The sequence below is a fragment of the Meles meles genome, chromosome 7 (genome assembly GCF_922984935.1).
Source record: "Meles meles chromosome 7, mMelMel3.1 paternal haplotype, whole genome shotgun sequence".
In the NCBI taxonomy this organism is placed as follows: domain Eukaryota; kingdom Metazoa; phylum Chordata; class Mammalia; order Carnivora; family Mustelidae; genus Meles; species Meles meles.
In genome coordinates this window covers 72,332,059-72,476,237 of record NC_060072.1, presented here as the reverse complement: position 1 = coordinate 72,476,237, position 144,179 = coordinate 72,332,059, and the positions used below count along the sequence as shown (strand labels likewise).

Genomic DNA, 144,179 nt, shown 5'->3' with positions numbered 1-144,179 from the left:
CACAGTATAAGCCAGGAACTGTCCAAATTACAGAGTCCATAAATAATAACCAAGAGAGTTAATGCTAATAGAATTAATTTGACAACTCCAAGAAAATATAAAAATATATTTTAGATGTCCATACTACATGCAGCAACTATATTCTAAGAAATACTTATATTTTCATGTAACTAAGAAGTGAATCTGTGTGAAATATGATAATGCCAGTTAGGCAGGATTTTTAAAAACTGGACATTTAACGTTTTCTAATTCTTTTCTCTTCAGATAAACCCATGCTTTCAATTTGGTCAGCATTTCCATCATTAAAGAAAGAGAACTGAAAGCTCCACGTCTCACAGGTTTTCCACAGGAATGCTGAGTGGCCATGACTGAAGTAATAGCAACTGAAAAATGAGTCTCCCAATGGACTGTCAGAGTCTTTGGTTCCTTCCTGCCCTGGCACCTGGACAGTGGAGAGGCCCCTCGGCACTAAGTAAGCCTCCAGGTTCCTACACATTTGATTGGAGGACATGAGAACTTGAGCAAATGGAGGCTGAGCAATTACTATGAATAATAAAGGACGTAAGTGTTTGAGAAAGTAATGCCAAGAAGCCCAGAGAAGACAGGAATCCACACAGAGCAGAGTGGTATGCAGTGTCCAGAGCTGCTGAGATTGGAACAAGATTGTTCAACGTGCTTTTTAGTCAACTCTTGGATCTTTGGTTTTAGGTCATCAACTTTGTGTACAGGTTCGGTGGAAAGATGGAGGTGGAAGTCAGATTTCCACAGATGGAAGAGTGAACAGCCAGTGAGGATGAAAAGAGGATGACGACTTTCTCAACAAGTTTGTTTGAAGAAGGGAGGCCCAGTAGCTGAAGACTGACACAGGGAAGAGCGGGAACAATTTTGTATGTTAAGATCAAGAACAAGACGAGAGGAAAGCTTAAAAATAAAAGGGATGGACTAGAACTGGGAGGACTTCCAGGAGGAAACTCACGGATGAGACTTACAACTCAGCAAAGGGACTAGCGCTCCCCCATCCTCTGGCAGAGTGGGGAGAAGTAAATAAGGTTTGAAATAGCTACTGAGAGGAAGGGGAGAGGAAGCCTGCCAGAGACAGGAGGACGTCTACTATGCATTGCTTACGGTTCAACTGAGATCATTCCAGCACCAAGTTACAAGAAAAGGGTAGATGGCTGGCCTGGCCCAGGGTTGGGATCTTCTCAGCTGGTGTGGCAAGAACATAAATTTCAAATTTCTCTCGCCAGGTCACAATCATGAAATTCCTAGAAATAAATCTGTTTTCTGTATGTGTGTGTATGTACGTGCTACGTATAGACCTCCTAGCAGTTCTGTTTCTCTGGTGGGTCCCTGACTGATACAGACGTTAGTAGCTTATTCAAGGGCACACTGCTGATAAGTGGTGGAGCCACCCTCCTGACCTGGGCGGTCTGGGCCTTCAGCCAATGTTCTTAACCCACCACCCCCTCTGCCTCCCTGTCATGTCTAGTCATTCGTGGTCTAATGGAATATTCAGGCCCTGAGGGGAAAAGCAAAGAGAAAGAAAAACAAAACACACATGAATGAAGAAAAATACAGTATAAATAAGTTCACTGAGTGAAGGGACAGGCAGAGTACGGAGAATAGCATTAGGTTCTGGAGGACGGGTTTTGGGGTATGCCGGGAAATGAACATGGAGAACGTGTATCTGATCAGAGGGAGAGAAGCGCATTTCAAGTGAAGTGCATGACACATGCAGAAGCACGAAGCAGATCACGTAGAACATGGTTAGGGCAAGCCTCCAAACGAGCAAAGAACATGAAATCTGCATTAGTCACCAACTGCTGCTGGAATGAAGTGAAACTCATTCCCACACATGTCTGGCAGTAATGCTGGCTGTCCGTGATGACACTTTATGTGGTCTCTTCACGTTAGCCATTTGAGCTTCTTTAAAACATGGGTGGCTGGACCCCAAGGCTGAGTATTGACAGAAAGAGAGAGAGAGAATTACTATATCACCTTCCTAGGATGAAGCCTCAGAAGTTGGGTAATATCTCCTGTACCTGTTAACTCCTTTTATTTTATTTCAATTTCAAGTGGGAAACAGCTACCTCACCTCTTGGTGCCGAAAGGCAAGGTCTGGGGAGCATGTGGAACTCAAAACACTGCATTGTCAACTTTGGTTAATACAATGAGCCACACAGTAACTCAGGACAGATCGCCCCACTGTGAGCTGGGCCACTATGTCTTTTAAATACTTACTGCTGGGGCTCCTGGGTGGCTCAGTGGGTTGGGCCTCTGCCTTTGGTTCCGGTCATGATCCTGGAATCGAGCCCCACATCAGGCTCTCTGCTCAGCAGGGAGCCTGCTTCCCCTTCTCTCTCTCTGCCTGCCTCTCTGCCTACTTGTGATCTCTCTGTCAAATAAATGAATAAATAATCTTTTAAAAATAAATAAATAAATGCTTACTGCTAGGGCAACTGGTTGGCTCAGTCAGTTAAGCGTCTGCCATTGGCTCAGGTCATGATTTTGGGGTCCTGATATCAAGTCCCACATCAGGTTATCTGCTCAGCATGAAGTCTGCTTCTCCCTCTCACTCTCTCTCTGTGCTCTCCCTCTCTCTCTCTCTCAAATAAATAAATAAATAAAATCTCAAAAATGAATAAATAAATGCTTATTGATAAATACTTGGTGGGGGAGGCAGAAGGATGTCTCACCTTCCTGTTTGTTTACAGCCTTTCATTCAACATTTTTCAAAAAGTGGTCTAGGTTTTAAACCAAACCATTTAATTTCACACCTGAAACTCAGAGATCTGTAGCACATAAGCACTTTCTGTTGAACTTTTCTCATATCATGAGTGAGGGAGGGAAAGCTCAGAGCTGAGCAAATAAGTGAGCCCATCCAGAGTGATCAACAGCCAGCTCATGCTGTAGGCTGAACTTGGAACTAGGATGAAGCATTCGACCTTTTCATTCGACCAAGAAAACACTTAGATTTGTGGTAGAAGTATAAACAGAAGCTGAACACATATGCTAATTATTCTTTCTAGAGAGGGCACATGACTCTGGGTTTTCTACTCCCATTAAGTGGTGCTATGATGGAAAGTGCTACCATCACCTACATACAAGACAGGCTTAAAGACACAACAGGCTTTTCAATCCAAGGACACATGACTTTTTCCTCTGGCTTGTGGCTGTTGTCTGTGATACACAAGGTTTCCCCTAAATGCAGTTTCTTCCCTGTACACTAATGGAATCTTGGCCAGCTGACACTCTATTCTGTATCTGTGCACTTGGTCTTACCTTGCTTCCAGGAGTGTGCTAAAAATCTCACTTTCTGTCTGACTTTTCTAACTGGAGTCACTGACTTTTTCATGTATTTTCTGACAGCAGTAAATAAAATTGCCCATCTGTTTTTGTACTAAATTATTTTCTCAATGCCTCCAACAAGCCACATTGATTGACTTGAGTTTTTTATTAATTATTTCTACCAGCTGCTAATGTCCTAATAATTAATACCCTAATAATCCAATATTAAGAATATGGGAGTTCTTAGAGAACTGATAAAAAACAAGATGAAATCAAGGGAAAGAAGTAAAAGTACTTTGAAAACTATAAAGCACCACTCTTCAAATAATCACATACATATATGTACATGCAAACATATATATATTTATGTATTTATATATGTACACACAAATGCATATATGAAACTTCTCCATTTTTTGTAGACTTGTATAAATATTTATTTATTTTTAAGATTTTATTTATTTGTCAGAGAGAGAGGGAGAACACAAGCAGGACGAGTGGCAGGCAGAGAGAGAAGCAAGCTCCCTGCTGAGCAGAGATCCTGATGTGGGGCTGAACCCAGGACTCTGGGATCATGACCTGAGCTGAAGGCAGATGCTTAACCAACTGAACCACTCAGGCATCCCAATATTTATTAAATACTATGTGAGGGATACAGTGATTGCAACCACCTTCTATTAGTTGAAGCAGAGGAAGCCAGGGACACTGGGAGAGAAATAAGAGCTAGTGTCAGCTAGAGTGGCAGAAGACGATTTGTATTGAAATTTGCGGGATTTTAACTGCATTCTAAATTTAATGAGACATCAATGCAGGTGGAATTAATGGAGAAAGCTTGACCGGAGGAGATCTCTATTCTAGATATTGCTAACAATTGTACCTGGTTTCAGGGTCATTGGGTGGCACAGCTGGTTAAGCGTCAGAGTTTTGGTTTTGGTTCAGGTCATGATCTTAGAGTCCTGGGATCAAGACCCATGTCAGGCTCTATGCTCAGTGTGGAGTCCGCTTGAGATTCTCTCTCACTGTCCCTCTGTCCCTCCTACTCATTCTCTCCCTCTTTTTCTAAAATAAATAAATCTTTAAAAAATATTGTACCTGGTTTGTTGTTATTGTTAAACTTTTCTCTCTATTTGTTCTGTGGATTATAATATTTCAGGATTTCCCAGGGTTTCTGAAGACTTGTACTTAAGACCAGTTTTGAATATCCTTCCCTAAAAACTATAGCAAAGGATGAATTTAATGACAGAAGACTGTTCCAGGTGACCTGAAAACCCTCTCTAGGCATGGAATTCAATATATTATGCTTTGGGAAATCTCCACATGTAGGGAGCAGGGCAGCTAGCAAAATCATCCCATCTAATCCTCTCAGAGGTGTTGCCTGCAGCTGGTGAGTGGTGTCTTTCATGTCCTCAGTCGGGAGACACATCCCTTATCACTTCCATTTCAGGCTTAGAACCTACACAGAATCAAAAGCAATAAAGACTTACATTTTAATAGTTGATTCAGCACATAAGTCTCTCACCCATCCTACATTTTACTTACTTTTTATTCATCTAATAATGAACTGCAGCAAATTCTGTTAGTCAGATTTCCCTAATTTGTTATTTTTTTATTTTTTTAACTTTGCCAAAAAAGGTTCACAATAAAAAAAAAAGCAGTTGATCAGGAATGAAAGATTGTTCAAATTGCTCATAATATACATTAGCACATATGTGTTTTAAAATGTGACAGGTTAATTAATTTTCCATAATGCAGGACTCTGGAAAGCTAGTTTACAATGAATAATGTATCTGGAAGAGCATGGCCATTAGGCTGAACCTCGGGGGCTTTGCAATTTCAAAGGAGAAAATATATTCGGTATATAATTTCATGGCATTTTCCATGGCTGCAGAAATACCCATAACTAAGTAACTTTGATTATAATATTAACAAAAATTTGGCAGCATAAGTAGCAATTTTTAGTAAATGCAATACATTCATAACTGCCAGGATATGAAAAGTAGTCCTAAAATGGTCTTTAAATATTAAAATGGACTTCTAATCCTTATTTGATTCTAATCTAGAAGTAGAAATTCAAATTTTGCTGGGAAGAGAAGATTCCCACACCAGTGTCGAGGGTTAGCATCATGCCAAGTGCATGAAAGAGTCTGTGAGGACGTTTAAGACAGCTCCTCTCTCTGTCATGTCATCAAAATGGAATGTTTCCTGAGGCACCAAACTATGATAAATTATCTGTTCCAGAATGGCTACCAAAAAAAAAAAAGTAATGCTCTGATTTTAGTTAATAAATGTACTCCATTGTTCTTCCTCAGTTCTCTGGGGAGTATCTCATAACCCACAGAAAGAAACAGGCAGGAAGCAATTAATTACAATAGAGTCAGATACTTTCGGTAATAGAAACAAAGTAGAAACCAATCCTGATTTTCCTGACTCTACTTTCAGTCCTTTGACTGATGTGGAGGAGGTCACTGTAGCCAAGACAGGGTCTCCAGAAACACAGTGGGACATGTAATAAATTTAATGCCATGGAGATGAATGGGTGTGAGTCGCCATGCGGGACATGGCCTGTAGATATTTTTAGCTGGATAGTGTGCATACATACTGGTTATGTGGGGCTTCATGGAGTTACTCGCCCCCCACCCCCCACACCATTTGTAGGCACTGGCTTCAGGCTTATAAAGGAGCAATTCTGTATTTACAAAGTGGCCATTCAGCCACATCTAGAGATAGGATTCTGAGGGATGTGTACAGATAGCTCTTACTTGACAACCAAGATTTTTTAACTTCTGCCCATTGGGTCACCTGCTGGTAGGCCAGATAACCCCACAATGGCTGGAGAGTCTGTCATGGCTGCAACTGGAGGTCTAGCCTCAGCCTGGCCCCTCTAGATGTTTTCTAACCTTTCAGAGTCCAGAGGCCCTCCCTTCCCCGACCGCCTGGGAACTGAGCTATATAAAGGTTAAACATACAGTTCTTCCTGTGTGTAAATCCTCTCACTGGTTACTTTTTCTTTCTCTGATGACAGCGTTCTATGTACTATATACCAACTAGTTAGAACCAGGGAGAGAAAGGAGTCAGCTAAATGTGACAAAAATCCCCAGACTTCACATAATGCATCTTCTGATTTGAAGTCTTGCTCTTCTCATTGATTATCTAAAGAAAGGCCAGGTGGGAGTCTTACTGTTTGACCCGGACCTTGAACCCTTTAAGACTAGACTGAACAGAGTCATTGTTTTGTTTTGTTTTGTTTTTTAATAGTTCAAAAATAAGTCTTAAGGAAAAAACTGGCTTGCCCAAGAACACAGATGGTTGAAAACAGTCATTTATCCATGTATTCAAAAAGTATTTATTTATTGAATACACACACCCTATTTCTAAAACTTAAAGATGTATACTTTTTCACATTGTGACATTTCTGAAATCAGGGTTAGCCTTAGAGTTGCTGCCTGCCAGCATGACTGCCAGGAGCACCAAAACTCACAGAGTGAAGGTCACCATCTGGAAAGAAAATTTCAAAGACAATAATGAAGGGATCTTTTAAGAAATACTGCTTTACCAACACTCTTAATGGTGCAGACAGTGATACCGTGTAGGAAAATGTGTATATTGGCAACTTGTCACCGAAAATTGATAATGAAGACTTGGACTCTAAGTGAGTTGTTTTAGGAACAGCTTAACCAATTTATTTTGCTTATATCCTCATTTTTAGAGTATACAGTAAGACATATGATCAATCTGTGGCCTAAGTAAAACTAAAAGAGCTCTTTAGTGAATTAAAACAAAAACTCTAAAGTGACAAGACAGCACTGTCCCCATAACTTACAAGGAGGCATTTTTATTTCAGACATACATGAAATGGTGGTGTGTCTTCCAACTGATGTCGTCATAGATTCAGTGATACATGGTATATTTCTCGTTCTCTTCTAGATGCTGGGTATTCAGCCATAAAGAAAGATAGTAACATCTCAAAAGCTTAAACTCTAAGAGGATAATCAAAAGAAACAAACAAGGAAAATCTCTAATGAGTGGTAGGTGCCAGGTAGAGAATTAGAATTGGGCTTCTTTAGATGATTAAATTTCTCACCTTGTGGAGGTGACTCTAAGCTGAAGAAGTATTAATACTAGATGGATGGAAGAGCCAGGACCAGAAGAGTTTCCTGAATACCAGCGTTCTTGCCAACATACCTGGGCTGGATGATGGTTTAATGACTGTGCCAAAGCCTATTTTTAAAATTTCACTCTAGTGGCATTATTCCGATTTCAAAGTAAATGTGGACTTCAGAGCAAACTACTTCATCTGGTCATTTTAAATGGAAATATAACTATCTGAGATAGGTGGTATTTTATGCAATGAAACACATCCAAATTTCAATGCAGTAAGTCATGTTATGAGAATGAATCTTGAACATCTCTGCAAAATGCAGGGAAGGAAGGAAAGGAAAGAGAGAGGGAAGGAGGGAAGGAGGGAGAGAAGGAAAGAAAAGAAAGAAGAAAGTAAGGCAGGCAATGCGTCTCTGTCTACTTGTGATCTCTCTCTGTCAAATAAATAAATAAAATCTTTAAAAAAAAAAAAGAAAGTAAGGCAGGCAGGAAGACAGGCTTAACATCAACTTTCTTATCTATCACTACTTTTGCCAAAGCTTTAAATAATTAGACAAAATGAATATCATAATTGAAGATTATCAATTTGGAGTTTGGGTAAAGGAATAATTAATTGACCTCATTGGCTTTTAATTTTTTTCCCAGATTGACTGCTGTTTAGATAGCAGGGGATGTTTGTGAAAAATCAAATAAAATAAAATCAAATAAAAAAATAAAATTATTTTTGTAATAAAATCAAATAAAAAATAAATCAAATAAAAGGTTCTTGGTTAGTGACCTTTTAAATTATTACATTGAGTTCCAGAAACAAGCCTACAAAAGAAGTGATAAAATTTTCAAAGACTTTGAAACACTGATATCAAAGAATAAAATGTTAACTAAAAAGACACACAAGATAACTACTAGATAGATTAAAACTCAGACAGCCTGACACCAATATGGTAACAAACTAAAGGTTATACATAAACACTTAGGGAATTAACTGTTTTTTAGCTTAAACATCTTTTTACTTAAACATTTATCTTGGACGGTAAAAACATAGCATTTCAAGCTTTTTTTTTTTTTTAAAAGGAAGAAATAAAAGCTTTCAATCATTTTACATGTAATAAATATTTACTTTCCCTTATTATGTACCAATCACTGTGCTCGTGGTGGTAGAACTCTTAACATCCCAAGATTAGCTGAAGCAATATAAAACCAACTGTAAAGAGGTTATTAGGGGTAAAGTTTACCTCTATCCATCCTGTTGAGTATGAAAGAAAATTGCTCTATGGTGGGGACCATTAAGTGGCAGTCCTTTCGGTTCATGCCTGGGCAACATAATGAGAATAAACCTGAAAGGCCTCTCTGGAAAACGCCCAAGGGGACAAACAGCAATCAACCCATGAATCCAGCTGCTACCCACCTCCTTCTACCCATTATGAAGTGATGATTTAGCGGTGATTTCCACCATTACAACCCCTTTGGTAAATGAGGTCTTGTGCCATGTGCAGAAGAAAGCCTCACAGACCAATAAGCATTTCTAATATCTACACTGGGAACCAATAACAGCTGAGTACTTTCTTTCAAAGTGGAAGATTAAGAAATGCCTCAATTTAAATTCGGAGGAGGCCCATCAAACATAACGGAGTGTGCCCAGGCGAAAACAGAAATAATTTCTCCTCAATTTTAGGGAGTGACAAAGAGATAGTGATGACGTCTGCAGATAAACCAGTTTCTCTAAACAAGCTTACCCCCAAGGCAGACCAGAATAATTTAACTAGATGACTCTGCTATTAAAACATATGTACACGTTTATGTCTTCTAGGGTGTGGATATCCTTACGCCAGAAAGAATCCATCTTGTTCCCTCGACCTGATCTCTAGTGGTTGCTTGGAAAATCTTACCTGTGAGAAAAATGCTTGTGTGACTAGAGGTTGTTACACTAAGCCAAATAACTCAATCAGAGAAAGAAAATTATCATATGATCTCGCTGATACATGGAATTTAAGAAAAAAAAGAGGATCACAGGGGAAGAGAGGAAAAAAATAAAACAAGATGAAATCAGAGAGAAAGACAAACCGTTAAAGACTCAAGCATAGGAAACAAACTGAGGGTTACTGGAGGAGAGAGGAGTAGGGGGATGGGGTAACTGGGTGATGGACATTAAGGAGGGCAGGTGATGTGATGAGCACTGGGTGTTATATAAGACTGATGACTCACTGACCTCTATCTCTGAAACCAGTAATATACTATAAATTAATTGAATTTAAATAAAAGTAGTTACTTTAAAAATAAATAAATAAAATTTTTTTAAAACGCTTGCATGACTGACAGCAATACAAAAAGAGAAAAACTCCTCTAACCATCATAGATTCTGGGTCATTATTCATTCTAAACTTCATCTGTCATCTTCTCTACAGATGTAATTCACTTAAACAATCTCAAATAAATAATTTCCTGTCAAAAAACATTACTGCAAAAAAACAAAAACAAAAACAAAAAAACATTACTGCTAGGAATATCAAGTTTTCCAAGTAACCATTTATACTTAAAATTATTTTTAAAACCACAATGAAAGTACTATATGGATGCTATAGTAGAGGGGATTCTTTAAATATGCAAAATCCATTTTTGCCGTGGCAGTATACTCTATACTAATTGACATAATTAAATTCTACAGGTAAGAGTTATGTCTGTGAAGCATGATAAAATAATTCTACTGTTTAGCAGTGAAAAATAAAACAACCTTATCAAAAATTCTAAACTGATAGACTTGGAAGATGGCGGAGAAGTAGCAGGCTGAGGCTACATCAGGTAGCAGGAGATCAGCTCAATAGCTTATCTAAACATTGCAAACACCTACAAATCCAACGGGAGAGCGAAGAGAAGAAGAACAGCAATTCTAGAAACAGAAAATCAACCACTTTCTGAAAGGTAGGACTGGCAGAGAAGTGAATCTAAAACGACGGGAAGATAGACCGCGGGGGAGGGGCCGGCTCCTGGCAAGCGGCGGAGAAACGGAACACAAAATCAGGACTTTTAAAAGTCAGTTCCACTGAGGGACATTGCTCCAGAGGCTAAACCGGGGTGAAGCCCACGCGGGGTCAGCGTGGCCCCAGGTCCCGCAGGGTCACAGAAGGATCAGGGGTGTCGGAGTGTCGCAGAGCTCGCAGGTATTAGAACAGAGAAGCCAGCTGCAGAGACAGAGCCGAGGACTGAACTCTCAGCTCGGGGTTACCTTGAACTGGTCGCGGGCTGGGTGAGCTCGGAGCGCAGATAGAGGCTGGGGATACGGGAGTGATTGGGTGCTGTCCTCTGGGGGCGCACTGAGGAGTGGGGCCCCAGGCTCTCGGCTCCTCCAGGCCAGATACTAGGAGGCCGCCATTTTCATTCCCGTCCTCCGGAACTCTACGGAAAGCGTTCAGGGAACAGAAGCTCCCAAAAGCGAACCCAAGCGGATTACTTAGTCCTGCCCCGGGTAAGGGCAGTGCAATTCTGCCTCAGGCAAAGACACTTGAGAGTCACTACAACAGGCCCCTCCCCCAGAAGATCAACAAAATATCCAGCCAGGACGAAGTTCATCTATGAAGGAAAGCAGGTTCAATTCCTAAGACAGCAGCGGAACTCCAGAGGAGGAGAAAGCAAAGCACGGAACTCATGGCTTTCTCCCCATGATTCTTTAGTCTTGAGGTTAATTCAATTTTTTTTTCCTTTTTGCAATTTTTTTTCTTTCTTTTTTCTTCTTCTGCTAAATTTTTTAAAACTTTTACCCTTTTCTTTTTTAACGTTTTTTGACTAGTTTATCTAAATATATATATTTTTTCTTTCTTTTTTATATTTTTTTATTTGTTTTATTTTTTAAATTTTTTTCTTTTTTTTTATGAACAACTTTTTATCCCCTTTCTCCGCCCCACAATTTGGGGTCTCTTCTGATTTGGTTACAGCACATTTTTCTGGGGTCTTTGCCACCCTTTTAGTATTTTATTTGATCCTTCATATCCTCTTATCTGGACAAAATGACAAGGCGGAAAAAATCACCACAAACAAAAGAACAAGAGGCAGTACCAAAGGCTAGGGACCTAATCAACACAGACATTGGTAATATGTCAGATCAAGAGTTCAGAATGACGATTCTGAATATTCTAGCCGGGCTCAAAAAAGGCATGGAAGATATTAGAGAAACCCTCTCTGGAGATATAAAAGCCCTTTCTGGAGAAATTAAAGAACTAAAATCTAACCAAGTTGAAATCAAAAAAACTATTAATGAGGTGCAATCAAAAATGGAGGCTCTCACGGCTAGGATCAATGAGGCAGAAGAAAGAATTAGTGATATAGAAGACCAAATGACAGAGAATAAAGAAGCTGAGCAAAAGAGGGACAAACAGCTACTGGACCACGAGGGGAGAATTCGAGAGATAAGTGACACCATAAGACGAAACAACATTAGAATAATTGGGATTCCAGAAGAAGAAGAAAGAGAGAGGGGAGCAGAAGGTCTATTGGAGAGAATTATTGGAGAGAATTTCCCTAATATGGCAAAGGGAACAAGCATCAAAATCCAGGAGATGCAGAGAACCCCCCTCAAAGTCAACAAGAATAGGTCCATACCCCATCACCTAATAGTAAAATTGACAGGTCTTAGTGACAGAGAAAATCCTGAAAGCAGCCCGGGAAAAGAAGTCTGTAACATACAATGGTAAAAATATTAGATTGGCAGCAGACTTATCCACAGAGACCTGGTGGCCAGAAAGAGCTGGCATGATATATTCAGAGCACCAAACGAGAAAAACATGCACCCAAGAATACTCTATCCAGCTAGGCTATCATTGAAAATAGAAGGAGAGATAAAAAGCTTCCAGGACAAACAAAAACTGAAAGAATTTGCAAACACCAAACCAGCTCTACAGGAAATTTTGAAAGGGGTCTCCTAAGCAAAGAGAGATCCTAAAAGTAGTAGATCAGAAAGGTGCAGAGACAATATACAGTAACAATCACCATATAGGCAATATAATGGCACTAAATTCATATCTCCCAATAGTTACCCTGAATGTTAATGGGCTAAATGCCCCAATCAAAAGACACAGGGTTTCAGAATGGATAAAAAAAAAACAAAACCCATCAGTTTGTTGCCTACAAGAAACTCATTTTAGACACGAAGACACCTCCAGATTTAAAGTGAGGGGGTGGAAAACAATTTACCATGCTAATGGGCATCAGAAGAAAGCTGGGGTGGCAATCCTTATATCAGATCAATTAGATTTTAAGCCAAAGACTATAAGAGATGAGGAAGGACACTATATCATACTCAAAGGGTCTGTCCAACAAGAAGATCTAACAATTTTAAATATCTATGCCCCTAATGTGGGAGCAGCCAACTATATCAACCAATTAATAACAAAATCAAAGAAACACATCAATAATAATACAATAATAGTAGGAGACTTTAACACTCCCCTCACTGAAATGGACAGATCATCCAAGCAAAAGATCAACAAGGAAATAAAGGCCTTAAATGACACACTGGACCAGATGGACATCACAGATATATTCAGAACATTTCATCCCAAAGCAACAGAATACACATTCTTCTCTAGTGCACATAGAACATTCTCCAGAATAGATCACATCCTGGGTCACAAATCAGGTCTCAACTGGTATCAAAAGATTAGGATCATTCCCTGCATATTTTGAGACCACAACACTCTGAAGCTAGAACTCAATCACAAGAGGAAAGCTGGAAAGAACCCAAATACATGGAGACTAAACAGCATCCTTCTAAAGAATGAATGGGTCAACCAGGAAATTAAAGAAGAATTGAAAAAATTCATGGAAACAAATGATAATGAAAACACAATGGTTCAGAATCTGTGGACACAGCAAAGGCAGTCCTGAGAGGAAAATATATAGCGGTACAAGCCTTTCTCAAGAAACAAGAAAGGTCTCAAGTACACAATCTAACCCTACACCTTAAGGAGCTGGGGAAAGAACAAGAAAGAAACCCTAAACCCAGCAGGAGAAGAGAAATCATAAAGATCAGAGCAGAAATCAATGAAATAGAAACCAAAAAAAAAAAAAAATAGAAAAAATCAATGAAACTAGGAGCTGGTTCTTTGAAAGAATCAATAAGATTGATAAACCCCTGGCCAGACTTATCAAAAAGAAAAGAGAAAGGACCCAAATAAATAACATCATGAATGAAAGAGGAGAGATCACAACTAACACCAAAGAAATACAGACAATTATAAGAACATACTATGAGCAACTCTACGCCAACAAATTTAACAATCTGGAAGAAATGGATGCATTCTTAGAGACATATAAACTACCACAACTGAACCAGGAAGAAATAGAAACCCTGAACAGGCCCATAACCAGTAAGGAGACTGAAACAGTCATCAAAAATCTCCACAAACAAAAGCCCAGGGCCAGACGGCTTCCCAGGGGAATTCTACCAAACATTTAAAGAAGAACTAATTCCTATTCTCCTGAAACTCTTCCAAAAAATAGAAATGGAAGGAAAACTTCCAAACTCATTTTATGAGGCCAGCATCACCTTGATCCCAAAACCAGACAAGGATCCCACCAAAAAGGAGAACTACAGACCAATATCCTTGATGAACACAGATGCAAAAATTCTCACCAAAATTCTAGCCAATAGGATTCAACAGTACATTAAAAGGACTATTCACCATGACCAAGTGGGACTTATTCCAGGGCTGCAGGGTTGGTTCAACATCCGCAAATCAATCAATGTGATAGAACACATTAATAAAAGAAAGAACAAGAACCATATGATACTCTCAATAGATGCTGAAAAAGCATTTGACAAAGTACAGCATCGCTTCCTGATCAAAACTCTTCAAAGGGTAGGGATAGAGGGCACATACCTCAATATTATCAAAGCCATCTATGAAAAACCCACCTCAAATAGCGTTCTCAATGGAGAAAAACTGAAAGCTTTTCCACTAAGGTCAGGAACATGGCAGGGATGTCCATTATCACCACTGCTATTCAACATAGTACTAGAAGTCCTAGCATCAGCAATCAGACAACAAAAAGAAATTAAAGGCATCCAAATCGGCAAAGAAGAAGTCAAACTATCACTCTTCGCAGATGATATGATACTATATGTGGAAAACCCAAAAGACTCCACTCCAAAACTGCTAGAACTTGTACAGGAATTCAGTAAAGTGTCAGGATATAAAATCAATGCACAGAAATCAGTTGCATTTCTGTACACCAACAACAAGACAGAAGAAAGAGAAATTAAGAAGTCAATCCCATTTACAATTGCACCCAAAATTATAAGATACCTAGGAATAAACCTAACCAAAGAGGCTAAGAATCTATACTCAGAAAACTATAAAGTTCTCTTGAAAGAAATTGAGGAAGACACAAAGAAATGGAAAAATGTTCCATACTCCTGGATTGGAAGAATAAATATTGTGAAATGTCTATGCTACCTAAAGCAATCTACACATTTAATGCAATCCCTGTCAAAATACCATCCCTTTTTTTCAAAGAAATGGAACAAATAATCCTAAAATTTATAGGGAACCAGAAAAGACCTCGAATAGCCAAAGGAATATTGAAAAAGAAAGCCAAAGTTGGTGGCACCACAATTCCGGACTTCAAGCTCTATTACAAAGCTGTCATCATCAAGACAGCATGGTACTGGCAAAAAAAAAAAAAAAAAAAAGACACATAGATCAATGGAACAGAATAGAGAGCCCAGAAATAGACCCTCAACTCTATGGTCAACTAATCTTCGACAAAGCAGGAAAGAATGTCCAATGGAAAAAAGACAGCCTCTTCAATAAATGGTGCTGGGAAAATTGGACAGCCACATGCAGAAAAATGAAATTGGACCACTTCCTTACACCACACACGAAAATAGACTCCAAATGGATGAAGGACCTCAATGTGAGAAAGGAATCCATTAAAATCCTTGAGGAGAATGCAGGCAGCAACCTCTTCGACCTCAGCCGCAGCAACATCTTCCTAGGAACATCGGCAAAGGCAAGGGAAGGAAGGGCAAAAATGAACTATTGGGATTTCATCAAGATCAAAAGCTTTTGCACAGCAAAGGAAACAGTTAACAAAACCAAAAGACAACTGACAGAATGGGAGAAGATATTTGCAAACGACATATCAGGTAAAGGGCTAGTATCCAAAATTTATAAGGAACTTAGCAAACTCAACACCTAAAGAACAAACAATCCAATCAAGAAATGGGCAGAGGACATGAACAGACATTTCTGCAAAGAAGACATCCAGATGGCCAACAGACACATGAAAAAGTGCTCCACGTCACTCGGCATCAGGGAAATACAAATCAAAACCACAATGAGATATCACCTCACACCAGTCAGAATGGCTAAAATTAACAAGTCAGTAAATGACAGATGCTGGCGAGGATGCGGAGAAAGGGGAACCCTCCTACACTGTTGGTGGGAATGCAAGCTGGTGCAACCACTCTGGAAAACTGCATGGAGATTCCTCAAAGTGTTGAAAATAGAACTACCCTACGACCCAGCAATTGAACTACTGGGTATTTACCCTAAAGATACAAACGCAGTGATCCGAAGGGGCACGTGTACCCGAATGTTTATAGCAGCAATGTCCACAATAGCCAAACTATGGAAAGAACCTAGATGTCCATCAACAGATGAATGGATAAAGAAGAGGTGGTATATATACACTATGGAATACTATGCAGCCATCAAAAGAAATGAAATCTTGCCATTTGCGACGACGTGGATGGAACTAGAGGGTATCATGCTTAGTGAAATAAGTCAATCGGAGAAAGACAACTATCATATGATCTCCCTGATATGAGGACATGGAGATGCAACATGGGGGGTGAGGTGGATAAGAGAAGAATAAATGAAACAAGATGGGATTGGGAGGGAGACAAACCATAAATGACTGTTAATCTCACAAAACAAACTGGGGGTTGCTGGGGGGAGGTGGGGTTGGGAGAGGGGGAGGGGGTTATGGACATTGGGGAGGGTATGTGCTATGGAGAGTGCTGTGAAGTGCGTAAGCCTGGCGATTCACAGACCTGTACCCCTGGGGATAAAAATACATTACATGTTTATAAAAAAAAGAAAAATTGGAAGGGGAGGCGAACCATAAGAGACTATGGACTCTGAAAAACAACCTGAGGGTTTTGAAGGGGGGGTGGGAGTTTGGGGGAACCAGGTGGTGGGTAATAGGGAGGGCACGTATTGCATGGAGCACTGGGTGTTGTGCAAAAACAATGAATACTGTTACGCTGAAAAAAATAAATTAATTTAAAAAAATTCTAAACCATCTGCAAGGCACATTATCAAATTCAATAAGCAGATGGGGATTTAAATCAGTATCCTGGAAACATCTGTCAATTGATATTAATTACCTTGCAATAATTAATCGGTTACTAAGAGATTATATAACTGTATGGTTAACAAATAATTTTCAAATCCATTATTTTCTTTTTATTTCAAAACTCACAAAGATGTTGTGAATTAGGGTCCCTTTTTCAGGTGAGACCATGATGCTAAATGGCTTTGCCAAAGCCTAAGTGTAATAAGTAGAAGATCTGGCATTTAAAGCCAGTTTATCTGATTCCTAATCCAGGATTATTTTCAATATTCTGCCCTCCTAATATCTGTAAAACGCCTTTGTTCATCTGGAGGTTCTGCTACTCTGCTAGGAAGTGTTGTACAGTTCTGAGGAAAAAATACTTTGAACCTAGAATTCTTTTTTCAGGATGGGGAAGGGGCAAAGAGAGAAGGAGAGAGAGAATCTGAAGCAGGCTCCTCACCCAGCAAGACCCTGAGATCATAACCTGAGTTGAAATCAAAAGTCAGACGTTTAACGGACTGGGCCACCCAGGCGCCCCAGAACCTAGGATTCTATAATCACCTAAATTAGATTGAAGTGAAGTGAAGGCGGAACAAAAACAATTCTATGTACAAATTTTTATCGAAAGATAAGAATTTGAATAAACTAACATCTGAAAAATATACTTGAGATGCAAGAAGGAAAATGAACCCAAAAGAAACTAATACATAGACATCAAAAAAGCACATTGGTAATCTCAGTAAATATTTAGAATATAAAAACAACTATCATTTGTATGTGCTTTTAAATGTTATAATAAAAATCATAGACAACAACATTAAGTCCTGACTTATTTGAGAGAAGGATAAAAGGCTCTACGTTTAGACTTGTTAGAGGACTAAAATATTACTTATATGTGTGTGCTAGGCTGAACACTGGCTCCCAGAGATAGCCATGTCCTAATCTCTAGAACCTGTGAAAGTGTTTATGTGACAAAGGGACACTGCAGATGGGATTAAGGATCTTGAATTGGGACAACACTGGACTGTCCAAGTGGGTCTTAAATGTAATCGAAAGTGTCCACATAAGAGAGTTGACGAGCATAGAAGCAGAGGCAATGTAATGATTGAACAAAGATGATGAAGGTCTGGTTTTGAAGATGGAGGACACGAAGGTAGAAAAGGAAGGAAGGAGATTCACATCCTAGAGCACCTGGAAGGAATAGAGCCCTGCTGTCACCTGGGTCTCTGCGCAGGGATACTGCTTTCAGACTTCTGACCTCCAGAATTGTAAAAGAATAAATGTGTGGGGGAGTGCCTGGGTGGCTCAGTGGGTTAAGCGTCTGCCTTCAGCTCAGGTCATGATCTCAGTGTCCTGGGATCGAGCCCCGAATTGGGCTACCTGGTCAGCAGGGAGCCTGCTTCTCCCTCTCCCTCTGCCTGCCACTTCCCCTGCTTGTGTGCTCATGCGCGCGCGCTCTCTCTCTCTCTCTGTCAAATAAATAAATAAAATCTTGAAAAAAAGAAGAAGAAATGTGTGTTGTTTGAAACCACCAAATTTGTGGTAATTGTTACAGCAGCCATAGAAAACTAATAGATTAAAAATGTGGGCGTAGTAACTAAAAGAACAGCTATGGAATATATTATTTATTTTCTAAGAATACGTATGCTTCCACTTGTGTTTCTAAGGGTGATTTTTATTAAAATAATGTTCTTGGGCATTCAGGCCACTCCTCCTCACTCTTGTTTGGTAGACAAATTATTTCTCAGAATGACAGTTCAGGAAAGGCAATTTGCTTGTTTGCAAACTGGCCACTGTACACAGAGGACAAGGAGAGACGGAAGAAAGAGGCAGCCCACTCCAGACTGGCAGGTGACAGTTTTAAAAAGCAAGGAAACTTGCATAGGAGTCTTGCTGCCAGACAAGAAAATCCCTGCCCCCTTCCTGCCAGACTCTTAGAGGTTTATATGGAGGACTTAGCTGGGTTCAGGCCTGTATACCTCTCACTCTCTCAAGGCTCTGTCTCTGAACAGCTCCTACTGGGGGAACGGTGGGTAGAACATACATTCCTAGGACACCGGAGGGGGGTGAAGAGCCTCTGAATTCCCTGGGTCCAGCTCATGAGTCCAAACAGTGGTCACATCCTGTCAGTGACCTCCTCCAACAAAACTGAATGCTTAGCTCAGCCCCTTCTAATCTCTTTCCTCTCTTGTGATCTGTTTACCAGGAGAGAACATAAACACTCTCTGTTCTGCTCAACTGTGCTTGCCCCTGAGGAAGGAGTTCTGTGGTTATGCAGCACTACTAGGGACCAGGTAGTTCTGCCTAATTCAGAGACAACAGACTTCGAGTCACGTGGTCCAAGACCTTCATTAGTAATAAAAGTGGCATTTGACCTCCGTCTGCCTCACTCTCTTGTCTATCTCTCGGTTGCTTCAGAACATACATGGGGAGAAATAAAATATCACCCATTAGTTTTTTCGAATCTGAATTTTCACACTGGAATGAAAGAAAAAAGTGGGAGGACTTGAATCCAACTGAAAACACAGAAAGAGAAAAAAAAAAAAAAGAAGCAAAGGAATGGTGGGCCATACAGAAGAAGACACAATGAGAACAAAAATCCACAGAGAATTTAAATATAATGGGTTGGGAAAAAAGCATACCAGGCAAAAATTAACCCAAAGAAAACTGGCACACCAATGTTCATATTGCTCAAAATATATGATTTTAAGAAATGCATTTGTGGGAATATATTTCACACTAATAAAAAACACATTTACATTGGTAAAAGATATAAACAACAAAGGTGATATGAAATCACAAAATTACATAAACCTAAATTCATAGCCTCAAAAAAGTAAAAGTACCAAAATTATAAAGACAAATTGATAACCACATAAAATGTTAATGCTGTATGTTGGTTAGTTATTGCTCCATAAAAATTACCCCAGAATTCTCTGGCTTAAATAACTGTCATTATTACTCATGAATCTGCTTATTAGCTAATTAATTCAATGGCAAGATGAACAGTTAACTTGACTAATCTTTGCTCCATGAAGTTTCTCCTCTTCTAGCAGGTTAGTCAAGGCTTGTTTGCATGGCATAGTAGAGGTTCCAGAGAGAAAGCAGATGGGCACAATACACCTGTGATCTAGGCTCACGGTAGGCACATCAATACCTCTGCTGTATCCTCCTGGCCAGCGCAAGGTAGAAGGCCAGCCCAAACTCAAGACATGGAGAAAAAGATTCCCCCTCTTTTTTTTTTTTTAAGATTTTATTTATTTATTTGGCAGACAGAGATCACAAGTAGGCAGAGAGGCAGGAGGGGGCGGGGGGGAAGCAGGCTCCCTGCTGAGCAGAGAGCCTGATGTGGGGCTCGATCCCAGGACCCTGAGATCATGACCCGAGCCAAAGGCAGAGCTTACCCCACTGAGCCACCCAGCCGTCCCAAGATTCCCCCTCTTGATGGGAAGAGCTGCAAAGTCACAGTTTCACAGAGGTCATCAATGTAATCAATATGCCACATTTACCTCTCTCTGAAATTGATAAATCAAGGGGACAAAAATATTGTTTAGGATGTAGAAGAGTTAATAATTAATTAACAATCTCGATTTTATAGATCCTTGATGATAGATGATGGTAGATAGAGAGATTATATAACCTTGTACGCAACAAATAACATATTTTCTTTCTGAATACATATGAAACAGTTATACAAATTGAGAGAAAATTGAAAGAAAAGCAACAAAAAATTTTCAAGAATTTCCAAAGAATTTGTCAATCAGATCACAATATTTTATTGCAATCCAACTTTATTAGAAAACAACAAAGTGAAAGAAACCCATACACTGGCAGACTAGAAATGCACTCCTAAATAACTTACAGACTCATGAAGAAATCACAATAGTTATTATAAAAATTCAGATTTAAAAGAAATAAAAACACTACATAAAACTTGTGGAATGATAAAAGAGCAGGGAAATATGTAACTTTAGATACATTTATGATGAATTAAGAAAGACTGACAGTAAACAAGTTTAAGCATTCACCCCAGGAAGCTGATGAAGCCTAAAGAAAGAGAAATAAAAAAAATAATAAACTTGACTACAGTCATTCAGAGACTATACTCCAACCACAAAGTAGTTATGCTAGTTTATTGGAAGTAAGAAATACTATAACTTATACCTAAGTACTTCATGTATTTCCAATATACAAATCTGTACTTTTGTGTGTGTCCATGGGGAGGAAGATTTCATACCTAACTACTTTGAAGACAGACTATGATAAATTAAAAGTATAGACTGAAAAGTATAGAAAAACCACTAAAACGTTTTAAAAAAGAAACATAACTTATATGCCAATAGTGAAGATACAATGAAATCAGTAAGAACTTGAGGGCATTATGCTAAATGAAATTAAGTCAGACAGAGAAAGACAAATACTGTATAACATTACTCACATGTGAAGTACTTAAAAGTCAAACTTGCTTCTTAAATTCCACATATGAGTGAAATCATATGGTATTCGTCTTTCTCTGACTTACTTTGGTTAGCATTATACTTTCAAGCTCCATCCCTGTGGTTGCAAATGGCAGGATTTCCTTCTTTTTCATGGCTGAAAAGTATTCCATTGTGTGCACAGATACAGATCTAGATCTATACCACATCTTCTTTATTGATTCATCTGTCGATGGACACTTGGGTTGCTTCCATAATTTGGCTTTTTTTAAGTAATGCTGCAGTAAACACTGAGATGCATGTATCTTTTCAAGTTAGTGTTTTCATATTCTTTGAGTAAATGCTGAGTAGTGTGATTACTGGATCATAGGGCAGTTCCATTTTTAATTTTTTGAGGACCCTCCATAGTGTTTCCCACAGTGATTGGACTAATTTGCATTCCACCAACAGTTCACAAGGGTCCCTTTTTCTCTACATCCTTGCCAACACTTGTTCTTTCTTGTTTTTAAGAAACAAAACAAATGAACAAAGGAAAAAGAGAGAGAGAGAGAGAGAGGCAAACCAAAAAACAGACTCTTAAAGAGAACAAACAGGTGGTTACCAGTGGGGGGGGGTTGGGTGAAATAGCTGAAGGGGATTAAGAGTACACTTACCTTGAAGAGCACTGAGTAATGTACAGAATTGTTGACACTGTATGTTAACTATACTGGAATTTTTAAATAAAATTCTGACTTTCAAAAAAATCAAACTTTTAGTGTATAGTGATTATAGGCAATACTGTATTATGAACATTAAACTCGCTAAGGGACTAGATCTTAATTATTCCTACCACAAAAATGAAATTATAATAATGTGAGGTGAGAGGTATTAGGTAACACCACAGTAGTAATCAAATTGCAATATATAGGGGCATCTGGGTGGCTCAGTAGGTTAAACACCTGCTTTCGGCTCTGGTCATGATCCCAGAGTCATGGGATTGAGACCCGTGTCTAGTTTCTTGCTCAGTGAGGAGTCTGCTTCTCCCTTTGCCTCTGCACCCCCCAGGCTCTCTCTCACAAATAAATAAGTAAAATCTTCTTTAAAACTTGTAATATATAAATATATCAACATTAAACTTACACGATGTTACATGTCAATTATATTAGTAAAATTAATAATGAAAATTTAAAAATAAAAACAATGAACTCATAAAAACAGAGTAGAATGGTGGTTACCAGGGGCTGGACACTGGGGAATTGGGGGAGATGTTACTTCAGGGCACAGACTTGCAAACAGTAGATAAATAAGTCCTGGAGCTCTAACACATAGCACGGTGATTACAGAAAACAATCCTGTACTGGAAACTTCAAAGTGGCTTAAAGACTAGATCTTAATTGTTCTCACCACAAATAATACATCTGGAAAGTCCAACACACTTGGAAAATAAACAACATTCTTTTAAATAAACCATTAGTCAAAGAGGAAGTTAAAAGGAAATGATAAAATATTTTTTTAAAGATTTTATTTATTTATTTGACAGACAGAGATCACAAGTAGGCAGAGAGGCAGGCAGAGAGAGAGAGAGAGAGGGAGGCAGGCTCCCTGCTGAGCAGAGAGCCCGATGAAGGACTCGATCCCAGGACCCCGAAATCATGACCTGAGCCGAAGGCAGCGGCTTAACCCACTGAGCCACCCAGGCACCCCTGATAAAATATTTTTAATTTAAGGTAAATTTTTTAAAATGCATCAAAATTTGGAGATACTATTAAAGTACTGTATAGAGGGAAATGCATCAGTTTAAATGCTTATATTAGAAAAGAAGACAGGCCTCAAATCAATGATCTGTTTACACCTTAAGAAACTAGAAAAATAAGGGCAAATTAGATCAAAAGCATGCATAAAGGAAATATAAAGATAAAAGCAGAATCAAATAAAATGAAAACAGAGGAAAAACCAACACAAGAAATCAATGAAGCTGAAAGCTGGTTCTTCGAAAAGATCGACAAATGAGATGAACTTTTAGCTAAACTGATCAAGAAATAAAGCCACAACACTATAGAATCACAGGTATTAAAAAGATAATGAGGAAACAGTACCAATAATTTTTTTACCAATAAATTTGACAATTTAGAAGAAATGGAACAGTTCCTTAGACACAAACTACCAAAGGTTACACAAGAAGAAGAAGATAACCTGAATAGTCCCCTATCTATTAACAAAATCAACTTATAGTTACAGACATTCCAACAAAGAAAACTCAAATTTGCCAGCTTTATGGCAAATCCTATCACACATTTATGGAACAAATAGCATCAATTATAGGCAAACTCTTCAGGAAAATAGAAAAGAAGGGAACCTTTGGTTTAACATTTGAAAATCAGTAAGTGCAATCCACCATATCAACAAACCAAAGAAGATTAATAGGATCATCTCAGTAGAATAGGCATTTGACAAAATTCAGAAAGGTCTTGGGAAAACGCAGGGACAACACATACTTAACAGTGAAAGACTGAATGGCTCCCCCTCAGATCTGGAAAAAGGTCAGGATGCCCATTTTTGCCATCGTACGTCATACTTAATACTTAAACCACTCTACATTTTACTTAATATCTTAATAAGGTGATCACTAATTAGGCCAATTTAGTAAGGAACAAGAAAAATAAATAAAATTCATTCGGAGTCCTGATGCACGATCATGACAATGTCTGTCTACATAAAAACAAACAAACAAACAAACAAAAAACCCATATCATAACCCAAAAAACTACTAGAAGCAATACGCAACTGCAGGACACGAGATCATTTCTACTTGTATGCACTAAAAATAAATAACCGCTGAAAACTAAGGCCATGCTTGCCCTGCGCGGTCCCCCGGATCTGTCTCTTGCTTCACCACCACCCAGCCACATTGGTTCCCCCGGGCAACCTTCGGAGGCATCTCCTTGGCTACCCTCTGGCTCTGGGACCAGCCAGCAGCCTATTCTGAGCTTAGCTCCCTGTGACCAATCATCCCACGAGCTCCCAGAGTCCTCAGAACTATTCCACCGAGCTGGAGACCACCGCCAACCGCCTGGTCAACAAGCACCTGCGGGTCTCCAACACCTACCCCTGCCTGGGCTTGTCTTTCCACTGCAGAGACGACGTGGCTCTGGAGAGGGTTCGCGCCAGCTGGCTGAGAAGCACGAGGGCCCTGAACTCCTCTAGAAGATGCCAAACCGGCACGGAAGCCGGCTCTCTTCTAGGACTTGCACAAACTGTGCCAAGATGAATAACAAAGACATGGACATGAGGGCCAAGTCCTGGCGAAGCCCCCGAGGCCGGCCCTCCTGCTCCGCGTGCCGGGTTCTGTGTGCGCAGACGCGCATCGCGCACTTCTTGGGGGAGGAGGGGAAACTCGTGAATGAGGTGGCGACCCCCTGCCTCTCCTTGGCAGGCTGCCCCCGGACCAGGCTGGGCGGGTATCGCTTCTTCTTGGAAAACCTCCGGAGCCGAGCGGCCTCTGAGCGGCCCCGCGGGCATCCCTCTGGTGCCAGTGCTTGCGCCTAGCCCCCTCCCTACATGCAGCCATTGGGCAGCATTCTAACGGCCTTGGAGCCCCCTCCCAAGCTGTGGGACAAATGGAAACAATAAAGCTTTTTGCAGCAGCAAAGAGAAAAGAAAATTAAAACAGTACCACTTATAATAGGACCAAAAAACATGGAGTACTTAGATATAACTCTCTCCTCAAGAAACACGCAAGATTTGTGCGAGACTTGTATATTGAAAACAACAAAATATTAATGAAAAAAAGTAAGAGAAATAGCATGTTCATGGATTCAATTGTCAATTCTCCCTAACCTGATCTATAGATTCAACACAATCCCAATTTTAAAAAGCAGGAATTTTCTTCAACATAAAGCTACCCTAAAATTTATATGGAAAAAAACAGAGGAACTAAAATTACCAGAAATATCTTTTAAGAATGTGAACAAAGACTGGAAAAAAAAAAAAAAAAAAAAGAATGTGAACAAAGTTTTAAGATTCACATTCCTTGATTTCCAGACCTATAAAATTAGAAGAATCAAGATCATGTAATGTCAGAAAAAGGATAGAAAGGTGGAACACATAACAGATCCAGAAATAAACCAATAAAATGGCTCACTGTATATGGGCAATCAATCAATTTTCAACAAAAATGTCAAGTCAATCAAATGTATTAAAGTTTGTCTTTTCAACAAATTGTGTTGGAGCAATTTGCACATGGACATCCATGCGCAGAAAAGAGCGGGAGGAGGGGGGGAGGGGGAAAGGATTTAACCCATACCTCACATCATATACAAAATGTAACTTGAAATGATCATGTACCTAAAAGTAAAGCCAAAATCTGAAATTTCTAGAAAATCTTCACAATGTTGGGTTAGGCATAAATTTCTTAGAACACAGAAAGTGCAAAACACAAAAGAAAAAACACATAGACTTTTTCAAAATTAAAAAATTTATGGGGCTCCTGGGTGGCTCAGTTGGTTAAGCGTCAGCCTTCCGCTCAGGTCATGATCTTGGGGTCCTGGAATCTGGCCCTGCATTGCCTGGGCCTTCCTTCTCAGAGGGGAACCTGCCTCTCTCTTTCCCACTCCCCCTGCTTGTGCTCTCTCTCTGTCAAATAAATAAATAAAACCTTTTTAAAAAAATTAGATATTTCTGTTCCCCCAAAAGACAATGTTTGAAGAATGCAAAATAAGTCACAGACTGAGAGAAAATGTCTGCAAAATACGTATTAAAAATCAAACCAACTTCAGATATCTAGAATCTATAGGAAACTCTCACGACTCCATTGACAGCTGTCTTGAGCACTAGGAACTGAAACTTGGCAGGCTTCCTTAGATGGTGTACGTAGGCATGGAGGAAATAGGACAACCTGCTAAAGAATCAAGCAAACCTTTGCAGGAATCTTGGCTAAATTGGCGTCCTCACGGCTGGAGACCCACGCCCTCTGTTTGTGCCGAATCCATTCCAACAGCGACATCATGTGGCAGCGAGAAGCAAAGGTAAGAGTGTTCCGCAGAGCTTCCTGAAGTCTTAAGGGCTTGGGTGGGGAAGCTGCCTCAAAGTCCTGGGGACTGCGTTGAGCCCCTACAGTTCTTGGACAGTATTAGAAGTGGAGACGACCTCAAAGGTGGGACATTGTGAATGTATCCTAATTAGTTGGGTATTCAAAAAAACTCATTAGAAAAATAAAAGGACTCTACTTATATCCTGGGTTTGTGAAGCATTTCATATTACCATAAATATTGTAACTTTATACTTTATATGTGGCCGTAGTTTAAATTTATAAGAACTTTGTATTCATTTTCTATTACTTTCATAACAAACTATCGCCAGCTTAGTGGCTTAAACAAGTTTATTATCTTACAGTTGCATAGGTCAGAAACCTGATATGGGTCTCGCAAGGCTAAAATCAAGCCACGCGTAGGGTTCTGTTCCTTTCCTGAGGCTCTAAGGGAGAATCCATCTCCTTGCCCGTCTGAGTTGTTAAAATTCAGTTACAGAACTGAGAACCCTGTTTTCTTGCTGGCTGTCAGCTGAGGGCCATTCCTGGAGTATAAGGCTACCCACGTTTCTCAACTGGGTTCTCCCTTCTTCCTTCTTCAAAGCCAGCAAAAGCAGGTTGAGTCCATCTCTCATAGAATCTCTCTAACCTACTCTTCGAAACCTTTCTCTTCCACTTTTGAGGACGATTAGATTCTAGGACCCTTGAAGATAACCATAGATAATTTCCTCATCTCCAGGTCTTTAACTTTGATCACATCTGCGAAGTCCCTTTTGTCCTGTAAGGTGATACAGTCACAGGTTCTAAAAATTAGGCTGCGGACGTCTTCAAGAGGGTAGGATTACTCTGCCTACCACAGATACATTGGTGGGGTTTTTGTTTGAAAGGTTTATTTTTAAGTAATCTCCACACTCAACGTGGGGCCCAAACCTACAACTCCAAGATCAAGACTCATATGCTCCACCAACTAAACCAGCCAGACACCCTTCGGTTTTTTTAATATTTAAAAATCTAATCTTAAAAACTTGACTTTCCTACTGCGGAAAAGGCAAATTTTTAGGATAGCATTTACCTGATCATTCCTAACCTCTACTTCAGCCTGGTTCCTTATTCTCCTTGATTCTATACTAGATTTAAGTTCGGGGTCAGTGAAGGGATTTCAATGTGTCAATAAACCTTCTGAATTAGTATGCAGAATTTCAAGTGTTTGCTTATTTCTCTGGGGAAAAGTTCCAGAGTTTAGATCAGATTCTAAAGTGAAAGATCTCTCTGTGATCTCTGTGAAAGATCCTCCCCTGGGGAAAATGAAACTATAAAACTGTTTGTAAATAAATGTGTTACTTTCATATCACATACATTGTCATGCATCCTCACTTTTATGCATCTTGTTCCATGAAATTGGGTGGTGTAGTGGAAAGGTTTAGGCTTTGGATCTCCCTCAGGTATCTGACTCAAGCTAAGACTGGCATTTATCTGGTAAGAAATAAGTTTGGTGAGGAGCCATTGAGATGAGAGCAATTCAGGACATGCTTGGTGAACCTTCAAGGTAACCAAAAAATCAAGGGGAGATCATCTTAATTAAGGGAATCTAAGAAACAAAAGGTAGTCATATTGTTCATAATAAAATTAAATGTCTGGATATGATAAAAAAGTAAAATAAACTATGTTTGTGGACAAGAAAATAAGGGGAAATTTTGTCACACACATGGCAAATTATCAACAAGAAAAGGTAAACTCCAAAAAATAGAAATTCAGTTTTCACAGAAAAGTGCTAACTGAATTTAAAAGATCACTCTAGTCATAATAGCCAAAAGTGTTGTCCACATGTAGTTGCACCGAAATCACTACACTAAGTGAAAGTTGTCAAGCACAAGATCCTGGAGCCCCCGGGTGGCTCAGTCAGTTAAGTGGCTGCCTTTGGCTCAGGTCATGATCCCAGGATCCTGGAATCAAGTTCCACACAGGGACCCTGCTTCTCCCACTCCCCCCCCCCACCCTGCTCACGTTCTCTCTTTTGCTCTCTCTCTCTCTCAAAATCTTTTTAAAGATTTTATTTATAGAAAGAGAGCATACGCAGGGGGAATGGCAGAGGGAGAAGCAGACTCCCCACCGAGCCAGGAGTCTGACGTGGGACTCGATCCCAGGATCCGGAGATCATGACCTGAGCCAAAGGCAGGCCCTCAACCAACTGAGCCACCTGGGTGTCCCTCAAATAAATAAAATCTTTAAAAAAAAAAAAAAAAGGCACAAGATCCCACTTACAGAAGGGAAACCTCCTGGGGTGATGGAAATGTGGTTTTTTTTTTTAATGTATGTCCATGTGTGTATGTGTGTGTGAGAGAGAGAGATGTAAATGTTCTCTTGTGTGATGGGAATGTTCTTTACCTTGGTTACACAACTGAACCTATTTGTCATAGCCCCTTGAACTGTACATTGAGATTAATTTTTTTTTAAAGATTTTATTTATTTGACGGAGAGAGACACAGTGAGAGAGGTAATACAAGCAGGGGGAGTGGGAGAGGGAGAAGCAGGCTTCCCGCCAAGCAGGGAGCCTGACATGGGGCTCAATCCCAGGACCCTGGGATCATTACCTGAGCCGAAGGCAGACGCCTAACGACTGAGCCGCCCAGGCACCCCAAGAGATTAATTTTATTGAATGTAAGTTATAACTCTTTAGAAGATTATTAATGGAGATGTGATGGAAAAGAGAAGAAAGCCAGGCCAAAAGATTTAAAAAAAAAAAAAAGCCACTCTTTTTAAAATTGTGTATGATCCCATCTATACATTAATCAAAATTGCAATGTAATACTGCAATCCAGTACTTGTGTCATTGGCATACAAAGGGCAGAGGAGTTGGAAGCCAGATGGCAATGGATTTGGAATGAGGAGGAGGTAGAAGAAGTGGGACGGTGCAGTTAGCAAATCTAACATTGGTTAAGTTTTGTAGCTGACCCTTGGAGCAGCAATAACGAATGAAAGAGATACATATGAGGCATGTCTATAAATACTAAAACTGGCCTCAGTGTTTCCAAAAGAGTACGCAGTAAGTCCCAGCACATCTGTAAAAATGATCATTGAGGGCATCCACACAAAGGAAAGAGCAGTACCTCTTGGGGTATAGGGCAACATAAGCTTTTCTGGAAGGAGCCCATCTTGGCCTGGGCTAATTATGCTTCAGAGGTAGAGCACATGAGCAAATGGCTCATGTGAGCAGACAGAGCAAGCCTGAGTAGTTAAGGAAACTCCAGCTTTTTAAGAAATCAGCACAGGCCTCTGTGTTAAGTATACAATTGTTCATACCAAAATGGAGCTAATGCCACCCAGCTACTTTTATGTTCAAGAATTAGTAATAATGTTTGGGGTGCCTGGGTGACTCAGTCTGCTAAGCATCTGACTTTGGCTCAGATCATCATTTCAGGATCCTGGGATCCAGTCCTAGATCAGGCTCCTTGCTCAGCAGGGAGTCAGTCTCCTTGCCCTCTGCCTGCTCCTGCCCCTGCTTGTGCTGACAAAAAAATAAATAAGATCATTTAAATATATATATACTTATTTATTATACTGCCTGGTATATAGTAAGCGTTCAGTAAACATTAGCAATTGTTATAGTGTGTGTGCGTGTGTGTATACATATATACGTACTATATGTGTGTAACCACACACGTACATATATATGTATATATACACACACACAATAAACATATATATATATACACCACATATATATGTATAGTATGTATAGTGTGTGTGTATATACACAAACACACACACACACAGCACAGTTTACAACTTACTTGTGTAGCCACTGAAAATGAGCTCCAAGATCATAAGAACTTGTATGTTTTGTTCACTGCCTAAAACTGTGCCCTGGGATCTAGTATCTAATAGGCATTCAGTAGTGGTTGAATGTGAATACATTCAATGTGAATTCACAATGTGAATACCTACCTACCAAAGACAATGAAAGTGCCACAAGGATTAGGAGCTGCCCAACAGACGTTTGCTGACTGCAGGAATGAATGGAGGTGATCGGATGGCAGTACTACACCACACAAAGTAGGCAAAGAAGAGATTCAGGAATATTCCAGTTTATAAACTTTTTATTTAAAAAATAAAATTATAAACAAAATACAGAAAAATATTGACACCTGTGATAACAAGGAAATGACTCCTAATCTTTACGGTGGTCTGTTATCCTGAAAGAGCAAAATCATAAGTTTTATAAAGAAATTTTATTGTGCAAAGGAGGAATGTACTTTTTAAGGTTCATTTATAATAGGTATTTGGCATTGACAGAAAAAGTATTTCTATGTATACATTCAATACTTTGCAGCATATTTACATTCAAGTTACATTTCCAAATTCTATGCCAAATACAATCTAACTAACCATCAAAAATCCCTAAGATATAATTCTGTTTATTTGGTAGGAGTGCAGTATGATTCTATTAGAAATGATTTTATGCTCCTACTAGATCAATCATACTTTCACTACGTCAACAAAGTTTCTTTCCAGTTGAAGCCACGCCTCTTCTAGACAAATTAAACACTAACGAAATTTGGCCAGTTACAAGATTACATAGATTTTTTCCTCCCTCCTTACAGACATTATTAAAATTTTCAATTGAAGGGCACTGGCTCTAATAAATTACTTTTTTTTTTACAGTAGTTAGGACAGAGTATGGATACAAGCTGTAGAATTTTAACTTGCTTTTAAAAGATGGCTGAAGCACTCTTCCTTTCAGTTGTTACCAAATTCCAAATTCAGTTGTTCTCAAAATAAAACACATTAGGAAACCCACATAGTGTTTTTAAAACTTTTCTCCATTTTCTCACACATTCCTCAAATCAGAGTTTTAATTCATTGACAATTTGTAAATTTCTTGCTTAGTTTCTCTCAATTACATTAGCATAGCTATTATAATTTCTTGATAATCTTACCATTTTGTTTCAAAGTATGATTTTATTAAAGTCAAGATAAATTACAGGTAACTTCCATCTCTGCTACAGTTCTCTGAGAAATCTATCCAAACTTAATGAGGAGTCAAGATCCCATGGGGCCTGACAAGGACTGGCAAACAGAACATCAAGATTTTAAAATTCTCATGCCTCCAAGAAATTCCAGACAAATCAAATCTACTCATAACGTACCACTTCTTTCTTAATGATCTCAAATTAAGTTCACTTTTTAAAATCCAGGACAAAACAATGGAGACAGATGATTTTCATTTAGTTGAGCTCTTCCTTTCTGATTTACTTCAGGTTGTAACTTCTCCTCCAGGACATGATGGCTGGCAGTTGGCAGTAGGCTGCTGAGTTGACAGCACTTCTAATTCGGATTCACGAACAAAAACCACTGCATCACCACTTACATTTATAAGACACTGTGCCTATACAAACAACAGGAAATGTCCAATCACCAACTCAAAGATCTGCTCATGGTTTTCTGCTATTTTAGGGGCATTGCTACATAGCTGAAAAAGCACAGGCTTTTAAGTAACTTGGAAAAGGTAGACAATAGAAAAATGAACAAAGCGGGGGGGGGGGGGAGAAGGAAATTCATAAGAAAAGAAACTCAAAAAAACCCCATTGATAATTTTAAATTTTTTAAAGGAAACTTTAACAATTCAAAGTGAGCTATTATATGAAAAATACTGATAAAAGAAATTTATTCTAAAATTAATCCTAAGCAACAATTCTTTGCCCCCACTAACAGAATTATTTTTGAGGAATAATAATTGGGACATACTCTTCACCGCTGTGGTAGTTAGAACTGGACAGATCATAGTCCAAACTAAAGGGTGTCTTCCACAGTAACTTAGGAGCAAAACTTCCAGAGGTATTTAAGAATACCCAGGATATGAAAACAGCATCTAATCTATATATGACCGTAGTTATCAATACATTTGTTAAAACGTGTTTTAAGCATCTAGAATCAAAAAGTTCTGAAGACCAGTTCTCTTAGGTGGCGGGTGGGGAGACAGTGGGAGATGGGAAATCCATGGGGGAAATCCTCAGGTTCCCCCCAAAGAAGGTTGTAACTGCATCTCACCTGGTTTTTATTTGGATTCTCCATGAAGACACACTGCTTCATTATGTAGGAGACAACAGCATTCCCTCCTAATGCAGCAACATGAGCTCTCACCATTGCAAACACTTCAGCAATAAAAGCATGGAGAAAACCACTGACTCCTCCTTCCTAGAAAGTAATACACAAGAAAATCTAACCGTATGCATGAATTTATACAAAATGCCAAATAATATATACTAAAACATCTTAAATGATCTTAATATAATGGGTGATCATTTTAATTTCTCTTGCAACAGGATTTGTTGCATGAATGAACAAGCAAACTTTCACTGAACACGTCTGTGATGGGGATTATCCCCTTACTTTCCAGATGATGAAAGTGATGTCAGAAAATGTGTCACATGCCCATGACTATGACCACATAGCTAATAAAAAATGGCAGAGCAAGAATTCAAACTTCCAATTGCAGTATCTCCATCAAATCATTCCTATCACTCATAGAAACTGATGGTAAATATAACCAATAAATTTCTCTGCTCTCTGTATCTCCCATTCCAAAGCAAGTTCCAACTACACTTGCCTTTTTACCAGTTTCTCAAACCTATCAAGCACTTTTCCTGCCTCAGATTCGTTGTGCAAGAAGTCCCTGAAGGATCCTCACCCAATTTTTCAGGATGATTCTTACTCAATTCCTCAGGTCCCTGTTTCTATGTAACTTCCTCAGGGAAACATTCCCTAACTATCAGATCTAAATTAAGTTCCCGTTATATTCTCTGATAGCCTCTGTTGTATTTCTTTATATTACTTACTATCACTAGTAATTACTTGTTGAATGTTCACTAGGCTCCATTCCACTAGACTGTAAATTCCATCAAGTTGGAGACCACCATCTGTTTGCTCATAACTCTTTGCTAACACCTAGTTCAACAGGTGCACACACTGAGCATCCCATACGTTATTTGTTAGGGAATGAAATCCAGTAGGTTAGGGAATGTTTCCAGTGTTCAAAAATAAAACAGAAACCAAAGTCTAGCTGAGAGCCTAAAATACTTTAGAACCTAAGTTTTCCATGAATTCTACTGGAGCTTTTATACAGTCTAGGAATAAATTTCAAACTTTAAATTGGAAGTTAAGGGCAAATTTTAATGCACTGTTAGAAAAAACACTGACCAGAACACACCTTATTAAAAAGCCAGAGAGAGGTAGCTATCTAAAGGTAGCTCTCTTTGTAGTTAAGGAATTGAGGTATTTTAGCCTACCTCCTACTCAGTCACAGCTTAGTACATTTTTTCTTTTACTTGTATCTGGTTTACTCCTGTCTTTTAAACTTCAAAATTCTGATGGCAGAGTAACAGAAACTACAGAGGGGTAATTCTTAAAAGATTACATAATTGAAGTCAAGTAACTTAGCAAGCAATGAATAAATTTGGGATATTATGCCATCCAGTTAATATTACAAATCTCTGTTGAAGGGAAATCTACAATGAAGCAACATTTTGGGGTATAGCTGCTTAAGTAGTAGAGAAGGCACTTAGGGGATAAAATTTTATGGACTAAAATAATGCAATATCCATGTACTATTAAGAGCAACTGAAAAGTTAATTCACCAATCTATACCAGCTTCTCACACTCAACTTTCCTTGTCAAACTTAAATGGACTTAAAAGTGTCACCTAATTTAAGTCTATATTAAAAAGGATTTTGCGACTATATTAAGATACTGTCTTCTCCATCTCAACACAATTTAGAATATGATTTAAAACTAATTTATCGGGGCACCTGGGTGGCTCAGTGGGTTAAAGCCTCTGCCTTTGGCTTGGGTCATGATCCCGAGGTCCTGGGATCAAGCCCCACGTCCGGCTCTCTGCTCGGTGGGGAGTCTGCTTCCTCCTCTCTCTCTGCCTGTCTCTCTGCCTACTTGTGATCTCTGCCTGTCAAATAAATAAATAAAATCTTTTAAAAAAATTAAAAAAAAAACCTAATTTATCATAAAGGAAATGTCTACCTAATCATTCTGTCAGAAGTCATTCCCTCACAGACACAAAAATACCTATGTCTACTCTGCCAGGCACTGTGCCAGGCAGGTGAGCATGATATTAAAAAAACAGTATGAAGGCTGGGGCACCTGGAGTGGCTTAGGGGGTTAAGAGTCTGATTTTTGACCCCAGCTCAGGTCTTGATCTCAGGGTCATGAGTTCAAGCCCCGTGTTGGGCTCCACACCCAGCATGGAGCCTACTTGAAAAAAAAAAATAGTATGATGGCTATTATTTCTAAGGAAGTGTAGAAACATTAACGGAGAGACAATGGGGGAAAAGCAGAGTTAAGTCATCTTTATAATGCACACACTTTAAAAAAATACAAACTGCTGAAGAGTTTATTGGGTTTCATACCTATTAAATAAAAAATTTCCCTATTTACAGTATTTGCTCTAGTCTTATTTCATAATATAAGCAACAATATAAATACAATTATTTTCTCGAGTTTAAATTCCTGTGTAATTACAGATATAATAGGTTGACTGTGATTCTTAAATTTGACCACATCAAAACATTATAACTACTGTTACCCAGTAAGAGGTAAGAATTTGAATAAACGGCATTCTCATGTACTTTTGGAGAGGTGGAAATAATACAAGAAGTTGAATTCTTTTTCAGGGGGAGAAAATTATAAACTATCCCCATAGACATCTATCTATAATTCAGTCCCCTATGATTTCTAAATGTAAGTCCTTAAAAACTATTATTTAAATATATCTCAGACAAATAACTACTTGAGAAAACTAAGCTGAACTTTCCGGCTGTTTTAAATCTCTAATCATACATTGATAAATTTACTTGTTTTATTTATCATATAATGAGGATCTGGGATTTCTAATAATAAATGAAATTAAATCCAACATAACTCTTGTGATAATACTAGGTGCTATATGAAATTTGGCAAGTCTAATCTAGAATCAATCCATACAGGTTATTGGGGAAAAAAAAAGTTGTGTGTATGTGCACGCGTGTTGTGATTACATTGGCAAAAAATAATAAATCGAAATTGTAGTAACAATCTGAAATAACAATCTGAAGACAGTTTTGTTACTACTGTCTTTAATCAGGTAATTCACAAAAACAATGTTATAAAATTACCTCACGAAGAGAAGTGGTTTCCCGAATAAAAAACATGTTAATTATCCCAAGATATTTAGTTATTTTCGCTCCAGGAATAAAAGAAAGAGGTGTCATCTTAACCACCCCAACTGTAGAATTTGCACAAGGTGGAGCTGAACGGTTCCGGAAATTTCCTTCACCCATAGGACTTGCTTTTTCAACTGTCACAGCTAAATTTGGAGAAAGAAGAAAAAACATTAAGATTGGGTGTTGGTAACTCAATTATTCCCTAAGGTTTCCAAGTAAGTGGTGACAACATTCAGCTGTCTGTGAAGCTAAGCAATGTCATGAAAGTAAAGAAATTATCATGCACTACATGCAATTAAAAAGAGAGAAAGAAAAACTTAAGAGGAAATGCTGGAATGGAATTCTTTTGGAAGAAAAATGGCATTCCTGCAAAGAAAATGTTGATGCGGTGTAGCTACACACACAATGATCGTTATAAAGTGAAGAAAAAGAAAAAGCGGTAGAGCATTAAAAATTGTCTGCTGTAGGAACAAATTATTACAAAGAGAGTGTGAAAGTTGTTATATTTCCCAGTGCAGTTTTTTCCATCTTTTTCAGACGACTTCATCATTGTCAACTTGTAGATAAACCTTACATTAACTAGTTGTAATTGGTTTCTTCTTCAAACCATTTTGATCAAACTCACAATTTTAAAAACTTAACAATGACCTTGGCTGTCTAAAAATTGTTTATAAAGTAACATAAATAATAGCTACCGCTTAATAAATAACTACCAGAAGCCAGACATACATATGTATATATGTATATATATCTAATCCTTACAACAATCCAGCAACATTGGTATTATTATCCCCATTTTACATATGAGGAAACTATGTCTCAGAGAAGTTAAATAGTTTGTCCAAGGTCACACAGCTATTAAAACGACACTTCTAGGATCCCAAACCAGATCTGTCCGGTACCATATCCTGTGATCTTTCCTCCAAAACATTGTTTCCTCCTTTTTAATGTCAATTCCTTCACTCAAATACATTTACCTCAGACTCTACCAGAACACATGGAGTATAAAGAACATGTAGGTAATAATGCTGATTGTAGCAGTGAGATAAGAGTTAGCTATTTTCTATTCAGAAATACCTTATTCTTTTTGCCCTCTGGGTATCATTGTCAGTAAACTAGCAGATGCCATCATTACATGGTAGCTTGGGTCTTGGAAGACCATCTCTTCAATAAGAGAGCTCATAATTTCCTTCCATTCGAGGGACATAGTATCTATCTATACACTTTGAAGAATACCGTCACAAAAAGTAAAATTTTAAAAACACAATTGTACAGTTAAAATGAACAAATCTAAAGGCCTTTTAATAACTTCGGCTAAGTGACCATTAGTATCTGCAGCTTTCACACTCCAGTACGTGATTGGTTGGCAATGTTATTGCTGGGTCGTAAGGTCTAGCCTTCACCACTGGGAAATCAGGGATATGCTTCTCAGATCATAATGTGGTAGAAACATCCGCCTACTTGTCTTAATTGATCCGCGCCTTATGGTCTGAGCTTTCAGTTTAATGAGCTCTATCCAGCTGCTGCATCTGTCTGCAAAGGAACTGTAATCAACTGACGTTGCTGAAAACACAGACAGAAAACAAAAGAAAAAACAAAGAAAAAATATGGGTGACGTCTCTTACTCGTCATAACACTCCTTCTGATGACGTAATTTAACTGTAACTTAAGAAAAAGAATGGTCCTTTTCAAGTCAGATATGAGAGAGAGTAAAGAGTGAAGCTTTAGACACTGATTTGTCCAAAACCAAGTTCTCAGTTAGCTGGCTGAGCGTTTTTGGTGATGTCATAGTTGTGTCGTTGCTTAGGGAAAACAGAAGCAAAGTCTAACAGAGTATCAGTGAAAGGACCATATACTGCTTTAACTAACTTTATTTCCCATTCTTTTTACTTTACAATGTGTTAACTGTTTATATTTTATTACTTCAATTTACAATTCAAACTTGGTGAATAATTCGCTTCCCTATTTTCACCCTGAAAATCAAAAAAATAATGAGAATCAAATGCTGAAGAATACATTTTTTAAAAATCACTAGTTGACTTATTTTTTATTAAAACACATTCTTTCTACCATCAGTAACAGGAAAGACAAAAGGTCACTTTGTTCAATATTCTCTTTTCACATCTGATTTTGGCAACAAAGCTTCTGATGACACTGAGTGGGGAGGCAAGTAGGAGTCTAACAAGTTCTCCTTTTTTAAAAGAATAGCTTTTACTATTACTGAGCTAAAAAAATGTTAAAGAGCTAAGATTTTATTTTTAGAAACAGGGAAACTATTAAAATGCTAAAAATGTAATATTAGTTTAATTAGTATTTTAAAAGATACATTCTAACTACAATAAAGTCACGTTTTGGTGTCTATTCCACTGTCCAGTGCATTTCTCCAATGTCTCTATGTTTATGCACCATCACACTAGAATTTCACACCTTTGGTGACTATTTGCTTAATTAGACAAACTCACCTCTCTGTGCAGCTGGTATACCTGAGTTAGAACTTGCACTCTCCAGGTGTTCTAATAAGACAATATGAACAACATTAGCTTGAATGCTAAGTACAAGCCAGTATCTCTTCTTTGCTGTTTCTCAAAACCTCTATGAGCCAGATGAATACAAGGAAATCTTTATGGCTTCATTATAAAAGCAAACCGAATAGAAGTATTTAGGTTTTAAATGCAGTTTCTATTGATTTATGAAAACTAGCTCAGTTAATAAATATCATGCCAAGGACGCCTACTTGTTACAGTAACACAAGAATAGTTTCAGAAACATTATAGACATGAGAAAATATAAACATCGTAACAAATGTTAGTAGGACGAAAACAGGGCAAGAAAACTGAGCAGAGAAAAGCATCAATGTATTAGGAAGAAAATCTGAAATGAAACATGGAGAGGGAAAATGTTTGTGTGTGGGAGGTGGGGGTGGGGGGTCAGTAAGATTAAAAATTATAGACCAGGCAATGACCTATGTCTCAAAGATAAACACAAACTGCTTGCTTACTAGCAATAACCCTTCCCCTCGCCAACTCCCCTTCATTCAAGGACTTTGCTATCAACAGCTCCCTCTGGTGGCATCCAGACATCATAGAACTAAAAAGTGTTCCCCACAGACAGAACTAGATTCCAAACTGGAATCACTCCCTTTCCACTAACCCTAACCTTATAAAAGAAGCATCCAGAATTTTCCCTAGTATTTTGTATTTTTACTATACCTATTTCAAGTATTGTACAAATTTGAACAACACTATTAGAAAAAGCTTCATAATCTATTTCTAAAGTTCACACTCTACATTAGCATATTTGAATTTTTGTTTCAAAGAATTGTATAACTGAAAGAATAGTGTTGCCGAGTTAGAAATAACTCACAAAAACACCGAGAATAACTGCAATCATGCAGTTTTTAAAGATTTTATTTATTTATTTGACAGAGAGAAATCACAAGAGAGGCAGGCAGAGAGAGAGAGGAAGGGAAGCAGGCTCTCCACTGAGCAGAGAGCCCGATGCGGGACTCGATCCCAGGACCCTGAGATCATGACCTGAGCCGAAGGCAGCGGCTTAACCCACTGAGCCACCCAGGCACCCAATCATGCAGTTTTTAAAAAGAATTTATAAATTAAGTAAATACATATTTTTATTCCTACTTAATGTGTTAATCTTTTGGTAATATTCTTAAATTAACAAAAGATATACCTTTTAAAAATAAGATTTGTACAGGTTTCTGCTAATTGGGTGCAATGGGAGTATCTCCCCATATTCCCTCCTCTTCCCATTTTTATCAAGCAAGTGACCACTAACTAATACTGGAAAGTGTACAGTGACTGACATTCCTTTGATAATACAGAGCCATTGAATAAAAGGGATTACTGGGTAGGATCCACAAAATGACTGTGAGGGTACCATGCTGTGGAAGTGCCCGACCATCATGCCCTCACACTGCAGACCTAGGCAAGAAAACATCCTCCCTGATTCAGGATCCTGAGGTGTTTTGGAAGCCCAGAAAGAGATGGAACCAACAGGAAGGAGACCAGAACAAAACTACATTCAGAAGCTTACCACATCTCTACGGGCAGCTAGTTCAGTACTGAAAAAGGCTGAGGTGTGGAAGCTGGGACAGCAAATGCCTACCCAAGCTTACATATGCCAGGAGAGTCCCAGGGCTCTCCTATGTCCTATGCAGTACAGACTCGGGGAGTACAGACTTACAGAAAAATATAGCGGGCATCAGGAATTCTGTGCAAGTTTTTTAAATGAAGAAACGGGGCAAAATGCTTAAAAAATATGAAAATTTAAAAAAATATGAAAATTACTAAAATGAAATTATCTTCTATATCTCAGTATTATCTGGGTAATATGAAACTCCTCAGTAGCAACTGATATATAATTTAATGACAAATGTCTACAAAGAACTTAAACATGTAGAAAGTTATCTGTTCTCAACTCTAAATACCAAGTGAAAAAAAAATTAAGGGACATAGTGATCTGTAAAATACTTGCTTTTTAAAAAAGGAAAAAATAGAATATCTTTGCGAAGACAGACAGTAAAGTTGGTTGAGGGTGGCTGCCTCTTGAAAAGGAAAATGAATGGAGAAGGGAGCTTGATTTTGGACTATAGGATTTTTTGGTAAGATCTGAATTTTTTACCATGTACATTTATTACTTCTCAAAAAAAATGGAAACTTTTTTTTTTCCAAAAAAAGTGGGGGGCAACAAGGGAAAACGTCTTTTCTCTGCCTCCACATGTAAATGTATTTGAATTAAAATCTGGGAGGAAAAAACTTTTAAATTACAGATTTTTTTTTAAATTTTTTATTTATTTCTTTATAAACATATAATGTATTTTTATCCCCAGGGGTACAGGTCTGTGAAACGCCAGGTTTACACACTTCACAGCACTCAGCATAGCGCATAAAATTACAGATATTCTTAAGGGAAAGGTTAAAATAGATAATTTTTTTATCTCACTTAAGGAGAGCAGGTTCATCCAACATGTTTGCTAGGATCTAAATTTTTCTCTCAAAGAAAAGGCCCAAGATGAAATGGTCCTGGGAACAGATGAACATCGGCACTTCAGACATTTGAATACTGCAGGTGTCTAATAACCTCAGATTCTCAGTTACTCTGCTCTTCCAATTACAGTTTGGCTTCCAGGGTAACAGGCTTCTCAAAAGAGAAGGTACTGCACATATTAGCTGTCTGGCTCAGTGGTAAACTAGTAATTAAGGTGAAAAAGAAACCCATATGTAATCTCTAAGTCAATACTTTTTTTAAAAAGCATATTTCATATGCAGGATTCGAAATCTTATTAAAATCTTTTGGGCTTTGTTGAAGAGCTAATGCCCACTGTCAGCCATACTTGTATAGAAGCATTTGAGACAAACACTTCTTATGTTAGGTTCCTCCCATTCCTACTGCAAAAAGTCTCATTCAAGCCACACAGCAGCCTACTTCTCTTATAATTTCCTTTCCCACTGGATACAAGAAAATTATTATTTTGCCTCAATAAAAAGTCACCCGTAAGTGATAACCCTGTTATCCATAAATGAACAACCCTAGAAAGTGAGAAAGACAAACAGAACGTAAGGTTTTCTTATTCTCTTAGTATCTTCTAACAATATTTAACAAGCCTTATCAGTGTGGGGAGGGGGACGAACCTAGGTTAAAAGCAGTTGAGTAGAAATGAGCATACTGATGACCAAAAGAAAACAATGTAGCAAGGATTCCTCCTCCTACAATTATATATGCTCCAGTGCTTCTGAAGTTTGAGGCCTCTCCACTCTTCTAAACAGTCATAACCAATGACAAAGGTATCAGCTGGCTATGATAAAGCTCTATGCTGATCACTAACTCCTTGGACAACTTGTTCACTTTATGTCATTAGGATTTACAGATCATCTTTGCTCTGAATAATTAAAAAGTATCTGAGATAATCTTATCTGGTCATCTTAAGAATATTACTAAAACTAAAAAAAGTTCCTGAAACTTCTGAAGATTCTGTGGCAGATTAAAATATTAAAATATATGTAATCAGGGGTGCCAGGCTGGCTCAATGGCTAGAGTATACAACTCTTAATCTCGGGGTTTTGAGTTCAAGCCCCACAATGCGCATGGAGCCTACTTAAAAGAAAATATATACAATCTAAAGTCTTAAAAATTGTATGTTTGGGGCACCTGGGTGGCTCAGTGGATTAAGCCGCTGCCTTCGGCTCAGGTCATGATCTCAGGGTCCTGGGATCGAGCCCCACATCGGGCTCTCTGCTCTTCAGGGAGCCTGCTTCCTCCTCTCTCTCTGCCTGACTCTCTGCCTACTTGTGATCTCTCTCTCTGTCAAATAAATAAATAAAATCTTAAAAAAAACAACAACAACAACAACAAAAAAAAAATTGTATGTTTTATTTAGCTATTCAAACATTCTCGGGGCGGGGGGTGGGGGTGCTTGGGTGGCTCCGCTGGTTAAGTGCCTGCCTTCTATTCCGGCTGTGATCTCAGGGGTCCTGGGATCCAGCCCCAAGCCAGGCTCCCCGCTTGGTAGGGAGTCCGCTTCTCTCTCCCTCTGTCCCCTGCTTATGCTCTTTCTTGCTCTTTCTCAAATAAATAAATAAATCTTTTAAAATAAATAAATAAAATGTTTAAAAAAAAATAGGGGTTCCTGGGTTAAGCATGGTCTCTCTCAAATAAACAAAATCTTTTTAAAAATTTTAAAAAATAAACATTCTTGGGTTTTTTATTTTAAACATTTAAAAAAGATTTTATTTTTGAGAAAGAGAGAGTACGCGCTCATGCATGGGGGCAATGGGGCAGGAGAGGGAAAGAATCTCAAGCAGCCTCACTGACATGGAGCCCAACATGAAGAAGGATCCCAGGACCCTGAGATCATGACCTGAGTTGAAACCAAGAGTCAGACACTTAACCGACTGAGCCACCCACGTGCCCCTAAACATTCTCAGTTTTAAGTTATTATGATCAAAATTTGTTTTATATCTCCTTCAGCATGTCCATCAATCTATGATGCACTGATTAGCTATGTCCTGTAACTATAAATCTGGCTTAACAACGGAGTTACGTGTATATGTAGTTATGTGTATAAATACTCTGTATAAATCTTGTCCATAATGGTATTCAAATATTTGTGGATTGATAATGAAATTGCCATATGAGAGCTAAAAATTATTAAAGCACAGAGAAAAATGTAAATAGCTTCAAAGTAGATAGCCCACTAAGAGGAAAAACTCAACCACCATTACAATACATATATTAGATGACAAACACAAATAGCTTCTCTATTTACATCATTAAAGCTTCCAACTACAGGTGTAGAACAGCCTAAACCACTATTCTTCAAACCCCACCTTCTGTTTTCCTGCCTTTGTTTCCAGGCATCCACTTCTCCCCTCTCCCCCACCCTTCAGATCTTCTCTTCCAAATAGTACCTATTTTCATTAGTAACCCAATTCAATTTTCTTTGCTCCTTACTCCCTTTCCCTCAGACTCTGGATTTCAGTGAACTTAAGCTGCCTCGAAGAAGCAAAGATCCTTATCCCTACACTTCTCCATCAGTTCTCTCCTTCTTCCTTCCCATGTCTCAGATAAGTTTCTCATATGTTTTCCACTCTTTGCTTTCTATTTCCCCTTCAATCTCCTTCCCCTCAACATCTCTCTCCTTTTAGGACTTCCCACTAATTGTTGGGGCATCAATAACATGGAGAACTTCAGTATTTTTTTATTTTTGCTACCATTTGGTCATAATGATATAACACATTTTAAAAAGACAGAAAAAACAGACATGCAATGAATTGTTAATACATAAAGATATTTTTAGTTAGTGCAAAGAATTGTGTAATAGTTTTAAGAATTTAGAACCATTCATTGGCAGGATAAAATAAAAGCTAACTTTTGTAGTTTTTATAGGTTTATATTTCTAATCATTAGTTTTAAAAAAAAGTAAGGCAAGTCATTAAATTTAAAAAATTAAACTACCTTTTAGAATCAAATTTGGCTTAACAAAAATAACCCTTATAGCCTCAATAAAAATAAAAATTAAAAAACTTCAAATGTGACACCTAATTATGGAATACAATGTATTGAGGATTTTATTCTTATACTGAAATCCAGAATTTGACCTATGCTTGTTACATTAATCGGCAGCTGCTTAATGAAAAGAGTACTCCTGCCTATAGCTTATGCCATTGAACATGAGGCTATCACTTCAGCACAAAGCAAAATGAAAGCAGGAATAAGGTAGGTATAAAAGACTTTTCTTCCATACAATTTCATCCAAAAGTAAATAAAAACTAAATTCACTTAATCCTTTTAAAAGGCTTAACCTCTCAGAATTTGAATGAAAACTATTACCCTATTATAAACTTTTAAGTACTTAGATATATTTCTAGTGGCACATGATTCACACACATTTCCCTAAGATCTTAAGCCTCACAGTATGGTATTTAAGATACTGAGATTTAGATCTTTAGACATGTATCAAAAATAATATGCTAACCTTCTATAAAAACTACATGTATAAAATTTTTGAGATCAACTACAATCTGTAAAACAAATCTTATTATTTTTTTACTTTTCACACCAATTACTGTCACTCAGATTCTCCATTTTTACTGAATGTATTCCATCCCTTTATAACATTTAAAGTCTCTTAAAACCGTTTCAGAGTAAAGTAGTAAATAGTCAGAGAACTAAAGTATACACATTATTGATGAGGAAAAAACATCATGGGAGTGATATAAAAAACTTGTTATACCATCCTTTTTTTCATAATACAGCTTCATATAAGTATTTACATTGATGCCAATCATCTATGTTCCTCATAGTATTCATCAAGAATTTTGATGACCTTCGCATGATAATTTCCTGGAAGAAATTATTCAGGCTCAGCCCCTTTTAATATTCAAATCAGAAAAATCAAATACTTAGAGCAAGGTAACCAAACCAACCATATATCAAACAAATATTTTGTTACCTTGAGAAACAAAACTAAGTTTAACAAAAGATGAAAGGAAAAATTTGAACATGGATGGACAATTCAGGCCCAGGCTTACTCTACTCAGTGAATTGGGATACATGTAATTGAAGCATCTTTTCTTCACATAATACTCATTCATTTTCAGTAACATAAAAAGATAATTATCAGAAAGGTTTATCTACAAGTTAAAAGATGGAAGTATTAATAAATTACTGTGCATACCTCTCGAAACTACTGTCAACATAAAATAAAAAATTTTAATAAATCACCATATTTGTAATAAGAATATGAAAAATAGGATTCAAAGTTTTCAAAATTAAAAAAAAAGGGAAAAGCTCCATCAGCTTTGCTAACTGACCTAGCAAAACTATAAAAACTATACAATTATTTGCTTATCAATATTAGTAGTTAACTTTTAAGCCTCTTGTGGGTGTATATAAGAAAATAGAGAAATTTTCCCTATTTATTCCAAGCACTTATTCCTAGCATTTATTCCTAGCACTTTTACCTTCCTCTCTTGCCAGTTACTTCTACATTGCTAAGCTTAACTTTTGCCACATATTTCTATTCTCTATTCAAAACATTCCATGTTACAATGCTCAATTACTACATTCATGTATTACATTCTATGACATTTTTCAGAACCCATCCTATCTTCAAATCTTAAAATATTGCAAAACCCATCCTATCTCTCTATCCCCAAATCTTCCAAAATACTTTGTGATAACTTTTTCAAGTATATTTAGTATAGCCCATGTCCTCCTGAGAAGACTTGAGAAAGCAAAGATAGTAAACAGGCATGCAACATAAACTACAATATATACAACTATTTATAAAAAGATACAGGTAAACTATTTAGTGTTTACTGATGATTTTAAAATGTAATATTCAAAAAAAAGCACATAGGTTTTGCAGTTAAGTACTAAGTATAAAAAGTTTTCTATATATTAGTATTAGATGTAATGCTATTGAACACTATGAAAATGATGATAATGACAGCATGATCTGATTCAGTGGTTTTCGGACTTTTTGAAACTCTGTCTACAACAAAATCACATATAGAAAATGAATAAATAAAAGCATATTGAATCAAAGCTGTTCTAGTTCAGAGGTCCCAGGGAGGGAGTACAGTGATCTAATCTCTCACTACTCTACTCTCCCCTCAGCTCCCTTCCCACCCTGCCTTTTTAGAAGGCCATGAGGTACCTCTGAAGAAACTCCATGGTCTGGAGAAGCAGAGCTTAAAAATTACTGGTTTAGCAGATTTGAAGCTATTTGGAAATTTTTAATGTAATTTAAATACTACCTTTTGATTTTGATTAATTGGCTTTTGATTTGTTTTTAATAATAGAAAAAATGTTAATTATAGAAGAACCATAAACCACAGAAACCCAAGGAATCAGAGAATTTTAAAGGGTAGAGAGAATCTTAATCTTTTCACATTTTACATATGAGGAACTGAGGCTTAATTGGCTTATTAGAAGTTAATTGGCCCAAGTTCTCACACTATCAGTAGCAGAACTGAGAAGAGAATCGAGGTTTGCTACTTTATTACTCCACATTATGGCCCCTCTCCACACTATAAAGTAAGTTGCAGTATTTTAAGTACTGTTCAGATAGGTCTTATTCTACACAAATTCTTCTTTCATTGTTCTTCAGTTCAGAGTATAATTTGTACAAAATAGACTAATGACCTCAACAAGCACTAACTCTAATTACCTTTGAAAACATTTTGAAAGCTAATGCAGACAACTGCGGGGAATCAATATAGATATGATAAATTTATAGAATTTAAATCCAATCTTCTGCAGAAATCAGTAATGACTAACAAGGTAAAGCTGAGCGAACAGGGCCCCAATATCCATAAATGAATATACCTATATATTAGCAATTGATCAAATCTTTTTGCTGTTGTTGATTAGATTTCTGGTTTTGATTCCCCGTTCATATCCCATATCATATTTAAATGATACTTAAAAGTGATCTGGAATTAACCCTGTTAAATATAAGTTTCTGAAAAAAAAAAATACAAGTTTCTATATAAAGTAGAAGTTTTTTAAAAATATTCTGTCTAGTCAGTTCTAAGGAAGATTCTACACATTTTGTTGTTGTTGTTGTTGTTCTGGAAGCTACATTTAATTTACACATCTGAACTCAAATTATCTTTGGATTTAATTTTTTCCTCTCTTTTTTTCAAGGAATTCAACTATGCTAAAATTCTCTATGGAGTTCTAAATTAGAATTTTAATTTAGATTAAAAAAGAAAGAGGACCACAGTTACCATGTTAGAAAGTTCAGAATCTGAAAGTAGCTTATCTTTTCATCTTTAAAATATGAGACAAGATCTATTTACCTAGATAAACAGGGTTTGCACTGATTGAGTAAAGACTCTACTGATATGCAATGTGAATATAAAAGTATTATATAAAAGTATTCTGTATCATAACGAATTTGGTATCAAACTGAGAAGTATAAATCATAAAAAAATTTTCCTTATATTATAAAATATAAATGCTAGAAAAGCCAATTTGGTTTGAAATAACAAATGCATCATTTCTCAGAATTAAAAAATTATGAAAAAATACAAACCACAGGTATTATATATGTAATGCTACAAAATAAGGTATAGTAATTCTGAATAATTCAATTATAATTCATAATTTTAAGTAATTCTTATAATATAAATTGTCCTGAAATCAGAAAAGAAATAGAAAATACTACCTCCCATTTTTCACCAAAGACTGTACAGATCTAACTAGATTTACTGCTATTAAGTTGAGACTATCATTTTGCATTTGAAAGTATGTTAGTATCTTTTAAGTACACAACAATGTTCCTCAATAATAACCAAGCCGCTCAAAAGACAGCTCATCCCTTTCTCACTTGTACTATCCTCAACCCAAACCTCTCTCTCTTAAATCTTTTTTAAAAGATTTTATTTATTTATTTGACACAGAGAGAGAGATCACAAGTAGGCAGAAAGGCAGGCAGAGAGGGGGAAACAGGCTCCCGGCTGAGCAGAGAGCCTTATGCGGGGTTCAATTCCAGAACCCTGAGATCATGACCCAAGCAGAAGGCAGAGGCTTAACCCACTGAGCCACCCAGACACCCCTCTCCACATCTCTTCTGAAGAAAATCAGTATTTTGTTGTCTAAAAAAATCTAAAAATTTTTGTAAAATTTCGATTGTGGCTGGAAAAAACCTTACCAGATATAAATACCAATATATCATGTGGGAAATCCAGAGTTCTGAAAATAAAACTTTAATGCATTTGAAGTATAAGAATGGAATATCACAAGAAGCATTACCTTAGTAATTTATGATGAGATTACTTGAGAAATTAAAATAAGAGGAATATTACTCTCTCCCCTGCATGAACATGAAGAAACAGACAATGAGGGAATGAAGAGTAAATCTTCATCTCAAGATTAAGTAAGACTGCCTACAATGAAGAAGTAAAAGGAACTAGAAACTAGAATTTGTGTTTGCATTTCCCTCACTTAACCAACCTTTAGCTGGTGGAAAAGGATGAGAAGGAAGTGAATCTGAACAGAGCTCCAGTGGAAACTGTAGAAGTTCTTCATTATCTGTAGAGGCTTGAGAGGCAAGAAAAACACCGGTTATTTAGTAATGATCTAGAATTAATTTTTTTTAATTAAGAATCTGGTATACAATATATATTTCCCCCAATCCAATTTATTCTGGTTATTTTCCTCTCAGTTACTCCCATGGAGACCCTTCCTTCACCTGCACGATGTTGAGAGATGCTATCTTCCCTGCTAGGACTGTTGTGAATCCTCAGAAAAATACTAAGTATAAATCTCTTAGCACAATGCCTTCCAAACAGTAAGAATTCAATAACAACTATTATTATCCTATTCTTTGTACCATACTGGTTCTATGATACTTAAACCAGCTATTTTCTATCTTCCTTGATAAATATCTGAATGCAATTGTTTAATACATCTCTATTTGACATTAATTCAATGCTGTACATGTAGAATGTAATCAACTATAAAAATTTTAGACTAATCATGAATATTTTATTTAGCTGGTAAGTCCTTAAATATTAGAAAGCATATTATTTCCCTCTCCTTTTTTTCAGAACACATTAGCAGTTTTTAACAATTGGAGTTGCTTTGGGATATATTAAGAATGGTACTTCCTAGATTTTACTGGATAAAGGACAACTCCGAGGACTTTTCCTAAGAAAAACACATGGTGCTAACTACATCAGTAGGTTCTCAGATGCCTTGGGGACCTCCCCAGAGGTCCTAGGACAGAAACCTCTAAATTACTGCAGAATATGTTATAACCAAAATCTTAAAAAAGGCAGCACTCTCTATGTAAATAAAATAAACACCAGTCAACCACCTATTCACACGTGAAAAAATACCAAGTCAACCACAAAGTTACCTTGATAAAGATAAACAGAAAAAGTGACAGTAACTCTTCTTCAAGAAACAAGTCATTTATTTCATCTACCTTTTTCACTGAACTATAACTGTAGACAAACATGAACTACGCTCCCATCCATCACAGGTTTACCTCTTTGCAATGACTTTTCAACATGTGTTTTTGTGGTCTGTAAAGCCTGATTTTTGTCAAAAGTTATTGCAACTGCTGTGACTGTTACCTAGAATTACAAAAACAATATGATTAGCAAAATAATCATTCACAAAATAAGTTTCCCAAACTTCAGTAATCTTCTTCAGTAATGGAACAATTTATATTAACTGGCTAATTTGGTTTTCTGGTTAAAATTATCAGCCAGAATTACAGATAACCTCAGATATTTAGACTACAACTGAGTCTGCCATATATACCTAAACCTAGATATTCCAGAAAGAGCTCAAGTACCTTCTCTAAAACATAGGGACTGAAAAAATCCCATGTAAGTACACATCCTATTGCATATATGCTAGAAATGTGATTCTACCTTTGATAATTCAGAATTCAGAAAAAGAAAACATATGTGGTCTGATTCACTCTAGTATGTTTGTTTAAAAATATTTTGAAGTAAAATCCTTTATATTTATTCAATTATGGCAGATTTATAATATTAAAACAGATCAGATGAAAGCCAGAAATCTTCTTTAATAATAAACTGAATCTTAATTACCTGTATTAATTCATCTTCAGGCAGAGATACTGTAAAATTTACATGGCAAAGGCAGCAGGGGATCATAGACCGCAGTTTAAAATACAGGCTCTACATAATAGAAAATATTAGTAATATCACTTCTTTTTATTTAAAAATTTTTTGAAACTGATTTTTCACTGCACATTATATCATGGCAAAAGAAAAGTTTAAAAGATTAAAACAAAGCTGGTCCATTTCTATTTTGTGTATTCTTACATTATTTTAAATAATAATAAAAGATTTAATCATATTAATAAGTCATAAAAATATAAGACAAAAGATTTTTTTAAATTTACACATATGCGATACATTTCTATGAAGCTTAAAGTTATAAAATAACTTAAAATATATTTAATCGTGTGGCATATGAAGATGGAGAGCACAACTTTAGCATTTTACCAGATGAGAGAGTTAAGATTAATATAATATGTAAATAAAAATCATTCAGCCCACAACTGTGTAAGATATTCCAGATAATATATACTTTTCTTTTTTAACTGCATAATTTTTAGGAGATTTAACTAAAATATAGTCAAAAGGTTCCTACCTTGAGCAAATTTTCACAGAGATCATTAAAGTTCTTATTAAGGGCTTGATTAGTCAGGTTAAGGCTGCTTAATCGGATTACTCTTACTGATGTGAACATCTAAATATGGGGAGATATAATAGCATGACATTTTATTATTTTTAACTAAATACTGTGACAGTTGATAAAACTGCCAAATAATGAGTAATAACTAATGTGGTATGAAAAAGGCTAACATTTTAGTTGCAATAAGGTGGTCAAAGAGAAAACATATTAAGAAGGAACTTGCTAAAATCACATAATTTGCTTAAAATTATGAAAGGTTTACCTGTATTTCAGATGTCCAGTTATTTATACCAGGCATAATCTCTGTATTACAACTATAAAAGCCTGTCAAAATAAATCACAGTTAAACTATATGGTATTATTTTATCTATTTTTACGTTAAAGAATAATATTTTTCACTTATTACATGGAATTCTAACTATAAGATCCATTTATTCTTTTTTCTAAAATACTACACTTTCAGTAAACTTTAGACCATCTTAATAAGTTATGAGTTTTTTTTTTAATGTATTAACATAAAAGGATTAAAAAATCAGTCTACCTAGAAGTACCTGGGTGGCTCAAGTCAGTTAAGCATCTGACTCTCACAGGCCTGAGATCAAGCCTCACAGGCTCTGTGCTCAGTGAGGGGTCTGCTTGATATCCTCTCCCTTCCCTCTCTGCCCCTTCCCCTGCTCATGCAGATGAGTTCGCTTCCTCTCAAATAAATGAATCTTTAAAATCTAGGGATGCCTGGGTGGCTCAGCTGTTAAGCGTCTGCATTTAGCTCAGGTCATGATCCAAGGGTCCTGGGTTTGAGCCCCGCATCCAGGCTCCCTACTCAGCGGGAAGCCTGCTTCTCCCTCTCCCACGCCTCCTGCTTGTGTTCCCTCTCTCGCTGTATCCCGTCAAATAAGTAAATAAAATCTTTGAAAAACAAATTAAATAAGTAAATAAAAAATAAAGATAAAAATCTAGTTCACCTGCTTTTTTTTTTTTTTTTTTTTTTAAGATTTTAGTTTTTAGCGATCTCTAACATTGGGCTCAAAATTACAATCCCAAGATCAAGAGTCACATGCTCTACTGACTGAGCCGGTCAGGCACCCCCTCAGTTCACCTAAGGTCTAACATAAATAGTTGTAAACTATGTTTTATTAGCCTTGGAGCAGCAAAGTACATGACAGGATGTGACACTGATAAAGACTTTAAAATAAATTTAGTATTACTATAATAATTTATGAACTAAAATATTGGTATATAAAATTAGTCTCATCTCAAAAGTTTGTTTTTTCTGTTCACCTGATGGAGGAGGAACATCAGTAAGCAGAGAATGTACATCTTCCATAGCATCTGTGTCATCAATCTGAAAATAAAAGGGTTAGAACTATTGTGTAAGTACTAAATGTATAATAACTTCAAATTTTAAAAAAATCATTGTTTTTATTATTTACTAAATAGAAACCATAAGAGTCAAGAAAAAGCGGAGCCATTTCCCCCTAAATTAAAATACAAAACTTGAGGAAAAAAAAAGTTCGGGGTGCCTGGATGGCTCAGTTGGTTAAGCAATTGCCTTCAGCTCAGGTCATGATCCTGGAGTACCAGGATTGAGTCCCGCATCGGGCTCCCAGCTCCACAGGAAGTCTGAGTCTCCCTCTGACCTTCTGCTCTCTCATGCTCTCTCTCTCTCTCTCTCAAATAAATAAATAAAAATCTTAAAAAAGAAAAAGTTCTAATATCTGTAAATTTCTCAATACTTATTATAAATACTTCTAAGTAAATATTTCACATTATAAAGGATATTCAGTTAAAAAAAAGAGAGAGCCTTTTCTCAAGCCTTTATGAGTACACATTTCAAAAGGCTTATAAAGATACCATAAACAAGTATTATTTCTACTTGTATAAGTTAATAAAGGCAATTTAAAAAGATCTTTTGACTTATATACAAAACTGCTTTAAAACTGAATTACATAGGGATAATTTAAAGGCACAGCTAAGAAAAATAAATCCAAATCCTATTTTTCTTATTCATAATATTCCATTGTGAATAATAAATAGTGAAACCATTCAACTGGACATATGCTGACATTCATCTGTACAGCGGGAGTCTGACTGACTCTCACACACTTCAAGTGTCCCTTCACATTACTGTTGAGACTTGAAGAACCATTTTTAACTCTATCGTAGCTATCCACAGTCACGGCCATACCTCAACTCACTATTCCCAAAAACATTCCACACCCAGTTCCAACTACAATGTCCTGTCTGTTCCCTCTCGTACTGAATCTGTACCTTGCTCTCAGCCTTCTGCCCAGATCTGAAGCACTTTCACTCTCTACTTAGCCAGGATCTAGGACCATAAAGATCAATAATGCTCTAGAATGTTAAACAGATTCCTGGGGCCTACCTTGAAATTTTCATTTAGTTAATTTTCATTTACTAGGCCTGAAGTACAGGCTCCAGAATTTGCATTTCTTACAAGATTCCAGATGGTGCTGATGCTAGTCACAGCACACTTTGAGTAGCACTACCCCAAACAGTACCTTAGCACCTTTTACCTCCTCAATCTGACATTTTCTTTTACCAACCTCCATTTTTTGTTCATTCTCAGACTGTAGAAAAATATGAGAAACAGGCAAACATCCATATAGTCTGAGTTTTCTACAAGTCAACACTCTTACCTCAGTTCAGTCTTGTGCATCTCCCATGGCTGACATCCTGATCACGTTCGCAAGCACTGTTCTAGATTCTTCAACTGTCTAATCCCATCCCCCAAAAATTCTACCATGAGCTTCCTGCTTTACTAAAATAAAGGCATCTAATGTTTTTCTCTCAACTGGAACCTTACCAGAACATTTCTGAGTATCCTCATTTGTTTTCCTTTCCTTAATACCAAAGGAAGATCATCTATCTCCATTAAAGCTAACTGTTTATAGGGCAGGACAGAGGGAGCAGACTTGCGAGGTAGGAGGCTCCATATATTTTCCATGCCACATTTATTCTCCAAGAAAATTCTGAGTGTATTTTTATAATGGAAGCTCAACCATACCTTCTGAATTCAGTAAGAAAACCCTATACTCAGAATTCCTAGTGCTATTATACACATGTGAAAGGATACAATTATACTAACATGCTATAACGCATGAAGCGAGTAGATATGGTAAGTCAAAAATCAGCACTTTAAATTTATTCAAGTTTACAAAAATAGCTCTAAGAATTTAACATTTTTTTTTAGCTTAGGCATTATCTTAATTTTATTTCAACCCATACATTACTTTTTCCAAAACCACCTGCATTATTGTACCCGGGCTTGATCAAAAAATGTATTACCAGCTTCTAATATTTTCAAATTTGTTATCATTTTTATAATAAAATTTTTCTATATTTATAGAAGTTGCAATAATACAAAATCACATTACATCAATTTAGGATCTGATTGTAACAATATGCATCTTATCTTCCAAAAACTTTGAGAAATTAGTCTAATGCAGTAATACCTCCAACACAAAAGCATCTTTTTTCCCATGTGAAAGGTCCAATTCTGTAACTTCATCAGAGCTTTCTGACTGAGATCTTAAAAGTCTTGAGCGCTGTCTAGGTTCTGGGATGGGTGATCCTATAATCTCTTCAGATATATCCTAAAAGGAATACATTTGCTTTATGTCATATGAGACAGTCTTTTTCAGTTTGGGGGTTATTTTGTAAACTGTAGTCTTTTTTTCTTTTTACTCAAGTATAATGGACATATAACATTATATTAGTTTCAGATATATAACATGATTTCATACTTACACACTTCAGCTTGATTTTAAATTTTTATATTAATATCTGTAGAGAAAAAGTCTGTAAAATATATTCACAGCCTATATTTAATTTTAACTTTCATAGCTAATTAGCCTTTTATAGAGTACATGGATATTTCCTTTTATCAATAATAGTAGCCTGGCTACACCAATCCATAAACATATAGGACTGCCAGCTAGCAAGGCAATACTGACATCTAGTGTACAGAGAGGACACCACAACAAGTAGGGAACTGGCAGTCCTTCCAGCTCATAATGTTATTTTCTACTCAGCATTTAAAAGACCGAAAAGCCCAGAAAAAATTAAAAATGTAGTCTCCGAAAAGGATTCTCACCTTTTATATTTTTTCTTATCCAATGGCAATTTTTCAAAGCTCCACATAATAAAATGAGGACTATGATAAATGTGTGCATGTATACATAATACATATATTATGCAGGTATTTGCTGTGCAACTAATTAAGCTAAATAAACTTTCGTAGCTATAACAATGATCTTTTTGAGATCAGTGTATGGTGTGACCCCCATATGGGTTTGTAAGCTTCTACGTACTACTACATAGTCAAAGATCAGAGCCAACCAGAGATTCTAAATATCTGTTGGCTACAAGGACTATCAGAATGTGAATACGTGAGCACAAATGCAAAAAGCATAGCCTATTGTTGGTATAACAAAGCTATGTTTTTAAAAAAGAAAGAGTATAAGAATTTCTTTTCAAAATGAAGCTTTAAATGTTCATCGCTAGTGCATATCTTACATAAGACTACCACAATTTAATAATAGCTATCTATAAATTAATTCCACATTCATTTCTCTTATTTATACCCCAAATTAACTTGCCCTGTATAATTCTGACAGGGTGTCTATTATAATGACTATAAAATGAAAAAGAGCTTCACTTCCGAGGTAAAGCAGTTTGCCTGGGCTTGAAAACTACTTTAAGTGATGAACCTACCCAGTGCAATGTTCTTCCCAGTAGATAATACCTTTCTTTTTATAATTTTTTAGTAGTTTAAGATTTGGTTATGCTTCTGTCATTATATCATGGACCTAATGAAAGCAACTATTCAGGATTTAATATATCTTAGATTCATAATGAAATTTCACCACTGGTCCTGTTTGTTATTCTGAAAGTTTTGCACTTTTTGATACCTTTGTTTGCCTGAATTATCTCCAGTTAAGTGGTACTACACCTCTGCATTTGAAAGATTTTTCAGTGTTGAGAAAAAAAAAAAAATCAAACAAGGACATTCAGTTCAGCTGGAGCTACCTTCCTAAGACAAGAAACACACTGATCCACATTTTCAGGGTGGGCATACATTGTCTCAGAAGCAGAAAAGACGAAATTGTAATATGATTAGTGACCTATTACACTGACTTTGTCAAACAAATTCTGAGATGTTATGCTGAAATAAGGAGAGACATATTAGAAAATTCATAAGCTAGTCTTTTGGTGAAAATACAGTCATATTCAATACATGAAATCTAGATATGCTGAAATTTTAAGAATCATGTCAGATTTATTCCCTCCTCTAAAATGTACTGCTAATACAGAAGCTCAATAAACATTTATTGACTAGATGAAATAATTTAACTCATGTTCTTTAAATATGTCTGACTTTAAAAGGCTCATAAAGCCAGACAGACATGTAAAAGCTAAGTGCAGTAATATGGAACAGGCCCTATGACAGAAGCACATACAGAAACACTAGGAATGTAATGGAGGAAGGGGTCAATTCTTCCTGTGGGAGGTGAGCATGGTAAGTACATAGTTGATGAACATTGGTAAGCAAGAGTTCAGCTTCTTTCATGGAGCCCTAACATAAAGCTTCGCAAATCACTCTCCCCAAGAGGCATAAACACTATTTGTCAAATATCAAAACATAATTATAAAAGAAAAATAACGTACTGCCAACAAGCAGTAGTGTTGTGTGGAAAACTTTTACAATGGTTATTTAAACATATAATATATTAACCCGCCAACTTTCTTAGTGAATTTAAAGAAGCTCTGTATCAGCGCTGTTCAACAGAAATACAAAGCACACCTCGTAGGTAATAAAAAAGAAAGCCAATTTTAATAAAATACTTAATTCACTATATCCAAAAGATTACACTTTCAACATGTAATTAATATAAAAAATACTTGAGATAATTTACATTCTTTTTCTATTAAGTCTTTAAAATCCAGGGTGTATTTTATGCTGCTAGCACCCCTCAGTTCAGACCTGACACATACCAAGTGCTCTATAGCCACATGTGACTGCTGTCTACCACCCTTAACGGTGTAGCACTGTCTATCTTAAAAATTCCTCTCAGCTGACCTCTGTAAGAAAGCTCCAAGTCTGAAGCTAGAATGCAGATGCAGTGTCCCAGATAACCAACCAAAATTCAATAGTGTGTATAAAATCAAATAATCACAATAATAATGTTATCCAAACACTTTCTTTTTACCGAAGTATTTCACGACTGGACACTCATAAAAAAACAGATTCCTTCTAACTCCAACACTTCTTTCCTTCAATTCAGACTCTGGCTATGCGGCGCCCTCAGAGTAAGAGACACTGTGACACCTCCTACAAACTTAGTATCAAAGACTGACTACGGAAGTGGCGGGTAGGAAAATCCTGAGAAAGAAGGTAAAACTGAAAAATGGTGTATTCTTTCCCATTTTAAGAATATAAATAAGCAATCTTTCTTTTAACTAAAAATGAACATTTAAACCATTTATTTAATCAAGAGGATACTACTAGAAAGAACTGTTCCAGGCCTCAGAAATACAGCCCCCCAAGGGGGTTTCATTCTACTAGGAGTAACAAGCAATGACAAATATAAAAAACATATTTCTTTGGGCTTACACACACACACACACACACACACACACACACAGAGACAAGAGAAATAAAAAACAAACACAAAAGGGGGATGGGGGTTATCAAAAATTGATGGAAGAATACAATTTTCAAATAAGGCAGTCAGAGTCAGCTCCCTAAAAGGAGACATTTGAGCATGAATGTAAAGGGAGGTGAAAAGAATGAGTAATGAGGACAGCAAATCTCAACAGTGAAAAGAAATATTTTATGTCCAAAATAAAATAACGCCAAAATAAGCTAACCCCTAAACAATAACTTACATAGTCACAATGTGAGTTTATTTCACTTACCGGAGGATTGATTTCATATAATTCTTTATTCTTGGCAATTGTGTCATTTATCTTCTTTTGCATATGCGATATATGCTGTTCGTAGGAGCCATCATTAGGAGTCTTCCCAGCAATCTGAATGCCACCAGGCGTTGGTAAAGCTGCTAAATATACACCTGTGGCCGACTTGTAAAAATAATGGGGGAAGTAATCAGAAAAAATATCTAAAGAATAATAGTCCTTAAGTTTTCACATTTATGAAAGATGTCTTTGCCTTACAGGAAAAATATAATTAGCATCAGTGCATGTATTGGACGTACATTGGAAGAGTGCAGAAACAAGTAACTGGTAACAGGAATTGGTTGCTTCTGGAGAGAATCCTGGGTAGGTAGGTGGATTTACTTTTCACTGAATGAAGTGAAAGAAGGATTTACTTTTCACTGCATACCCAACAGCACTTTTCAATTTTTACCTTATGATTGTAAAAAATAAACTGCTTTGAAAAATAGTGTAGGGAAAAAAAAGTTTAAAAGTTGTTGAAAAGTAAATGTTTCATGACTGATTAAATAATTTCCCTTTAAAATAAAAGGGAGACTTTTGCAAAGCAAGTGAAGAAACTGAACTTCAAAAAGGACAGGAAACTTACTCAAGATCATACTGTCAATAAACGTGGAGAAGAGATTTGAGTATGTTTCTCATTCTAAAATCCAAGAACCTGGGACACCTGGGTGGCTCAGTTGGTTAAGCGTCTGCCTTCAGCCCAGGTCACAATCCTGGGATTCTGGGAAGGAGCCCCGCCTCAGGCTCCCTGCTCAGCAGGGAGCCTGCTTCTCCCTCTCCTTCTGCCCCCCCTCTTGCTTGTGGGCTCTTTCTCTCTCAAGTTAAAAAAAAAAAAAAAAACTAGGGGCACCTGGGTGGCTCAGTGGGTTAAAGCCTCTGCCTTTCGCTCAGGTCATGTTCCCAGGGTCCTGGGATCGAGCCCCGCATCCGGCTCTCTGCTTGGCAGGGAGCCTACTTCCTCCTCTCTCTCTATCTGCCTGCCTCTCTCCCTACTTGTGATCTCTATCTGTCAAATAAATAAATAAGATAAAATCTTTAAAAAAAAAAACAAAAAACTAAAGCCCGATAAGTTTTCATGACACCACCCCACCTTCATAATTACCAAGAAAGGAAACTACTTAATATGGATTTATTTAAATATTTAATTAAATCACTATTAATCTCTGACTCTGCAATGGTACCACATGCCAGCAGTATTAGAAAACTATTAAGGGAAATACGAAACACAGTATTTTCACACACACACACACACACACACACACCCTTATGTGCATTTACATTTAAACATGCTTATATAAGCAAAGCAAAAAATATATTATATACAAGTATAAATATCAGATTGTTAACATCGAAGGAGTAGAATGCAGACAAGAAAAGATATTTCTTTTAACTCTGGATACTTGTGTATTTTGAACTGTGTGAGTAATTATTTTTTTTAAAGAGAGTGTATGCAAGTGAGTTGGGGGGTTGGGGGAGAGGAGCAGAGAACGAGAGAGAGAATCTTCAGCAGGCTCCATGCCCTGTTGAGCCAATGCAGGGCTCAATCTCCTGACCCTGAAATCATGATCCGAGCTAAAATCAGGAGTCAGACACTCCTTTGTGGGTTATTATTATTCTTTCTAATCAAATACCAATTTTGTGAAAGTTCATCCTAAAAAGGGTATGATAGTCTATGATGATGTCTGTGCAGTAGATGAAACTGATCCTCAGAAGCTCTCTCTCCTGGTTTGTTTGTTATTGCCCATGACTGTGTCTATGACCCAGTCTCTAGTACTCAACCTCAGAACCCTCCTGCCATATGAAACTTTAGCACACCACCTCTAACGTGTTCTAACTGTGCTCACAAGGCAACAGCCCAGAAAGCTTGAGAACACAGACTCTGGAATAAGACGGGCCTAGGTTTGAAATTCAGTTCCAGTACATGCAATCATACCACTTTGGACAAGTCTCAATCTATCACAGCATCCATTAAAGTAACTTTGCATTCCTTCTGGAGTAGCACAGAGCCAGACATGCAGTAGACATTCATCAGAGATCAATTATCATGGAAGCTACTCCTGGGGCCTTGAGACTTAAGTGCACAAGCTAAACCACAGCATAAAGATGAAAATCTCAAACAATTATAATGAGTGTCACTAGTGGTCAAGAAGGAAAAGACTAGCAAGAATCAGAAAAGGCAGTATTTTAGGCAGACACTGAAAAATTTCACAAACTAGTTTCCTGGGGCTCAACCACCAGAAGTAGTTGATACAGCTGGCACAATGCTTTTTAAATCTTTGGATCTGAATCAAGTTCTTAGTTCTCAGACACCCACCAATAATGACAGTTTTGTATTCAGCCAAATTATACATGTATAATAATAGCTAAGCATGAGAGTTTTTAGATGAATGAATTATAATGAACACTTTCTTCACAAGTTAATCTAGATATCAAATATTTTAATATAAATCAGATTACTTTCATTAATCATTGCAAATTTCTCTTGTTATAGAAATCATGATTACCTGATTAGTTTATCATTATCACACAATTATCCCCTACATACAGAAATTTGCATATTTGTAAATGCATGAGCAGGAAATAGTTCAGCATTTAATCTACAAATGCACACTGAGAAAAAAAATTCAAGTTCGATAAATTTCTTTAAATTAAATGTCTATGCATCTCAGAAAGATGGCAGAGAATTCCAATTTGGAAAGTGCCAGTGTCACAGATAAAGATTCCAGCTAGCCAAGTGTCTAAAATAGGAGAGCATTTCCATAAATACTGTTAATCAGTTTCTACCTGGTCAGTATATATTCTGCAGGCACCTAGTTCTCTGGGTCTCAACTTATAAAGACAACTCTCACTTTCCCCTCTGATGACTTTCTAGTCAGAACTTCTTGTCTAATAAGACAAGGTGAACATAAAGCTGAGATAAAGATCTTCCCACACCCTCACAATGTTTCTTTTTCCATTTTTTTAAGTAGGCTCCATGCTGGGCATAGAGCCCAGTGCAGGCTCAGACTCATGACCCTGAGATCAGGACCTGAGCTGGGATGAAGAGTCAGACGCTTAACCCACTGAACCAGCCAGCACCCCTCTACTGCCTCACAATGTATCAACAGTTAAGAAAAACATACTTAAAAAAAAAGAAAAAGATAAAGAAACATACTTCATTGCACATTCCACTGTTGACCACAGGAGCACATTTATGATGAAACTTAATTTCCGTATGCAGCCATAGGCTGTTTCATATGTATTGCTTTATTTTCTTCATACAACTAAAGATTATTTTAGCATAGTGGTCCTCCCCCTCAGGAGTGACTGTGCCCCTGCAGGGACATCTGGTAATGTGTGGAAACATTTTTATTCATCACACTGAAGGGAAGCCATAAGCATCTAGTGGGCGGGCCAGGGTGGCTGCTAAACATTCTACAGTGACCACGACAGCCTCCTACAATGAAGAGGGTTCCAGTCCCGAATGTCAACTATGCTGAGGAAAAACCGTCTTAGCAATGCATAAAAAATAATAACGTCCAGAACAATGATGACCCACTTACTAAACAAGCTACACATGATAATTTTTATAAAATCTGACTATTGAGATTGTCAGAATATAAAAATATAATATAAATATAAATAAATTCTATATAATTTCATTAATAGAATTTTAAATAATTCATAATTATAAAAATAAAAATGTTTAAAAGCCTATCACCCTATTTTTTACTTCCTATAATGTCCCAACCCTTAAAGATCTTAATGCCAGTTTCTTTAAATAAGTCCTTTTAAAAGACTCTTTGAATCACATGAAGCAGAATCTATTACAACTACAGGAATCACAAAACAAAATCAAAACATCTAAACTTACCGCTAAGCCCATCAACATATTTTCACCCACTGTGATCTGAATTCTCAGTCCAAATAAAGCATTCATTCCTTTGAGTTTTAGTTTATTCATTAGCTGAGTGTGCACTTCATATTCCATAAATGGCAACAGATTACTGATAGCTGTGGCATTTGCTTCTGCCTGTGCTTTCTTTTTCAAGCGACATAACCTGTTAAGGAAAATAATTCAGTCACTAGACAATATTCTTGGTACTATCTCAAGAAATGTCCAATTTTTAAAACGTTCTGTAAGTGTAATTAAAACATTTACTTGTTTCAAATGAGCTTATTAAGTTATATCAATAATCTTTTCTGTCAGTTTTTTCATTTTGTATGCTTTTGCTAAAAGTCCTATCTTAATAAATGAAAAAGACAAATCTCAAAAATCTCTAGAAATGAAAAAATTACCAGTCAAAATCACTAGAGAATATAATTTAAAATCTTAGGTTTCATAACTCCATGTGGTCATATGATGAATGGACAGCAAAGGAAAAAAGTTAATTTACTCACTCAAAGAACACAAAACTTTCCTGAGCATCTACCACATGCCAGGCACTGTTCTAGATAGTGAGCACTAATCAACAAACAAAACACAGAGTCCCCATTCTCATGGTTATATTCCAGGGGAGGGGATGGGAATAGACAAAGAAACAAGGTAAGGTTGGATTATGTTGAAGACTCAGGTGTCTGAAGAAAATGAACCAGGTCATGTGAATTGGAATAACTAGAGAGAAGGCCTCACAGGAGAGATGACACCTGACTTGGGATCTTATAAACAAGCTGGAACCAAGAAAGCTCGAGAAACACAATTACGGAAGGGGACTGACATATTAGAACCAAAAGGAAACTACTGTGCTAAAGTGAAGTGAGCAAGGGTGAGAGTAGCAGGGATGGGGGTACAGTTAAACGGGGACATGATCACGTTAGGGGCCTACAGGTCATGCTAAGCAATCTGATTTATTCTACCAGCAATGAGAAATTCCAGGTAGGTTTTTAAGTAGTAACATGATCCAATTTATGTTTTAAGATATCATTTATATTCCTACACAGAACATGGAATAAGGATGACAGAACTGATGAGGAAATGGTAACAAAAAGTAATTTAGGTGACAATGACAGCTTAGACTAAAAAGGTAGCAGTAAAGATGAAGGAAAGATCCCCAAACTAACAAAGGGTATTAATGTTAGTAGTTACCAATCTTCAGCTTGAGAGTTCATTAAAAAACAATCACTAGGACCCATTCCCAGAGTTTCTCATTCAATAGGTCTGGAGTAGAGCCTGAGAATCAGCATTTCTATAAGTTCTCTCAAGGATGGTGATTCTACTAATCTACTAATCTACACTCTGAAAACCGCTGCTGGACATAAACTCCCTCCTACCTAAAACAAACAAAAAACTCGATAAATTATGTATTTCTAAGAATCTTCTTAAAAGCATCACAGGACGAGGGCAAGGGGTTAGTGGAGAGTATAAACACAAGGAGACAGCAAAAGGAGGTTCTTTTGTGGTAATGGAACACAGTTCTGTGTCTTAACTATGGTGGTGGTTACACAAATCTACTTGTGGGATAAAGTTGCATAGAATTACACATATACACACAAATACACAAATGAATGCAAATTTTAAAAAGTGTAAAAACTGAGTAAGGTCTGTAGTATGGTTAACAGTTAACAACGTTAATTAATTCTTAACAATTAACAATGTTAATTTCCTAGTTGATATTCTACTATAGCTGTATAAAATGCCACCAATGAAGGAAGCTGGGTGAAGACTACATGGGATTCTTTGTATCACTTTTGCAACTTTCTGTGAGCCTATCACAGTCTAAGGAAACAAAACACAATGAATAATAATGAAAAGAAATAACAATAAAAAAAATTTTCAGATATTAAAACTACCCATTAAAGAGTCAGTCCCAGGTTATAACATATAATAAAAGATTTGAAAAAGAAGAAAATGAAACTTACAGAAATAAAAAAAAGATTATCAAAAATTTAAAACCCCAATTATTGGGCTTACTAGAATATTAGAGACAGCTGATGAGAGAAATATAGATAACAAAGTATCCAAAATATGACATAGACAAAATGACAGAAAATACAGACAAGAGAATAACACAAAGGAGGTAGTGAGAAAGTCTAACATTTTTAATTTCAGTATCAAGAAGAGAGAAGAGTTGAAACATAGGAGAACTAATATCTAAAAATTGTCTAAAGCACATGAAAGAATCTACAGATTCAAGAATCCCAATATTCAGCAATTAAGATAAAAGAATTCCATACCTAACATTTCACAGGGAAACTGCAGAAAACCAAAGACAAACAGAATTATTCACACACAGCCTGGCTGGCAGGGGAGGGGGACAAATAATAAAAGTTAATCTAATAGATTATTTCTCAATAGTAGTAATGAAAACCAGAAGGCAATGGAAGGGTATCTTCAATGTGCTACAAGAAAATAAATGGCAGCCCAAAACCTTTTCAAGGTAAGTAAATATTTTCAGACAAGCAAAATAGACAGTTCACCAGCAGCCGACCCACTGAAATAAATACTAAAGGGTATTAGCAAAAGAAAAACAATCCCAAATTGAAGGTTCAAGATGTAAGAGGAAATGAAAGCAAATGTAAATAGATCAGAAATACATTTGAAAATAAAACTTGGGGTGCCTGGGTGGCTCAGTGGGTTAAAGCCTCTGCCTTCAGCTCAGTTCATGATCCCAGGATCCTGGGATCTGAGCCCCACATTGGGCTCTCTGCTCCACGGGGAGTCTGCTTCCTTTCCTCTCTGCCTGCCTCTCTGCCTACTTGTGATCTCTGTCTGTCAAATAAATAAATAAAATCTTAAAAAAGAAAAGAAAACTCAACATGACTTTGTAAAATAACTCTGATGCAGAGAGGTCAGGCAGGAGGACAGTGTCAAAGAATACCACATTTGGCACGAAGAATTAGACACAGCAAGGGGATCATTAGTTAAAATAAAGAAGGCTAGGGGCACCTGAGTGGTTCTGTCAGTTAAGAGTCTGCCTTTGACTCGGGTCATGATCCCAGCATCCTGGGATCAAGTCCCACATCAGGCTCCTTGCTCAGAGGGGACCCTGCTTCTCCCTCTCTCTGCTGCTCCCCCAGCTTGTGTTCTCTCTCTCTGATAAATAAATCATAAATAAATAAGTAAACAAAATCTTTTAAAAATAAATAATAGCAAAATAAAATAATATAAAATAAAGAAGGCTAATATGAAAGAAGTGGAGAAAAATCAGTGGTTCAAAAAGTACAGGACACCTACAAGACTTCAAAGTTGGGTATGAAAGTATATGAGTCTGAAGCTCAGAGAAAGTTCTGGACTAGAGTTATAAATGTGAGAGTCACAAACATACAGAAAGCACACAGACCTATAGGAGTTGATGAGTTCAACTGGGGAGAGACCTTTGAGAAGAGGGTCCAGACCCATGGCCTTTCTAGGATCAATAAAAGGAGGAGGAATCAACAAAGAGACTAAGGATTATACATAAAGGTAGGAAAAACCTGGGGCAGGGGGAGCCGGGGGCACTATGAAGTCAAGAAGTATGAAGGAGAAACTGATCAACTGTATGATACTGCTGAGATGTCAAGTAAGAGGAAGACAGAACTGCTCAATGGATTTGGCAACCTGGCAGTAGTTAGTGACCTAGACAATAACAGCTACTTCCTGCACGACAACCACAATTTGTCATGTCCTACTCCAGGACATTTTAAAAGGAATTGTCAACAGCTAAATGAATTAATAAAAGAAACACTAGATGGCATTGTTCTTTAAAAGAAAAAAAATTAATTTCTAAAATGTATTACATAATGTCCTTAAAACAGAGACACACTACTAGCCCACAACAGGTTAATTAGTAATCTTCATAATAATAAATGTCTGTACAGAATTTAAATGTTTAAAACTGCTTTTGTATATGAACTTTTTTGAGTTTTATAAAGAATGTATTCTTCCTCCCAATTTCTTATGTGATTAAACACAAGATTTGGATAGCATTGCCCAGCCTGCCCAGGATCACACAGGTAGGAAGGAGTACAGCTGACATTTGAAACATGTCTATCTGACTTCATACTCCATAACTCTTTCAAGGACCCTAAGTAGTGTTTGCGTAAATATACCTTGCTTGAATAAGACAACCTTTTCCGATAACGGTTGCATCTATTGGGAGGTCTATAGTTGTAAAGAGAACATCAGGAACTTTTTGTTTCCTGCAGTTACAGCAGTACGTGAGATGAGCTGGGAATGGCATATTCAGTTCATCATATGGTATGTGGCAAAATCCACAGCCAGCAGGCAAATTTTCTTCTAGCCTGTATAAATACACAAAGAAAACAAATGAAGACTTCTTTAAAGTTCTATGCATTTTTTTCAAAAACATATTTTTCATATACAGTACTTACATACACACTACAGCGCAACTTCTACTACTGTAGGTTATGAGAGCACCACTACGACTACTAGAATTAAAAATGACCATGAAATCAGAACCATACTCTTTCATATGAGAGAAAGACTTACATAAGTAGCCATTGATTTGCATCAATTCATATGTTTGAGGATGTCCCACCTGACAAAAACCACTATTATCCCAAAGGTTGTTCTTTGTGATACAACATAAAAACACATGGTTAGATACCAATATAAACTCAAATATAATCACACACACAAAAAAAAAATTCCCAAGGAAGAAAAACCTCTTTAACCAATCTAATAATTTGAAAAAAAAAATTACGATCAAAAACAAACCTATTTAAAAATTTAAAAAGTCAAAAATAGGCATAATCTAACATTTCTAATTTCTAGTGACTGCTTTAAGATTTCTGAGAAACCGTTTCACTAACAACATATATATCATACATAAACCACAAAGGACCACACACAACCTTCCCAATCACTGTAAAATGTTTGTTGTAATAATGTAAAAATGAATGCATTTTAGAATGATTAAGCATTTTTTTCACTCATCAAATCTCAGGAAATTCGGGGAAAAACAGAAATGAAAGCAAAAGGAAGTTCATGGAGAACTCCAGACTTTCACAAAGCCACACTTTCTAGGGCTCCAGAAAGACGTGGGTTCTCAATTCACTCCAAGCTAAAGCAACCTGTTAGAAGTTGAAACTTGGCAAGTGGACAAATTAAAAAGGAGAAAGGAAAGTTACACTGTATCTATTATCAGTCAGACTTCTTGAAAATTCCTTGTACATAATATTTTACTAAATATCGACAATAACCCTCTAAATCTAATCACGCCCAGATATTATTCTCTTATTGTTGAGATTCTGGTATATTAGAAGTAATAGAGAAATCAAACAGATTCTAAGTGGAGTTGTGTGACCTTGCACAGTCATTTAACCTCTCAGAGCCTCATCTATAAAACTAGAATAATAATACTTAACCCAGAAAGGCTAATAAGCTAGCTAAATATACCCAATATAATGTGCAGCAAACAGTAACAAAAACTAGTTTTTCTTGGCCTGAAACTAACTGGAGATACTAAGTAACTTGTTCAGTCACACTAAATGCTAAGTAGCAGACCTCAGATTCTAATGTCAGGTTGTTTGAACCAAAGTCCATGTGTTACAAAAAGGCATAAAAGGATGAAAACTGGGGCAATTTTTAACCAAACACCTCACAGAAATTTGAACTTAAGTGATTTAATACTATAGGCATAAAAATAGAAGTATTTAAATTTGAAAAATTTAAAATTTGAAAAATTTGAAAAATTTGAAAAATTAAAAATTTGAAATTTGAAAGCATTTGAAATATGAAATCTAGAAAAGGAACGATTTCTGAATATTGAGATCATGGAGAATGTTTTCTTCCTTCTACTTTCCTATATTTTTCTAGTTTTCTCTAGTAAGCAGAAATAATTGTACAGCAAGAAAAAAGGGCATTTTCCCTTTGTTTTCTTCCTTCTACTTTCCTATATTTTTCTAGTTTTCTCTAGTAAGCAGAAATAATTGTACAGCAAGAAAAAAGGGCATTTTCCTCTTTTGCAGATAGGGATGGTATCTGTTGCACTAGAATGCCATAAAAGAGAATTCACTGTATCCACCCAAGCCAGAATATCAAAATAATCAAGCTGCATGGGAAAGGTCATTTGTTAAATCAGACTTCTAACCACTCAAGAATAAAAATCAACTGACATGTATCAGAACTATGGAGCATCACTGGGACAACTCACCAGCAGGCAGTTTTCTCAACAGAACACTCTGATTTTTAATATACTTCACAATGTTCCACATCTCTATTTTCCTATTTATGATGACTTTCAATGCTCAGAAATATATTATGGTCAAAATCCATTTTTAATACAAGCTAAAGAAGAAACTGACCAAAGTCTTCTGTTTGCCTGCCTGAGCTAGAATACTTTTGTTATACAGAGACTTGCAAATTTACACTAAAAATAAAGCAAGTATGCAAACAGTGGAGTACAGGGTAATTAAAATTTACATTATCCAGGTATACTCTGGCACCAAACAAACAGATTTCTGTATATGTATTTGATAATCTCATCTGTTTATGGGAAGCATTTTTGACATTTATGGAAGTCTACAGATTAAGGGATGAATAAATAAAAAGTAATCTCATTTCATTTCACTTTCACTTTCTCTTTCACAAACATTAGTTATACTTCACTTTCTAGGAACTTTTATATATAATTTTGGTAAAATACAGTGTTTTGTTTTATAAATTATATAAACTTTCTTTATGCAAATTGTTTTATGACCTTTTTCTGTTTCAGAGGTAAGACAAAGGGAAAGGAAAAAATCAAAAATTGTTTCTATACTGTAACAAACAAAAAATATATACTTGAAATTCTTTGATAGTCACACATGTAATTTATCAAGATACTAGGGAAATTATAATAAGGTGTGTCATGTAGTATAGAACTCAGTACTTCTTTAGGTAAAAAGCAGTAAAATGCCCTGGTCCTGATCCCTACAGTGTACCACCGAAACCCACCCTCATACAGAACTATCCTGGCTCTAAAGTTAAAAGTCAACTTCTCCCTTCCTTGCCCTTATAGAAAAGAAGCCAGGCTGCCATGACAACCTCTGTTCCAAACAGCCCTCCACGGTGCCATCCTGCAGAAATCTAGGGTTGAGTACAGCTGCCGTGCCGGATGCAGATAAAATACAGACCTCTTCACTATAAGAGAAAAAAATATGAAATAGTTATTATCTCCAGGCAACCTAGCTTTGGAAAAGTGTTCAATGTCAAAGTGATTATAGGGTGACAATTTAAATTCAAGTTAGACTCTACAAAATATTAATCATATCATAGGACTATCTCCTAACCTAGAATAAAAAATAGAAATAATTATTAAAATGAAAAGGGCAAAATTTATCACTTTACAAGTATAAAAGATAAAGTATAATATTAATGACAATAAATTCCTTTAAAATATGGTAAAACTGACAAATACTGGAATGTTTCAAAATAAACATAGTAACAAATTATATTGCTGAATTCAGCAATAATCCATAAAACTATATTAAAGCACTCTTTAAATGACATTAAAGTTTATTAAAGTTACTTTAAAAGCTTAATATGTAATGATCAATATCATTATTGCTATACCCTACTTTAAACTTAATAACAAAAGGTATTTGAAACAAACAGTATCCAAAATACACTAAATGGAGCTTAAACTACATCATTTTATGTATGATAAAAAGTGATTTTCAAAAGAATTCTTTCCTTATTACATATTACCTAACTTTAAATGATCAATAAAATTATTGAATGAGATCACCTAAAGCAAATGACAAAAGTAGCAGTCAAGGGACAAAATGATGAAAATAAACGGACCAGAACCCTGAAAGGACATGAAAGAAATGGTTACTTGATCTGTAATTGAGTAGAGAGAGGCAAGGCTTTAAATGTTTAAGTGGGCACTGGAAATGTCAAAGAATAATGTGGAGCCACAGAGAGTACTGGATTAAGTAAGAAGGAGCTGTGAGAGCAGAAGTACATTTCAGAGAGTTTATCCAGTTAGTAAATTGGATGGATTAGAACAGAAAAAAATTTATAGATAGGATTTAAACACAAAAACTTGTTTTGAGATCCAGAGGGAAAAAAGAAGCTTGAATCAGGTGAATTCAAACATCTAGGTAAACTGACTCCTTTCTGTAGATCCCTGGATCTATCTGTGACCTATCCCCTGCCACACTGAATCTACACTTCTGGCCTTCTCTGTTTGCTATTCTTCTGCCCTGACACTCCCCTCATGCCTCCTCTCTTCATTCACATAATTCACACTCATTCCCTGAGATTTAGTTTGAAGTTTCAGTTACTTCATTAACACCTTTTCTTTTCTTTTTTTTTCATTAACACTTTCTTCCAATCTTACTTCTAAACTCCAACCCTCTCGATCCCACAGCATCTCTATCATAAAATGTGTTTTACTTGTCATAATCCTCCAGGAGAAACTAATCTGATGGCAAGAACTATCTTTTAAGGGCTCCTGGGTGGCTCAGTTGGTTAAGTGTCCCACTCGTGATTTCAGTTCACATCATGATCTCTGGGTCATGGGATTAAGCCCTGAGTCAGGCTCTGTGCTTAGGAGTCTCTCTCTTCCTCTGCCCCTGCCCCCGCCCTCTCTAATAAACAAAATCTTAAAAAAACAAAACAAAACAAAACAAAAACCACCACTACATCTTTTAAAATTATAACCCTAGGGGGCACCTGGGTGGCTCAGTGGGTCAAGCCTCTGCCTTCAGCTTGGGTCACGATCCCAGGGTCCTGGGATAGAGCCCCGCATCGGGCTCCCTGCTCGGTGGGGAGCCTGCTTCCACTCCCCCGCCTGTCTCTCTGCCTGCTTGTGATCTCTGTCAAATAAATAAATAAAATCTTTTTTAAAAATTAAAAAAAAAAAAAACTATAGCCCTAGGAACTGAAAGCATATAACACTAAAACTATGAATGAGCCAAGACTATCTACTGGGAAGTAAGGCAGGATAAGCATAAAAAATTATTAGTTTAACACAAGTAGAACAGCTACACTGGGGACAAGAAGGTGCAAGAATATCTTACATAGTCAGCAGAAGAAAAGAAAGGGCCCTCAGAAGATGAAACGGCATGTCTCTATAATGTCCACATTTACTGGAGTCTAATCATTTTTCTCCTAACAATAAAGACTACCATAGGCACAAGAGAACTACCGATGTAACAGCTGACAGTAAGAATTATTCAAGAATAGGTGGAAAAATAAGATAGCAGAAGGTCAAACAATTTCTAGATGATATCTGTTATAAACTTTTTTTTAAAAGATTTTGTTTATTTATTTGACAGAGAGTTCAAGTATGCAGACCAGCAGGCAGAGGGAGAGGGAGAAGCAGACTCTCCGCTGAGCAGGAAGCCTGATGCGGAGCTCGATCCCAGGACTCTGGGATCATGACCCAAGCCAAAGGCAGCCACTTAGCCAATTGGGCCACCCAGGAGCCCCTGTTATAAACTTTTTGAGGGACTGAAAACAGGGTTCATCAATGGCAGTCAGAATGTTAAATCAGAACCTCAGTAAGGAACTGGGCAAAGTCTTGGTCAAGGTAAGAGTCAAAATAAACCAGATGTAAATGGGCAAATGAGATGGATGGAAAATATCAAGCTGTGATCCAAGAGTGAAATTTTATAGTTTCAAATTTTTAAAGGTAAACAGTTTTGAGCAATAATGAAGTCCAAAATGTGGCTGCAAGTTAAGTGGGGATAGAGAAGGACTTGAGAATGAGAAAGCACAAGGTCAAGCTGTTGGAAGGAGGGTAATCATGTTCAATTGGTGGAGATAGCAGAGAATTAAGAAAGGCGGAAGAATATTTCGGAGGCAGAAAAGTCTGAACTGTGGAATGGCAAGGACTTTAAAGTAAGAGAGGTTGTTGAAAGGAAAGGTAGGAGAAAAAGGAACTGAGAGTAAGGGTATGAAGTCCCTTCCTAACTTGACAGAAACAAGAAGGAAGATGTGTTGGCAAAATTAGTGAAAGAAGGCAGAAAGAGTTTACAGACAAACTTTAGAGACAAATGGCAGTTCATTTACAACAGAGGAAGGAATTAGCAGGGTCACAAAATGGAGTAAAGTCAGCCTAGAATTAATACTTGCTATGTGCCAGTATCAATTCTCATTTAATTCTTCAATAACCTTAATTGATAGGTGGTCATTATCTCAATTTCAATCTATAAATTGAGGCTCAGAGAAGCAGTTACTTTCCCAAAGTTTTACAGCAATTTAGTGGCAAACGTGGCACATGGACCTCGGTCTGATGTATTCCCAAGGCCCGTGCTCCTAGATCACGCCACAATTCTTTTCTCTGTACTTGCATAAAACTTTTACCCTTTCAGATGACAATCTGTAAATTACAGCATCTAGGAAATTAAGTTATCATTTACCAGATGCTAGTTGATTCACTGTAGCCCACTACAGCATGACAGCCTAATGCTTTAGCATGTGATTTTATTTCTTGTCTGATTTCTGCCCACCACGCATCTCGAGTTTCTGGTTCATCTGAAAAATAAATTTTAAATCAGTTCACTACTCAATAGCACATTGTCTATATGATAAAGAAATGTTTAAAATGAACATACTCTGGAAGGCAAAGACATACTGGTCTATAACAGATTTTAAAACTAACTTCACATGTTTAAAATGTTATTTCTCAAAAGGCTTGTTAACATTTTAATTCAATGTTACTTCAAAAAAAGTTTAACATTTTAAACGTGATTGATAGAAAATAAACCAGCTAGTTCTATTTGCTTTATTACTTCAGGGGACATCTATAGAGAGGTATTTTATTACCTACAACTTAAAATGTAGACCCAGAGTTTCCAGATTCTAATCCTAAACTGAGAGGATATTCTGTGTCTCACTCACCTTACTCAGTGAACATTTTGAGTCATATCCATAAATTTAAATTCTGATTTCATTTCCTGGTACCTATTTTTTTTAATAACCCACTATATTCTAGGTTCTTTCCAAGGCAAAGGTTTGTCAATGTTAAAAAAGAGAAAGCCATGTAGCCATCCTTGTGCGTCCTAAAGCAAAGTAACAAGAAATGAAGGGACTAGCCAATTTAAAAATAAAGCAAGCAAATACATTTAAAGATTATTACAAATAATTTGGTTAATGTATATAAGGACATATTTCAGTTAGAACGTTGTAACTTCATATATGGTTCTGTAATTAAGAAAATGCCTCAGAATCACAGCATTGCATTTTATTACCACAGAGGAGTCCAATATTGCTTGTAATAGAGCATTATAAATGGAGCATCTGGCACACATCCTTCCTAATCACTTGCATTTAGCTGCAAAGTACTGGTGAAGAGCAGCTGCAAATTATAGTAACATTTTATGTGCAAAGATGTTAAAAACAGAAACAGTCTATAATGAGCACATCCTAATGTGTTTCTTTTGGGGGCCCATTCCATTTGGGAACAATTTGGGATAGAAAAAACTTAATCTAACTTAAAATAGGATACTAACCTCCTGCTGTAAATTTTCCATATAAAAGGCACTATTAAAACTGAAAATCAAACAATCCAAAAGCTTTCTTTTTTGAATTTCAGTACATATTCAGTTTTCAAAATGTTTTTTAAATAAGCAGAATAAACAGAATTATACTCACTAGTAAAATACTGATGACAGCAAAATAAAGAAAGGTTAAAGGGCTTGTTATAGTTGACATTCCTAGGATGTAATTTTGTTTCCTCCACAGGGAGGAGGATCAGCAAAATAGAGAAATGAGATAAAAGCCAGAGCTACAAATAATGCCAGCCGGTTCTTGTTTTAAAGTTTTGGATCCAAGACAGAGCTACACTAAAACTTTCTTTCAGAAAAAAAAAAAAAACAAAAAAACAAAGAAATCCAGACTCCAGGAAACTGAGGAAGAAATTCAAGGACAAGATAAAATAAAGAAAGAAGAAAAATAGAAAAGAGTACAATATGGTATTAGCAATCAATATTATGAATTAAGAAAAGTGTAAGGCAATTAGGTAGCACACATTATTATGTTAAAGAATTTCTTCATATTCCCCCTGAAATACAGACATTAACAGCACAAATACACTCTCAAATCCATTCTCTTTTTTAGGTATACATGTTCCCAGACCAATTTGGGCATCTATTTAACATCTTCCTTTCTCAATAAGGGAATTTTTATCATAAGACAAAAATTTACGCAAGCAGTTGCTCAATCTATCAACTTATTTATGATTCTCTAAAAATAAGTATCATAGATAATAATAGAAACATATCTCGGTTTGGAAAACAACAATTTTCCCTGAAAAGCTGTGTAAAATAAAGTTTAACTTTTCTTGAAAAACACTAGTAGAACCTGCTATTTACTTTTTAAACCTTTCTGGGAATTTAAAACATTATTTGCTAAAGCAAATAACTGTATACTATGTTTCTATAAAAACAGATTTTCTCACATTAGATTTGCCTACATCTGTGCCACAACTAATACATGGTAGCCCTTCTGTTTTAAATTGACTTTTACAGAAAGTAATCCATAACATTATTTTTTAAATTAATTTTTAAAAATGGAGGAAGTTACTTATTTTAAGTTCAGGATATATTTATTTAGAAATGGCCAGCATGTCTAAATGGGAAAGTAGGTAATAATTACTATGAAATACATATAACCACATAGAATACAAAGTTTATTTACATCAAACTTACCTTGGTATAACACACAAAATAATCAGATAATTAAACCAAACACTATGAAAGAATAAGTGGCTGATTTAAAAAAATAATAAACAAAACAAAAAGCTGAATGCAGCACAAGTGGAGCATTCATATTCTTCTGGCAGGTTCACAAGCAGCCTTTATTTTGACACATGAGCCACACAACTGCACATGGGGATGCCATTGTTGTATTTAATACAATATTTACAAGTTTAATAAAAGCTAAAGAGTTACATAACAGGGGAGCTAAGGAAGCAAATGGCATATGTCCACACTCCAAAGAATTTGTTAAATTTTGTTTTTGGCTTAAGCAAAAGCTCAGAGAACAAAGGATTTTGCAAAGCAGATTCAGCAGACAGGAGCCAGAAACAGTGGATATTTTGGCGCATGCTTGGATCAGGTGACAGTACAGACTGAAAACTATGGCAGCTCACTGAAATGGTTACAGAAAGTAATGGCCCTAGATTCTAGGTGAAAGCAAGGCAAGCATACAGTAGGGAGCACTTCATCACAAACTAGGAATTGAATTAACAATAATTATCTACAACTGTAAGCAAGAAGCCAAAGGATGAATTTGTTGGCTATTAAATTTAGGGGTTATTTAATTAAAATAAAATTAAGAATAATCAATTTAATATTAAAAAATTAAATTTATCTTCAAAGTCTATATATTTATGGCAGAGATGAGCCAGAGAATAGTCACATAGTAATGATTCAGCCTAACTTATATAACTGAAGATTCAGAAATATCACCATATTTAATCCTATAATAGAATTTTTAAAGCTTAAAAGCTATTAACTATATTCTTATGAGAAACACACTAGTTGAATTTGAATTGTTTTATCACTCTCCAAAAGTCAAAACTAAGGATCTGCTATACTCACAAAAAGGCAAAAACAAAGAGTCTGGCTTAAAAATTTATGGCAACTATACATGCCACTCATGAAACTGGATACAATTTAGTCATTTAAAAGAAATACAGCTGAGATGTGAAGGTCGCAATTAATCAACAATTCACAGATGTCAAGAAAAAAAATCTTCACTTTAAATGCCATGCTCCTCCTAATAACCCATAGAATTATTTATAATTTTAAAAAGACCTCATTTTAGGAGAAATTAAAATTTATTTATTAAATAAATTATATTTAAAACTATATTACTTTTTTCTACTATGGGTCAAAACTCTTCATAGATAATATCACAAATCTTTTTTTTTATTAAGATTTTATTTTTAAATAATCTCTATAGCTAACATGAGGCTCAAACTCACAACCCCAAGAGTAGTATGCCCCACTGAGTGAGCCAGCCAGGCGCCCCACAAATCTTTTACTATATCCTTTTATTTGTAGTCATGAACTGGGCTGTAGGTCAATACTTCACTGATGCTTCATTTAGAGGTAATGTTTGCACACCTGGTTGGCATCATAATTAATTTATTTTACTACTGTCACTTTTCTAGAGCATGGCCATAGCTTGATATCTTGCCATCTTTTTAACATTTTATCTTATTTCTGAAATGCAGGTGAAACTGGTAAAGATTCCTATAATGAAAATAAATGCTTATATCTCAGAAAGTAAAGAAATGAACAACTCAACATAATATGCCTTTATAAAACTGAATCCCTTTGAGATTTTAGGCAATCTCACACTTGCAACTAAGAAACACTGACTATCTGAAGTGTTCAATTTAATTCTGTTTTTACATAACTCTGGAAGAGAATAATTCTGCCACTGAGAATCTTTAAATCTGACTTAAAGAAAAAAGGAAATGGACAATATTCAATCTAATTTTTAAATAAACAAGAAGAGATGTTTAAACGCTCAAATAAACATTTTTAATACAATGATAATCTATCTTGTCAATGGACAGCATAAGAAAGCCACATTCTTAAATACCTTAAAATATTATTCCAACACAAAACAACTTTTTGAAGAAGAAAAATTTCCCCTAATGAAACAGAAATTACAGAGTTCAGATTTAAGTGTATATACAATCTCAAACCAAATGGGGATTCAGTACCAACCTAGGAAGAACAGTCCCATCACAGAGGAAATGATGTGCAAATTCAGAGCAGACACCAACTTACAGTAATTTAGGCTGTTAGGATGGTAGCTGGGATATAATCCATATTAGATCAAACTGGAGTCTTCACCATTTATAAAATAAGTCAGATATATAATTATTCCTTACCTGTGAGATTTCCCTTTTTATATATATAAAGTTATATATTAATTTACATGTCACATTATAACAGTATAATTAATATCCAGTTATATTAGATATATATAAAGAGTAAAATTTATAAATTAAGGAAATTATAAATCTGACTTTTTTTAACAGATAATAAGGAATTGACAGTAGTCAATATGCAGTTACATTATACATAAACAGAAAATTATTTATTACATTTATATGTTACATTATGTATAAAGAGAAGCTCACACATCATACATGGCTATATTTATGCCCTCCTGAACTCCATATACCTACTTCTTAAAACCTTATTAAAATTCTTAAAACCAAAAGCTGCTTAACTACTTTAAGCTTAGTTTTGCATATCTGCTAATGAGTAACTCTCAGACGCAGTAAAAATAACTGTGGGATCATCAGTAGAACTCAAGTTCCAAGAAAGCCTCTCTCCATTTAACAACAACTATTACTACTACTACTACTACTACTACTACTACACACACACAGCAAAATAGTATAAGAAATAGCCTAGACTGGATATATAATCATGTTGTCTGCCTGGCTGAACAACCATGTTCCTAATCTCCAACATCATGCTCAAGACACAGTAGGCAAACCACAAACATCCACTGAATAAAAGATTTTGACTTAAAACTGAAAAAAAAACATTTAATTATCAGACTGATATGTGTATTCTATAAATAGTTCCTTACACATCTGATGACTCATTTTGTTAAAATAAAACATGTATAAAGTAATAATTATACCTATTTTTCTTGTTTTTGATGGTTAATTTTTGACCCCAAAGTAAAACAACTATAATTCAGATGACAAAAAAAGAGTAACATTTTCTGAATTCAGACCACTAATATAAAGCTTCCCTTAGCACTAGCAAGGGTTCACTTATTAGAAGACAGAAAATCTCAAACATATGTCCTAAAACCTACAATCTAAAATAATAACTTTTTAAAATATTCTCAAAAACAAAAGTTATCTAGCTATTTTACTAACTCAGTACTTAAAACATTTGCTCTTAAAAATATTGTCTAAGTTTGGAAGCTATTTCAGACTAGCATTTTCTCAAACCACATTATATATCTACTTTATTGTTTCCTCTTGTGACTTCCTGAAAAAATATCTAAGCTCACAAGTACCCTACATGAAGAAAGAATAACATTTTTTTCTCAACTACACTGAGACTATTCCTAATTTAAAATTATATCAGTTCGCTACCCAGAAATAACATTCAGTGGTAAACTCAGAAGAAAGAAAAAATAAATAGCATAGCCATTTAAGAAGCAATGAGCTATGCCTTTTAAAATCTACTCTTAAAATATTTTTACAACTCAATTTTCAAATAGAGTTGGGTTTCCAAAAGATAGGATTCAACTGCTCACTGGGATTTTAGACTTGTAGCATGTGGGATAATTCTAATCCATCTTTCGCTCTTTCTCTCAGCTCAAAGTTGCTAAAAGACTGTGTGATTTGCCACATTCTACTATTACCAAGTCCTGGTGATTTTACATTTGAAATATTTTCTAAATTTATCTTAAGAGTGTAAGCCCTGAAGCCAGAGTAGTTAAGTTCACATTGTAGCTCAACAACTTTCTATTTCACTTAGGGCAAATTGTTATGCTTCATTTCACTCATCCGCAAAAGAGGAAAAATACCTATCTTGGAGCTGTGTTTTGAGAATTAGGTGACCTGCTATCATACAGCACTTGGAAGAGTGCCTGGCAGATAGTCAAGTGCTGTATAAAATTCAGCTCTCCTATCACCACCAAATCCTAGGTCACTTACCAGGCCAGGAGTACTGCAGTGTCTCTAGGCTTGCTGCCTTAAAGTGCATTCTCCATTATACAGCCAATGATGTAACATATGTGTGACCATGGGATACCCTGTCTTACTCCTATGCAGCCCATTCCGGGCATGTCACACAAGATCTGCAAATGCTGCTTCCTTCTTTCGAGCAGCAAGATTCAGCTTGTCTTTCTCAAAGTCTGTTAACCAGGCCAGAAACATAAGAAGCAAGATAAGAAAAGATAATACCGTGATTTTAAAATAAATTCTCAGATAACTGAGTTTCCTTCTTCCTGCTATATAAAAATATTTCCTATCACTGTAGTTAACCAACCTAAGACAGCAAAGCAGAAGAAAAAGGGAAACACAATAAAAAGCTGAAGCAACAAAGACATTCTGTATTCAATGGCAAGCAATAGGTATAAAATAACTGGGTAAACATCATCAAGCAAGTAATGACTAGGGAATTGTTCTACAGTGCACTACTAAAGTCTCAGAACTACATTCAAAGGAGGGAACAATATGCCTCTAAATACACTGTCTGAAATATAAAATCTACGTTAAAGTCATATATATCCTTCAAACTGAACTCAAGAATTACCTCTCCAAGCTTCCCTGCCACATAGTTAATCATGCCTTCCTCTTTAATTCTGTATCTTATACTACACCACACCACACAGTAAACCATTAACATATTTTTCTAACTGCCCAGAATATGACTTTCATGAAAATGGGGTGACTGACATCTTCGCACACCTATCATCTAGCAAACTGTATGGTACAAAATAAGTTCTAATAAATGCTTGCACAATAGATCATATTTCATGAAATACTACTGTGTGATAAAAATGTTTCTTATATCTTTCCACATTTTAATGTTTTTGAAATAAAAATGTCTGGTAATTAATCAATATACTTAATATAGTAATATTTCTTTCTCTTTTCTCTTGGAAAGCTATTATTAAAATGGTGATACCTCACATAATAAATGGTGTCAGAATCCAGGAAGTACGGTATTGATGAACAATTTCTAACATTAATAAAAATTATAACCACAATTATTTTTCTTACTGATGTGGCCAATTCTTGATTTTCTATGGTAATACAGGAAAGCAATGGCTAATTTATTCCCCAATCACAGAAAAGAATACATAAATAATTCAAATATATTTATCAAATATTACATTTTTGTATTTCAGAATTATCACATTATTTTTCTTAACCTAATTATCAAAATCAGCCTGATATATACTGTTAGAAGATTCTAATATCTCAGTCAAAAGCACAGAGCTATTAGAACATTAAACTGAAAGTGTCATCTTTGATATTCTTTCACTATTCTGTAAACTTATAACCACTTTTTTTTCATACACTCACTGACTTTATTTTAAATGATGGCAAGATATACTGCTTCCTCAACCATGTTTCTCCTTGCCAAATTCTGTAGTTCTGCTTCTAAGGGACAAAGTATTATAAGATTTAACTACTTTTCTTTCTTTTTTTTTTTTTTAAGATTTTATTTATTTATTTGAAAGAGAGAGAGATCACAAGTAGGCAGAGAGGCAGGCAGAGAGAGAAAGGGGAAGCAGGCTCCCTGCCGAGCAGAGAGCCCGATGCGGGATTCGATCCCAGGACCCTGAGATCATGACCTGAGCCAAAGGCAGAGGCTTAACCAACTGCGCCACCCAGGTGCCCCAAGATTTAACTACTTTTCTACTTTCCAAGACTGTTTGTTCATCTAACACTCATCTCACCCTAAACATCTTTGCCCTGACAACGTTTAAGCTCCTTAAATTATTAACGATCAGTCTATTCCCAATGTTCTTTTCTTACATAAATAGGCTTTTTTACTTCTTATACACTAATCTGCCTACACTTTTAAAAATACATTATTTTTATTAAATGAATCCAGCAGGGTATATTCCTCACTAAAAACCAAGTATAATACATAACATTTAAAAAATATTTTAATTTTAATCAATGTGGTAACATGCTGGCAAAAACCTGAGTAGGAGAGGTAATTTCCCTGAAGACTTACCAACTGATGTCAGTCTAAATCTGCAAAGGTTGGACCTGATCAGATTGTTTACTAGACTGAACTTAGATAAACCTGCATGATGAACATGAGATACTTCATAGTCAAACATGCATTACTTACATCAGAACTTACATCCCGGACCCCTAAGAACAAAAAAAAGCTTACAATATTGAAAAGATTATGAAATATTATCTAAAATGTTAAGCCTCTTGGTGATTTTGTTTTTCTATCACTAGATATATACTTTCTAACACAAAGAACTGGTAAAATCCTTCAGGCAAAATACCAGCTTCTAATACCGAATCAAAATGGTTCTATTATTTAATTCCAAAAATAAAGAACATAAAAATTTACATATTTATATTAGAAGAATATGCTTTTATCAAAAAGAAAAATTGGCTTTGACTCTAAACCACATCATCAGCTGTAAAGTTAGTTTAGTTTCTCTAAAAGCTACAAACTATATTTTACAAACTATATCCATATGTAAAATTACCTAAAAGGAAAAATTACATTCTCACATGAAAGGGGAAGGAAGGGAGCTTATGAAAGCTGTTAATACCCCCAAAATCTGCTCTTACTTACCAAATTTTGAAAAACTTCTGGAATTATAAATAAAAATGGTAATAGTCACACTTTTATAGTATTTATAGAATACTAAATATATTATACTCAAGTCTAAATTAATGTTTAAGCAAACTTTAAGCTTATCAAACCAGCCATTTAATACTTATATTTAACAATTAACATCTCTTTAATTGTAAAGCTAATGCCTATGTCATTTAACTGATATGAAAAACTGTCCAAGATGTAATAAATATAAATTTAGGTTTCTGAAAGTTAATCACCTGACAAAAGCCATTTGTAATTTACGGTATTTCTATGGTTTTGGTTAATTCATTTTAGTTAACACAATTTTATATTTGCAATTCCGTGGAAACTTTAAGAGTTACAACATATGTACTGCAGAATGTATCTTATAACTGAATTGCCATTAAACCTATTTAATCTAGAACATTTCTAAAAACTTCACTGAGCTGCCATAATTTTTGTCAGCATATGTAGTACTGAATGACCATCAAAATACCTGAATTGAAACTATTCCAGTCTAGCAGTTTGTAAGATCTTGTGTTACCCATAATTCCGACAAAGGCTGAGTTCAAAACAGCAAATTAGTAGATCAGTTTTAGGTGCAGAATAGTAGGGAAAAAAAACAAAAAAAAAACACTACAAACAAGAACACAATTGACAATACCACTCGACAGCAACTGGAAAGACACAGACAGCAGAGTTAATAAGAAGTAGAAATAGAAAGAGAAAGAGGAGCATGCTATCATAATCTAACATTAACTAAAGTCTAGTTGTTTAAGATAATGACCTTGATTTTTAAAACCACCCCATTCCTGTCCTTGTTGCCTAATATTTAACAAAGGAGGAAATTCTAAAAGAACTAGCTCCAGAATAATAATCTATAGGTAGCAGGCGGTAGTGGTTTAAAAATAAGATTTGATTCCTTCTAAACTCAAGTGTAAAATGAAAAGTTCCCATATTCACTAGAAAAAAAATAGCTGCAAGATTCATTTGAGAGTGCAAATACAGCATTTTAACAGCACAGGCATCTCAATCCATCTTAAGTTTCTCTCAGCAGAGTAACTCAGTGTCATTAAATCAATATATCATTATCATGGCAGATGCTAATCTAGAGGGGTTTTCTGGTTTCAACTCAGCTTTTTTCAACAAATTAAATCTTTTTCATAAATAATTATTTATGAAATATTAAGAACATCAATAAAATGTTCTTAAGAAAATCTTCCCTTTTTAATGCATAATACATATATAAAACCACCCCCCAAAATGTGATTTTTATATCAAAATCATGTAATAGTGAAACCATTAGAATACATAGTTGATTTGTATTTAACTGAAAATAAAACAAAATTAAAATATAACTTGTATATCATTAAAAGCATTTATATTTATATGCCCATAATCTTTTAGGAAATAAGTACATTAGTAACTAGGATTTCCTACATGTGAATTGAAAAAAAAAATATTCTGAAAGGGGAGGAAAGGAAGAGAATGGATAAGTTGATAATTACAATACACAAAATGTATTCTGTATTAAAGATTCCTGTGTTCTTCCCTCGGCCTGGGTTCTTATATTTCTCACACTGCCAGAACAAACTGGCAAGCATGATAAACCCTAAAAAAAAAAGTTTTTTGTAAAAAGTAATAGGATTTTAAATACAGCTCTCTACTTAAACTTATTTAAGTAAGACTTGTTTGTTCTCCCAGACTCTATAGCTTACTCAGAGTACATGGAAGCAACAATAAAATCAAAATGTTTTCAGTAAACAGAACAGTTAAATATATTCCTGAAACCATTTTGGAGCTTATCAGTGGGCACCATCTAGCAAAATATTTGAGTCAATGGTCTAAAGAAACGCAGGTAACAAGCCTTGGGTTACACCCAAGTTAATGTCAGGTATATTAACCCAGTATTTCCTTGCGCTTTCCAAATAATTTAAGTTCCTAAACACAAAGATACAGAACTTGCAGAGTCTCCAACGTCTCAATACATTAAACTGACATCAGTCTAAATGTGCCTTTAATTACTACAGAATTCACAAATACTACATGAAGAAAAGATCTTAAATTGATTTGAAAAAATAAGGAAGAGCAGAAAAAAAATAAACCAGAGAAGAAAAAAAGAGAAGGCTAAGGCTTAAAAGATGTATTTGTTCAGCTTTAAGAGTTAAATAATCCTAGCTACTATTCCTCTTCTGAAATCTCATTCAAGCTCTGGGAAAAATTCCATTCTGCTCCTCTGGAATTATTAACTGAAAAGACATCAAACTGCAAGGCACAGATTAAATTTTTTTTTAACTTAAAAGAATGGTAATGCTCTGTATCCTCAAAATCACTAACTACAGTGTTTTGCATAAAATAATTTCAAAGTGTTTTACTCTTTTTGTAGCTGTCAGTACAAGCCTCAGGAAGAGGTTACTGGAAGTGACAATTTAAAATTTTCAAAAATATATATGCATATATGCCAAATAAGAACACTAACATAACTTCGGCTTTTTAAGTATGTCATCAAAATAATAAGTGACTTGAGCAAATTACTGGGAATCCAGTCAATGAGAGATGCAAGAACACACTCCACACAGAAAGTTTCTACCACACTTATCATGCTTATTTTGGATTTAGAAAAACCATCAAAGCATTCCTAATCCAAGGGCCTAAAATTGAGATTGATTTGATGCCTTTCTTCTTTTATGATTATGGCTCCATGGTTTAAAGGAGTGAGCTACTATTCTTGTTTGCTTATGTAGAACAAATAGCTTTAGAAAAGAAACCAGGAATGCACAGATAGCACTATTTTTTTTAATTCTTAGACACTACACAATGTTTATAATTACATTTCAAAGGAATACTTCTTTTAGGAATAAGGAAATTACTAAAATAATCTATGAAGAGTTATTGCTAATGAAAAGAATTAACATCTTAAGATAATGGCCACAATGGTCAAATTACAAAATCTGTTATCTGCCTGGGTCAAAGAAAAGAGCTGACTGAAAAGTTACCTAGGAACTCCTTCAAAGTGATGCCTGGCCAGGAAAATGAATCAATATTTGTTTTATATAAAAAGCTAACTAAAATATACTTCTACATATTTGATTATTTTTAATCAGAATTATAGCAAATACTTAAAGTGAAATGCCAGTTTATACTTTCTTTTTCATTTCTCTTTTCGGATAGACTTGATTTTTTTTATTATAAAAATCTATTTTAATAATCCCAGTTTAAGTAAATGAAACACTGAAAACAAACTTTTAAAGAACATACCAGGATTGTGGATACGATCCAAAAGCTTCACAGAGCGTGCACTAACAACACCCCCAACATGCATGAGAAATCCAGGAGGAAATGCCGTCAAGGTAAAAAATGGAAATTCCTAGTAGAAAGAAAGGGGGAAAAATATAACTGACTGTGTGTAAAGTACAAGAAATTTGCTTGTTAAGAAGCCTGATCCCCATAGATTATATTTATACTATGATATGAATCCTATTCCTTAACAAAAAAGTTACACATTACTATCAGTTACACATTACACATGCTTTGTAATTAAATGTCTTTTTAGATGTTTAGCGTTCCTAATCCATTTTCCCATATATATCAGGTTATAGAGAATCCAAACACTCTTTTTATCAATTCTCAATGAGAAAAAAAGGTTCTCAGAGTTTTGATTTAAGATATTTGAACACACCCTTCCTTTCAATCTCCTACTCTGATGCAAATTCAGTGAGATGTGGGGATTCCCCTGCCCTTGGACGTTGAGTCTACATCTCAGTGGGGCAGAATCCTCCTCACATACACACACCCAATTCCAGGCTACTGGTAAAGACTCTGAAGGCCTGGTGCAAGAGATCTACAAGAACATGGAACTAAGGGAGGAGTGAGAAAATGAGCAGTGTGGGTTAGGAGATTCAGGGAAAAGTGAAGGGCGAATACCAAGGTCAAGAGGGTACAGAATTGCTGTGTAAGATAATTTACTCTATCAACACCAGGGCAGCTGGAAAAAATTGTAAGTACATAGATGCATATTAAGGAAAAGGGAGAAGAAAGTAGATGACAGCAAGGGAGGAAATAAAATTCCCCAAGTTCTTCTAAGTTTCATTCTCCCCTTCTCTCTCAAGGACATCAATGTCATCAATTTAGAGGTAAGGCAGAAATGGGAAAACAGAGAAAGGAAATTCATTGAGATAGCACCCAGGAAGAAAGCAGAGCTCCTGTGGCTCTCCAAGTATAGACCTCCCACATCACACAAAATTGGATGCAAGCAAGGGAAATTTAATATCTGCCTCATACGGCTTTAAGATTACCATAGCTCACTTAACCAGAAGTCACTTACCAGTAGCCTCAGCTATTCAGAACATAACTGAGAGCTGGAAAATAAGCAAAACAGAGCTCTCAACAGTCAAAAGAACTGTCATATTTCCAAGTACTAAAATTTATGTACTTGATTCATAAGAAATCCCTACAGATCATATCCATACTATGCCATTCAGCAATTATAAATACACAATTTTAGGAACATATTTTAAAGTCTAGCAATATCTTTTTTTCCGACCACAGCAATTTAAATGCAGCAAATGAAAGCTGAGAGATAAAGACATACAGAATACTACTAGAAGCAGGCACATTAAAAGCAGCAAGATTACTGACTGGCTACTAAGCATGGAGAATACAAACTCACCAAAGCATAATTCACAAAGCATAGCAACTTGGAGTCATTTAGCACAAAGGCAAACAGTCCTGTACACTTCAATAACCCATGAAGACATAGTATAAAATATAGAGAGAATTTAGAAATAAATTCACTTAGAATTTAAAAGTAATATTTAAATTAACAAAGGTAAGAAAAACCTAGGCTACATTAAAAAAAAAAAAAAAGTAAAAACCTATCTATGGAAATGGATAGGTTTGGCCTAGCTGACAGGCAAAAAGAAAAAAAGGGGAAGGATAGGAAGGGAATTTCACTTAAATGTATTATAAAATATTTAGTCAAAAATGCCTCCTTATTTCTACCTGAGTTTTTTAAATATAAGTTTTAAGTGAGAAATATACAAATAAGTTTATGCTATTAGAGCTTTGTTTGGAGGTTCTAGCAGGTGAGCGCAGCTACTTGTATACTCTTGACCAAAGAACGGTCCTCCCCTCTATCGGGGAAGGTCGTCCTCTTCGACCGAGCACACAGCTTCGGGAGAGACGCACATGGAGTGGTGAGGGAGGAAGGGGACACCCGCCTAGCCAGCCACATCAGCTGAATCAACCCTGGTGATCAATGGGGTGACAGATGTCGCAGCCAGATCGCCCTCACATCCAAGTTTATGCTATTAGAAACTTAAATATCTTACATAAGTTAGGCCTTCATGATTTTTTTCAATTTTAAGTAAACAGTTTTTAAATTTTCTCAAAATACTGAAGCATAGTAGAAAAAAGCACTTTACATTTATTATACTTAAACATTTTAAATATTCTGGACAAGAGACACTGAAAATAAAATAGCTACATGGAAAGCTGTACTTTCTTCTGAAAGTGAGAAATAAATTAGGTAAATTCACATATTGGAAAACATCTGAATATAAGAATTTAGGTAGATATAAAAATTAACCTAAATGATTTCTCCACTTGAGATTCTGATTCTTTTTCCTAAATTCCAGAAGATGGGATAAAAAGAGACAAGAGGGAAAGAGTCATAGTAGAGTTGGTGGTCATAAGCAGAAAAAGTAGGGGAATGGCTGCCCAAAGAGGCAGATGATCACTCTGCAAACTTAAACTCTGTCCTACACGTCCAATCAACACACCTAATTAAACACACAAAATTTAACCTGAAGTACATAAAAATTGCATGGTTATTCAACCAAAACTACATCTTCAGATAACTCTCTCAGAAAAACTACAGCAGATACCTACCGTTAAATACCTATTACCTCCACCCCTCTCACCAGTAGCCAGTGACTACCAGTGACTGTTAAATAGCACTCATCTCCACCCCCACTACATAGTGATTACTGTGAAGTACTTACAGAGTGCCAGACCTCGGCAAAGTATCTTAAAACTATACTTTATAATCTTTCCTAGACGCTAACGTGAGAGTCGAGGAGGCCTCAACTCTATGTGAGCAACAAGCCTTATCATCTGGCTTCTTGAAATTTCTGATTAAAACAGTGAGACAAGGTGGTGGGTGCTGGTTTTAATCTCTAGTTTATCATTATACCTGATGAATTTTTAGGTTCTTTTCCATTGAAAAGAACAGCTTCCTTAAGATCAGCCAAGCCCAACCCGTTTTCAATGCCTAGATGAGAATTTCAGGATCACAGAAGACATTTTCTCTGGGAAGTCCTAATATTTAAAGTGCCTTGCCTTCTCAGGTCATGATCTCAGGGTCCTGGGATGGAGGCTCAGCAGGGAGCCTGCTTCCCCCTCTTTCTCTGCCTGTCTCTCTGCCTACTTGTGATGTCTTTGTCAAATAAATAAATAAAATCTTAAAAAAGTTAAAAAAAAAAAGTGCTTTGCCTTGTGGTACAACTAAGTGGAAATTTGTATGTTGACATTTTGACAATAAGTCAAATGCATACAACATAAATCTATTTAATACCATGTGTTCAGTGACAGGCTAGTTGGAAAATCTGGGGACACAATAGAAGTAATTTTTTAACATTTAAATAGAATTTTTCTTATAATATATTTAAATAGTTTATTTTTTTAACCAAGTATTCTTTTTATTTTCCCAAGAAATGAGAGTCAACTTTCTAGATAAAAAAAACTCCGTGTCAGATTCCTACTATGATTTTATTATATAATTTTACCCCATTATTGAAAACATCACAATTATCAAGAGTTTGCTTTATATCAGTGTTTCCCAAAGTGTGGTCCTCACTAACAGGTATTTCACATGGCAGATTCCATTGTAAAATATATTTGGGAAATACTAAGTTAAACCAACTAGGTCAACTAGGTTTCTTTACTGAAGAAAAGTCAACTGGGTTTCTTTACTGAAGAAAAATATATCTTCCAGCATCTGAAAAGTAACTTCATTTTTCTTACAAGTCAAAGAAGAGTCATATTGAAAAGTAAACGTATTTGCTTTACATCAAATCATTCATAGGTAGACCCTAAATCTAATCAAATTTGTATCTCTCTCTACATCTTATCTCCTAATCACTTGACACCTATTAACAAGATCCTGTCAACTTATTTTTCACTGATTTTGTAACACTTTTATTTTTGAGAACTGTTACTTGAACCCCTTAAATAAAACATGCTGGACAAGGGTTCTCTTTTCCTAAGGGGAGGAGGGGGAAACCATACAATTTATGAAGGATGGCAAGGAATTGAAATTAGTATTTTAAAAATGAATATAAAAATGGTATTAACTATATCATATGTTCACCTCAATCTAGTATTCAACTTGACAGAGTTAAGGCATATCTGAACACATATGGGGAAAACTCTTCATACTTCTGTACAAATTTTTTCCCAAAACAAAGCTATACTAATGGCCACCACAGGTGAATGGGAAAGCTAAAGACGAAGCTTGTTCTATTTATTGTGTACCCAGGATAGTGAGGTAGTCTCATAAACTCAAGTAACTACTGCAGAGTTAGGTAACATAAACATATTGCCAACTCAGATTTTACAAAGTTGTAAATGAAAACTATAGTTCTCCCACATCTTTACTGTTAAGTCCATAAAGATTATCTAGAAATGTATACCCAATGTGATAATGTGTCCAAAACTTGAAGAATGTTTAAAAGATTATTTGAAAACATAAATTTTATCCAAACTAAATGTAAAACAATTTTTATTGATTAGCATTTTTCTTCTCTTAAAGCTAGATGTTTACAAAAGCTCTTAATATCGATAATAAAGTCACAGGCATAAGATACAGGCAAAATCTCATATCTCATACCAGTTTTTCTGTTACTATGAATTCTAGAATGACAATTACAAGGAATACTCCTAGTATAAGGAACTCTGTAGAGAATGTAAAACTGGGAGCGGGGAGGAGGTAAGAGCATTCTGGCCTAAGAAATAGTAAATGAACACACATACCTTCCCCCTGACCCTCTTCTCTGTGTTTCCAGTCTCTTTCTACATTTGGTTTCAATAATTGGTCCCAGTATTTAAGTGGGCTTTGCACAACAGTAGCTGGTATGCCTGCAAGTTGTGAAAGCAGCTCAAGTGCAAATGCTGCCTGCTGAGGGGTAAAGTAAACCACCTTGTACCTCTAATGTCTCATCATGCTGATTGATTAGCTCAGCTCTGCTCTGCTCCCCTCAACCTTGTCTGCAAGGCAAAGGGTACATACAGATACTTCTGCACAGTAAAGAAAGTCTAAAAGAAGCAAACTGTTATATTGTTTGTAGTAACAGAACCTGAAAACCCTATTCTCAAAAAGCTAACCTCTAGAGAAGAAATACCTTTTTTAAAAAATGCATTCTTTTACAGGTATTTACTGTTTGATCTTTTTTTTAATGCTAGTGTAAAATGGGAACATGTAAAAGAAAATTCGTAAATGCTTATAAACTTCTAAATCAGACACAATGAAAGCTATGGGACTGTGCCTTAAAATAACTGACATAACATATAAATAATCATGCACTGTATTAGTTGAGTAGAAAAAAAATGAGCCTCGTAGTGCTAATAATTTTAAAAATGCATTACAAAAAGAAATAAAGCTGGCAACATTTGTTAAAGCTTAAATAAAACTTAAATGATCAAGATTAAAACTAGAACAGCTACCAATACAAGAAAAAGGCTCTCACACATGTTCAGAAACATACCCGCCTTCTACAGAACCTATGAGGCGATCCTCCCTTAGCAATGAAGTTTATACAAAAAAAAAAGAGAAAAATCATCCAAAAATTGTGACTCTTTATTTTCCCAATTAACAAAGTTAACTAAACATTAAACTTATAATAATTAAAAGAGATGTATTCACATACCAAATAACCACACTGTTTATGTTAATCTGTAGAAATACTGAATCTGTGCATTTCTTACCCCTGAGATTAGCCAGCCATAAAAATAATCTCAGCATATAAATATATTAATATACTGAAGAATTATCTTTTTTTTTTTTTATGTAGTCTCCATGCCCACCATGGAGCCCAAAACGGGCTCGACCTCACAACCCTAAGATTAAAACCTGAGCTGAAATCAAGAGTCTGATGCTTAACCAACTGTGCCACCCATGCACCCCAAGAAAGATATTTAATATAGTACAAGTGAAATTTTTTTTCTGGAAAATGTCTACTATTTCCTTTTATATATTATAATTTTAAGGTACAATGAGAAATGATTTCATCACTCAATGGATATTTCCAAATAGATTATTTCTAATAAAAGATTAGAGGACAAAACAAAAAAGTTACAGAATTCCAAATTAAAATTAATTATTCATAAACAATTTTCCTTAATACCTTAAATAAATTTGGGGACTTTGAAATTACATTACATATACATGATCAAACCAGTTTATGGAAATGTTATAAATACATAGAAGCATGATAATAAAATCATATTAACAGTGTAAGAATAGAGAATATTGAGTGTCTCTTACCCTTTGTTCCAGTGCTGACTGAGTCTGTTGTCTTAGAAGAGCTTTAAACGGCCCCCCTTCTTTTCCAGCACTACCACTTCCCATTCCTACAGAACATCAGTACATAAATAACAACCAAAAAACAACTATAGAAACAGAAAGTTTAACTGCATTCATCTTCATAAATATCATGAGTCAAAATCTCTTAAAATGATATAAACATTTAAAGTACTTGACATGCAATTAGACACATATTTTACTATTTTTTTCACAAAGTTTTTAGATGTTAAAACTGTGATCACAGTGAGTTTCAGATTCAATGTGTTCTAAAACTTATCTTTAAAATTTTGTTAATGTAATGAATTTTTGTATAATATTCAATTTTTCAAGTGTTGAGTGAGTCTTCTAACACAAAATAATGAAGATACTACCAATTACAATTGACCCTTGAACAACATGGGTTTCAACTGCACAGTCCACTTATACATTAATTTTTTTTCAATAAGTACAGGACAGAAATGCACTTTCTGTTCCTTATGATTTTCTTAGTAACATTTTCTTTCCTCAGCTTTACTTAATTGCAAGAATATAGTATATAATACATGTAACATAACTATTTTAATTGACTATGTTATCAGTAAGGCTTGTGGTCAAGAGCAGACTGTTAATAGTCAAGCTTTTGGGGAATCAGAAGTTATATGTCCATTTTCAATTTGCACAGGGGTGTGTTGCTCAAGGGTCAACTGTACTTACTACGCTCACAGTTTAAGAATACTTACTAAAAGAAATCTAGAAACATCAAATGTTTGTTTAAAAGTAAGTATAGAGAGAAGCACGTTTAATTGTGCTTACTTAAAATATTCCAAAATTCTCTAAAGCGTATGAATTTTAGGCAATTTTGAAATATAGTCCAATCTATTTTCTGGTAACTTTCCATTCCTAAATATAACATTCATGACAAAACACTATTAACAGTCATAGTTTTCAATACTCATTTGCAAAAGTCAACATAAAATATTTTTAAAACTAAAAATCACAGACATGTAATAGACACATCACAAATGTACATAGTTATGGATGAGAAGAATTATATTCCCAAACTCTAAGATGTATTTTTTAAAGGCTTAAGTTTTAATTTCTTTCCCTACTTTATTTTATTCTTTTGGTAGTACCAATAGACCAATTATGATCAAAGAATTATAGAAAGTAGGGGACAGGTGAGAAGCCAGTGCTCTAGAGGCTAGAGTTAACAGTTCAATCCCACCCTTTCAAAACTGAAGATACATACAAATTTATTGCAATGACTTAAAAAAGGAACTAATTTACTTTCATATTTTTAGCTGTTCTTGGATAAGGAAACAAAGGTTAGCATGTGTATAGTCCCATTCTCTTCTTTAAAAATAAAAAAGGAACATATTTTTCTTGTAGGAACCTAAATATGGGTTTTAGAGACTATACAATACTAAACATAGAAATGAAACTAATATCTTTGTATGAAGCATATTGAAAGCCATAAAGTAAAATGTAATTTTGTAGAAGTAAATAAAACATCAGAAAATACAGCAGAATAATTTGGAAAATCTATGCAATGGACAGAAAAAAATGGATAAAGAAAGAATACCACTAAAATGACACTTAAACCAATTCAAACAGAATAATTTACTAATGTAACCATATGGCTTAGCAACATGATGGTGCAGGTCCAAAGTGAATGGAGTTGGTGTGAAGGGAAAGAAAGTAAAGCATCTAAAACAGAAACTCTAGAATAAAAACCCAATAATCCTTGGAAATATGCAGATCTATGTCCTCAGACATATTTTTTTTAATAAATAAAATGACTTCAGCAGAATATTCATAATTATCCAACCAGTAATCCTCAACCATCATTGTAATCATTTAATTCTGTCCACCAATAAGAAAAATAAGAAGTATGCCCTGTGCAAGACACCCAATACTTCTTTAATAGTATGAAATTAATTACTTGTTTTCAAAGGTTGAGTTATAATAAAGGGATTAAAAAGCTGATATAATGTGATCCTACCAGAAGCAGCCAGGAACAGCTCTTCACTGAAAGAAACACTTTTCCTCAGAACTGGGCTGACAGGGCTAGAATGATGAGGGGGAAGGCTAGATTCCGAGAGTAGGAGACAGGACTTTTTAAGATGAAGGGAACCACAAGAGAGAGAGGGGGAGCTGGGACACAGGTAAATCCTAGGCCCCTGTGAGTAAGGTGCTGTGGAGGAAAGTAGCAGAGAAAAGATGCAGATTCAGAAGATGACCAGAAAATGCAGAATAAGGAAAGCAATGATGAAGCAAAACATAACAGTAAAAATGGATTTTAAAATGCTACGTAAATTACACTAAGCATATGAAGTCATTAGCAAGACCATCTACCCAAAACAATATAAATTAAAGGCATAGTCTAAAACGTAGTAAAACCTTCATAGAACTTTGCATTTGTTAAAATTTTTTAAATCACTAACATGGGATTTTGTGCCATTCTAATCACTTGGAGCGGATTTCTCAAAAACACTGAAATAATCTGCCTTTTTTGGGTTAAGAATGTATAAAGTTAAAAGGTATATTTTGTAAATTTTTAAAGCCAGAAACTTACTGCCTCAAATATAAATATTATCTAAAGTGGCAAAGTACAGTTCTTCAAATGTTACTAAAACATATCACTTATGAGTATTTTAATACCCAAAAAAATAAACAGCACCACATTAAATGGCTGCCATCACTAATTTGAAATAAATATTAACTTCTTTCTGTGCATTTTTGAGATATATATTACTCCTATTCTTTTTCCTCTAAGATTTTAAATATTCGAGTTTGATCATAACACTGTTTGCATTTACAAGGATTTGAGTATGAAGGGGCAAACATTCTCAAATCACAAAAACTATACATGGTTAAAAGCTTGACTTTTTTTAAAAAGCAAAAATTAGCTTGAGTCACGTCTCAAATCAATATCCTAACACTAGCATTCTAAAATTCCACTCCTACTAGTTGAGTACTTGAAAAAAATATGAAAATAAAGCCTTGTAAAACGTCAAAATTTTGAATTTATAGAAATAAACAAATATGAATTTGTTTTTAAATGAGACCTATCTTTAAAAAAAGACAATAGCTTTAACTACAAACAGAAAACCAACTTTCTCAGTCTAAAGCTTTGTTAACTTTTTGGTTCCCCGGTTGCATATAATCAATCAATCATAATCAGCTTACCCCCACTATTCCTCAAGAGACTGGTTTTGTATATAGGTAAATCTGAAGGCAAAGAATTATGAAACACACACTCAATTATAGTTTTAGAAATTTTAAAACAATCGTAATTTTGTCATTTCAAATCTCTTCTGGAATATTCAAAGATATTTAGGGATTCATGATAAGTGAAAATATTAAAAACTGTTAATGTTCTATAAGTATGCTATTAAAGATAATGAATAGCATATGATAGTAGAAATACAAAATTATTTAGAAGCATCTGATAAATACAGAAACACAGGAGAATCAGTAACTATCATAAATAAATCTTTAAAAACTAAAATTTTAGAACTAGAAAATAAAATGCAAAAAAGCTTTCACTGATAATACAATTGATTGCCTACGAAAAAGATAAGGTAACACAAATCTGATTCAGTTAACTTATTACTTGACAATCTTTTTCAGACTTGGCCATTTGGTGAATTAAAGGACACAGAAAGACCAAGAAAATACTTCCAAAAATTTGTCTGTGATATGGCAAAGAATAAAATACGGATAAAAATATTGAAAAGCAGCCTAGGATACACAAATAACCAATGGTCAAAGCCTGAAAAAATTTTTTTAAGAAAACTTATTCTTTAATACTATCCTAAGTCTTTCTTGTTTTGATAGGCATGAATTTGGAGGCCAGAATCTCATCCTTTATTTAAATAAACAAACACATACACACACACACACGCTTCACTATAGTTGGAATGGTTCCGTTTTTATGGTATAAATATGGTTAAGATGCCACATTAAATAGCATCAATTACTATCAAATATCTCGTGATTTGGGGCACCTGGGTGGCTCAGTCGGTGAGGGTCCGACTCTTGATTTCGGCTTAGGACATGATCTCGGGGTCATGGAATTGGCCCCACGTGGGGCTCCGTGCTCAGCGGTCTGCTTGGAATTCTCTCTCTGACCTCCCTACAGTCCCATCCCATGAGCATGTGCACACACTCGCTTGCTGGCTTGCGCACGCTCTCTCTCTAAAATAAATATATCTTTAAAAAAAAAAAAATCTCATGATTTTTAGATGTTACGCATATTATGTATATGTAAATAAAGAATAAAGCTATTGTCTTCAAAAAATTAGGTATCTATAATTATCTTCCTCTCACTCTGTGACTACATTTATAAAAATAGATACTGAATCTACAGGCTTTCTTTTTAATTCCCTTTCTTTAGAATTAGCACTGGTTTTTAAAGTTGATTTCTTTTCATTGTTTTCATAAAATCTGGGATCATTTTATAAATTTCTTGTGTAACACATAAAAGGTTATTAAAGATGATCAAATGACACAAGAAGTATGCAAAATGTTTTCATCAATCTGGAGAGAAAACTGATAGACAAAAACAATATTTATAAAAATTGTTAACTACTAACTTTTTAACTTTTTACATTTTACTCTTCTTAATGATTTGAATAACTTAATTCTACTTTAAGAATGAAATAATTTGATTTTTTAAACAATTTTTATCATAAAACATTCATAAAAACTCACAGAAATTATTCATCAAAATACAAATAGGAGAGGGAAAAACTATAAATTGCATACATTGGGAAATATGTAAGAATAAGTTAAGCAAAAATGCTACTTTCTAGAGAGCAAGACTAGCAAAACCAAACATATGAAATAGCAAGAAGTTAATAAATAGATATATGTACTCCAATATAACCATTTCAATCGTTCTAAAATTTTTTTCATAATAAAATCTTAGAATTAAATTCAGAAATAGAAAGAAAAATGAATTTGAAAATGTTTCTACTACATGAGGAATTGGATTGCAAGCTACTAATGTTACCTTCTATTCAAAAGCTTTAAGATATTATTCCTCAGAATATGAGCATGAAATGAAAAAATGTCTACATGCAAAAATAAATTCTGGACTTCATATCTACACTATGATTAAATCAACAAATACAGATCTTTGAACAAGATAATTTCTGAGCTATATGAAATTTTCATATTTTAATGGTAGTAACTGAAAATGATCAGTATTCATATTATCTTTTAACTTAAATGCCAAAAATAGGAGGAAAGCCTTGGATGGAAAGCTAATAAAGAACAGAAACAAATCTGGAAAAAAAAAAAAAAGAAAGAAAGAAAGAAAAAGAAAAAGGTGGGTGGAAGCGCCTTACCAGTTTTGGGTGTCAAACTCAAATCTGTGTCAGAAGAAGAGGACTGTCGACTGTAGGACTTGGAAGGTGAAAAGGAATAAGTTTGGTTTTTCAGAGGGGTTGAGGGTCCTGATGAGTGAGTATTGGGATTGGGATCTTCATTGAAGGGAATCCTGCCAGAAGAAGGTGGAGAAATATTAAGCAATCATGTGCCAAAGGACCTGACGGAAGGCAGCATGATCCAAACACCAGGAAAGTATTGGGCAGGGCCAGCAGTCATTTCTTAAGTGTGGAGCTGGGTATGAGGCCAAAGACAACCAATTGCTGTTTAACCATTCATCATTCTCCAGATAAATAATTATCTGCACTGAAACAGTTAATAAGCCAAGTAAATAAGCAAAGAAGCATGAAATGACAGACTAAGGGGGTAAAAAATATTAAAAGGAAAAGTAAACAAAAAAAATAAATACATGACTGAAAATACTTTCAAATAAACAATGCTTTTTTAAGTTACAAAGAAAAAATGATGCTGCAAATGGTGTGTGCAAATATTCAGAATAGTTTTTATATTTGCACACACAGATATCTTCAAAAGAAAAATGTTTCCTTATCCTATAGCATCAAGAGTGCCACAGCTAAAAACACAGCAGAGAGAAAAATGAATATAGCTACACAGAACCATGGCATTTTATGCAGAAGAGTTGCTTACCTGTTTTCCAACAGCTCTCTTCCACAGAATAAAACAGACCCTACTGTGTAACAGGTTTTGTACATAAATAAAATAAGCAAATCAGAAGCTTTGACAGCTATTTCATTTAGAATCCAATCATCAATTTTATTTCTAACCAAATGCAGAAATAATGGCAAAACACATACTGGAGGATACTCCTAAATCTTACAGGATGCATACATAATATAGGGTTCTTACAGGATCTATGGAAGAGACTTTGGAAGCTAGAAGAACACTTTCACTTCAGAGTAGTGAGAGCCTCTGTGGTGCCTACATACTGGATTTCTTCACTGCAGCTGGACTTCAAGTAAGAAAAGGAGGAAGCAAAGACTTGTGGCACCTGCCTACACTACGCTACCTGCCTGCCTGCCCTTTACAGCCACTCTGCCTGTGGCCTGCCTTCCCCAGCTCTGGAGTCTGAGCAGTCTCGTACCAGTATAGATGAGAGTGGGAACAGACACAGAGAAGTTCTGAGTAAGTCGTGAGCCAGTAGCAGTGTGAATTGGGCTGTTGTGAGTCGAGCGGCATCCATGGCTTGGAGGATGAACCAGCGGAGACCTGAGGGAATTTGTAGTCAAAGTGGAAGAAAAGAAAACAATACATACAACAAATAGCAAAGTTATGTTAAATAATTTCAAAGGAGCTTTAGTTAGGGGAGAGGAATTTTTAACCCCCAACATGCAAAAAAACAGACTGAAATTTAAAAAGAATAGCTAAATACTAACTTGTTAGGATACAGTTATAGTTTTAAGGGATCAGATTAATAATTAGGACTGTGAATAAGAAAAACAGGAATAGTGGCATTAACTAAGAAAGACTAAGATTTGGATTCTGAGTTGCTTTAAAATATTTTTGATCACCATAAAGTTTACTACACAGGGACAAAACACCCATAAAAATGAATAGTCAAATATAAAGCTCTTATGTTACTTCTGAGACTGAATTCATGTAATTATATTTTTCTATAAAGAAAGTTTAGCAGAGCTGTTTCTGTCTATAACAGCAAGACAGTGGTACTAAAGAATATGAAAATGACAGCATAAAGAAAAATAAACTAAATGGATATAAGCAAATATAAACATTCCAGTATTTCAGCTCTCCAAGTATATTGCTTTCCAGAGTATACTGGAAAAAACAAAACAAAACAAAACAAGGGGACACTGCTTTTCAAAACACATTAATAAAAAACAATGTAGATAATTTTTCTCTGGCTCTCAAACAGAATGTATTATTTAAATTTAAAAAGAGTCTATTAAACTACATCCTGAATTGAAATTTTATATCAACTGACATCCTGCAATAGATCATATCTATGTGCATGTATAGATATATTTCCATCACATACACACAGACATATATTCACATATAACATTTAAATTTTCATGAAGAAATTCTGCTAAAAGGGCATAGTCACACTGGGTGGGGAAAAACAGCATTTTAGACAACTAAGAATCCTGTACTTCATATTAGCAATTATTTCACTAAGCAGGGCCTTTGCTTATGCATAATGAGGGAAAAATAATCATATGTGAATACACTCTGAAAAACTACCATATCTCCATTTTTTTAAAGCAGATCAAGAGCTCAACTTTCCCTGGCCTCTTCTTTTTTACTGGCCAGTGAACATTCCCAGCAATCACAATTTGTCAAGGTTCAAACATGAGCTATCATTAACGGGCAATAATGGTCCTTCACAGCATCTACAGACTATTTTCTGAAAATATCACTGGTTTTACGATAGGGCAATGTTTCTGTTTTTGTTGCTAGTTTAAAATAAAAATGTGTTTAATACAACTGATAAAAATCCAACATCTTATCGGTGACCTATTTGAAAATAAACAACAGAGTGAGGTTTCGTTTTGTTTTCTCTTTCTCTGTTGAAGTGACTAATGTCGTTAAAAATTCTAAGAATCAGTGTTGTACAGAGGAGAAATTACAGCTAACGTCTCTTAAACAATACTTTTTTTTTCAAAGTAGAGAAGCAGTACGTCATATTTAAATGTACTTTCTACCATCGAGATAATTCAGCAAGGAAATACCAAAGAGATTTATATCATTCATTACACTAAATATTTGAAAGGGGAAAAAGAACAATGAAGTAGAACACAGTATTAATAAAGGTAAAATAAAATGAATAAAATAAAATGAACATTGTAAAAGGCTCAAGTTATGACATCTAGTTAAAATCCAAATATAATGGACCATCACCATATGTATTCTTGGAGTTCTAATTCTTATCAGTCTTCTTGCATGAAAGATTACCTTGCAGTAATACCCCCGTGACATTTCTAATATTAAATTCATTCAGATAGGAACATAATCCAAACTACCTTTTATCAAATTCCTGTCCAGAATCAATGTTGTAATTAAATGTCAAAATAATCATAATCCGTTGAATCATAAAACAATTTAAACTAGCAACCAAAATTGATCCATTATCAAAAATACAAAGAAGCGGGGCGCCTGGGTGGCTCAGTGGGTTAAAGCCTCTGCCTTCGGCTCGGGTCGTGATCCCAGGGTCCTGGGATCAAGCCCCACGTCGGGCTCTCTCCTCCATGGGGAGCCTGCTTCCTCCTCTCTCTGCCTGCCTCTCTGCCTAGTTGTGATTTCTCTCTGTCAAATAAATAAAATATTAAAAAAAAAAAGATTTTATAAAAAAAAAAATACAAAGAAGCTGGCTGAGATAAAGCAGCCTAAGTACTGAATTTTTTTTTTCATAGCATGACTGAGATAGTAAGATGTCTTTCAGAAAATCTTAATGAAGCAACTTAAATTCTTCATGATGTGAATATTTGACAACTTGGGGCAAACAGGCTACAACAAAATTAGAAAAGGAGAATATTTACACAATCCCAGAAGATTTACATTAAAGGAATTATTCTTAGATGTAGCCAAAGTATGTTCTATTACTATCACTATATCATTTTAAGACACCAAAAGACAATATAATATTCTCTTTCTACTAAATAATTTAGTGAAAAGAGGAAATCCTCAGACATCACAGCTGCAAAAGCAAGGCCCCTTTAGGCAACTTAGATAAAGCTGGAAGATGGCATGAGAAGGAGGTACTCAAGTCTTTACTTAAATTTGGTGAGGAAAAAGAAAATAAAAAGTGAATCCCTCAAGAAGTTACAACTGTAATCTGACTCTACCTGTGGAGCAGGCAGTTCATATCTGTTTAAAACATATCTTAAATGAAATATAGAGCAAAACCACTCTTCGATTTATTTAAAACAAGTCATTTCACTTGCCAAGGTACTTTCCAATAAAATCAGGCAACATATATATAATATTGTGCTCTCTCATGACTAAAATTTAATCTGCATGACTGAAGGCCAACAGAAAGGAAACAGTTAAACAGAAAAAGCTTAACAGGAAAATCTCATTTTTAAAAATATCGTTAAAAAAAAAGTTGAATCACCATATTGTACATGTGGGACTAATAGAACACTGTATATAATGCTGGAATTTTTTTTAAAAAAATTGTGATTTTTTTCTAGTCAACCTTTCTTGACTATTGTTAATCTGGGAAACATTTCAGGCTTTCTGATTACAGAATCCTGACTCCTTGATGATACAGGGTAGGGGTCAGCAAACTACACAGGTCAAATCCATCCTGCACCTGTTTTATAAATAATCAGGTTTTATTGCAACACAGCCACACTCATTTATTTGCATACTGTCAATGGCTGTTTTCATGTTACAATGGCCAAGCTGAACAGTTATGAGCAAAGACTAAACTATTATGTACCTGTATCTTCTGGTCATTTACAAAAAAAATTGTTGACCCTTGATCTAGAAGAATCTCTAAATCAGTGGGTCTCAATGGAAATACTACTGGCATTTAGGATGGAACAAGTCTTCATTGTACAGAGTTGTCCTTTGCCGTGTACAACAGTGAGCATTTCTAGTTCCCAACCAGGATCTACCCCCACACTCCAATCATTATGACAGAAAATTTTCATTTTAAACATTTCTTGTAGACAGCACCATCCCACCACACTGAGTATCTTCTGCCTTAGACAAAAATGATATCACATAAGCCAAATCCAGCCAACCAAAATGTTTTGTTGAATCACACTCAGTTTTTATAAAATGTATGAGCCTAAATTCCTTTAGCTCAGGAAGAGCAAACTCGTTTTTTTGGTAAACAAAGACAGGAACTACAAGGCTAGTGCGTGAAATATTTACTATCCGGCCTTTTACAGAAAAAGTTTGCCAACATCTGCTTTACACAATCCTCAGTACTCCCTATTTAGTTACACTCAATTATTTTATTTACATAAACGGTCCTCTGTAGACATTTGCATGAGACCCCTGCACGGGTCAATCTTTCCTGCTATACTTCTCCTTTCTATACTATGTTGCTAATAATAAGCATAATTGGATTATCAGGTATAATACTGGGTTTTAAGCATTCCCCAAAGAATAAGTAAAAATTCCATAAATACCCATTTTATGCTTTGTATATACAGTGCCTAAAGATCTGAAATAAGTTTAGTTTTACATTACTTAACTTGAATTTCACATTAAGAAAGTATAAATTATTAGGAATAGCTAAATAGATTAAAGCTTCAGATTTTCATGTCATCTCTGATAATAAAAATTACCATAGGAAAAAAAAACCACCATATTAAAAAATATATGTTAAACAACCCTACTAGAATATTTCAAATCAAATGAAAACATAAAAGTAAAAGATAAAAAGCTCCATAAGAACGATTCATTGATTCATACTTACTCCTTCATTTCTTTGGATGGGGAATTACATGCAGGAAGGAATGCTGCTGGGCTACTTAGTTTATCCAGTGTACACGCTGTTCCTATGGCTCGTACCACTAACCCAGATTCACCTTCCAGATCAAAACACTGTAAGTACCCAACAACTGCATTTCCTCTCATTTCAAGCACTTTCAAGCCAATCTTCCTCTGCAGTTCACCTGCAAAAAAGGGAAGAAAATGCATTCTGCTTTAGATCTTCACATTTACATAATATAAAGCTGGATATGGTAGCAATAAAAAAGTCAAAAAATCAGATTTTTAGAACTTGAAAAGAACCTAAAAGATTATCTGCTCTGGCCTCTGGGAGGTAAGACATTAACTAGTTGCATTTTACGAATGCGGCAAAATTAAGATTCACTCATTCATGCATTCATTTACCAAATAATTTTTGGTTGTGTACTATGTGCCTGGCATTCTTCCTTTCTTCTAAGCACTAGAAATACAGAGGTAAACAAAAAAGATATATTATTTAATATATTAAATGGCATATATATTATAGTAAGTATTAATATATTTATAGTGATTTATAAATATTAAAGTATAATTGATATATTTATTAATATAATACAAATGTATTTATATTTTATATTTAAAAACAAATTTATTATATGTAACATTTATTTTATTAAATATAACATTTATACTCATTTATTGTCTGATATACATATGTGAATATACATACATACATATATATACACACACATATGTACATACACATTTTAAATGAAAACAAGTTCTTCAAAGACAAAAAAGAAAAGTAATGGGGTAAGAATGGCAGGAAGAAGTACAGGAAGCTAAAACATGTTGTCAGAGAAGAACTATGAAAAGGAAACAAAAAACATTAGAGAGATTACCTAAACTCTGACTATAAATAAATGCTAAAGGAAGGAAAACTAGAACCCAGTTTCCTACTTCCTTGCTCAGGGTTCTTTCCACTATGCCACTTCATGAGCACAAATTCCTTTAACTGCCTAGTTAAGAAGAAGTATAAGCTTCTGGTTCAGATTTCCTCTTATAAGATGTCAACGTGGTACGTTCAGAAAGATTGGGCAAGGGTAGAGAATCAGTCATATACAATTCTTCACTGTAAAATTTCACATAGCGTGTCAAAAGGAAGTGAAAATTTAACATTGTTAAGTAAATCAGTAATGAAGTTGTTTCTTTTAAATACCTGACATTAAAGAAATGAGTCTCTGTCTGGCCTCATTTGATGCCCTTGGTGTACGAATTCGATCAATCCATTGATATTCTGGGTCTTCATTGACCACAAGCTCTTCTACAAAACCATGAATTATTACAGCTCTATAGCACTTTGGAATAGATGTTGCTGTTGAAAGAAATGGTCTATTATGCTTCTATTTATAACAAGGTTAAATTCAGTTTTTTTAAAAAATGTACAATTAAATTCTTACCTTTTGGATACATAATACAAGAACACATTTACTGTGCTAATTTCAATGTAATTATAATAGTTATACTTCCAATCAGTCTTATAAATTCCATATTATTCTTAGAAATAATCATTTTCTTTAATAAGACCTCTTGTTTTTCTCATAGTAAAAATAGTAGATACAAATTATATTTTTATAATTTGGAAAACAGCCAGAGACAACCTTAGATAGCATTCAATACAAAGTTTAAAAAACCAAAATGAATGTCAGCTAGGTAATCACTGTATAAATAGGTACAAAGTGGATAATAAACACAAAATCTTTATTCAAAGCCCTCTGAAAAAGTTTTTCCTTACAACATACGGTGCAGCCTCAAAAATCAAAACCATTACCTTTCTGACATAATCTGAGGAGTCATACAGCCCCACAATTTCCAATAATCTTTTTTTTTTTTTTTAAGATTTTATTTATTTATTTGACAGAGAGAGAGACACAGCAAGAGAGGGAATACAAGCAGGGGGAGTGGGAGAGGGTGAAGCAGTCTTCCCGCCAAACAGGGAGCCTGACTCAGGCCTTGATCCCAGGACCCCGGGACAGTGACCCAAGCCAAAGGCAGACGCTCAACAACTGAGCCACCCAGGTGCCCCTCCAATAATCTATGGCCATCTGGCCAACTGGTTCAGTAGTCACTATACTATTTAACAAAGTCATTTAATACAAATAATACCAAATGTCATTAGATTTAAAATAAGATCTAATTAGATCCAAAAAAGGGATAACCTAAAGAAAAAGAAGCAAAACAATAAAAACAAACAAACAAACAAAAACAAAGGGAGAACCTAAGAACATTAGTCTCTTAAAATTAGTCTCTTAAAATAGATATCCATGCCTTAAAGCTAACTCAACTACTTAGGAGTTTTCAACCCAATTAATCCAGGCTGGCTGTGACTGCCTACATCTGCCCAATGCCAGCCCATATTTCATGGCACTTGAGGGACTATATCTGGAAATGATGCCTATTTTATTTTGGACAGCATCACAATGTTTGGTTATAGTGCTCAGCTCTTACCTTAACAATGCCTTATACTATAACAACACTGGAGGAGAGCCTGACTGGCTCAGTCGATAGAGCATATGACACTTGGATCTCAGGACTGGGGGGTGGAGCCCCACGTTGGATGTACAGATTACTTAAAACAAAATCTTTAAAAAAAAATAAATAAAAATAAGGTAAAAAAATAAAATACCACCGGATTTTTCTTTTTTTGACAGTTACACAAAGTTTAATATAGTCATATCTTCTACACATTAGCAAGGCAACTTATTCTAATTTGTAAAAGAAAACTTTAATTGTCAATATTCATCACCGTGAAATTAATAAGATAAATATGGGAAATTACTTTAGAGCTTGTTTTTCACAGAGATTGACCTACTGGTAGAAGAGGAAAACCTGTGGGGTACCTGGGTGTTCCCTTTAGTTAAGATCCAACTCTTGGTTTCTGCTCAGATCATGACTTCATGGGTCCTGGGATTAAGCTCCAAATCAGGCTCCTTGCTTAGTGGGGACTCTGCTTGAAGATTCTCTCCCTCTGCCCCATCCCCACCTGCATGTTCTCCCTCTCTCTCAAAAAAATAAATAAATCTTAAAAAAAAAAAAAAAAAAAAAAGGCTGTAAGCTTCTCCATAAGTTAATGTCTGATAATAATGCTTTTTAAGACTACTGCAGACTTCTACAAAATATACATGTCCACCCACCACAAATGGCTCCATATCTGTATTACCTAATACAGATGGTATTAGATGGTCTATCTGAATTGTCTGATTATATAACATAATACATGTAGCCTAATCAAGTTTGTTTTCCCAAATGTAGACATTAGAATGTAGATATTAGAGAGCATGGGATTTGTTTTCATTGATTGTGAAAGTACAAGTCCATTTCCCCAAATGTTGTTGCTGACTACTGATAACCAGCTGACATCAAGGTAGCACAGGCCACTGTTCAGATATAGTGCATCACTTAACTCTTTTATAATATCATGCTTACATATGCGCAATGCAACAAGGCAGTGATTTTCCTTCAGCATATGGCCTAGATGAACTGCAGACTCCTACTATTCACATTATGGTAAAGGTAGGTTTGGGTATATTCACTTAGTTTTTTGGTTTTCAGTTAGGACTGTAGCAAATGCTATCACATTTTGCATTTCCAGACCACAGTCACTCTGATCTCATTTCTATAAGGATGAATTTTTAGCATTCCTGCAAAACACATTCCACCCTCATTTTCAAACTTGTTTCCAGTCATTCTTAGATATTTCAGAGTTGTAGTATTACGCAGTACTTTTGCAATCAATTCTTGCCTTTGGGCCCAATATTACTAACATAAGATTTAAGTAAAAAAGATTAAGTTGTTATTAAGATTAATACATGGATTCTTCATTGAAATTCTGGAAAAAGGGCACCCGGGTGGCTCAGTGGGTTAAAGCCTCTGCCTTCAGCTCGGGTCATGATCCCAGGGTCCTGGGATCAAGCCTCACATCAGGCTCTCTATTCCGTGGAGTCTGCTTCCTCCTCTCTCTCTCTCTGCCTGCCTCTCTGCCTACTTGTGATCTCTGTCTGTAAAGTAAATAAATAAAATCTTAAAAAAAAAAAAAAATCTGGAAAAAATCCAAAATCTTCACCAGTCATTCTGCCAGCAGTAAGTAACTGTTACCAGCAATGTTTAGTGTGATTTCTTCCAGAGTCTGAGTAGGGGCTAAAGTACAAGCCAGAGTAGGGTCAGGAAGGGTGGTCCTCCTGCGGCTCCACAAACTCCTCCAACCTCGTAGTCATGATAACCATGTACACTTCCTGCCCCAACGGACTATTCTAACAAAAATTTCTAAGAACTTGTAAGAAATAGATTTCATTCACTTTAAAATCAAATAAATAGTCCCCAGAGCTACAGTAATTGTTTGTGAAAAATGAACAATTCTCTCTTAGGTATTAAAACCAAAGTATAATAGGTTTTCCATTTGCTTTCTGAAGTATTAATTTGATTAACTATATTTGACAATTAAATTCCCTGTTAAATGTGAAATAAAATGCATTTACTTACTGCAAAAGAATTTGACTCCACACGATGATTGCCTAAATCGATTTAAATCATTGAAGAGGTCTACTTTGACAATTACATTGATTTCCCCACGGATACCTAAAATTTCAAAAGGAAAATCAAGTTTTTACCTTAACAAAATAAAGCATAATTAAATCATCCAGCAAATGAAGGCCAACTTATGATTTTAAAATAACATCAATCATAATAGCAATGCTAACTTTGTTTCCTCTTGTTTTTACTCTAAGTAGTTTATTATATCTTCTGAAGTACATATATACACTAGAAAATGAATAAGTCTCTACTTATTTGAATCAAGAGTAACTGCAAAGGAGCCACATTTGAATTGATGACAACAATGATGACGGTAACATCTGAGCACAGATAATGTTCTAAATGCCTTACGTGTAGTATCTCATAGATCTCATACCAACCCAGTAAGGTAATTTCTGTAGTATTACCATCCTCATGTTACAGAGGAAAATATTAAAGTTCAATGAAAGTTAAATAATTTGCATAGTGTCAATAACTAGTTAAGTAGTACAGCCAATATTAGAAGTCCGATCTTAAATGGTCTTAACAACAAATGCGAAGAATCTGCTTTAACACAAAAGCTTTATTCTTTTCAATGAATATATTAAGTTAAAATGAGCTAAGAAATTCCAAAAATGAGGGTTTTTCAGAATATGCCCTAATAAATAAAAATGACCCAGTCTCTATCCCTAACAATTACTAAATTTTTACTGGACAGTCCTGATTGCATGTCAATCAAATTCAGAGTTATTGAAGGCCTTCTAAGAAGAGTGACCTACTAAAATAATGAGATGATGTTCTTTAAAAAGGGTCCATAAACATTAAACCAAATATAAACAGCATTTAAAATAAAATAATTGGAAAATTCACTCATTCATACTGCTATTGCCTTTAAGCTAAGCTGAGACTGATTATTTCTCCAGTGGTGTGTTTTATTGGTAATACACTACTGGATTTTATTTTCTGACTACAAGAATCATTCACTTATATTATAGAAAATACAGAATAAGCAAAAGAGGAAAAATAGGATTATAGTTCAGAAATAAATCTATCCAAGAATAAACATTTTATCGGGATGCCTGCGTGCTCAGTTAGTTAAGCATCCAACTCTTGGTTTTAGCTCAGGGTCCTGAGATGGAGCCCCATAGGGATCTGTGCTCAGCAGGGAATCTGCTTGAGATTCTCTCCCTCTGCCCCTCCTCATTCTCTCTCTCTCTAATATAAAATAAAAAAATCTTTAAAAAAAAAAGAATAAACATTTTATCATGTATTCTGCCAATTTATCATATGATATCACATATATGCAATTCTTTCTAAACAAATATGTAATCATCCTATAATAATGTTTTATAATCTGAATTTTACAAAATTTTACAATTTTGCTATGCCACTCTACTCTAACAAATGCATTTTGATCTGGCTGAACAATTCATGATCTATATATGCTCTAACTTATCTAAGTAAATCTTTTCCAATTTCTTTACCATTATAATATTAATAAATAATAATAGAATGTAAGTGTCACAATAAATATACTTTTACATAAATCTCAGTTTATTATAATAAACTACTATCAACAGAATTGCCAGGTCAAAAATGTAAAATGGGCAGAAAGATGCTAGACTATAGAGAGAAACATTTGCCAGTTCTTTATAGGTCCATTTGTCATTCTAAAAAGATGGCACATTTTCAGGCTGGCAGTTCTCAAACTTTCTGATGTCAGAACCACTTTATAATCTCAAAAATTATTGAGAACTTCAAGGAGTTTTTGTTTATATGCATCATATGTCAGTATTTACCATGTTATAATTAAAATTAAAATTGAGAGGGACACCTTGATGGCTCAGTCGGCTGGGCCTCTGACGTCAGCTCAGGTCATGATATCAGGGTCCTGGGATCGTACTCCCCGCTCAGTGGGGACTCTGTTTCTCCCTCTCCCTTTGCTCCACCCCCTGCTCATTCTCTCTCTCAAATAAATAAAATTTTTTAAAAATTTTAAAATTAAAGATTAAAAATAAAATTGAAAATGAAAATAAAAGCTGGGAATTTTAAAAAGTATTTACTTAATACTATAAACATTTTTATAAAAATAACTATACTTTGAAAAACAAAAAACTAGTAATAAGAATAGCATGTAGGGGTGCCTGGGTGGCTCAGTAGGTTAAAGCCCCTGCCTTCGGCTCAGGGCATGATCTCAGGGTCCTGGATCGAGCCCCGCATTGGGCTCTCTGTTCAGCAGGGAGCCTGCTTCTTCCCTGTCTCTCTGCCTGCCTCTCTGCCTACTTGTGATATCTCGATCAAATAAATAAAATATTAAAAAAAAAAAAAAAGAACAGCATTTACTTTTTTTAGTTCTCTATAATGTATAGCTTCATGGAATACAGTTAGATTCTATTTCTGGTCTGTATTCAATGTGCAGTAATATCATATATCATAAAAACTCTAGAAAATTCCACTGTACATTTGTAAGATGATTTTTAAATCATGCATTTACTTTCTTTATTGTACAAATTTAGCAGGGATTACTTCAAATTATGTTCAGAAAAGTAACAATTTCACCAACAATACTTTCTGACTCTCTATTTAAAAGAAAATATCTTGGGGCACCTGGGTGGCTCAGTAGGTTGAAGCCTCTGCCTTCGGCTCAGGTCATGATCTCAGGGTCCTGGGATCGAGCCCCACATCGGGCTCTCTGCTCAGCGGGGAGCCTGCTTCCTCCTCTCTCTCTGCCTGCCTCTCTGCCTACTTTTAATCTCTGTCTATCAAATAAAGAAATAAAATCTTTAAAAAAATAAGTAAATATTGTCTCTGTACCTTTCTGATCTACTACTTTTAGGCTCTCTTTTTGCTTAGAGGACCCCTTTCAATATTTCCTGTAGAGCTGGTTTGGTGTTTGCAAATTCTTTCAGTTTTTGTTTGTCCTGGAAGCTTTTTATCTCTTTCTATTTTCAATGATAGTCTAGCTGGATAGAGTATTCTTGACTGCATGTTTTTCTCGTTTAGTGCTCTGAATATGTCATGCCAGCTCTTTCTGGCCTGCCAGGTCTCTGTGGATAAGTCTGCTGCCAATCTAATATTTTTACCATTGTATGTTACAGACTTCTTTTCCCGGGCTGCTTTCAGGATTTTCTCTTTGTCACTAAGACTTATAAATTTTACTATTAGGTGATGGGGTGTGGGTCTATTCTTGTTGATTTTGAGGGGGGTTCTCTGCACCTCCTAGATTTTGATGCTTGTTCCCTTTGCCATATTAGGGAAATTCTCTCCAATAATTCTCTCCAATAGACCTTCTGCTCCCCTCTCTCTTTCTTCTTCTTCTGGAATCCCAATTATTCTAATGCTGTTTTGTCTTACGGTGTCACTTATCTCTCGAATTCTCCCCTCGTGGTCCAGTAGCTGTTTGTCCCTCTTTTGCTCAGCTTCTTTATTCTCTGTCATTTGGTCTTCTATATCACTAATTCTTTCTTCTGCCTCATTTATCCTAGCAGTGAGAGCCTCCATTTTGATTGCGCCTCAAGAAATGGGCAGAGGACATGAACAGACATTTCTGCAAAGAAGACATCCAGATGGCCAACAGACACATGAAAAAGTGCTCCACATCACTCGGCATCAGGGAAATACAAATCAAAACCACAATGAGATACCACCTCACACCAGTCAGAATGGCTAAAATTAACATGTCAGGAAATGAAAGATGCTGGTGAGGATGCGGAGAAAGGGGAACCCTCCTACACTGTTGGTGGGAATGCAAGCTGGTGCAACCACTCTGGAAAACAGCATGGAGGTTCCTCAAAATGTTGAAAATAGAACTACCCTATAGAATTACCTCAAAATGTTGAAAATAGAACAGCCATTGCACTACTGGGTATTTACCCTAAAGATACAAACGTAGTGATCCGAAGGGGCACGTGCACCCGAATGTTTATAGCAGCAACGTCTACAATAACCAAACTATGGAAAGAACCTAGATGTCCATCAACAGATGAATGGATAAAGAAGATGTGGTATATATACACAATGGAATACTATGCAGCCATCAAAAGAAATGAAATCTTGCCATTTGCGACGACGTGGATGGAACTAGAGGCCACCATGCTTAGTTAAATAAGTCAATCGGAGAAAGACAACTATCATATGATCTCCCTGATATGAGGACGTGGAGATGCAACATGGGGGTTTAGGGGGATAGGAGAAGAATAAATGAAACAAGATGGGACTGGGAAGGAGACAAACCATAAGTGACTCTTAATCTCACAAAACAAACTGGGGATTGCTGGGGGGAAGTGGGGTTGGGAGAGGGGGAGGGGGGTTATGGACATTGGGGAGGGTGTGTGCTGTGGTGAGTGCTGTGAAGTGTGTAAGCCTGGCAATTCACAGACCTGTACCCCTGGGGATAAAAATACATTACATGTTTATAAAAAAATAAGAAATAAATAAATAAAATCTTTTTTAAAAATAAATAAATAAGAGAAAATATCTTTTATACATACATCTTTTTTTTTTTTTTAAAGATTTTATTTATTTATTTGACAGACAGAGATCACAAGTAGGCAGAGAGGCAGGCAGAGAGAGGAAGAAGCAGGTTCCCTGCCGAGCAGAGAGCCTGATGCGGGACTCGATCCCAGGCCCCTGGGATCATGACCTGAGCCGAAAGCAGAGGCTTTAACCCACTGAGCCACCCAGGCGCCCCAATAGACATACATCTTTTAAAACCACAAGTGTAGCAAAGAAGTCTCTACGGATGAATTTTAACAATCATGATATATTTTCTTAAAATATACTCCTTACCATGTATGGTATCATATATTGGAAACCATCCTGAGATGACTGTTGCAGCCTCACTGTACAGTAAAGGATCAATATCAATGTACACTTTACCAATGGCATCATTTGCACTATAAGTGTCATGGTCAAGAACTGTGATCTGTAGAGGCTCATCCTGTAAATCTTCATCATCCACCTGAAAGTATACCTTAAAATTAAATCTTTTAATTTTTTAATCTTCATTACCATAAATATACACATACACCAAATGTAAAAGATGACTTACTTATAGAAAAAAAAAACACAGATTTATATCTAAGCACAAAGGTAAAGGAATTAACACACACACACAAGTTATAATCCCTTTTTCTATAGAAGATGCCAAATTTCTAAGGAAAAAAGTATAGTTTGGGGCACCTGGGAGGCTCAGTTGGTTGTGTGTCCAGCTCTTGATCTTAGCTCAGGTCTTGATGTCAGCATCATGAGTTCAGGCTGTGCTGGGCTGCATGTTTAATTTCTTTTTCTACATATTATCCTGTGCTAGGCCCGTGTTTAATTTCTGTTTCTACATACAATCCTGTGTTTTACTACTCTACTTATAATATCCAGCAAAAATGCTTAAAGAATGTCATAACAGAGTCCATATATTATCTACAGGAGAGCAAAGATGCTAATGAGCACCATGATACCATTATTTATTTCTAAAGACATTTTCCCAGAATAAAACTGTAGGAAAACTAACATATTATTGGTAAGAGAAACAAAGCTCATGAACTAAGTACGTGAAATAAATGTACTCTCTCCTTTTACTTACTATCAATTACTTATCACATGCCAAGCACTGGCTAAAAAGGGACTACAATGGAGAATGCAGTGAACTAAATGTTTCTGTCCCTTGAAAATCTGTATATGGAAGTCCCAATCCCCAATACGATGGTATTTGGAGATGGGGTCTTTGGGAGGTAATTAGGTCATAAAGGTGGAGTCCTTCAAATGGGATTGGGATCCTTACAAGTGAAGATGGGAAGAGAGGATCTCTCTCCCTGTTACGTAAGGACAGAGCCAGAAGATCGCTATCTACAAGCCAGATAGAGGGACCTCAGCAAAATAAAACCATGATGGTACTCTATCTCAAGAGTTCCCAGCATCCAGAAATGTCAGAAATAAAAGGCTATTGTTTAAGCCACCCACTCTATGGTATTCTGTTACAGCAAGCAAACTGACTAAGGTAAAGAATGAGGCAAAAAAAGATTTCTCCCTTTGGAAGACATGTTCATTATTTTGGCTGCCATCCTCCGGATACCATATCATCCTCTAATTTGCCAGTACTCCTCATCAAATGTAGTGGCTAGATGGAACACAATATTACAGATATTTGTAAGGATGGAATACAAAGGGATTATTATTTCCTGCAACTAAAATACTATATATTTTAAATGTAGTCTATGAATGTTTGTTGTTACAGCAGATATACCACACTGTTCATTAAGACTGAGTTTGTGGTACACTAAAATCTCTGTATTTTCCTTACATATGCTCTGGTCAAGTGATATCTCTGCAACCCATATACTCTGGTTAATTTTTTAAACTTCATTATGAAATATTATGCCTTTCCCCATTCCACTTAATTTCTTGTTGATTTTAGACTAACAATTTAACCTCTGAAGAGTATTTTAAGAATTAAAGTACAAGAAGGAATTATTGTTGATATCACTGATATAATAATGTGACTGGAAGATTTGCTTTCAAAAAGGGGATACCTCTCAATAAGAGAGACATAATTAAAAATCTATGGATGAAATTGCATAATATTTTGAATTTGCCTTAAAATATTCTTGTCGGGGCTCAGTCAGTTAAGTGTCTACCTTCGGCTCAGGTCATGATCCCAGGGTCCTGGGATTGAGCGCCATGTGCAGGGAGCCCACTTCTCCCTCTTCTTATGCTGCCACTCTGCCTACTTGTGCTATCTCTCTATCAAATAACTAAAAACCTTAAAAAAAAAATTCCTATCACCCCACCCTCCAAGTAGGGGGTGATTTAACAGCTAAAACAAGAACAGCACAATGTATAGGTAAAAGTAAATGTAGATGATGGATAGGCAATTTGCCTACTTTTATGCATATTTGAAAATTTCGATAGTGAAATGTTAAAATAATAGTTTTGATTTCCAATCCATTCTGAATCATATGTCATCAATGGCATTCCATATTACGGTATTCCCTATATAGAGAGTAAAAGGGAAAGAGTCATAAACTAAGCCATTAACCACTGCTCCAAAGACATCCCTCCAATTTTTACCTCCATTAGTAACATTTTTTGTGTACACTTAATTTAACCACCTATGAGAACCTTTATCTTATGTACTTGTAAATTAATGTATTCCTTCCCTGACATTATAGGGCTCCATTCAAACTAAATGACTAGAATTCTTTATGATATATATAGCTAGCTAATAAAAAAAAAGAGAAATTCAGAAATTAATTTTAATTAATTTTAATAAGGTAATTAAGGATATTTCATAGATTTAATTGAGCCAGTAACAAATCATGAAAAATTATAAAGTAAGACTTTCTCATAAATGTTTTAAGTGTTTAAAAATGTTAATTACACAGCAATATGTCCAGATAAAAGACTAAATTTCCAACCCTCCTTCATAACTACTGAGATATAAGCATAAATCATTACATAGAGCTAGATTGGGTAGGGAAAATTTCTCAAACAGTGCTCGCTCAGCTGAAAAATATATATTAACTCACCACCTCCTCTCCTGCTTTTTCTTCCAGGCCTAGAACACTGATGTGACCACTGGAACTCCAGCTGCTAACTTGGAGGCTAATGTGATCATGAATATGGAAGCCACAGACTATGGATGATGGAGAAGAAAGACAAACGGATCCTGGGTCCCAAATGATTACATGGAGCTTCCAAAGTATCATTATACTGTCTGGCCCAGTATTTCTTTTAGATAAAAGAAAACTAAACATCCGTTTGTTCATGATATTTGAGAGTTCACAACATATAAACTAATGCCAATCGCAACTGACAAGGTTAAAAAAGTATATAATTAATGTTAACCACAAAACAAAGTTTAAGAACATCTTTCACACAATATACACTGTTATTAGAAGTACTAGCCAAAATAGTAAACTTAGTAAATTTTAAGGGAAATGGCTGGTAACTTTAGTTGCTAAATCTCATTAACATTGATAAAAATCCCTTATTTCAGGAAAGTACAAATATCTTTTAAAGTTACCTAAGCTATTTGAGTACTTTGCAGCTTTAAAAATTATAGTACTGCATCATCAATAAAATGAAATTAATATTCTTAAATACTAATGTCCTACTATCATGAAAATTACTAATAAGATAAAAAACCCAACTTAAAAATGAGCAAGGAACTTGAACAGTTTTCCAAAGAAGACAAACAAACAGCCAATAAACACATGAAAAAAGGTTCAACATTATTAGTCATTAGGGAAATGCAAATCAAAACCAATGACATGCCACATCACATTTGCATTTTCCACATTAAGCTAGTCACAAAGTCCTGTGAAGTCTACCTCCATACTGTCATCTCTAAGTATCTCCTTTGGGGAGTTAAAATATGAGATGGTAGTTCAAAGTAAAAGAAATGCAAATGGTTCTGTAACCATAAAAAAATCATATGTCACCTCATCCATGACAAAAATTACACTATAAACATCACTTCACACCTATTAAGATGGCATAATTTTTTAAAAAACAGAAAATAACAAAGCTTGACAAAGATGTGGAAAAATTAGATTTTTCTCATACATGCTTGTGGAAAGGGATAACGGTGTAGCCACTACGGAAAACAGTTTGGCAGTTCCTCAAAAAGCTAAACATACAATTTATCATATGACATATACTCAAAATAACAGAAAACAGGGACTTAAACAGATACTTGTACACTAATGTTTACTGCAGTACTATTCACAGTAGCCAAAAAGTGAAAACAACCCAATCTGTCCATCAGCAGATAAATGGATAAACAGAATGTGATACACACACACACACACACACACACACACACACACACACAGGAATATTATTCAGCCATAAAAAGTAAAGAAATTCTGATACATGATAACAACACAGATAAAACTTGAAAACATTATGCTAAGTGAAAGCCAGACACAAAAAGACAAATATCACAATGATTCCACTTGTGTCTAACACAGGCAAATTCAGAGACAGGAAGTAGATTACACGTTATCAGGCACTAGTAGGAGAGGGAGCAGTTACTGCTGAATGAGTAGTTTCTGTTTGGAGTAATTAAAAAGTTTTGGAAATAGTAGTGATGCTTATACAACATTCGAAACGTAATTAATGTTATTGAATTATACTTAAAATTGGTTAAAATGGCATTTTTTAATATATACTTTTGACTATAATTTTTTAAAGAACTGAATCTGTACACTATTCATAAGTAGTTTTTGGTATATACTAAAATCCAGAGAATATGACAGCAATAATATACTTCAATGGATTCTGTCTTTTTTTCAAATCTGTGTTCTTGCATTCATACACTGTATTTTCTTAACTATAACATTATTTTTTTAAGAACTTAATAATCCTAGTTAAGCAAAAAAGAAAGTATTTTTTATGGTGTAGGAAAACTACTATACCTGAAATAAAAGGTATTCCTATCATTCCTGGGGGGAAGGGGTCATGTCAAAAAAATATACTAAAAAATGCTGATATTTAAAAACTTTTCTTAAGAGGCAGCTGAGTGGCTCAGTCAGAGAAGCATCTACCTTCAGTTCAAATCATAATCCCAGGACCCTGGGATCAAGCCCCACATTGGGGGAAGGGGGACTGGGACAGCTCTGGGCTCAGGTCACTGCTCAGCAGGGAGTCTACTTATCCCTCTCCATCTGTCCCTCCCAACACTTGTGCTCTTTCTCAAATAAATAAATAAAATCTTCTAAAAATATAAAAAATTAAAAACTTACCTCAAATTTAAACCATTCTGAGTTCCACTGAGGGTTGAGAGACTTGAGATACACATCTGTTTTAAAGGTGGTATTTCCAAATTTTACCTAAAAACAAGCAATCCAAAAATAAACATCAAAAATATGAATAAAAGTAAACTTTGATGTCAGCCAAGCAATGGGAAGAACCATGGAAGGGGAAAAAAAGGGCAACTATTCCTTGAAACAAAAGGGAAGAAAGTACAATCCAGTAAATTTACAGGCTACACCTGAAATAAGAGATTACCTCCTGCACTGGCTGACTAGCTCTACACAGAAATTAAAAACAGAAATTTTGTCAACATGAAGAAGTCAATATAGCCTTCAGGGAACAAAAGCTCAGACCAAAGAGGAATCTTTTTTTTTTTTTTTTTTTTTTCCATTTTATTTTTTCAGCGTAACAGTATTCATTCTTTTTGCACAGTGCTCCATGCAAAACGTGCCCTCCCCATTACCCACCACCTGTTCCCCCAACCTCCCACCCCTGACCCTTCAAAACCCTCAGGTTGTTTTTCAGAGTCCATAGTCTCCAAAGAGGAATCTTAATGGCAGAGGACCAGTGAGAATAAAATCAGAAGGTAAAAACATCAGCTGACCATCCTTTCACCATCTCAGTTTGGGAATTCAAAACTCCAGCCCATTATTGTAAGAACTTAGAAATATATCCTTGTATTTTTCAACTTCCCCATTTTTGTTATTTTTTTCATCCCTTATCGGCACACATATAGTGATCAGCAACAAACCATTATCTTTAAAGGTTTCAACTTCAAGAACAATGAAAGGGATTGGATGGGAAACTATCTTATTTTACAGACAGTCTTGGCAGACATTAAATCACAAAGATCCAAAAATAAATAAGAAGGGAATGAAGCAGAAAGCAGGCTGAATCCCTGGGACTTGCTTCCAACAAAAAATGGAGAAGTGGTCTCAACTTGAGAAGTGGTCAGGAAGCTTTAAGAGCAAAACAGCTAGGGAAATACTTCCTAGATGGCCTCGCCTTTCCTAAATTTGATCTCTTCCCTAATTCTACTAGCTATTACCATTATCTTTCCTAACCTCTAAATTAACTAAAGCTTATCCCCTTTAAAACAATTTCCAGCAATAAGAGACTTAATCATAGGAAACAAACTGAGTGTTGCTGGAGGGGAGAGGAATGAAGAATGGGGAAACTGGGTGATGGACATTAAGGAGGGCACATGAGGGGCGCCTGGGTGGCTCAGTGGATTAAGCCGCTGCCTTCGGCTCAGGTCATGATCTCAGGGTCCTGGGATCGAGCCCCGCATCAGGCTCTCTGCTCTGCAGGGAGCCTGCTTCCTCCTCTCTCTCTGCCTGCCTCTCTGCCTACTTGTGATCTCTCTCTGTCAAATAAATAAATAAAATCTTTAAAAAAAAAAAAAAGGAGGGCACATGATATAATGAGCAGTGGGTATTACAAAATACTGATGAATCACTAAACCCTACATCTGAAACGAATAATAGAGTATATGTTAATTAACTGATTTAAATTTTTTTTTAAAAAGACAATATCCATCACAAATACACTGTAGATTCCTAAGAAATGCTAGTTCAAGCAGATAAACTATGAAACCTCCTTTCCTTTTTGAAAGAAAACTCCTTCTCCTTTGGTATTATAATATTTGCTGATTTTCCTGTTTTATCAGTCCAGGGAATTTTCTAAAAGCAGAATATCCAAAAGAATAATTGTTTTTATCTTCTGTATATTTTCCTAGGTGTTTTATCATTTAATTTGAATTCTTAGGCATGGTACCAACCATTTTGGTGTTTAGGTAGGTTAGAGAGTAGAAAAGGTTAAAAAAAATTATGTGAAAATAGTAACTTCTGGCATGATAAAGAATATAAGAAAGTCAAAGATAAGTAAGAAAGTGAGAAAAAAATGTTTGCTAAATATATACTAAAGGGCAACTTTCCTCAATTTCTAATGAGTTCCTATAAAGCAATATGAAAAAGATCAATAATCCAACAAAAAAAAAAAAGGGCAAGGGACATGAACAGACAATTCAAAGAAATGGAAATATAGATGTTTTTATTTATTTTAACACAGATGCTTTTAAAACAGTTAAACATTGAACAATATGGATTTGAACAGCACGCATCCATGCATAGGCAGATTTTTTTCAATATATATACTGGAAAATCTTTTGGAGATTTGTGACAAATTGAAAAAACTCATAGACAAACCATGTATCTTAGAAATAGCAAAAAAAAAAAACTAAGGAACAGTTATGTTATGGATGAATAAAATATATGTAAATATTAGTCTATTTTATCGTTTACTACCATAAAATACACACTAAGGATAAAAAGTTAAACTTGATCAAAACATGCACAGAAATACGTAACAGACCACACATGACACCACTAGCACTTGAGGGAAATGTAAATGAATGGAAAGATGCAGTATCAAATTATAACTGCATAAAATGAATTGTAGTATGCACTACTGTACGATAATTTCAAACCACCTTCTATTGCTACTGCCATGAGCCCAAGTGTTGCTAGTATCCGCTTAAAACACTGTATGATACTACCCATCTCTGTGTAAGCAGTCCATCTCTCCAGTAAATTGCATACTGCAGTACAAAGTGACCTCTTACAGTTCTTGCGTATTTTTCATTGTTTAGGCAACACCGTAAATCTTATTTGACATCATCGGACCCATAAGAAGTGCCACTAGTGTTGCTTGAAGTGCTCCCAAGAATGAAAGAAAAGTCATTACATTACAAGAAAAAGCTGAACTGCTTGACAAGCACTGTAGTTTGAATTCTGCAGCTGCATTTGCCTGTTACTTCAAGATAAATGAATCCAGTATAAAGGACCACTGCAAAAAAAGAAAATTCGTGAAAACGATGCTGCAGCCATGCTAACAGGTGCAAAAGCCTTATACTTTTTGCAAAATACCTTTTTGTTTTCATTTTTATTTTTAAATTTTTAAATAAACATATAATGTGTTTTTATCCCCAGGGGTACAGGTCTGTGACTCGCCAGGTTTACACATTTCACAGTACTCATCATAGCACATACCCTCCCCAATGTCCATATCCCCAGCAAAATACCTTTTTATCTCATATTGAAAATGCAGCGTTTACATGGGTGCAGGGTTGCTATAAGGCAGATATATTTATACAGCGTAATATGATTCAAGAGAAAAGTGAAGTCATTATACAACAACTTAAGGCAAAACGAAGGTGAAAGATCTAAAGCTGGATAATTTCATGCCAGCAAAGGATGGTATGATAATTTTAGAAAGAGGACTGGCTTAAAAAATGTCAAGATAACAGGAAAAGTAGCTTACGCTGACCAAGAGGAAGCAAACAAGTTCCCAAACACGATCAAGAGAATCACTGAGAAGAAAGGATATCTGCCTGAACAGATTTTTTTTTTTTAAAGATTTTTATTTTTTTATTTATTTATTTGACAGAGAGAGATACAAGTAGGCAGAGAGGCAGGCAGAGAGAGTGAGAGGGAAGCAGGTTCCCTGCCGAGCAGAGAGCCCAATGCGGGACTCGATCCCAGGACCCTGAGATCATGACCTGGCTTAAACCACTGAGCCACCCAGGCGCCCTGCCTGAACAGATTTTTAATGCAGACAAAAGTACCCTATGCTAGAGAGCGGGAAAAATGCCGCAAAGGAGAGAAAAAAAATAAACTCCAGGATTTAAGGCAAGATAACTCTACCGTTTTGTGCAAATGCAGTCAGGTGTATGATAAGAACTGCCTTTATCTATAAAGCTGTTAACCCCCAAGCCTTGAAGTGAAAAGACAGACACCAGCTGCCAGTCTTGGTTGTACAACAAGAAGGTCAACTGTCTATTCTAGATATAGTAAAGATCTGATAGCCCCCTACTGTATCAAATGAACAACAAAAACCAAGATTTTAGGAAAAGAAAAAGGCCAGAATGCATACTTTGCCAAATTGTGATGATTCTCCTTCTACTAAAGAAGAATCATAGTTCATTTGGTCTTATTTAATTAGGAGGAGCTTTTATTACTCAGCAATTAAATGAATGCCTTACAACTTTGTTAAAGAACATGAGGGATTTTAATGAGATTCCCTAGTAAAGTAAAAGCATTCTCTTTCCCCACTCATTAGCTAAATTACCTTGAGAAAGTTATTTAACCTGCTATTTAAAGCTGCTTCCTCCTCTGAAAGGGGGACTGTTTTATTACAGGAGAAAAATGCATGTAGAGACTAGCAAAATGTCTGATATATCATTAAATTATTAATTTATTTTCCTCTCTCTATTCCCTCAAAGGCTCCTGGATAAACACAAAATGATAATATAGTTTGTCAGTTTGTAACATGCTCATTAATACTGGGATAAATTTCCATTAATACTTTTATTATATAGAACTTCATCTCATTCGTCCTGGGGATTCCTGCAAGAATAATCATCTTTAACTACTACTTGGTGGGGTGCCTAGGCGGCACAGTTGGTTAAGCATCCCACTCCTGTTCTCGGGTCAGGTCATGATCTCATTCATGGTCTTGAGGTTAAGCCCCACATTGGGCTCTGTGCTTAGCAGGGAGTCTGCCTGCGATTCTCTCTCTCTCCCCCACTCTGGCCTTTCCCCCAATCATCCTCTCTCTCTAAAATAAATAAATTAGTCCTTAAATACATACATACATGTATGCATACTATTTGGTCTTCACTAGATTCCTAAATTACTCACATCACACACAGTAGAAATTCCCTCAACTAATTCCCTCAATGCAATCAGGACCAGTATTTGATTAGTTAATCAAATAATCTGGTAATCTGGTTAAATCAAAGAATCATTAAAAATGATTCAAATGGTAAACATTTTAAGATAAAACATATAAATATTCATTCCCCTATATTTGAATGTAAGGCTAAGGCCCCTTCTTTAAGTAAGGGTCCACTATTTGAGTTCTGCATCATATTTTTTTTGCATAAACCACACCCAAAATGTACCATCTGTGATTGCCAGTTTGGGTTTTTTTATGTGATGGTAGAACTTAAAATTGCTTGTAAAAATATATGAACGCAGAATCCTAGATTTTTTTAGTCTTTTCTCCATCTAATTCTAGAGTAATGTTTAGTGACTGTATCCATATGTCTTTACATAGCATTATCAACTTCATTTTCACTGTTATTTCATCAATTTACATAAGGTTTAAGTAAATCACAATAACAAATAGAGTTGGCATAAACAGGTTTGGGGAAAAAACATAACTGCCTCTTGGTAAAGTATTATCAGCCAACTGATGAGAGATGCAGGAACATGAGAGAATAATCAGCAATGTGGGGTATTCAAGAATACACTCATGGAAGGAATGCAGAGCACTGGGGACTGTGGTAAGTGAGCTAATAGAAGTTGTTTAAGAGAGCTTCTATTATACAGACTTCTCCCCCACCTAGTTTTTGGACCATTCAATAACCTGCATCCCCCCTACATAGCAAATTTTATTCCACAAAAGAACCCTCCCAGAAATTACAGATGTTCTATCTCTCTCCTTTTGCTTTTACTGAGTTTGTCCTATTCATCTAAAAAAGCCCCTTTTCCTCTGCCTATAGAAATTTTGCCATCCTTCAAGCCCAGCAAAAAGACCTCATGACCAGTTCCGGCATCGTTAACTCCCTTTCCTATGAGCTTAAACAGTACAAGAGGCTACATAACACAATTTATCCCTTTATTATATAGTAATCCTTCATTATCCCCTTTTTCCTGCATTAATCTTTCCCTTCCTGAAGGATTTTTCCTATTACCACAGAAATATGTTCTAGTATCTTCTAATTTATTTTTTTTAAGTACTAAAAGCTACATACTCCCCAAATATCACACAATTTCTCCTCTCCCCTTCACAGCCCTGTTTCTTGAAACAGTTGCCTATTTATGCCACACCTCCTCATCTCCCTTGTATTTTAACCCTCGTTAACTTATTACAGTATGGGCTTTCTTGACTCTCCTTGTCAGAATCAGTAACAACCCCCATACTGTACAATTCAGTGATTTTTCTGTTCTCTTTACTTGACCTCTCCATGCCATTTAATGGTTGAGGGCTTCCTCTTTCTAGAAACTTCCTCTTGCATTCTGAGACATTACTTTCCTGATGTTTCTCTCTTCCCATTGGCTGATAATCTGTTTTCTTCCCCTAATCTTCCTCCTCTAATAGCTTAATGTCAAGTTTTTTCAAGAATCCATACCTCTTCTCTCTCCCCCTAAGTCAGAGGTTTACAAAAGGGACAGACCAACTCCTAAGGGAATTTTAGAAATTTCTATGGGTGTATTTGTGGAGAATAGTTCTAATATTTAGAAGCAGGGCCAGAGAAGTCACGTATCCTGCAATGCAAGACATACTTCCCGACAATGAAGACTTGTCTCATGTCATGACTTTCAAAAGTCCTACCAGATAATCACATAGCATTCAAAACCTAACTCATCTTATAGATAAAAATGTTGTAATGCAGGAAGAAAGGGGAGGTTGTAATGCAGTTTTCATAGACATAATTGTAAAAAAATATAACCATCATGTAAATTAAGGGAAAATTCTGCTTTTCCCTATTAGTTGATTATTTTGAAAAATCAGATAGCAATGAAGGTCTAACATGTCAAAACTGCGCAACTATCTCACTATATGGAGTCATATTCACGTGATTTTTACACATAGGTGAGATGCTCCCTATCTTGTATCCTTGCTTTATTTTCTCCATATTCTTACCATCTATCATTTTATCTTGTAATTACCTTCTTTAGGAACTTCATCCTCCCACTAAAATGTGAGTTCTATGATTAAAGAGATTTCTGTCTTAGTCACTACTATATCCCCAGCACAATGTACTATACCCAGTACAGTGATGGATATATACAAATACTTAATAAATATTCACGGACTCAATCTGATTACTTCGTATCTTTTACTGTGATCATGTCAAGCACTTCTATATTGAAATACATACTAAAAAAATTCTCTAATTTGTCAAACTACTAGTTAGAACAATGTATTGATTTTTTTTTTTAATTGTGAGGCTAGGTTAGTTACATTGGCCATAAATATTATGACAGTATAGTAAAGAATGGATTTTAAAATACCTGCTATATAAAGGGGGCACTAGGTCTCAAAGAGTGGAAAAGCAATGGCCTGTATGAGCTCATTTCTAACTCACATCTCTCTTCTTTTTTTTTTCCCCCACATCTTTCTTCTGAACACCATAGTCACAAATCTAACTCCCTCATGGACAACTCCAATTAACATCTCAAACCTAAGACACCTAAACAGAAATTGATCCTCCACCCACTCAAACAATCTCTACAAATCCTATGGAGCCTCAGAAAATTACCCCCAAAGATTCCAGAAAGCTGTGAGTCATCTTTTAGCTTCCCTTTCTCTGGCTCCCTCCTCTAGTCAACCAACAAATCCTCTAGAATCTATCTTCAAGGTGTATGTGGAATCCACCCACTTCTCTCCATTACCAAACCAACATCTTGGCCCCCACCTTCTCTTTTTATGAACTATTATAGAATCTCTTAATTAGTTGTCTGCTTCACCTCTCTCTAGTCCATACTCCAGACAGTAAAAGAAAAAAAAAAAGTACTAATCTTAACAACCACTTCCCACAGAACTTAGAATAAAATCCATATTCCTTATCATGGCCTCTAAGATCCAGCATGATTGGCTCCTTGACTAACTCTCCAACTTTATCTTGTGCCACATCCCAGCCACACCCATCTTCCTTCACTTCCTAACACACTCCCTGAGCAGCTGGCTCCTCCTCATCCAGTAGGTCTTTGATTGACACTTCCTCAGAGGTCTCCTGCTCACCCAACCCAAAGTAAATGCTCCCTGTTAATCTCTATTGTTTTCTTCCATGACGCTCATCACAATTACCTATTTAATCATTTCTTTACTTTTTAATGTCTGTCTCTTCCATCAAAATATAAACTCCATAAAACTGGGAACCAAGTCTAGTTTGTTCACTATCACATAGGCATCAATTATACCAGTGAATAGCACTGGCCTGGCAAACAGCATTCAATAACTATTTGCTGAAACAAGGAATGAAAAGTCACTCTTGAATCCAACCATTCTCTCACCAGCAAAACCATTTATTACCAAGGCATGACGATTTTACCTAAAAAATGTCCCTTAAGGGGTTCCTGGGTGGCTCAGTCAGTTAAGCATCTGCCTTTGGCTCAGGTCATGATCTCAGGGGTCCTGGGATCGAGCCATACACTGGGCTCCCTGCTCAGACAGGAGCCTGCCTCTCCCTCTCCCCTGCCCCTGCTCATGCTTTCTCTATGTCAAATAAATAAATAAAATCTTAAGGGAAAAAAAGAAATGGGAAATGTCCCTCTCAAGTCTTCCTCCTCTAATCAGTTTCCACAGTCATTCTCAACATGCACATATTGTGTGGATAATTTTACCACCTTCTTAACTGATCTCCCTGTCTCATCTTTCATCTGTCCAGTCCATCATATAGTCATCCTATAAACAACCTAATAAATATCCTATTCCATTTCTCCTTAAAAAGTTCTGTTTGCCCCTGCTTATAGAATAGGAAAAATTATTTAGTACAGAAAGTGAGATTTGGCACCAACCTATTTTCCAGTCTCCACTACCCACATATTCCCTTTTACTCCAGACACATCTCAAACCTAGTTCCCTGTACATACCATGTATCCCATTCTGTGCCTTTGATGTTCCCTCTGCCTAGTAAAATCCCGAGTGTCCTACAAGATTCAGCTCAAATGTCATTTTCTTAGGAAAACTTCCTAAACTTTCAGAGACAGAATGAAGTTTCCATATTCTACAACGCTCATCACCTTGTCTGGAGAGTCAATGTTAGCACAGTGGTTAAGAGAACAGACCACAAGCCTATTTACTAGGTTAAGAAACCTTGGGAAATTATTTACTGCTCCTAGGCCTCCGTCATCTTAACTGTAATATGGGATAACAATATAATAGGACTGTTATGAGGAATAAGAATTAAAAATAGTTAGCAAAGACCTGGCAATGAGACTCAACACATTAGCTATCAGTTATTAACCTAAACTGTATGCTTCAGTCCCTGAGCTACTTGAAAGCAAAGACTATGCTCTGGCCATCTGTGTATCCCCATTGCCTAACATCTGGCCCAAGAACACACTCAGCATCTGTTTCTCAAGTTGGGATTAAGAATGACCACAGCAATGTTTGGGGGGGGGGGAAACTGCAGTTATTAAGTCAGAGAACCTTTACAGAACATCAAGAATAGTTTATATTGCGATGAATTCGGTTGTATATTATCCTATAGCTGTCAACTCTAAGAATTATTAGCCCAAATGATTATTATTCTAATGCTCTGGCTCATCAAGTCAGTTTTTATTACAATTTTTACTTGGCTTCTTTCAGACTCAGGGTTATTACTTTCCGGGCCCTAGGCCTGTACTAATTTGCATGAGCTTTAAACTAATCATCTGGTTTAAAAAGCAATTTTGCAATTTAAATCCATGGCACTTAATTGGCTTCCTACCTCAAGGCACTAAATTACCCTAAAACAGCTCATCATACCTACCAGTCTGTACAAGAGCAGAGGGCGTTATGGTTGTGTTTACACTGATGATTCAGACAATGTTGTGCTCAAGAGTGGATTACCGGGCCCTCTAGGTCTCCAAGTGCCCATAACGGACTGTATCTACCTTCTTCACGTGGTCTCCATTACTCTGGCTGGAGGAACCGCCTCTCCTTAAGTAGATGGCGGTACCCACGTGCGTGTGCGTTTCTGTGTGTGTGCGCGCGCGCGTTTGTGCCTGAACTCCGCCGGCTACGCGGCCACGCCTCGGGATCGCCTCCTGCCTGGCAGGTGGCCCGCTCCGAGTCCTGACATTAGGGTCACCCCAGCATGCAGAGTAGTAAGAGCCTCCCCGCGCGGGGAGGGCGCCACAGACGCCCTAGAGCGGGCCACCCATCACACGGGCTGCAGTCCCGGTGCTCAAGCCCTCAAAGGAGGGCTTGGACGAGCACCCGCACAAAGGACAGCGGCCGGCGGGAGAAAGGGCTGCAGAGCTGGGGGCGAGGCGGGGCTGGGCGCTCCCTGTGTTTTGAGGGGCAGGACCGGGCACCAACCTCCACGAAGGCATCAGTCAGGTCACTAGCTCGGTCCATCACTGGCAAATGGCGCCCGGCCACGATTTTCACCTTGAGCTTGCCAGGCATCTTCTCGGCTTCGGCCTCTCCTTGGGCTCCTGCAGAAACAAACAAGCGAGTCTGCGCCGAGCTCCCAGCCGGGCGGGGGAAGGGCGGGAGCGCGCGGGGAGCTGCGCTTCGGCGGGAGCGCGCGGGGTAACTGACAGCCGAGGGCGCGCGAGGGCGCGCCGCGCCGCCGATCGCCACTCACTCTCGGATGAATGAGGGGGCCGTCCAGCGCGGGCGCTGAGGCCTCATTCCGGAGAGGCAGCCGGGGGAGTGGCCCCGGTGGGTTCTTCCACCCCGGTCCCACAGCGTTGGCAAGAGAAGTAAAAGCCAGCCAACATCCTGTGGACGACCTGCCACCCCTACTTCTGTTTTCCTCCCCCCAAAATGGCGGCTCTCGGGGCGTGGAGGGAACATCGATCATTCGGCGCTCGGCCCACTTCGCAGAGGAGAGATTAAATCGGCGGAGCGCAGATGGAGGGGGCGGGGCGGACTTCCAGGAAGCCGGAGGGCAGGGAAATGGGTCGAGCCCTGCATCATCCACCTAGCCTGGGCAGTGGGTTGGTGCTAGGCTGTTTGCGAGCGGGCTTGGTCCTTCCCGAGCAAAGCCTGCGTAGGGCTCAGGGCCATCGCGGGTCTCTCCCTTCCCAGCCACAAACGCTGCACTGTGGAGGACTGTGATAGAAGGAGCAGAGGCGGAGACTGTTAGAGGAGCGGTGTCAGTCGGGCTTTAACCACGTTTGTAAAATCAGTTTACCTGGAAGGAATGCAGTTTGGGTTTTATGTGAAGGAGTAAGAAATTTTAGGGACATCTCGGGTAGTCGTAAGTATTCTATAGCAACATTTTTTATTCAGTCATGTACACGTGTCCTGGGCTGTAGATGTTACTGTAGGTCTTGGGGAGAAACAAAACTTTGAAATCCAAAGCCTCTGGTTAGAGAGTTTCCCCTCCACGCCCGGATGACGTGATGTGTTTTCTAAGGATCAACAAGCCTAAGACCTACCTTGCAGGCGGGAGTTCAGGACCTCCTCCGCCATGAAATTTCTAGACAACTGCAAAAAACAAACTTGATGCCCTTAATGAAACACCTGGAACAATCGACCCAATAATATATGTAAATAAACATGCAAAAGAGAGGCGAAATCTGTAGGCTCAAACCATCAGGAAAAAAATAGGGAAATTGAGGCACACGCACAGGATGTAACCTAAGTCACCGTATACCGAGTATCAACAGTACATGCCGTATCAAATAACAAAATCACCATTAACAATTCAGGTAGAAAGATTTTACCACTGGATTCATTAGGAATGGAAAATTCCCAAATGAAGATTTTTTTTTTAAATCGATACACCTTTTATTTTCTTTCTTTCTTTTTTTTTTTTTAAGATGTATTTGGGGAAGAGAGAGCATGGGGATGGGTGTGGGCAGAGGGAGAGAGAGAACCCAGAGCAGATTCTGCACGAAGCCAGGAGCCGTTTGCAGATATGGATCTCAGGATCCCGAGATCATGACCTGAGTTGAAACCAAGAGTGAGATACTTAACCCCCTGAGTCACCCATGTGCCCCAAACTGATAAATCTTTTTAACCTTAAAAATACTGAACAGGTTGGGGCACCTGGATGGCTCAATGGTTGGAGCAAGTGACTCTTAATCTTGAGGTTGTGAGTTCAAGCCCCACATTGAGTGTGGAGATAAAATTAAATATTTTAAAGAAAATACTGAACAGATTAAATTAACTCTAGGCAGTGGCGACCCAGAATTCTCTTTAGAAGGCAAAAGTTCCTTCTATAGAGGGAATATTGTTCACATAAGTTCACATAAGTGAGAAGTTAAAATCTCACAAAGAGAAAAGAAAAAGTCTTTCTCAAAATAAAAATCTACAAGATAAGTCACTGACTTTTCAGACCAAAAAAAACTTCATCCACTCAAACTATGAAAAAAGAGTAGAAGAGTACAGCTCCCATTAGGATTTCCTTGCATCCTACTGCAACTTTTTGTGGAGTCTAACTCTACTCTTAAAATGCCTTTACCAAACACTCACAGTGAGCAACATTATGTGATAAGTTAATTTTGGTGTGTTTTGTTTTGGTGGTAGAGTTGAAATAGCCTTTTTTTTTTTTTAAGATTTTATTTATTTGAGAGAGGTGAGAGAGAGAACACAGGGCAAGGGAGAAGGAAACACCCCACTGAGCAGGGAGACCAATGCAGGGTTTAATTCCAGGACCTGAGATCATGACCTGAGCCAAAGGCAGATGCTTAACCAACTGAGCTACCCAGGCACCCCAAAATAGCCTTTTTACTGAAATCAAAGTAATACCACACTACCAATTCATTAAAAAAAAAAAATACTGAGTATCAACAAAAGCCAAACTATGGAAAAAGCCCAAATGTCCATCGACTGATGAATGAATAAAGATGTGTGTTGGGGGGGAGTGTATGTAATAGAATATTACTCGGTCATCAAAAAGAATGAAATCTTGCCATTTGCAAGGATGTGGTTGGAGCCAGAGTGTATTATACTAAGCAAAACAAATCAAAGAAAGACAAATACTATATGATTTCACTTATATGTGGAATTTAAGAAATAAACAGATGAACAGATGGGAAGGGGGGAAAAGAGAAGGAAACAAACCATAAGAGACTTTTTAAAAAAGATTTTGTTTATTTATTTATTTGACAGAGAGAGAGACAGCAAAAGAGTGAACAGAAGCAGGGGGAGTGGGAGAGGGAGATGCAGGCTTCCTGCAGAGCAGACACCCTGATCCCAGGATCCTGGGATCATGACCTGCACCAACGGCAGACGCCTAACAACTGAGCCACCCAGGTGCCCAATCATAACAGACTCAGAGAACAAACTGAGGGTTGTTGGAAGAAGGTGGATGGGGGATGGGCTACATAGGTGATGGACATGAAGGAGGGTTTTTGTTATGGTGAGCACTGGGTGTCCTGTGTAAGTAATGAATCAATGAGTTCTACTCCTGAAACCAATAATGCACTATATGTTAACTAACTAGAATTTAGATAAGAATTTGAAAAGAAAAAAAAAATACTCAAATATAAAAAGAAAAAAATTAGAAAACTGAAATTTTGCAACAATCTTAATGGAAAACAGTGCTTTGTATTATAAGATGTTGTGATATAAAAATATATTTGCAAATTGCACAATTAGAGGTTAGCGATCTCAGCCTCCTAATTAGTATCCTGTAAGGTACTTGTACATACATACCTGTTGCCTTAGGCTTCATTAACAGGAGATTATAATTGAGATGTTTCCTAAAGACTTTTTTTTAGTAGAAATAAGCCTGACTTCAGTTTGTTTTCTAATAATGGTACTAGTTTCTTTTAATTAATGCTGGGAACAGTGTTAACTTTCCTGACAAATCTATCATGATCTGGTTCCTAATTAGCTTCTGTAGCTTCATACTTCACCACTCTTTTTGCATCTTAGATCCCATAATAATAACATGTATTGAGTACCAGCAACTGAATTCAGTGCTTCACAGCTTTTAAAGGTCCGTAGAATCTTATACAATAGGAATTATCAGCCTTTATCCTATAAATGAAGAATTTGAGGCTTTGCAATGTTTACTCGATAATGACCCAAAGTCACGGAGCTAGTAATGTTGGAGGCAGGATTTATATCGAAGCAATTCGATTCCAAGAACCCCTCTTTAAAGGCTGTGTATAGTTTCCTATAAACTATGGTTTCTTTTTCTCATACTCTTCCTAGCAAACACTTAAGAATTCATAACTCAGAATGTTATTTCTAATGTCTTCCCTTATCTCCTTCTTGATAAATGTACTCTTCACTTTCACTACTATGCTACCACTAAATTTAATGCATCTATTATTGCACAGTCTATATACATAATTCTTTGTCTTTCCCTCTCCCCTATTAAACTTTGAACACCTTGAAAGGAAGGACGATTTCCTGTCCATCTCTCAATTCTCAGTTCCCTCCCTGTGCCCTCATGTAATCCACAAATTCTTGTGCAATTAAATGTTAATAACACATATACATTTACTGCTTTGCTCTCTCTTTTCTGGCTTCCTAAAATGTTCCTTTGAATCCCTCTCCACCCCCAAAGTTAAATTTCTCAAGGGTTATCTATAATTGGTGCCCTCTCCCCACTTCGCAAATAGTCCTAAAACTATTTCTGACTTTGGGGCACCTGGGTGGCTCAGCTGGCTGAGACAAACTCTTGATTTTGGCTCAGGTCATGATCTCAGGGTCATGTGATCAGGCCCCACTATGGGCTCTGCCCTCAGCATGGAGTCTGCTTGAGATTCTCTCCCTCTGCCCTTGCCCCACACTCACTCTCTCTCTCTCTCTCTCACACACACACACACACACACTCTAAATTTAAAAATAATAATAAAATAACAATAAAAACAAAACAAAAACGATTTCTGATGTTAGCTACAACTACTCTAGCAAAACAACTTTCTCCACAACTTTCTCCAAGGCCATCAATAACATTTTTTTTTTTTTAAGATTTCATTTATTTATTTGACAGAGACCACAAGTAGACAGAGAGGCAGGCAGAGAGAGAGAGAGGGAAGCAGGCTCCCTGACAAGCAGAGAGCCCGATGCGGGACTCGATCCCAGGACCCTGAGATCATGACCTGAGCCGAAGGCAGCGGCTTAACCCACTGAGCCACCCAGGCGCCCCATCAATAACATTTGATTGCTAAATCCAGTGGATAGTTTTCATTCTACAGGATTCCCAGTAGCATTTCACACTATTAATCATGTTCACCTTGAAATGGTTTTCCACTTTATATTCAGATACCATGCTTCTCTTATATGTTGCACCATATAAATATTTGCCTTCTCAGCTTTCTCACTGGTCTTAACAAAAGTATGAGTTTTCCTCAGGGTTTCAGTTCTTGACCTCTTCTCTTCTAACTATACTCTCTCCTTAGGTGATCTCATTCATACCTGTAATTTCAGTTTCTATCTATTTAGCAGAAGATTCTGATGTTTTTATCTTTATCCCACAACTTTCTTCTGGTATCTGGACCCATATATTCAAAATGCCAGGTTCCTATTTCCAATTGAAATATCAAAGTGACCTTAAAGTCAATATCCAAAACTGATCTTATGTTCTTTCTCTCTCCCACAAAGACAACAACAGCAATTACAAAAACAACAAAATAAAAAAGCCTGGTCCTTGTCTACTCTGTTACCTGTCTCAAATCGCAGAACACCAGCTACCTAGTCAAGTGCTCAAGCCAGAAACTCACCAGTTTAAGTTGGATACAAATGCCAACTTGAACTTTCAGGTACTTTTACTTTGAATTACTTCTAAAACAGCAGATCAGCTGAATTAAAGGGGTAAAAATGAGTTAAATAGCTAGGTCAGCTCATCTCCCCAGTAGTTCCCCTTATTTCCCATGAAGGTGTGTCTCATGTATAATAGGCACAATGACCTCATTAAGTAAAACCTTCTCTAGATTGGAAGATTACTGAAGTAGAACACATTGCTTTGTATCAGTACCCATCAATGCTCTCAGTGAGCCACGTCACCTAGGTGTAATGGAAAGGTTATAGGCCTTGACTTTCTGAGCAAGCCAGCACCCAGGACAAGCTCTTCTTATGTGTGTCTGTACTGCAAAGCCTAGAGGTTTTCTACTTATATCACAAACTGTTATTGTTTATAACTCCTGAAGATTTCTCAAATCCATCTACTTTCCACTATTATTTCTCACGTGGGAGACTGCTATCTCCACTTCCACTCTTGCTTTCATCTAATCCATTCAGCATAAAGTAGTGCAAGTGATCTTTTTAAATAAATATTCGTATCACTTTGCATTAGGGAAACTGCTTACCAAAGATCCCTATCCTTGGCAGGTCTTTTTCTTCATAAGAAAGTAAAAATGTCCAGAAATTCAAGAGCAGGACATCAGAAGTGGGTTTTTAATTTATTTTTGCATTCTTGGGTTTTTTTAAGTCAAACAATGCCTTCTCCCCCTTGTGTTAATTTATCGCCTAGAGATCATTCCCTTTCAACTGAGTTGTTGTTTCAATGCAGTGTTCCATTTCGGTATCTACAAATTGAAATAGGTCCCAATTCACCTCAGATCGTAGGATCCAAATTATATGCCTGACCCTTAAAAGTACACTATATTTCCTCTTATGCATACCATTTTTTCTTTGCCAATTAGGTGGCCCTAATAGAGTTTTTATGATCCAGTAAGCCATTATCTTCAAAGAGATACTAACACATTAATTAGATGAATTACACTGATATATAATTTCCTAGCCCCTTTGTTAACTTCAAATTGTCTCCTACTTTTGGAAGAGGAGTTCAGTAATATATCCAGTGTACCTGGAAAGCAAAACTAGAGCTATATATTTACTAAATTGTCATGAACAGATTCAGTTCCCAATGTGGATAAGTGTTACTCAACAGAAGAGCGCTGATACATGGAGTGGTTACTAATTACTACAATTGATGGCAAGAACCAAAGTGAGCTGAGTTCATGGCTAGTACCCTGTATAGCCTACTGTGATATGACCCCTATTTGGTCTGTTCTAGATAGCTGGGTAAGGGATTTTTAAACTGGCTATAAGCTGGGTTGACTCCCACAGGAGGGAGTAGTTTCACACACTACTGGTGCCATACTTGCAGACAGCTACTGCAATTCAAATGAAGTGAAGTTGAAATTTTAACAATACTGTAGAAACCATATTGGAATAAGATAAGTCAGTTACATATCTTTTAATACTAAAGATGTTGGGACTTAAAAAGGAAATAAATAAAGATGTTGGGACTTGAACAAATTTAAATTTAAATCCAGCTGCATACCCTGGGACCTTACCCACTGCTGCTCCCCTTGTGTCTTGACAACCAGGTAGATAAACTTGTAGTGCTTCCCATTTGGATAAAGAAACTGACCACCACCTCCCCAGCTAAGGGAAGTTTGTTCAAACGTACACTGATTCATACTACTCTTCAGTGCCTGTTTACTTTTATTTAGTCAAAAACCAAAATTTAAAATCTAGACTATAAGGCTCTGCTAGATCATGTAATCTGGCCCCTACCAATGATACTGGCTTTATTTTTCGTGACTCTGCCACATAAGATGACTTGTGCCATCTGCATTGATCTCCTTTTGACTACTCGACTCACCCTTCCCCCCACCCTGCTGGGTGTTTTGAGATATTTCCTCCCCTGGTAACCACTAGGCAACGGCGGGGGGGGGGGGGGGGGGGGGGGGGGATAGGGAGGAGAATTTAGGTGTAAAATAGATCCTGACACTGGCAAATGGTGGTAATTTGCCTCTGGTTAGTGAACACTCCCCCTCTTTCCTTCCTGTAACACAGTATTGCAAACAACAAAGTATTTTTAAAATTCTATTTCTGTGATCATATTTTCCACAAGAGTGTAAAAGTCCTGAGGCATAAATGAGCATCACTGTACCTTGGAAAAAAAGTAAATGAGGTGAAGAATGATAGCTGAGTGCTGAATTGTTGTTGTTGTTAGGTAATTAAATTGACCCCTTATTTGATACTCTCTTTCCCGTCTCTGGAATAAACCATACATATTCTCACTTGTTGCTCCTATTCCTCTAGAATGTACCTTCTCTCCCCACCTACTCAAATCTCTCTCAACATCAATTAATATTTACTGATAACACTTTATATATAAAGGCATTAAATGTAGACCTTTATCTCCAGAAGGTTACAATTTAGGTGTGTCGTAGATAAAACATGTATATATAAGAAATGTAACTATAGTGACTGTATACTCTTGAGTATTAACAACGGTTTGGACAATAAAATATTAAAGTAGTTTATAAAAATAATTGGGGCATAATTAGGAAAGAAGCCTCACATAGAATGTGGAATTTGAATGGGACATTTCTAGATGCATGGGAATTCATTTAGAAAAAAAAAAAAATCAACAGCAAAAATGATTTTTAAAAAAATGTTTATGGCATAGCCCAGAAACTGTGAGTAAGCTAGTTTGGCTAGAATTGGGATTTTTTTTTTTTTTTGTAGAAAAATGATAATTTGAGAGGCAGATAGGCTATGCCTGGAAATATACATAGCAATCAGAATTAGGAAAGGGGTGATTCAACAGATAAAGCTGATGATCAAGAACTTCTTGTGTAGGCAAAGGAAGCCATTGAAGAATTTTTTTGGTGGAAAGAAGCATAAGTGGAACTATTTTGGTACAATGACAGTTACATGAGGACTCAGGTTAAATTGAATTGCTGAAGACCAGAAGCAAAAAAATCACTACTGTACTTTCATTATGAAATTGGCATGAAAATGGTGGCATGCCAATTATTTTAAATTGGCATGAAAGTGGTAATGGAAAAGAGAGTTGAGAAGGAAATCATTAAGGAAAAATTGACAGCCATTAGACACTATATATCAGGGAGAGAAAGACAGGAAGAAAAAAAATGCATCCGTTTCAAAACAGAGTAAAAGAAATGGTGGCATCATTATTAGAAAAAAATGAAGTCTGAAAGTCAAGAAAAACAAGTCTAGTTTTGTTCATGTTGAGTTCCATGAAGTCTTCCTCAACCATTCTAATCTGTTTTGACCTCCCTAAAAACTTGGTGACTTCACAAGAATTCATTATGCTCACTGCTCTGTAGGTTAGTTGGATAGTTCTGGAGGGAAAACTAAAGGGACTTCCTTTTTGGAAAGGCTCCATCTCTGCTGTTTTCCTGCTCAGCCCCATTTCCTCATGTTCTATATTTTACCTTGCACTTGAGTAAGTCAAAAAAGCTATGCTCCCACTCCAATGGGGAAGCAAGAAAGTTAATCATTTTTTAAATTTCATCATAAGCCCCCAAACACCTGATGACATCTTAAGAACTGGATCCCAAATGTGTTCCAGGACGTTAGGTTTGAACAAACCTCAGCTGACGCTGATATCAATACCCCCTACCTTCAGTGATTTATGAAATAACACCTATTGTTCACTTGTCACTCACCTTTGATCAGACCCTGCCCTGGATTCCCGAAGAAACACGTACCCTGGACCCCTTTCCAGTATAAACCCCAACCCCAAGCAGTAAAGAGGCTTACTCTCTTTTCTTTCCAAGTCTCCCAGAAACTCCATCTGCTACACTCAATCACTTAGACTACTCAGTAAACTCTGCTTTCACTTCCTCCTGGTTTGAATTTGATTTCTATCCTGTGCGAAATCAAGGAATGACCCTCTTGGCCGGTCCTGTGGGACATCCCTCTGGGTCCTCTGACTTGGCCTGCTTACATCAGTTCTGTAGGTTTTACTGGACCCATTCATATAACTGCATATAGGCTGACTATACTGGAATGTGGCCTTACAAATCTGTCTTCGGCACTGCCTGTCAGGTCTCTTCTGCATAACAGGATAGATGCTAGGCAGGATGGATTGGCTCTAACATGGTGGCCTCAAGCAGCATTCCGTTAGGGCAATAGCTATCTGCTGGTGAAATGTACTGCCTTCACTGTTTCCAAAGTTTGAAAAATACATCTGCAGCCAGGACCCATTGTCATGACCTAGTCACTTCTTCCCTTGCAAAGTGACCTTGATGCCTAAAATTACATTAAACTAAAATGTTTTGTTTTTTATGTTTAGGGCCTTGAAAGGTGGGCTTCCTTTAATTGAAGTGTTGCATAAATACAAAAATTCTCATGACATAGAGTAAGATACAAAGGCAAAAACATCCTTTATACTTTTTTCCTTTGACTTTGTCTTAGTTTTTACAAGTTTGTATTTCGAATCCAATAATCATAGCCTTGGGGCGCCTTGAATGTATAATGACAGTATATCAAATCCATCTCTTTTCAGATAAAAAACAGATTGTCTAATGTTCCAAAAGTCCTTGTCATCCACAACTTTCCCCACTTTTTGTTATTCTGACTCAGAAATAGAAATGATGATTTACGGTGTTTCCTGAAGATTAGTAATTTTGTGCAAAATAAGCAGGGATTAGCAGAATGAAAATACCTTAGTCTGTTTCCTCAGTTATTACAGGCTTGGAGTAACAACACATGAAGATTTAATAACTAAGATGTAAAGAAAAAAATAGCTGATGGATGGCATTTGAAAGTTGCCTGGAAATTTTTGCTTGGGGTTAAAAGAACAGAAAAATTGAAGAATAAAGTTGATCATAGGATATAGTACTTTGATGTTTCATTATGTAATAAGCTAAAATATAATTTAATAATTATTTTAAAATAGTTTTAAAAAACATATTTTTAAGTAGTCTCTATACCCAACATAGGGCTCAAACTTAAAACCCTGAGATCAGGGGTGCCTGGGTGGCTCAATGCGTTAAGCCTCTGCCTTCAGCTCAGGTCGATTTCAGGGTCCTGGGATCGAGCCCTGCATCAGGCTCTCTGCTCAGTGGGGAGCCTACTTCCCCCCACATCCCCGTCTGCTTCTCTGCATACTGTGATCTCTCTCTCTCTCTCAATCTCTGTCAAATAAATAAATAAAATCTAAAAAAAAAAAAAACCCTGAGATCAATAAAGATACAAATGTAATGATCTGAAGGAGTGCATGCACCCAAATGTTTATAGCAGCAATGTCCACAATAGCCAAACTATGGAAAGAGCCAAGATGTCCTTCAACAGATGAATGGATAAAGAAGATATGGTATATATATATATATATATATACAATGGAATAGTATGCCACCATCAAAAACCCCGAAATCTTGCCATTTGCAATAATGTGGAAGGAACTAGACGGTATTATGCTAAGCAAAAATAAGTCAATCAGAGAAAGACAATTATCATATGATCTCTCTGATATGAGGAGTTTAAGAGGCAGGGAAGGGGGCCATGGGGAGTATGGAGGGAAAAAAAAATGAAACAAGATGGGATCAGGAGGGAGACAAACCATAAGAGACTCTTAACCTCAGGAAACAAACTGAGGGTTGCTGGAGGGCAGGGAGAGGGATGGGGTAGCTGGGTTATGGACACTGGGGAGGTATGTGCTATGGTGAGTGCTGTGAACTGTGTAAGACTGATGATTCACAGACCTGTACCCCTGGGGCAAATAATACATTATGTGTTAATTTTTAAAAAAGAGAGAGAAACTAAAACCCTGAGATCAAGAGTTGCATACTCCAACTGAGCCAGCCTTGTATCCCTTAAAATGCTTTTTATAGTCAGCATCATAATTGATTGAATCAAAGGCACATTTCCATTCCCTCCTTACCTTGCCAGGATGTAACGTATCCACAGAGAAAACACTTGATGGGCCTTCCTTGGCATATGGTGATGGTAACTGAAATTACAGAAATGGTGTCTAGGAGAGAATAAGCACCTTGCTCCTTGGGGGCTTTTATTTTTTATTTATTTATTTATTTATTTATTTATTTATCAACTAACATCTTGTTTATTTTTTTAGAATTAATTTTTTAAGGATTTTATTTTTTATTCATTTGATAGGGAAAGCACAAGCAGGGGGAGGGGAGAAATAGACTCCCTTCTGAGCAGGGAACCCAATGCAGGGCTCAATCCCAGGACTCTGAGATCACGACCTGAGCCAAAGGCAGACACTTACCCCACTGAGCCACCCAGGCACCCTTCTTTTTTAAATTAATTCAATTAGCCAAGATATAGTACATCACTAGTTTCAGATGCAGAGTTTAAAAATTCATCAGTTGTGTATAACAGGGCTTTTTTTTTTTTTTTTAAATCACTCTCTATTAAGTGGTTACAAAACAGACAGTTGTTTAAGACATCTGGCACTCTGAATAACAGAAAGAAAACTTAACAAAAGCTTTGGGTTTCTAACCTTCTAAACAATGCACAAGTTCCAAAATATGAATGGCCTATTTAAATGAATGGCCACTCTGTAAAATTTAGAAACTGCTACTTCAGCTGAAGAAGAGCTTTTGCTCTTCTGGAGCTTTAGCTCATCATGCATTGAACTCTTACCAGATTCCTTACTTAGGGAATTCCAAATGCCCTTCCCACTCCTCAAGCTTCCAGTTCTATCCTACCTCTGGTCATGCTTTTTTATTCTGGAAAGAGTAAAGCCAATACAGATTATTTGACATGTGGCACCCAGATCTAATTTGCCACCACATTAAAACTGGAATTTTTTGAATTAAACTTTTAAGTTTGAGATGAAACTTACAGGTTCACGTGCAATTATGAGAAGTAATAGAGGAATCCCATGTACCATTTACCCAGTTTCCCCTAGTGGTAGCAAAACTCTAGTATAACATACCACCACCTGTTATTGTTAGCTCTCCAAAAGAATGTTTTATTGTTTTATGGATTAGCTACTCATGGGCACTCACTGGCCAACAGGGGTAGCCTGCGCAAGCTAATCATGTGACCGGTTGAAGAGTCATGCTGGAAGAACTGCATGAGTCATATTAATCGCACTGAATTAAACTAATTATATAATTGTGAGTTGTTCGAGTTTAATGCCATTAAAGAAGTAATTCTCTGTGGGAAGGTGGGGAAAAGTCCTAAGAAAAATCTTAGGTTTTTGTTTACTTATTGGTTGTGCTGTTTTCAAAATACACTTTCTTTTCCCATTCTGATAAGCTTTCATGTGCAGTGCTGTGGTGGGCAAAATAGCACCTAATTTTCCACCCATCTGTTGTGAATGCCCTAATAATTCCTGGGACTGTGACTAAAATGACTTTTCCTCTTATGATTGCATTCTTCTATGGCAGAAGGGAGCCCGCGATATGGAGATTATCTAGGTGCACCTAACCTAACTATATGAACTCTTTAAAAGGTAGGGAGTTTCCTCTGGCTGGTTGCAGAAGACAAACTTTGAGAACTGTGCTCTGGCTGGCCTGGAAGAAAGCAAACATACCATGTTGTGAAGAAACAATGGTGGCCATGAGGAAAAGACCTAACAGCAGCCTTTCATTGCTCAGCAGGGCCTGGCTGACAGCCAGCAAGTAAATGGAACTTTGGTCCTACAATCACAAGGAACTGAAACACCAAGGAGCTTAGAAGTGAATTTTTCCCCAGAGCCTCCAGACAAAAACTCAGTCCGGCTGTCTCCTTGGTTTCAGACTTGTAGTACCCTGAGCGGAGAATGCAGCCACCATGCCACACCTCTGAACAGGTGGTAAGGTAGAGGATGGGAGAGAAACTCAAGGGACTCTGTAATGACCCCTCAAAATTCTCTAATGACCTCTGCCTTTGAGAGTCAGCATACTAAAATTACATTGTGTAACTTGGGTGTAACAAAGATTTACAGCAAAAGGAAGATAAGAGTAAATAAAATGTCACGTGGCCCTGACTCGCGATGGAGTCATATACGGTAGTAGCAAGCCCAGCACAGCCACGTGTAATTCAGTGTTGTCATGAATAAAAACTTCTGGTAGCGGACCATATGTCATATCTAGGCATATGCCTCACTGTGGAAAAAACTTAGAAGCCCCTGATAAACCTCAAAATTTCTTAATTATTTCACTCTCTCTTGCTTTGTTACCTCGTATCTCTAGGGAAAGTAGATTTCTCGTTGTTGAGGTAACCCCTTCTTCCTTTTATGTTCGTGACACGTTCAGGAAAACGTCCCGTCTGTGCATTTTTTTTTCTTGCTAGGAAGACAAATACAGTTGCACTTAAATTAAATAGACACTACATAGGGTCTTAATATAAATACATAATTTTAGCCCTCTTCGAGAAGTCACATTCATTCATCCATCCAAAAATACCTATTCAGCTGCAGGCATGTATCTTTAAGTTAGGCTCCGGGGATAAAGAGTAACAACATGATCCCTGTTGGAGGAACATACAGTGTAGAGGTAGAGGTGGGGTCCTAATAGGGAAATGCAACACAGCAAGGCAAATGCTATGGGAGAGGCAAGATGGGGAGTTGAGCACAAATTGAGGAGGGGTGGCTTATCCAGTTGGGGCCAGAGCGGGAGATGGGGGGTGGCAGAAATCAAAAAAGACTTTCCTGTGAAGTGTTTCCTATTGCTGCTGTAACAAACTGCCACAAACTTAGTGACTTAAAACAACATATATTTGTACAGCATGGTGACTATACTTAATGAAAGTTGTTTAGAGAGTAGATCTTAAAAGTTCTCATCACAAGAAAAAAAATGTAACTATGTGCGGTTATGGATGTTAATTAAAGTTACCATGGTGATCATTTCACAATATATACAAAGATCAAATAATTACGTTTTATACCTGAAACTAATACAATGTTATATACCAATTATATATCAGTTGAAAAAACAGCACAAATTTATTTTCTCACAGTTCTGGTCTCTGGATATTAGAAGTCCAAAATCAAGGTGTCCACAGGGCTATATTCCTTCTGGATGCGCTAAAGAAGAATCTGTTCCTTACCCTTTCCTCCTCCTCTACACCACATACATTCCTTGGCTCATGGCCCCCTTTCAGCAATGGCATCACTTTGACCTCAACTTCCATATCTCATCTTCTCTCTTACTCTGATCCTCCTGCCTCCCTCTTTGTGAGGGCCTTTGTGATTACACTGGACCTACTCAAATAATCCAGGATAATCACCCCATTTCAAAATTCTTAACCAAATCATATCTACAAATTCTATTTTACCATGTAAGGTAAGAGGTGCTCAGGATTAGGATGTGGATGCCTCTGTGGGAGAAGAGGACTTTATTTAACCTGCCACAGGAAGTAACTAGAGAAGGAGAATAAAGAGTCTTCCAGAAAGTGGAAACATGGGGAAAGCATTAAAGGGACTTATATGTTGGGGAATTACAGAACTTTATAGGTAAGTATCTTGACTATAAAATAATAGTATTTACCCCCATCTCTTCATATAGGATGAGATAATACATTAAGGCTCTAAACACAATATGTTCATTCTGTGTTCTTGTGTAATGTTAGTCATGGTGGTGATGAATAAAGGAGATGGAAATCTACAAAGGGGCTTAAATAGTAATCAGGGACCAGCAGGTCTCATTGAATTAACCTGAGAGGTATTCATTGAAGAATTTTAAGCAGAAATGTGGCATGACTTCACACGTATTTTAGTTGATTGTCCTTGATGAATGGAAAACAGACTGCAAGAGACAAGATAGAGGTAGTAAGTAGAGCTGGAACAAGAGTGAAGTGAGTGAAGCACTTGCTTTGTATGCACAATTTAAGGAGGCACCAGAAAACTCAATAAACAAATGACATTTTCATGCAATATATTTTTTTAAGTAATCTCTACCCCCAGCATGGGGCTCAGACTCAGCCCTGAGATCAAGACTCATACACTCTACTGACTGAGACAGCCCCAGTGAAATATTTTTTAAAAACAAAAATTAATGATGGGGCCCCTGGGTGGCTCGGTCCTTAAGCGGCTGCCTTCAGCTCAGGGCTCAGGTCATGGTTCTGGGATGGACCCCTGCATCAGGCTCACTGCTCAGAGGGAAGTCTGCTTCTTCCTTTCCTGCTTCCCCTGCTTGTGTTCCCTCTCTCGCTGCCTCTCTCTCTGTCAAATAAATAAAATCTTTAAAAAAAATTAATGCAAAAAATCCATGATGAACAATTTATGAAAATCGTAAATAAAGTCAGGGTTATTAGGGAGAGAGATTATTAGGTGAGAGATGATGAGAGCCTGAAGCAGTGAAGTAACAGTGGCTGTAAAGACAGTTGGTTGGATTAAGGATAGCTATGAAAGGAATTGTGGCAGCAGAGGTTGGTTTTAAGAGAATATACTTAAGGGGAAGCAAAAGTTAGAGAAGGGAAAGGGTAGAGTGTGTCAAGGAGGAAATTAAAATCTATTTTGGACATATTGAGTTTAAGAAGACTCTAATACATTCAACTTGGAGATTCCCAAAGAAAATTTAAGAATATGAATGTTTTCAAGGCAAAATTTATTACACCAAGCTTTTCTGCTTCCTCACCTATTCGCCTCTTAGGTTCTTCACTATTGTTTTCTTGCCACACCAGTTCTATAGGATGAAAGAAAAGGATCTTAAAGGACCTAATTCCTTGGAGTAGAGTAGCCAATGGTTGGGAGCTAATTTTTGGAAGGGAGATGACCAGGAAGGGTCAGGCATGTGTTAGAGCAACTGACAGATCTTCACTTTCCTTCACTTTCACTTCCCTGAACCATTTTCAGATTATTACATTTTCACTCTCTTTGTTCCTTTGTGATTTATGACATCAACCTCCAAACTTTGTTGGTACATTTATTAGCAACCTGGTCATTATCCCTTTTTCATCAAAGACTTTAACCCCTGGGTGAGCCATCCATATCCTGTTATTAAGCTGGAGCTCTTTCACTCCAAAACCTTACATGCAAACATACCACTCTAGGACTTTGATCTTCCTTCCAATTCTTCCCTTCGTCACTTCTGTTAACTATCAGTTCCTTGAGCTCATCAAGACTTAGTTACCCTTGACCCTCTGACATCGGCGTCTATCGGCTGCTTTCCACTTTCACTTCTATTTCTATCCTGTTTTGTATTGTATTGCAGTGGTGCATCACTTCAGACATTTTGTATTGATATCCTCAATTCCCATGCTTTGTTTCCTGTTGTCATATTACCTGATATACTAACTCTGCAAGAACCATCATATAAATAGATGCATGTTGGGGTGTCTGGCTGGCTCAGTCAGAAGAGCATGCAACACTTAATCTTAGGGTTATGAGTTTAAGCCCTAGGTTGGACATGGAGCTTACTTAAAAATAAAATAAAATAAAATAAATACATGGAAGTTATATATAACACAATAGTACCCTAGAAAGGGAATAAGTGGAAACCAACCCAGGCTCTATTCAAAGTCCTGGGGTAGTTCTTCCCTGACAGTGAAACTTTTTCTAATCTGCCACAGTTTAGGGACACCTGGGTGGCTCAGTAGGTTAAGCATCTGCCTGCGGCTCAGGTCGTGATCCCAGGGTCCTAGGATCAAGTCCCCCATGGGAATCTTTGCTCAGCAGAGAGCCTGCTTCTCCCTCTGCCTGCCACTCCCCCTGCTTGTGCTTGCTCTCTGACAAATAAATAAATAAAATCTTTAAAAAAAAAATCTACCACAGTCCAGTGCAGAAGTACACAAACTGGGGGGCGCTTGGGTGACTCAGTGGGTTAAAGCCTCTGCCTTCGGCTCGGGTCATGGTCCCAGGTTCCTGGGATCGAGCCCCGCATTGGGCTCTCTGCTCAGCGGGGAGCCTGCTTCTTCCTCTCTCTCTCTGCCTGCCTTTCTGCCTACTTGTGATCTCTCTCTGTCAAGTAAATAAACAAAATCTTTAAAAAAAAAAATAAGTACACAAACTGGACACTGCAGACCAAATCTACCTGCTGCCTATTTTTGTATAGTTCACAAGCTAGTAATTATTTTTACATTTTAGCCAGTTAAAAATTTCAAAATAAGGATATCTTATGACACAAGAAAATTGTATTAAATTCAAATTCTAGTGTCCATAAGTAGTTTTATGTGAATATGTAGTCATGCTCATTCATTTACATATTGTCTATGGCTGATTTCATACTACAGAGGCCACGCTGAATAGCTGTGATAGAAACCATCTGGCCTACAAATGCTAAAATATGTACTCTCTGTCCCTTTACAGAAAAAACTTACCTACCCCTGTGCTGCAGGTCTGTTGCCTGTAATCTCTGTACTAACGCTTGGACTATTAAATATTTGCTGGAGAAAAACCAACAATTATACATATTGGTGCACTGAATGATATATTCACGATCCTAAACCCCACCTGGAAACTCAACATTACCTGGTTTACCTTCTAGTTTTCCTAGTCAGCTCTCTTTTCTTCAGCCTTTCACGTTTTTTCACTCCTCTAAGCCTCCAAACATTTCACCCCCTCATCCCAACAGATGCCTCACCTCCTACTTGAATGTGAAAATAGAAGCCATCAGATTGGCACTCCCTCAGTCTCCTGCTTCTGCTCCTACAAATGTCTCTGCAGTTGCCCTTATCCTTTATTTACTACCTCTTGTTTTAATAGAAGTGGGACTTTTCACTCATTTAAAACAAAGGCTTCAAGCAGTGCTCTGGATACCATCTCCTTCTTCTCCAGTGTCCTACAGAAAGTGATGAGTCCTTCCCTCCCTTGAAGCTTAACACTTCCCTGTCTATTGGTTTCTTCATTAGCATTTTGACAAGGTTATTATCAATGGACATAGTTAACCTTATGCCATCTTCCTTGAAAGAATTTCTTGACTTGGCTTCCAAGAATTCACATTTCCAGTGTTCCTACTTCCTCGTGAGTTGGTCCTCCTGTCTCATTTTGCTGGTTCCTTCTTATGTCCCCAACTTTTAAACCAGTAGTACTCAAACATTTTAGTCCCAGGACTCCCTTTACAATATCTTAAAAATTATTGAGAACCTCAAAAAGCTGTTGGTTACATGGCTTGTATCTATTAATACTTACTCCACTGGAAATTAAATTGAGACTTTTGCAACAATTATATATTGATTCATTTTAAAATAATAATTATAATTAATTACATATTAATAAAAATACCATTTTATGAAAAAGAAAACGGCCTTTTCCAAAACAAATTGGTGATAAGACTGGCATTTGCTTTACAGTTTTAAAAATCTCTTTAATGTCCAGCTTAGAGGTCTAGGGATCCACAAACTACAGCCGACAGGCCAAATGCTGCTCATTGCTTATTTTACTGGATTTACCAGAATACAGCCATACTCATTTGCTTCTGTATTGTTTATGGCAGCATTCTCTCTACAAGTGAAGAGTTGCATATTTGTGACAGAGATCATATGGCCCACAAATCTTAAAATATGGGTTTTTTTAGTACATGGACTTTTATAGAAAAAAAATGCCCATTCCTAATCCAGTTTTAATAGCTAATCTATTGTAATAGGTTATTGGGGTTGAAACATATGAAGAACGTCTGACCTCACACAGAAATGTATTTGGAAGAATGTTTCTTTTTAAAGATTTATTTATTTATCTGAGAGAGAGAGACAGAGACAGAGCCTGAGGGGGGTGAGGGGCAGAGACAGAGGGAGAGAATCTCAAGCAGACCACCCACTGAGCATGAAACCCCTATGCGGGACTCCATCTCAGGACCCTGAGATCATAACCTGAGCCAAAACCAAGAGTTGGACACTTAACCAACCGAGTCACCCAGGTGCCCCAACAGCATGCTACTCTTGATCTTGGGGTCATGAGTTTGAGCCTCAGGTTAAGTGTA

At 36.4% G+C, this 144,179-nt stretch overlaps 1 protein-coding gene across 14 annotated transcripts; it reads right to left on the bottom strand.

Moving 5' to 3' along the window:
* Positions 1–30,241: 30,241 nt before the first annotated feature.
* On the bottom strand, positions 30,242–125,462 carry C2CD5 (C2 calcium dependent domain containing 5). 14 transcript variants are annotated; one of them, XM_046011336.1, is made up of 28 exons: positions 125,282–125,462; positions 125,011–125,129; positions 114,906–114,992; positions 109,954–110,125; positions 105,136–105,231; positions 101,816–101,971; positions 100,604–100,802; positions 96,296–96,420; positions 89,782–89,867; positions 83,499–83,607; positions 80,737–80,802; positions 71,322–71,436; positions 67,996–68,091; positions 65,058–65,249; positions 60,904–61,090; positions 57,012–57,176; positions 53,546–53,686; positions 51,351–51,414; positions 50,335–50,396; positions 50,028–50,126; positions 49,460–49,549; positions 48,886–48,973; positions 47,847–47,933; positions 37,829–37,879; positions 36,828–36,929; positions 35,319–35,509; positions 32,206–32,352; positions 30,242–31,543 (listed from the first exon to the last, which is right to left on the bottom strand). In XM_046011336.1, the coding sequence occupies exons 2-28, from the start codon at positions 125,098–125,100 to the stop codon at positions 31,412–31,414; spliced, it is 3,195 nt and encodes a 1,064-aa protein (XP_045867292.1). In that variant the 5' UTR covers positions 125,101–125,129; positions 125,282–125,462; the 3' UTR covers positions 30,242–31,411. The 14 variants fall into 14 exon arrangements, with proteins under 14 accessions (XP_045867292.1, XP_045867304.1, XP_045867291.1 ...); XM_046011348.1 differs by lacking the exons at positions 80,737–80,802; positions 96,296–96,420 and adding exons at positions 91,802–91,993; positions 95,154–95,305; XM_046011335.1 differs by lacking the exon at positions 96,296–96,420 and adding an exon at positions 95,154–95,305.
* Positions 125,463–144,179: the final 18,717 nt, after the last annotated feature.

Excerpts from the sequence above, each read along its gene's own strand:
- C2CD5 (XM_046011348.1), bottom strand. The coding sequence starts at position 125,100 with ATGCCTGGCAAGCTCAAGGTGAAAATCGTGGCCGGGCGCCATTTGCCA. Across the intron at positions 105,232-109,953 it reads AATATATGATACCATACATG|GTATCCGTGGGGAAATCAAT; the intron begins GTAAGGAGTATA and ends TTGAAATTTTAG. Across the intron at positions 50,127-50,334 it reads ACTGGACATCTGAAATACAG|ATGTTCACATCAGTAAGAGT; the intron begins GTAAACCTTTCA and ends CCCCATATTTAG.